Source organism: Schistocerca gregaria, chromosome X, assembly GCF_023897955.1.
Source record: "Schistocerca gregaria isolate iqSchGreg1 chromosome X, iqSchGreg1.2, whole genome shotgun sequence".
Taxonomy (NCBI): Eukaryota; Metazoa; Arthropoda; class Insecta; order Orthoptera; family Acrididae; genus Schistocerca; species Schistocerca gregaria.
The window spans coordinates 515,752,283-515,896,461 of record NC_064931.1 but is presented as its reverse complement, the minus strand read 5'-3'; positions in this window follow the sequence as shown (position 1 = coordinate 515,896,461).

Sequence of the window (144,179 nt, the reverse complement as noted above, 5' to 3'; positions counted from 1 at the left end):
CAGTAGACGGTGCAGTGGAATATATCAGATCAGCCACAAATAACTTCAGCAATGTGAATATGAGCATCCCTATACCAATTGAAGTAATGTAAACAACAAAATTTTTAAATAAAAAAATTATTGTTGTTGTGGTCCAGTCCTGGTCCAGTCCAATACCAAATTGGTGATCCCTTCATGCCTCAGAACATATTCTGTGATCTACCGATCTATTCTTCAGCATTCTTCTGTAGCACCACATTTCGAAAGCTTCTATTCTCTTCTTGTCTAAACTATTTATCGTCCATGTTTCACTTCCATACATGGCTACACTCCATACAAATACTTTCAGAAACGACTTCCTGACACTTAAATCAATACTCGCTGTTAACAAATTTCTCTTCTTCAGAAACGATTACCTTGCAATTACCAGTCTACATTTTATATCCTCTCTACTTCGACCATCATCAGTTACTTTGCTCCCCAAATAGCAAAACTCTTTTACTACTTTAAGTGTCTCATTTCCTAATCTAATTCCCTCAGCATCATCCGGTTTAATTCGACTACATTCCATTATCCTCGTTTTGCTTTTGTTGATGTCCATCTTATACCATCCTGTCAAGACACTGTCCATTCCGTTCAACTGCTCTTCCAAGTCCTTTGCTGTCTCTGACAGAAATACAATGTCATCGGCAAATATTAAAGTTTTTATTTCTTCTCCATGGATTTTAATACCTACTCCGAGCTTTTCTTTTGCTTCCTTTACTGCTTGCCCAATATACAGATTGAATAGCATCGGGGAGAGGTTGCAACCCTGTCTCACTCCCTTCCCAACCACTGCTTCCCTTTCATGTCCCTCGACTCTTATAACTGAATCTGGTTTCTGTACAAATTGTAAATAGCCTTTCGCTTCCTGTATTTTACCCCTCCCACCTTCAGAATTTGAAAGAGAGTATTCCAGTCAACATTGTCAAAAGCTTTCTCTAGGTCTACAAATGCTAGAAACGTAGGTTCGCCTTTCCTTAATCTTTATTCTAAGATAAGTCGTAGGGTCACTATTGCCTCACGTGTTCCAACATTTCCACGGAATCCAAACTGATCTTCCCCGATGTCAGCTTCTACCAGTTTTTCCATTCGTCTGTAAAGAATTCGCATTAGTATTTTGCAGCTGTGACTTATTAAACTGATTGTTCGGTAATTTTCACATCTGTCAACACCTGCTTTCTTTGGGATTGGAATTACTATATTCTTCTTGAAGTCTGAGGGAATTTCGCCTGTCTCATACATGTTGCTCACCAGATGGTAGAGCTTTGTTAGGCCTGGCTCTCTCAAGACTGTCAGTAGTTCTAATGGAATGTTGTGTACTCCCGGGGCCTTGTTTCGACTTAGGTCTTTCAGTGCTCTGTCAAACACTTCACGCAGTATCATATCGCGTATTTCATCATCATCTACTTCCTCTTCCATTTCCATAATATTGTCCTCAAGAACATCGCCCTCGTATAGTTCCTCTATATACTCCTTCCACCTTTCTGTTTTCCCTTCTTTGTTTAGAACTGGGTTTCCATCTGAGCTCTTGATATTCATGCAAGTGGTTGTCTTTTCTCCAAAGGTCTCTTTAATTTTCTTGTAGGCAGTATCTATCTTACCCCTCGTGAGATAAGCCTCTACATCCTTACATTTGTCCTCTAGCCATCCCTGCTTAGCCATTTTGCACTTCCTGTCGATACAATTTTTGAGACGTTTGTATTTCTTTTTGCCTATTTCACTTACTGCATTTTTGTATGTTCTCCTTTCATCAATTAAACTCAGTATCTCTTCTGTTAACCAAGGATTTCTAATAGCCCTCGTCTTTTAACCTACTTGATCCTCTGCTGCCTACACTATTTCATTCCCCAAAGCTACCCATTCTTCTTCTACTGTATTTCTTTCCCCCATTTCTGTCAGTTGTTCCCTTATGTTCTCCCTGAAACTCTGTACAACCTCTGGTTCTTTCAGTTTATCCAGGTCCCATCTTAAATTCCCACCTTTTTGCAGTTTCTTCTGTTTTAATCTACAGGTCATAACCAATAGATTGTGGTCAGAGTCCACATCTGCCCCTGGAAATGTCTTACAATTTAAAATCTGGTGCCTAAATCTCTGTCTTACCATTACATAATCTATCTGAAACCTTTTAGTATCTCCAGGGTTCTTCCATGTATACAACCTTCTTTCATGATTCTTGAACCAAGTGTTAGCTATGATTAAGTTATGTTCTGTGCAAAATTCTACCAGGCGGCTTCCTCTTTCATTTCTTAGCCCCAATCCATATCATCTACTACGTTTCCTTCTCTTCCTTTTCCTACTGTCGAATTCTAGTCACCCATGACTATTAAATTTTCGTCTCCCTTCACTATCTGAATAATTTCTTTTATCTCATCATACATTTAATCAATGTCTTCATCATCTGCAGAGTGGCCAAAATAAAATACCAACGAAGTTAATAGAAGATTTTTCTGAGTTATTTTGTCAGCAGTTATTTATTACTACAACATGGCCTGATTGTCTGAAATATACTGAAGATAAGCCTCTGCATAAAAAAGAATTCCAGTCAAACTTTCGTCCAACAGCACCTTTGCAAACATTATCGAAATTTCAGAAAAGGTAATATATTAGCAGCTTCTTAATCATCTGACTGCAAATAGTGTATTGTCAAAGTCACAGTCTGGATTTACAAAGCGTTCCTGTATTGCCGAGGCTATTACCTCATACAGCAATAAATTACAGGCTCCTGGCATATTGTGTGATCTGTGAAATACATTATGCACACTTCTCAGTATCAATAAGATTTTGATTTAACTTGAGATCTCTAGAGACAGGTTATTAAATGTTATGCAACTTTCAGGTGGCCCACAAGCAGTTCCTTTTCCCGCATAAGTGACTGTTATCTACAATTCCTTGACATATGGCTATAACGTTTGACATCACCACCTACTGCATCGATGTAATACATGCCTCTAGTTACCTAATTTGGTTGCTTATTTCCACTTTAATTATTTTGAAAGAATTATCAGAGAATGTCATCGAATTTTGTAGATATGTGGAGTCCTCGTCATCCATGCTGTCTGTTTGGGAAATTCGTGTAGCTACCGTGATTGGCGTTACACATGCGTACATATTTTACAGCCTATTGTTTTATTCTATTGTGATTTACCTTATCTTGTTTCTTTTCACTTTACTACTTGTGCATCTGATCTTAGAGGATAGTAATAAATTTCCTCTCCAAATAAAAACGTGTGGGAACATACTTTTCATGATTATGTTAATGTTACTCTGTATTCTAGCTGGAGAAAATACTGTAGGCATTAGGTTGTTTTCTTTCAGATTTTCTCTTTGTGGAAACTTTTTCGTCTTCAGAATTTTTCTAACGATAAATTTGGGACATTACTGTGCGCAAAACTCGCCTGTTCTCAATAGTGTAGATGATCTATTTACTCTTTTTCAATATTTTTCTTCTTGTTATAAACACACGTTCATGTCATTAGCAGTGCTTTACGAGAACCACCTTTTCAGATTTCGGAACAGTGGTGGCGCTATCGAGCACACCTCATAAGGAAGGAGAATTCAATTTCCGAGATTTTCTCAAGTGAGCAGTTCTGCAGAAATCCATTCTGCTTGTGTTATTGGTATACTGCATCGAAGTCGAAACCTCCACTGAAATACGTAAGTAACGCTTGGTAAATATATGCCAATTAGTATAAGACGAATGATACAATTAAAGCTTAAATGGATGTAACAACAAATCCGGCAAGAAAAGCAATAATGAGAATCTCTTCTGATGCAATAGGCAACGACAGTATCGGTATAACCATGATTGAGAATGTTGCCGATATCTTAGTACCTGTCTTAACTGACATATTTAATTTTTCCCTCGTGAACGGAATATACCCCACTGCATGGAAAAGAAGCTTAATTCGACCCATCCCTAAGATCGAAAACCCGCAACTGCCTAGTGATTACCGACCAATTAGCATACTGCCTGCTGTTTCCAAAGCACCTGAATATCTACATCTATCTACATGACTACTCTGCAATTCACATTTAAGTGCTTGGCAGAGGGTTCATCGAACCACAATCATACTATCTCTCTACTATTCCACTCCCGAACAGCGAGCGGGAAAAACGAACACCTAAACCTTTCTGTTCGAGCTCTGATTTCTCTTATTTTATTTTGATGATCATTCCTACCTATGTAGGTTGGGCTCAACAAAATATTTTCGCATTCGGAAGATAAAGTTGGTGACTGAAATTTCGTAAAAAGCTCTCGCCGCGACGAAAAACGTCTATGCTGTAATGACTTCCATCCCAACTCGTGTATCATATCTGCCACACTCTCTCCTCTATAACGCGATAATACAAAACGAGCTGCCCTTCTTTGCACCCTCTCGATGTCCTCCGTCAATCCCACCTGGTAAGGATCCCACACCGCGCAGCAATATTCTAACAGAGGACGAACGAGTGTAGTGTAAGCTGTCTCTTTAGTGGACTTGTTGCATCTTCTAAGTGTCCTGCCAATGAAACGCAACCTTTGGCTCGCCTTCCCGACAATATTATCTATGTGGTCCTTCCAACTGAAGTTGTTCGTAATTTTAACACCCAGGTACTTAGTTGAATTGACAGCCTTGAGAATTGTACTATTTATCGAGTAATCGTATTCCAACGGAGTTCTTTTGGAACTCATGTGGATCATCTCACACTTTTCGTTATTTAGCGTCAACTGCCACCTGACACACCATACAGCAATCTTTTCTAAATCGCTTTGCAGCTGATACTGGTCTTCGGATGACCTTACTAGACGGTAAATTACAGCATCATCTGCGAACAGTCTAAGAGAACTGCTCAGATTGTCACCCAGGTCATTTATATAGATCAGGAACAGCAGAGGTCCCAGGATGCTTCCCTGGGGAACACCTGATATCACTTCAGTTTTATTGTTCATGACCAAATCACTGAACACTTGCATGAATTCAGTCTATATGACAAATTTCAATCCGGTTTCCATAAACATCACAGCACAAACACTGCTCTAATTAAAGTAACTGATGACCTGAAATATGCCATCGACAATCGAAAGGCAACAATATTTACGCTACTGGACTTCAGCAAAGCTTTTGACACTGTTAACTTTGACATATTGCTCAGAAAAATGCAACAGCTTAATTTCTCTGATAGTGCAATGAGATGGTTTGAAAGCTACTTAAAAGACAGACAGCAATGTGTAGTCTGCGTAAATGAAAAATCTTCGTGGAAACATGTTTCTTCGGGAGTGCCACAAGGATCAGTCTTAGGACCACTTTTGTTTTCTTTATATGTCAACGATATTTCGTCGGTTCTATTCTCCTGTAAATATCATTTCTATGCCGACGACCTCCAGCTCTACCTAAGCGTCAGACCTGAAGATGTTAACATTGCAATCGCTCTGATGAATGATGACCTGTCTTCAGTAGTGACATGGGCGACAAACCTGGGGCTTAAATTAAATGCAAAAAAAGACGCAAGTAATCTTAATAGCCCATCAGAAATTAATAAGTTCAGATTTCCGCGAACGGCTGCCTCCTATTCTGCTCGACAGTACTCCAATACCATATCAGAAAACAGTGAAGAACTTGGGTGTAACTTTGGACGAGCATCTCAACTGGGCGGAGAATACAGTCGCTGTGTGCCGAAAGACGTCTGCTTGTCTCTATGCTCTCAAAAAGTTTCGGAACATATTTCCACAGGACTTGAAACGCCAGCTCGTGCAAGCACTCGTTCTACCGAACCTTCACTATTCTGATGTGATTCAACAAGGCATGCGTAGTGAAAACAAAAGACGGTTAGAGCTAACCACGAATGCCTGTGTGCGTTACACCTGCAACATTCGCCGATACGATCATGTTAGTGCTTCATACTCCGAGCTAGGGTGGCTGCCGCCGGACAAACTGCGTGACTACCACACTCTATGTCTACTTCACCGACTCCTCGTCGTGCAAGCACCCCAGTACCTTGCTTCAGAGATTAAAAACCTCTCATGCCATCATAATCGAAACACGAGGTCACTCTTGTTTGGTATCCTAACTGTGCCCACTCACAAAACAAAAACTTTTGCAAACTCCTTCTCAGTTGCCGCTGTCCGCCTCTGGAACAAACTGCCCCTTACCTTGAGGAAAATTCAATCTCCTGTTGCTTTTAAGAAGAAGTTGAAGCATTTCCTACCATCATCCTCATAAAGTTCTCCACAAAATTAATTTACAAGGCCAATCCTCTCATCTGTCAAATAGCAAAGCTAGCGTCTCCTATCTTGCTCCTGAGATGCCTTCCTCTTCATCTATCTCTATTAGCCACGCAATCTTCTGTTCCTTTATATTTCCTTAATTATATTTCATCATGTCTCTCTGTTCATCTCCTCCCTTCACCATGAGTCTCCCTCATACTCCCTGCTGCCAGCACTCCTATCTAAAATCTTTGTCTTCAGTAATGTATTTTTCGAGGTGTACCTTTCTAATTGTTTATTTCATTTTTTCTATTAGATGTAGTTTAACATGCCTACTAAAACATATGAATGTAAAATAATTAAAATGCCTGGTTACATGTGAGAGAGGGCCTGATGGCCCTAATCTTGCCAGGTTAAATAAATAAATAAATAAATAAATCACTGTAACAGAAAGATATCTCGCACTGTCCATTGCCGCGTGTACTAGTTCTGTTGTTAAGGGTTTACTTCGTTCCTGAGAGAGATCCAAAGGGAGTGAGTGACGTCAGCGGATTCCGTTACCTACAGTGACAATTACCACCGAAATAAACGAATGGTTACATCTTATGTAATACACTACAGTGTTTGAAAACTGATACACCAAGATTTTGGAGATTACTGCTCACAATGAGTACATGTTAACATACTGACATTTAGTCTTATATAACTGTGCAACATCTCTGACTATGAGATTTGATTGCTGTATGAATGAGATACTCGTTGCAGTCAGAGTATCTTCGTGTTGTGACATGTCCTGCCTCCACATTTCACTAAGGGCCAACAGTGGTTGTTGGAGGTCGATACCAAACAACATGCTGAGGAGCCAAATCCATAACATTTTTCATGAATTTACCTTTCTAAGTGAATGTGCAGACTAGGGAAGTAGATGTAGAAAACAAGGATTTGTATGGTATTGTTCACTGGGAGGTTCCGACGGGCAGAGTCAGTCGCATAATCGGTAATGTAGACTCCGTGTGCATGACCACAGTGGCAGTGAATTGTGCTACCGATATGTCAGGATGTACCGCAGTTCACCCACGGGACAAGGCTGTAGTGATGTCAGTGACAGCTGCCAGACAGTGAGTCACCGTGAAAACGTTTCCAGTAAACAAAGTCTTTTGTTTCAAAACAATTACAGTGGTGGAGCTGGTGCTGGAGAGATGGTCAGTGGCCACAGTTGATGGAGAATGCCATGTTGCCAGGAGAACAGCATGTGGTATGTACCAACAGGTGGTGGTAGCTGTCAGCAGGGTGCTGCTCTCAGCATGGCAGCAGAGATGCTGACGCAAGGTGGCGTTGGCATATGGTGGACAGAGGAAAGCAGCCACAGTTGGTGGTCACCTTATGCGGTTAGGTGGGAAATACACCAGGGAAGGCGATCAAACAGCTGCCTCAGCATGGCTGATGATGACAGCATGTGCCCCACTGGGCAGCGGACAGCAGCAGTGTGTACTGGCCGAAGGTGATGAACAGTGACAGGGTGCCTGCTCGGGCTGTGATGTCTGGGTAGCTGGATGGCCCAGACTCGAACTCGTGGCCCACTAGGAAGATAGCCATCAGCACATGGTAGTCACCCAGCAGGTGGCGCGGCATTGTGAAGGCACCAAGTCGACAGCATTCAGAATCATTTCAGGCAGTGTCCTTCAGCTATTGGATGCTTGGTCTGACAATGGCGGCTGGCTGATTCAACTCGGACTGCAAGCAGACTTCTTCTCATGACTAGCGGCTGATGACGACTATATAACTGAGCATACTAAGCACAGCTGTGGGTGAGAGTCTAAATTGTGTGGTGGACGTAAGAGTTGGGCTCGCTAGTGTTTCTCATACAGCACTGCCCTGGGCGATAAGTCATAACAAACCAGAGCAGCTGAGTGTAATCGTTGGAAAATCATGACATCATTTGTGCTGACTTTTGTGTCTTGTCAGTGCCTCCAGACACCCTGTTGGTGCTAAGAGGTGTCAAATCTCTAGCTTTCAGAAACGACACGAGGCATCTTCTGTAATGTCAACATACTGAATACATTTTCTTGCATAATGTTGCGTACCGAATACGCATGTGTACCTCTGATGCATCTTCACAGAAGGGAAGGCCTAGAGTGGAGCTGTCAACATGCCACGTGGACGGTCGAACAATGGGCCACTGTTCTTTTCACAGATGAGTCCCGATTTGTTCTGGAGATTGATTCTCTACGGAGGGAACGTGGAACACAATTTCGATGCCCAAACATTGTGGAAAGAGCTCGATATCGAGGAGCGTTCCTAATGGTGTCAGCAGGGATTATATTGTACGGTTGAATCGGCAAGGTTCAACTGCTTTCAGGGATCTTGCGACCTCATGAACGGCTGTTGCGAGGTGCTGTGGGCTCTGACTTCGTACTGATGGACGATAATGCTCGACGACATAGAGCACGTGTGGTTGATCCTTTCTTGGAAACGATTTGTATCCCACAGAGCACGAATGGGATACACTAAGGACGCAGGTTTATTACCTCAGCATCCACCAACCACTCTCCAAGACTTGCGAGCAGCTCTGCAGAAAGATTGCCTCAACACGAGAGTGATGACGTGATTCGCAGCATACCCCGTCGTTGTCAGGCTTGTATTACTGCCAGAGGTGGTCACACCCCATACTGAGCAAGTGTATATAAACCCGTTAGGTTGGAAAAAACGAAGAACATTTTTGTCTACCGTTATGCATGTTGCAGTTGTTTACATTCTGTAATCTTTACATTGTTTATATTTTACTGTTTGTACTGTTTTGTGGCAAAATGCAACCCTGCAAAATTTCCGTTTGTTGCTTTAGTTTTGGTCACCAGTGTACTTACAACGAAACAAACACCATTTCAAGTACAATGACAAGGAAAAATGAGCAATATTTCCCATAAAAATACACAAGTAAAAATACCTGCAGCAAAGATTCTCATTAATTCACGTAATCACTGGGTAATCACATGCAGTACCTGTAATTCTTAAAAGTTCCTTGTATTGTATTGTACTGTTTGGAATTAGGGACCTCGAAACGACGGAGAGGCCCCGTCCCCGCCGTAGCCCACAGTAGTACACAATCCCAAAACAGGATACAGCAGTCCACTCAACCCACCGCCCCCCCCCCCCCCTCCGCCCCACACCGGACCTAGGGTTATTGTGCTGTTCGCCCCCCCCCCCCCCCCCCCCAGGAACGTCTCACACCAGACAAGTGTAACCCCAATGTTCGATTGGTAAAGTAATTATGGTGTACGCGTACGTGGAGAAAGTGTTTGCGCAGCAGTGTAACTGAAGCGGAAAAAGGAGAACAAGCCCGCATTCGCCGAGGCAGATGGAAAACGGCCTTAAAAATCATCCTCAGACTGTCCGGCACACCGGACCTCGACACTAACCCGCGGGGCTGATTCGTGCCGGGGACCGACACGCCTTCCCGTCCGGAAAGCAGTGAGTTATACCGAACGACTAACCGGGCGGGTAAAATCCCTTACTAATCACTACACGAAAATAAAATGCAAGAAAACATGCCTTTCTCAATAAACTCTCACTCGTAGTCATCCTTAGTGATAATGTCACCTGGGGAAAGAAACCCATATCACTCTTCCCCGCTCCTCCTCTTGAAAAGACCAGATGTCCATGGTCCATTGCTACCCACAAAAGACAATATAAGTCATACTGATGCGCTTCCAAAGCTATCCTCTCCAATTTCATGGGCATCTGTCAGTATAATCATTGACAAACTACTACAGGGAGTAACGTGTGGCCGGCCATAGTGGCCGGGCGGTTCTAGGCGCTACAGTCTGGAGCCGAGTGACTGCTACGGTCGCAGGTTAGAATCCTGCCTCGGGCATGGATGTGTGTGATGTCCTTAGGTTAGTTAGGTTTACTTAGTTCTGAGTTCTAGGCGACTGATAACCTCAGAAGTCGCATAGTGCTCAGAGCCATTTGAACCATTTTTGAGTAACGTGTGGCTTAATTCCCCAAGCAGTGAGACTACTCCACTCTAACTTAGGATCGGTACTTGGAGTATAATCCTAGGAAAAGTAGAAGGACTGGGTACTGAATAATATATTTATTATAAAAACAACGCTCCAGGAAAGATGCAAGTTGTACAAGTGCAGACATGGGACGTTAACTCCTACTCATTAAGCTAAATTTGAGATTGGCGAAACGTCTATGACTTGACTTTAAATCGCTTCCCTATTTATATGATGGAAAAATTAAGTGTTAAATTTTTTTAAAAATAAAATAGTTACAACAGCATAAAGATGTTTATTTATTTACAGGTGACCGGTTTCGACCACTGTTGTGGTTTCCACCAGACCACTTACTCCATGGGAGTCTGCTGAAGCCCGCGGGGAGCGGGCGCCACTGTAGGAGGCGTATAACCACTTCTGCTCCCCGCCAGCTTCAGCAGACTCCCATAGAGTAAGCGCTCTGATGATAACTAGAACAGAGGTCGAAACCGGTCATCAGTAAATAAATAAAGATCTTTATGTGGTTAGGACTGTTTTATTATAATAAATTTTAACATTTGTTGTATCCACTGTATTTCCAACAGAAACAAGGTAAAATGTTTGAAAATAATTTAGACATTAAGTGGTTGATACCGATTATTATCGAAGTTCAGAAAGCCTCGTCCCGACTGGCACTGACAGTAGAGGGCTCTGCGAGCAAACAAATCGAATTTAACACATTTACTGTTGAAGATTCCCTATATGACGAGCCGTTACATATATCACCGAATTCGGTACTGTGAAGTGCAGTTCTGCAACGGTGATCTGCTTTTTGCTGCCGCCGATCGTCCAGATGACATGCTTTGCGTAGTTAAATGTAAATGTCGTGTGACTAGGGCCTCCCGTCGGATAGACCGCCGGGTGAATTCTTTCTATTTGACGCCACTTCGGCGACTTGCGCGTCGATGGGGATGAAATGATGATGATTAGAACACCCAGTACCTGAGCGAAAAACATCTCCGACTCAGCCGGGAACCGAACCCGGGCCCTTAGGATAGAGATTATGTCACGCTGACCACTTTTGTTTGTTTGTTTGATCGTTGTATTTGGTCATTGCGGACGTCACATGACATCCGTTTAAGTTCGTATGTTGATCCTTCCACTCAGTTTTTTTTTTATTACAGAGGCCAACCTGCTCTCTGACCGAACACGCTGAGCTACCGTGCCGGCTACCACTCAGCTACTGGGGTCGGACGTTGCGTAGTTGAAAATTCTGACTACTAAGAGGACGTGAAACAACGTCCACAAACTCCTAGGGTCGAAGCTACTTCCGTATACCCGACACAACTAAAGAATTCTGCTTATTCATAAGTCAGGAGCAGAGACTTGACTCAAGTGTGCGGTCGTAAAGAAGTACTTCATAATGCCTCAGTCTCCAAAAAGAAGCATAGATTCGTTTCTCTGCTCACACAGAAACGAATGATGCTGTTCTTAGTGGCGAAAACAGCAGTTTCAAATAGCCAAGTTTCCCTATCGACACTTCGTCAGAGAGTCGAATAAAACACAGTCTAGCGATGTATACCTCCTGACACCCCGAATCCAAGTGTCCAATTTAAGGCAAACCTCGCCTCGTTAGCGAGAACTCTTTTTGCAGCCAATCACCGCGCTCGTTACAAACGGGATACGTCCCTCTCTCCGAGCCACGAAGCCATCAGCCAACCGCCTTCACCTCATACTCCTCCCGGCAGTAACTTCTAGAACATATTATGAATCCTCCTCTCACCAAAAATTCAGCCAACCATATACTTTTCTGTAACTTTTGGCGGGAATACGCTTGCATGTGTCTGCCGTGAGAACTTCTGAGACCCTTAGCCCCCATCTGCGGCAGGCATTCTCGAGTGTTAAAAAAGCTGATGGCGGCGCTTATAAGACGCTCTCTCAACAATCTTATACTTTCAGCGTTGTCTCGTCCCTTCCTCCTCAGTAACCGCAGGTCCATCACAAGAAGCCCCCTTCTACCGACCCCACGACGGGGTGCCGCTTCTAGTTCATAAACGCCCAACAAGCTTTTTTTCAGTCAACTGTCCTCACTGACGCCCTTGTCTCATGTCGATTACGGAGACCACGAAGGCTCACGCTCGCATTGCTGTCAGAGACAGCGCAAAATTACACTCAAAGCACGCACCTCTACAGAATAATGCACCCTCTTTCAAACTCACTTATTTGGCGGTATTGTTCGTACATATGTCTGCGAGGCATCCTGAATGTCTGTTCAAGTCACACTGAACCCCCATCTTCGGTTTATAGCGACAACGAGAGCCGCAGGACATTTTACTGGTGGGTGGTGTTGTGTCGCTATATATCAATGTTGACCTTGAACCAGCGAGCCGACATGGTTCAAATGCTAATCATTTCTGCAGAACATACTAACGTACATGTCCTGCGAATATGAGCGACCTATCTCTTATCGTTCAAGGTTTTTTTCTGAACATGAGTGTATTATCCTATCCTAACAGTCCATACAAAATTCTGTCTATACGCATATGCACTCATAGATACAACAAAACAAGAACAAGATACAACGACAAGAAAACAACAGTCATTCGTGGAGACAGAATCCACTAAAAAAAATCCTGAAAAGTGAAAATTAGTACACAGCAGAACACACATACAAAACTTATTCTACAATGTGAATTTAATATTAGTCTCCATATCTCAGGAAAGTAGTTAAAATTCCATATGATATAACTTTAAATTTATTTATCCAATTATTGTCAGTCCTCCTATCAACCAAGTCGACACCCACTGTACTGATACTATACTGTCTGAGATTTCGCGAAAGCTCCTATTTATGAAAGATCCTTGCAGGATCGTCATATCCAACGCTAATCACAGTAACTGCATGAGTATCTGTCAGCATAATGTAAAACAGGTGTGAATTAAATGAGCCCTGCCATTAACAACTTGCAGTGGGGAGTAACGTGTGGACTAATTTCCCAAGTTGTGTGAATACGGCATTCTAACTCAGAGTCAGTATTTGGAGTCTAGTGCTTGGAAAAGTAGAACAACTGCGTATTGAGTAATATAGTTATTGTAAAAACAACGCTCAAGGAAAACATGCAAATATAGGACGTTAACTCCTGTTCATTAAGTTCCATTTGAGATAGGCAAAACGTTTATGATTTGATTCGAAATCGTGCCCCCGTTTAAATGACGGGGACCATTGAGTGGTTGACACTGATTAGCTCGAAGTTCAGAAAGCCTCCACCCTGACTGACACTGTCTTTGCGAGCAAAGAAATAGAACTTAACAAATTTGCTGTTAAAGGTTGCCTACAGCATTCAGTGCTGTGAAGTGCAATTATGCAGTGGCGATCTGCTCATTGCTGCCGCCGGTCGTGCAGATAATATGCATTGCTTGAATGAAAAGTCTGTCTACACAGATGACGTGAAATAGCGGCCGCAAACTTTTAGGGTCGAAGCTACTTCCGCATAATGCTGCTTCACACTCAGTCAGCCAGTGGAATTTTACACCTTTCTTCAATAACTGTGTCAATGATCTTTCAGTATCTACGAATCCCATCACAAATTTCCTGTATTGTAATTGTAGCTGTTTAGCCATTTAGTTGTTTCTGGTGGTGGGAAATGACACACTACGTGTATCAATCTCATGTCAGTTTTCATGCCGTCTTGGCTAATCATGTTCTAGGTAATTTACCTCCGTTGGTGCAGAATGATACTTCTCAATACTAAACATCATGCAGAAGGTTTGAAACCTTTTAAAAACTTGGGTGTGCTCCTTCATATCCTCAGAATATACGCTAATGTCATTCAACAACACCAGGAACTGACGTGGTTTTAAACCCCTTATTTCGAAATCGCTGAAATGTGGCCAGTGCATTCTTTGACCAAATGGCATTCACTGGTGTTGGTATTACCCCCAGTGCACTGTAAATGCAGTCTTTGGTCAGTCTTCTGGTAGTGCTTACAAAATTGATGGTAACCACTCTTGAGGACCAGTGTGGAAAAGTATTTCCGTTGATCCAAATTTTCTAGTGTCTTCAGTATCAGATATGCATCTGTAACTATTCTAGCATTTAAATAACTACAGTGACAAGACAACTTTTTTGCCATTTAACGACTTCCTGGATACAATAGCAACTGGCGCTCCCCAGGAGCAATTTACTTCTTCTATAATGCCATCACTTAAATGCTGTTAGATAAATTTCTCAATTACTGGCTGCAGATGGTGGGGTATTCTGTACAGTTACCAACACACAAGAAATTTGTCCGTGGTCAGGGTCCTGTGCTCTGTTATGAGTGTTGCTGACAATGACCCACAAGGATTGAATAACTCTGTGAACTTTACCAATAGTTTCTCTATAGTTAACCTGTGTTCTTCCTTAAAATGCTGAACTTTTGCATATAATGCAGCTGTACTGGCAGTTTGCTCATGGCTGAGGTCGATGCATGACCTGCATAAATCTTTCTCATCCAGAATGTCCTAAATGGCAACTAACAACCCTTTTGCCAAAATCACCTAAACAGCGTCGAAAATATCTACACTGATAAGCACCATACATTTCCCATATACCTCTTGCACGTGTACAATGCTCCTATGTATAAAACAACTAGATGTAACCAATTCATCATTATCTATCAATGACTCTACCATACACAAGATATTAGCTGATAAGTCCATATTCAGACTCACCCAGAGTAACTTCTCTGTGCCCTGCATCTCTTTATCACACAATCGACCCTTGACGACTTTGTATATGGTTTAAACGGTTCCACCTTTATATCAGGAGAACCTTGTAACAGTGCATCCTCGGCAGAAATCTCTTGTAGTGGAACAACGTTCCACTGAGTTTGACACACAGCTACAAAATATCATATTTTTCTTGATGACTATTTAAGAAACCCAACCCAGGATTGCACATTGGGAAAAACTTCCATATTCTGTTGCAAAAGTTTTGCCCCAATTTCTAAACTGAGCATAACCGAACCTAGTGATGCCTCATTATTATTTCCTTCCCCACATAACCTATAACATGGAAGGTTCAGTCTTCTCCTACCCAGGAGATTGAGATTCGCCACAGGCACAGGATCCCTGTGTCTCATTATAAATTATGCTTCTTATCATTTATCACACCGACTAAGCAACACTCAACCTCGGCATACGGCTTTTTAGCACTGAAATTTTATTTCGAGCACTATCCAGCGGATTTGGAGTTCCTATTGGTTTTTAACACTCACATCACATTCTTGTCCATTCGGCTTATTATTCGTACAATCTTGTTCACAGTGCCCAGGCACTCCCCACCTATTACATTGTGGCAGGCGACAATCCCTTCAAATGTGACCTGCGCACTCACATCAGTAACATTATGTGTACAGAAAATACATCTCATCCATCTCACATTCCCATCCCATCGCCACTTCTGTCTTCTAGCTGCGTGGCTACCCCGATGGCGGTGGACAGGTCATTTGCGTTTTCTGTTCACACTCTCCTAGACATGTCGCTTGGAAGCCCTCAGAAAAGCATTCAATGCTCGATGCTCCGCTTCCTGAAGAATAACCACGTTTGCCTCGTCATTTCCGTCAACTGATAGGTCTGAGCGTTTCTTTGTCCTTATCACACCCAGAAAACTGTCTACTTATTTATTCCCTTTTTTGAGACACTCCTCTCAGCTGCTCAAGAAAGAACTTCACACTATTCAGTTTCCTGTAGTTCTGTAAGAGCCCTTGCTTCAGCTGCTGAAAAGCATATGCATTCTTCAGATCATCATTGTACATCGGGTATGTTTTGCCTCACCTACTATGTGTAGTCTAGACATATGCAATTGTCTTTCATCAGTCCAGGCACCCAGCCTTGCTGCTGCTTCTAGGTCACCTACGAATGCCAACATATCCTCTGTTGTCTCGCCTGAGAAGGGATAATCAGACTGTCAGCAGTGGAAACTAATAAGGGTGTGGTTACACTGGATGAAGATCCATGTGTTGTCTGACCTTAGAGTCTCTACTTGCTCTATCAAAGCTTCAAGCGTCTCTTGTGAGGAAACATCCTGCATCTCTGACACCGCCATTGCAAAACCTTTACCCACCAAAAATTTAAAACAAAAGCCACACTATAACAAGAAACAAAAATAACTACAGGCACTCGAAAAGAGCAGCACACTCATCTAAGTCTTTGCGTTTAATCGTCATCCATCTTGACTACATATGCTGTGACCCAACAAATTGCACTAAGAGCATGTCACTGTGTACATGCCAGCATAATCCTCCCGAATATTCCCTCTGAATTGAAAAAGTACAGCAGGTCCCTCAACCTTTACAAATTTCACTTTTAAGTTTTTGTGGCAATCTGTTTTCTGAACCATCCCTATGCACATGAACAGGAGAGGGGAACGAAACAGTAAGTCCACTCACCACTCTGCATCTTCAAAAGTTGCAAGTCACATCTGCAGATGACATCCACGATCCAGTTGTTTGTAGCAGTAGTCTTTTTCTCTATGCATGACAACCGTTGAGGTTGTAGTGATCACTTCTGTAATGACAATGTACATGTTAGACGCCTGAACTCCACAGTGGCAGATGGGTTGAGGTCAAGATGTAATGCAGTTCCGCCCCAAAGGCATGACTGCAGTGGTGGTGATGGCAGGTGTTGGGCAGTGACATGTCATTGAAACATTTCTGAGAAATCTTTTATTACAAAACAATTACAATGCTGGAGTTGGAGCTGGAGAGACAGTCAATGGCCTCCATAATGTAACAGGCAAATGTCACTGGGCCATGCCAGCATCAGCAATAAGCTACTAGGAAGTTGGCGCGGGACATGTACCGACAGATGGCGGTGGGTGTCAGGAGGGTGCTGCTCTTAGAGCAGCAGAAGAGGGAATGAGACAAGTGACACAAGATGGCAGCAGTGTGTGGTGAAGAGCAAAAGCAGACACAGCTGTTGGCTGGCTTGTGCAGTTCGACGGGAAGCAAACTGGGCAGGCAAGATCAAACCACAGCCTCCATCATGGCTGATGACAATGGTGTGTGCCCACACTAAGCAGTGGAAAGCACAGCATATACTGGCCCAGAGTACATGGACAGTGTGCACAGTCTGGCTGTGGTGCCTGGGTAGCTAATGGCTTAGACTTAAATCCACAGTCCATCAGGAAAGTGGCCATTGGCAGACAGTTGTCACACAGCAGGTTTGATGGTGTGAAAGTTCCAAGTCGACAGCATTCAGACTCAGTTCAACCAGTCGCCTGCAGCAAAGTCTGATGGGAGTGGCTGGCCAGTTCATCTCGGACTGCAAGTAGACTTCTTTTCATGACTATCATCTGGAGTGGCCTGTAGAACTGTGCACAATGTCCATCGCTGAGAGTAAGAGTCCGAAGCAGGTGCTATATACAGGGTGTCCCAGCAGGAATTGTCAGTATTGAGGAGTTTGACAGGAACGATCATTCGAAGCAGGAATGTCTAATAAACATGGCCTCTAAAATGTATACCTTAAGACCTCTGAGCACTTATTTATCTTCGATATTGTGAAACAAATATCTTCCACTCAAACTCTTTGCTTTCCATATTTTGTGAGCAGGTGGTATAGACCAAAACAAGAAAAAATTGCCTAGTAAACATGGGCTTTAAAATGCATACCTTAAAAGCTATGAGCACTTGTTCAGTAGAAGAGGTCTGTTTCACAGTAGCGAAGACGAGTTAAAGCAGAACTCTTAATATGTGCATTTTAGATCCCATGTTTACTGGACTTTTTTTTAAATTCAAATGATCATTACTGTCATATACCTGAATATTGACAATTCGTACTGGGATATCCTGTATACAAGCTGGGATGGCTAATATTTCTCAATTCCTGACTACTAAGCCAGGTGTAACATTTGGGAAATCATGGCATAATTTTCCATGGCTTGCTTCATTGTCAGCGCCTCCAGACACCTTGTCAGAGCTTTAATATGTCACAACTCTGACTTTCAGAAGCATTGGACGGCGTCTTCTGAAATGTCAACATACTTAATACTTCTCCTTGTGTACTGTTGTTGTGTACTAGATAGACGATCTTTAGTCATTACACCTAGTTATCGAGCTGACGTCGTTCTGCTGAATAGATGCAGGAGCCCTTTGTTACAGTGGACAAAGCAGTGATCTCCCTACATGGACAACGGCCAATTTTCTTGTGCTATGTCAGTTGCGTCTGAAGTGCACCTGTTGAATGTAGGTCTGTGCTATTCATGTGTGCCATGTTTCTCTTGTGAAATCTGACCCCAGCGAGTGGCCTGTCAAATAGCACCAAGGTGGTCACTGAGCTTATACCTCCTCTGAGAGACAGATCACCGTCAACAGTGTTTCATAACCACACTCAGTGGGGAGATTTTTGGAATTTAATCCAGAACATTGGTGCAAAGTCTGGTTATCGGGAACATTACACCACCACTTCTTCTCCCCTTATCAGCCAAAACGTTGTGGTGAAAATTTATTCCTCATGGAGGGTTCTAACGCCCTACCAGTGAGATGTGTGTTAGTGACGTCAGCTATGGAGGCAGGAAGACAGGTAGTTAAGTCCAGACTACATGTATACCACCATTGGAGTTTACGGGCACTCTTTGCTAAGATTATCAGTGCTGCACCACCACTGCCCTCCTGCAATGTAATTGTGCAGTGGCCAGAAGGGTACTAACGTCTCCATGAGGTGGAAATATTTAGCCTTCTGATACCACTTGTTTGGTTTGACGCATGATGTCATCAAACTGAGATGAATCACTCATCAAATTCCAATATGCATACAACACACTCCATAACAACAACTGTAGCTATTTTTATGACATCACATTCTTGAGTTCACCACCTAGCTGCCAGATCACCTTTCACCTTAATTTAGTGTTTGGGCTATGTTACAGAACAATAAATCGATGTCAGTCGCATACTCAAGAAATGAGCATTGGGGGCAGTTGTGGGAATCCCACATTGCCGTCCTGGGCGAGGCCTTGATGGATGTGTTATCCTATTGCTTTCCTCCTACCTGTTCTAAAACGTCAGCTATGTATCACTGCCGTGTGAATAATTATGATGAGTGCTTGATGAGTACTTCCTCAATGTAGCGTTGTGTTTCAGCTGGTGTGAATGCAAAGGTCTCTATCCAAAGGACGTATGACCATCAACAATTCTTATATCATGGGCCGAAGTCGATTTGCGGTTGTTTCATGCAAACACATGATGTAGCCTTTACTGTTCAGCCTGACCTCCAAACCTAGGAGGCGGGGTATCTTTTTGTATGCAATAGCGCCCCAAAACATCATAACTGTCATCATCACTCAACAACAGGTGCTTCCAAACGGTAGTCATTGGAATTTGTTATAATCACGCTAGCTTTGTGCTCATAGCAGTTCAAGATTTATGCACTAGGAAGCTGATGCGTGCCTAGCCAAGTCCCTAACAGATGATGTGCTTGTGTACCGCTATGTGTAGTGCTATGATCATATGGAAAAGATGGCATCCATCTTCTGCTGTGGCCACGCTGTGAAACTTCAAATTAGTTCGTCTTCTGTCCACACTGAAAGACACAAAATGTCTCAGCTTGACAAACTCATTGCCTATAGCCCAGTCATTCAGCCCCATGTGGGCTCACTCCTATATTAATAAGCAAACCTGACAAAAAATTAGTAACCCACAGTTGACATAACTCTAGAACCGTGTAAAACTTCCTCTAACCAAGACAGTGGCCTCTTTCACCTAGGAAAAAAATCCATAAGTTTCTTGAGGTACACACGATCCATCTGAGGCAACTCATTGATGATTAGATCCTATAGAAGTACCAAATAGAAGGAATGCCAATTCCAATGTTGCAGTGGCTATTCCACATAGTCTTAGAATTTTTCTATGTGTGTAAGATTTTAACAATCTAGTCGACATGCAGACGGTGGTAAGTGTTAGTCAAATCAGGAATGTATGTGTGAAACCCTGTGAACATGGCTGTTGTCATCTTGGAAGATGGAAATGTCCACATCAACTCATCATGAAAATATAGAAGGTAGGATAAAACTTGGTCATGAAGAATTTTGAAATAAACATTCTGGTTCATGTTAAAGGTAACTTGAATAAGTGGGTCCAAGTCATCATATGAACTCGAACATCCTTTGGGACCAGCCCCACAGTCCATGACTGCAGCGCCATAGAAAACTGTTGTAATAGATAGTGTCACACCAGTAAGGCGAATGTCTAGGGGAGAAAGAGTTGGATAATATCCCCCCTCCCCTCCCTCCATGAACCATGGACCTTGTCGTTGGTGGGGAGACTTGCGTGCCTCAGCGATACAGATAGCCGTACAGTAGGTACAACCACAACGGAGGGGTATCTGTTGAGAGGCCAGACAAACGTGTAGTTCCTGAAGAGGGGCAGCAGCCTTTTCACTAGTTGCAAGGGCAACAGTCTGGATGATTGACTGATCTAGCCTTGTAACAATAACCAAAACGGCCTTGCTGTGCTGGTACTGCGAACGGCTGAAAGCAAGGGGAAACTACAGCCGTAATTTTTCCCGAGGACATGCAGCTTTACTGTATGATTAAATGATGATGGCGTCCTCTTGGGTAAAATATTCCGGAGGTAAAATAGTCCCCCATTCGGATCTCCGGGCGGGGACTATTTAAGAGGATGCCGTTATCAGGTGAAAGAAAACTGGCGCCCTACGGATCGGTGCGTGGAATGTCAAATCCCTTAATCGGGCAGGTAGGTTAGAAAATTTAAAAAGGAAAAAGGATAGGTTAAAGTTCGATATAGTGGGAATTAGTGAAGTTCGGTGGCAGGAGGAACAAGACTTCTGGTCAGGTGACTACAGGCATATAAACACAAAATCAAATAGGGGTAATGCAGGAGTAGGATCAATAATGAATAGGAAAATAGGAATGCGGGTAAGCTACTACAAACAGCATAGTGAACGCATTATTGTGGCCAAGATAGATACGAAGCCCACACCTACTACAGTAGTACAAGTTCATATGCCAACTAGCTCTGCAGATGACGAAGAAATTGAAGAAATGTATGATGAAATAAAAGAAATTATTCAGATAGTGAAGGGAGACGAAAATTTAATAGTCATGGGTCACTGGAATTCGAGTGTAGGAAAAGGGAGAGAAGGAAACGTAGTAGGTCAATATGGATTGGGGCTAAGAAATGAAAGAGGAAGCCGCCTGGTAGAATTTTGCACAGAGCACAACTTAATCATAGCTAACACTTGGTTTCAGAATCATGAAAGGAGGTTGTATACATGGAAGAACAATGGAGATACTAAAAGGTATCAGATAGATTACATAATGGTAAGACAGAGATTTAGGAATCAAGTTTTAAATTGTAAGACACTTCCAGGGGCAGATGTGGACTCTGACCACAATCTATTGGTTATGAACTGTAGATTAAAACTGAAGAAACTACAAAAAGGTGCTAAATTAAGGAGATGGGACCTGGATAGACTAAAAGAACCAGAGGTTGTAGAGTGTTTCAGGGGGAACAATTGACAGGAATGGGGGAAAGAGATACAGTAGGAGAAGAATGGGTAGCTTTGAGGGATGAAGTAGCGAAGGCAGCAGACGATCAAGTAGGTAAAAAGACGAGGGCAAATAGAAATCCTTGGGTAACAGAAGAAATATTGAATTTAATTGATGAAAGGAGAAAATATAAAAACGCAGTAAACGAAGCAGGCAAAAAGGAATACAAACGTCTCAAAAATGAGAGCGACAGGAAGTGCAAAATGGCTAAGCAGGGATGGCAAGAGGACAAATGTAAGGATGTAGAGGCTTATCTCACTAGGGGTAAGATAGATACTGCCTACAGGAAAATTAAAGAGACCTTTGGAGAAAAGACAACCACTTGTATGAATATCAAGAGCTCAGATGCAAACCCAGTTCTAAGCAAAGAAAGGAAAGCAGAAAGGTGGAAGGAGTATATAGAGGGACTATACAAGGGCGATGTACTTGAGGACAATATTATGGAAATGGAAGAGGATGTAGATGAAGATGTAATGGGAGTACGATACTGCGTGAAGAGTTTGACAGAGCACTGAAAGACCTGAGTCGAAACAAGGCCCCCGGAGTAGACAACATTCCATTGGAACTACTGACAGCCTTGGGAGAACCAGTCATGACAAAACTGTACCATCTGGTGAGCAAGATGTATGAGACAGGCGAAATAACCTCAGACTTCAAGAAGAATATAATAATTCTAATCCCAAAGAAAGCAGGTGTTGACAGATGTGAAAATTACCGAACTATCAGTTTAATAAGTCACAGGTGCAAAATACTAACTCGAATTTTTTACAGACGAATGGAAAAACTAGTTGAAGCCGACCTCGGGGAAGAGCAGTTTGGATTCCCTAGAAATACTGGAACACGTGAGGCAATACTGACCTTACAACTTATCTTAGAAGAAAGATAAAGGAAAGGCAAACCTACGTTTCTAGCATTTGTAGACTTAGAGAAAGCTTTTGACAATGTTGACTGGAATACTCTCTTTCAAATTCTAGAGGTGGCAGGGGAAAAATACAGGGAGCAAAAGGCTATTTACAATTTGTACAGAAACCAGATGGCAGTTATAAGAGTCGAGGGACATGAAAGGGAAGCAGTGGTTGGGAAGGGAGTAAGACAGGGTTGCAACCTCTCCCCGATGTTATTCAATCTGTATATTGAGCAAGCAGTAACGGAAACAAAAGAAAAATTCGGAATAGGTATTAAAATCCATGGAGAAGAAATAAAAACTTTAAGGTTTGCCGATGACATTGTAATTCTGTCAGAGACAGGAAAGGACTTGGAAGAGCAGTTGAACGGAATGGACAGTGTCGTGACAGGACGGTATAAGATGGACATCGTTGTTGTTGTTGTTGTTGTCTTCAGTCCTGAGACTGGTTTGATGCAGGTCTCCATGATACTCTATCCTGTGCAAGCCTCTTCATCTCCCAGTACCTTCTGCAACCTACATCCTTCTGTATCTGCTTGGTGTATTCATCTCTTGGTCTCCCTCTACGATTTTTACCCTCCACGGTGCCCTCCAATACTAAATTGGTGATCCCTTGATGCCTCAAAACATGTCCTACTAACCGATCCCTTCTTCTAGTCAAGTTGTGCCACAAACTTCTCTTCTCCCCAATCCTATTCAATAACTCCTCATTAGTTACGTGATCTATCCACATAATCTTCAGCATTCTTCTGTAGCACCACATTTCGAAAGCATCTATTCTCTTCTTGTCCAAACTAGTTATCGTCCATGTTTCACTTCCATTCATGGCTACACTCCAAACAAATACTTTCAAAAACGACTTCCTGATACATAAATCTATATTCGATGTTAACAAATTTCTCTTCTTCAGAAACACTTTCCTTGCCATTGCCAGTCTACATTTTATATCCTCTCTACTTCTACCGTCCTCAGTTATTTTACTTCCTAAATAACAAAACTCCTTTACTACTTTAAGTGTCTCATTTCCTGTCTCACTCCCTTCCTAACCACTGCTTCCCTTTCATGCCCCTCGACTCTTATAACTGCCATCTGGTTTCTGTACAAATTGTAAATAGCCTTTCGCTCCCTGTATTTTACCCCTGCCACCTTTAGAATGTGAAAGAGAGTATTCCAGTCAACATTGTCAAAAGCTTTCTCTAAGTCTACAAATGCTAGAAACGTAGGTTTGCCTTTTCTTAATCTTTCTTCTAAGATAAGTCGTAAGGTCAGTATTGCCTCACGTGTTCCAACATTTCTACGGAATCCAAACTGATCCTCCCCGAGACCAGCATCTACCAGTTTCTCCATTCGTCTGTAAAGAATTCGCGTTAGTATTTTGCAGCTGTGGCTTATTAAACTGATAGTTCTGTAATTATCACATCTGTCAACACCTGCTTTCTTTGGGATTGGAATTATTATATTCTTCTTGAAGTCTGAGGGTATTTCGCCTGTCTCATACATCTTGCTCACCAGATGGTACAGTTTTGTCATGACTGGCTCTCCCAAGGCCGTCAGTAGTTCTAATGGAATGTTGTCTACTCCCAGGGCCTTGTTTCGACTCAGGTCTTTCAGTGCTCTATCAAACTCTTCACGCAGTATCTTATCTCCCATTTCGTCCTCATCTACATCCTCTTCCATTTCCATAATATTGTCCTCAAGTACATCGCCCTTGTATAAACCTTCTATATACTCCTTCCACCTTTCCGCCTTCCCTTCTTTGCTTAGAACTGGGTTGCCATCTGAGCTCTTGATATTCATACACGCGGTTCTCTTCTCTCCAAAGGTCTCTTTAATTTTCCTGTAGGCAGTATCTATCTTACCCCTAGTGAGATAAGCTTCTACATCCTTACATTTGTCCTCTAGCCATCCCTGTTTAGCCATTTTGCACTTCTTGTCGATCTCATTTTTGAGACGTTTGTATTCCTTTTTGCCTGCTTCATTTACTGCATTTTTATATTTTCTCCTTTCATCAATTAAATTCAATATTTCTTCTGTTATCCACGGATTTCTACTAGCCCTCGTCTTTTGACCTACTTGATCCTCTGCTGCCTTCACTACTTCATCCCTCAGAGCTACCCATTCTTCTTCTACTGTGTTTCTTTCCCCCATTCCTGTCAATTGTTCCCTTATGCTCTCCTTTAAAATCTGTACAATCTCTGGTTCTTTCAGATTATCCAGATCCCATGTCCTTAAATTCCCACCTTTTTGCAGTTTCTTCAGTTTTAATCTACAGGTCATAACCAATAGATTGTGGTCAGAGTCCACATCCGCCCCTGCAAATGTCTTACAATTTAAAACCTGATTCCTAAACTTCTGTCTTACCATTATATAATCTATCTGATACCTTTTAAGCAAAACGAGGATAATGGAATGTAGTCGAATTAAATCGGGTGATGCTGAGGGAATTAGATTAGGAAATGAGACACTTAAAGTAGTAAAGGAGTTTTGCTATTTGGGGAGCAAAATAACTGATAATGGTCGAAGTAGAGAGGATATAAAATGTAGACTGGCAATGGCAAGGAAAGCGTTTCAGAAGAAGAGAAATTTGTTAACATCGAGTATAGATTTAAGTGTCAGGAAGTAATTTCTGAAAGTTTTTGTATGGAGTGTAGCCATGTATGGAAGTGAAACATGGACGATAAATAGTTTGGACAAGAAGAGAACAGAAGCTTTCGAAATGTGGTGCTACAGAAGAATGCTGAAGATTAGATGGGTAGATCACATAACTAATGAGGAAGTATTGAATAGGATGGGGGAGAAGAGAAGTTTGTGGCACAACTTGATCAGAAGAAGGGATCGGTTGGTAGGACATGTTCTGAGGCATCAAGGGATCACCAATTTAGTACTGGAGGGCAGCGTGGAGGGTAAAAATCGTAGAGGGAGACCAAGAGATGAATACACTAAGCAGATTCAGAAGGATGTAGGTTGCAGTAGGTACTGGGAGATGAAGAAGCTTGCACAGGATAGAGTAGCATGGAGAGCTGCATCAAACCAGTCTCAGGACTGAAGACAACTGAAGACGGAATACTCTGTAGCTATCTGTTGATTAATGCAGCACTTTGCAAGACATATTTCGTCCCAATCGAACCCAGAAATTGGCACTTTAAGATCCATCGATGCATTTCCTATTTCTGTTCTCTCATGAAAGCCCCAGACATCTATACCAACATTTACACGTTTCGTTCCACTGGGACTTAAATTGTATGTGGAACTGAAAAGCATGGGTACACTCCATATCGACAGTATCTGCACTAGCACAGGGATGTTCTGCTAGGATGGCTCATATGTTGGTGACCGGTACTGTCCTCCATCTTGCTGTTGTTTAGGACCACCAGTAGCACTCAATGTGTTGGGAGCAAATCGCGTGTCCTCATAACACAAATCGATAAGTGGGACAGACAACAACAGCTCCTTGTCCTGCTCCAGTAAGTGGGCTATGTGTGCTTCAGGATCCCACGTGGTTGCTACAGGTTCAGACGTGCTGGAGGTTGTTGCTGCCACAGGTCTAGAAGTTGCTGCAGGTCTCGACAAGATGGCAGTCAAGATTGCTACAGGTCCAAACGTGGCAGCGATTGGCATGTTGGCTCTCTACCATGTGGGCTACTGCTGAACAAAGATCAGGAAGCATTACACGTGGACCAAGGCGCGAAAATAATCAATAATAATAATAATAATAATAATAATAATAATAATAATAATGCTAACCACAGAGAAAGATATGACATGGGATACTTACTTTTCCACTTCTTCCTGTTCTGCAGGGCTGTGCTGGATTACAACTGCTGTTGAAACTTCATGGTTCTTCTTCTTCTGCTGCTGCTGACTTACTGAGCAAGACTGAGGTCCGAGATCTGCTGAGCCTGTCCTATAGCCCCTTCAATGACATTACCAGGTACCGCAATCCTACTGGCTGAAGTCTAACACGTGACTGGATTAAGGGTTCCTATCGGTTCCCGCCATTTTCCCCCCACCCTGAACCACCATCTTGGATTACATCACAGGCTGAATGACAGTGCCCTCTGGTGGCAGTACTGTGTATTACGTTGGGTTGTTGTATGGGAGGAGACCAGACAGCAAGGTCATCAGTCTCATCAGATTAGGGAAGGACGGGGAAGGAAGTCGGCCATGCCTTTTCAAAGGAACCATCCCGGAATTTGCCTGGAGCGATTTAGGAAAATCATGGAAAACCTAAATCAGGATGGCCGGACGTGGGATTGAAGCGTCGTCCTCCCGAATGCGAGTCCAGTGTCCTAACCACTGAGCCACCTCGCTCGGTTTGTACTAGGTCAGTTGGACTCTGGACCCCATGGTGAACACACTGGATGGAAGTACTGCCTCAGATTGTTTAAATAAAGACATATGTACAGCACAGGGTGAGTCCTTTTCCCGCCATTTCCCCCCACCCCAGACCACCATCTTGGATTACATTGCAGTAGGGATGACAATGCCCTCAGGTGGCAGTATTATGTACTAGGTCAGTTGGACTCTGAACCCTATGGCGTATACACTTGATGGTGGTACTGCATCTGATTGTTTAAATAAAGACCGAAAATAAAGATTTATGTCCAGCACAGGCCAAGTCATTTTCCTGCCAGTTCATAGGAAGAGACATAGGTTAGTGGAGATAGCCCAAGTTCTCTTTTTTTCCCGCCATTTTCTTAGGTTAGTGGAGGTAGCCATGGTGTGTTGCATTGTTCTGATGGAATTTGAACTTCCCACCAGGGGGCGTGGCAGGGGGGCATGGCACTTTCCCACCAAAAGCCGCCATCCTGGATAACGGTACTCACATCATCAACTGACACCACGGCTGCCAACTTGGCTGACATGCACTGTTGCCAAGTCTACAGGCCACCATCTTGGATGACGATATCGCCGCCATCTTGGATACATCTGGCAACAATGGAGAGTGGAGTGGTGCTCTCTTTGCTCCCCTACTCACGGCCTCTGAACCATCTCGTTATTTTGATGATCTAATGTGCCCATTGGACAGAATTTGGCACGATATCCCTCAGAGGACATACAACAACTCTTATTACTCAAAGCCAACCCAAATAATTGTCTGCATAAGGGCCAGAAGTGGACCAACATGTTACAGACTTGCTCAATTTGTGAAGCTTTTTCTCTTGAATAAATCACTCAGTTTTTCTAAAATTGGTATCATTTGTTTGTCTGTATATGTACATCACATCTACCGTTTCCCATCCTAATTCCTTCGTGTTGCATCGTTTTTTTTTCGGACTTAGAGTCTATATAAGAAGTTGAGGTGGGGAGGGGGGGCGCGGGGGGGGGGGAGAGACAGTGAAAACTATGACTCCCATAACAAAACAATTAATACGTGCATGAGCGGCGAACCCTCTTATTTCCACAGCTTACTTTGCTGCTTTTCTTTGGGATCAAAGTGACACACATAAAATTTGTCCAAGCTGATTAGGTGGCTAAAGAAGTGGATTGGCATACCACATCTGCAACATTTGCACTGTTTTCTCTGTTTGGAGGGTATTCTGAATGGCTGTGAGCAGTTGCAGAACCTAGTGGTTGATGACATATGTCATGTAAAAAAGTCATGTAAGAATCTTAAAAACTTATAGAAATCTGATTTTTACTTTTCCCACTCTCACCTTCAGTGTGATAGCTGGTCTCCACAGACAGATCGTCTCCTACTTCGTTCTTTACCATTCGGATTTGTTTGACCTCACTGAGAGCGTCTACGCCTCCTGGTGACTGTGTCATGCTATAGTGAACTGTTTTTGTACACTTTCACCATCTCACCACACACTGTTGCAACGTTTTTACTCTTAAAATGCAGAATAATAATTACCCCTCTTTACTCCCCTTTATCAATGTGCTGCACCGCTCCATTTTGGTTCCTCTTGCAGTGTGCTATGCTATTGTGGCTTGGGGACTTCGATGTGTACGTAAACTGGAGATATGTATCTGCAAACAAACCATAAATTAATTACCTACTAAACTTTATTTTTTCAGAGTGATATGAGGGTTATTCGGAAAGTAAGAAACGATCGGTCGCGAGATGGAAAATGCAGTGAAAATATGATGAAGCTTTGCACAGATGTTTTGGGCGCCAGTACGCCAGTCGATCGGATCATGTCGCTCTTTTCAGTTCTGAGTTCACAGTGAGAAAGTAAAGATGGCTAGGAATTAGCTTCTCCCACCAAGTATGAGGGCCTAGCTAAAGATTTCGCCTTAAACTATGCAATCCACATAACTGTCATGCAGTTCGTCCTACACCACATTTCTCAATCATCCTCTGCAGGGGCAATGAAGATGCTCCTGCAGCGTTTTAGATGGGAAGTGTTTGATCGCCCACAATACAGCCCGTAATTGGCTACCCCTGAGGTTCATCTCTGCTCACATTAATCGCTGTCTATGAAGACAATATTTCGACACATACAACGAACTGCAGTCCAGAGTAGAAAATAGTCGAAAAGCACTGCCTGCTGTCTTCTGTAACGAGAAAATTGAAAAGTTGGTACAACGCTACAACAGATGTCTGAGTGGCAACTGTGTAGAGAAGTAGCTGAAACGTGTAGCTAACCGTTGCAAATAAAACAGTTTTGATTTTCACTATGGTTTCCATTTCGCGACCTATCGTTCCTTACTTTCCCAATATCCCTCGTAATTTAAATTTCATGACCACACCTTGCACTAGTCGGAGACGTTAAGGGTCATAAAATTGACTACGCTTCATCTAAGAGAAATGCACTTTACAGTGCTAACGAGGAGAACACAGCAAGTGGTGTAACCCAGTTTCTCAGAAACTTCGCCTAGTGTAAGAGGAGTCAAAATAAGCAAACACGTGGCTCGGATTTTCCGTAGGCACTCGCCCGTTTCTGAAAAAACGACGGTCTGAGTATTTGACGTAATTTGAATGTCTTTTAACGAGCGCTACTGTCAGCCGAGGGGTAGGGCGGCGGTTATTGCTAAGGTTTTTCGTTTCAATGCTCTCTGTTCTAAACCTATTTATTGTTTTTATTGCTTTCATTTCTTTACCAATGTCCGTAGAAGATTTCTACACGAATGTTTCTTTTACGGCAACGGGATGCGAGATCGTTATATTAATTGGAAAAATTACAGTTGGGTTTTACAATAGGCGTGTGTACTGTATTTTCAATCTATTTAAATTATCGTATTCTAATATTTCATTCTTATATCAGTTCTCAGATTAATTCTTATGTTTTATTCTTATGTTTACTCTTCGGGAAGATACGGTCAAATTCTCTTGGATTTTACCGAGCTTAGAAACATTCGAAACATAGAAGTTCCGAACAGCACGAGCGTTGTGCGAAAGTAGATTTGCCACAGTGACATTTTTTCGGATGAATCTCACTGGGGAAACAAATGCCGATAACGTATTTCACGCTTGGCAATAATTTTGTGGCAAACAACGTACTGAAAACTGGAACCTTAAATTGATTATGAATACAGTACTGAAATTTCACAAAGAACAATTCCAAACACCTTTCTCAATCTTTTATTTTTTCTTTAAAATTTTTCATAAAGGTACAGAGAGTAAATATCCTACGCTGAACTAACTGTTCTAGTGTTGCCTACGTTTATGTAATTTCGTAAGAGTAGAAAAATTATAGTAGTGGATAAATGTTACTTTTCTTGCTATGGCTGTCTCGTTATCCAGTTTGTAGGTTCCTGTTGATGCTATTCAGCTAACAGGCACATGGTGTTTTGTTTCAGTAAAAGTCGCTGAAATATTGTTGCTTTTTGACATCATCTGAATTTATTTGCAAATTCTTGACACTTTCTACAACACACCTTCTTAAGCATTAAGTGTTAAGAACTATACAGCATAAGAATTATCCAGCATTTCAACACAACACAAAGAACTTGATAGTTAAATTGACCTATCTCGACAACTGAAACTATTATGGCGTTTTTGACGCCACACAAAGAACTTGATAGTTACATTGACCTGTCTCGACAACTGAAACTATTATGGCGTTTTTGACGCCTAGAATTTCTATAAATATTACGTATATAGCTTCATTACACACATAACTTCCAGATCGTTCTAGAACCGGCTGTAGTTCAAATGAGTTTTGTAATGATTGTCTAAATTGAAATTACTTTTCAGGTGCAGTTTACATAATGTTTTCTGAAAATAATTGTTTATAGAATGATTTATGCGCCTAATAATTAATAGTGAGGGCTGCAAATTTTCACAAAATAAAAACTAGCTTTCCGTCTTTGTATAATTGTCGATTGAATGATAGATAGTAAAACTGGAATAATTAAAAGCGAAAACAGAAATTCTGTTTACAAGAAAATTAAAGCATAATAATATTAGCTTGACTGTAAAGTTGTTTTTGACTCATTTACGTTGACAGTTGCGATTACTAATTTCCATGGTTCAAGATCTATGTTGCTAAATGGATCGATATGGAAAATAAAATTATTTTATCAGAAAAATAGTGTCTTGGTGACTAAATATTTGCTCAAATGGTTCAAATGGCTCTGAGCACTATGAGACTTAACATCTGAGGTCATCAGTCCCCTAGAACTTAAAACTACTTAAACCTAACTAACCTAAGGACATCACACACATCCATATCCGAGCCAGGATTCGAACCTGCGACCGTAGTGGTCACGCGGTTCCAGACTATAGCTCCTAGAACCGCTCGGCCACACCGGCCACCAAATATGTGCAAAATTATCTTTAGATGTGGAATATACTACTTAATCACAAAAATGAAGTTAGGCAGAAATTTACACGGAATCGAACATTTCAATTGAAGTACGAAAGTTCTGAGGAGCAAAATTGATTACAATGTAAATTGGGAAACATCGTGTAGTAATCTTCCACGAACATGAATAGATAAATTAGAGACTAAAATAAAAATAACTGTAGGGTTTCGAACACCAGAACAAAGTAAGAAGCTGCCACGCTAGGCAACGTACCAGCGCTTGGGCTGGACTGTGTATTCGCTAAAAGGTACATACAGTACCTCGATAACTTCGATCGTCATTTTCTAAGAAACGGTCGAGTAGCCGAGACATATGTTAGCTTATTTTGACCGTCTTCCACTGAGCGAAATTTCTGGTAAATCTGGTTATGGCACGTGCCGTGTCCTCCTCATAAATAAGTATGAATGGAAGCATGTTAATCTTAGTGGTTGTACTAAACGTACTTTGTTTCTTTTTTCTCTGCCCGTAAACTCTGCAGATTAATAGAGACAAATTTGGTTCTAATGATTGTCTGTCATAGAAGACTTAGTTCCAGCCTTATAAGTGACAGAACATGTTTTATTGTACTTATAGAAGATATCTGCTAACGTGAGCTACCGTCGGCCGAAAGAAGTAAAATCCTGGAAAATACTTTTTGTTTCTTTCAGAGAATTAATGGAGTGGTAAAAGAATGGCCTGAGAACATCTGTTTCGATCCATGTTGTCTGGGTTTCTGGTACAGAGCCGAAGAGGAAAAGAGGACACAGAAGAGTGAGTTACTGTCTAGCAGGATACTGCAGTTTCTTATTTATGGATTCTTCCGCTATTTATTGGTAGAACAGTTCCGTAGTAAATGTTGAATAACTAGTACAGAGTTTTTGATCTACAGATTTTTGTTTATTTCAAATTAGTTTTCGGCTTACTGGCCATCTTCAGGCAACAACCGACTAGTGTCTCAAAGGGACACTAGTCCTTAGCTAACCAAACGTTAGAAGCAAAGATACGACCTACTTGTATGGAGTGTTGTGCGTCAGACTTGTTAACTAACTACACAATGTTACACACTGTAAGATCTTACATACTGTAAGACTGAGTATTTTAATTAATGTGTACACTGCTGGCTGTAGCCTAAAGTTTAGTTTATAATCATAAAACATGTTTGTTGCACAATATAAATGGCGAGTGCTCAGTTTAACAGTGTCTCAGCCAATGTCAATTACTCACAAAATTTTGCGAGATAACCGTTTAACCTGTGATATTGTGTAGTTTGATTATTTATTGTGACTAACATTTTACGTTGTGTTAAGTGTAATTTCAATGTTAAGATACAAATCTGATGGACAATACTCTATGCAAGTGGATTGTATGTTTGCTTATAATGTTCGATTACCTAAGAACTAGTGTCCCTTTGATACACTATACAGTTGTTTCCTGAAGATGGCCCAGTAAGCCGAAAACTAGTTTGAAATATATAAAAATAAGTAGGACAGAAACAGTGTACCTGCTATTCAACCTTAAATACTTTCGTTTCAGTGTTGAAAACTCTAAACATAACAAGCTCCCTGGACCAAATAATAGTCAGCCGTTTATAAGAGCATAATGGGCGCTTTAGAGCTCTGTAGATGATGTAGAAATGGTAGCAGGCGGTCATGTTAGAATGTTGTCACTCGTAACGTGCACACCACTCCTCCCAGCGCGCTGTCAGATACTTTGAAATCCACGGTGCGTGACGCGCCCCCCGGACGCGATGCTAGCGTGTGGACAGCTGTGTCCTGGCGTTCTGTCTGGATCAGGGACACCGGCCGTGGGATGCTGCTACCAGCTGATAGAGCCCTCAGTGGAGGGGAGCGCCGCGCCCCCTCACTCCCCCCCCCCCCCTTCCGAGTGCTGCGTGGTGTGGCATCCCCACTCTGCTCTCCCATCCAGACAGTTGTTTGTTGTTGTTGTCTTCAGTCCTGAGACTGGTTTGATGCAGCTCTCCATGCTACTCTATCCTGTGCAAGCTGCTTCATCTCCCAGTACCTACTGCAACCTACATCCTTCTGAATCTGCTTAGTGTACTCATCTCTCGGTCTCCCTCTACGATTTTTACCCTCCACGCTGCCCTCCAATGCTAAATTTGTGATCCCTTGATGCCTCAAAACATGTCCTACCAACCGATCCCTTCTTCTAGTCAAGTTGTGCCACAAACTTCTCTTCTCCCCAATCCTATTCAATACCTCCTCATTAGTTACGTGATCTATCCACCTTATCTTCAGTATTCTTCTGTAGCACCACATTTCGAAAGCTTCTATTCTCTTCTTGTCCAAACTAGTTATCGTCCATGTTTCACTTCCATACATGGCTACACTCCAAACAAATACTTTCAGAAACGACTTCCTGATACATAAATCTATATTCGATGTTAACAAATTTCTCTTCTTCAGAAACGCTTTCCTTGCCATTGCCAGTCTACATTTTATATCCTCTCTACTTCGACCATCATCAGTTATTTCACTTCCTAAATAGCAAAACTCCTTTACTACTTTAAGTGTCTCATTTCCTAATCTAATTCCCTCAGCATCACCCGATTTAATTTGACTACATTCCATTATCCTCGTTTTGCTTTTGTTAATGTTCATCTTATATCCTCCTTTCAAGACACTGTCCATTCCGTTCAACTGCTCTTCCAAGTCCTTTGCCGTCTCTGACAGAATTACAATGTCATCGGCGAACCTCAAAGTTTTTACGTCGTCTCCATGAATTTTAACACCTACTCCAAATTTTTCTTTTGTTTCCTTTACTGCTTGCTCAATATACAGATTGAATAACATCGGGGAGATGCTACAACCCTGTCTCACTCCTTTCCCAACCACTGCTTCCCTTTCATGCCCCTCGACTCTTATGACTGCCATCTGGTTTCCGTACAAATTATAAATAGCCTTTCGCTCCCTGTATTTTACCCCTGCCACCTTTAGAATTTGAAAAAGAGTAGTCCAGTCAACATTGTCAAAAGCTTTCTCTAAGTCTACAAATGCTAGAAACGTAGGTTTGCCTTTTCTTAATCTTTCTTCTAAGATAAGTCGTAAGGTCAGTATTGCCTCACGTGTTCCAACATTTCGACGGAATCCAAACTGATCCTCCCCGAGGTCTACATCTACCAGTTTTTCCATTCGTCTGTAAAGAATTCGCGTTAGTATTCTGCAGCCGTGGCTTATTAAACTGATAGTTCGGTAATTTTCACATCTGTCAGCACCTGCTTTCTTTGGGATTGGAATTATTATATTCTTCTTGAAGTCTGAGGGTATTTCGCCTGTCTCATACATCGTATCTCCCATTTCGTCTTCATCTACATCCTCTTCCATTTCCATAATATTGTCCTCAAGTACATCGCCCTTGTATAAACCTTCTATATACTCCTTCCACCTTTCTGCCTTCCCTTCTTTGCTTAGAACTGGGCTGCCATCTGAGCTCTTGATATTCATACACGTGGTTCTCTTCTCTCCAAAGGTCTCTTTAATTTTCCTGTAGGCAGTATCTATCTTACCCCTAGTGAGATAAGCTTCTACATCCTTACATTTGTCCTCTAGCCATCCCTGTTTAGCCATTTTGCACTTCCTGTCGATCTCATTTTTGAGACGTTTGTATTCCTTTTTGCCTACTTCATTTACTGCATTTTTATATTTTCTCCTTTCATCAATTAAATTCAATATTTCTTATGTTACCCAAGGATTTCTAGCAGCCCTCGTCTTTGTACCTACTTTATCCTCTGCTGCCTTCACTACTACACCCCTCAGAGCTACCCATTCTTCTTCTACTGTATTTCTTTCCCCTATTCCTGTCAATTGTTCCCTTATGCTCTCCCTGAAACTCTGTACAACCTCTGGTTCTTTCAGTTTATCCAGGTCCCATCTCCTTAATTTCCCACATTTTTGCAGTTTCTTCAGTTTTAATCTACAGGTCATAACCAATAGATTGTGGTCAGAGTCCACATCTGCCCCTGGAAATGTCTTACAATTTAAAACTTGATTCCTAAATCTCTGTCTTACCATTATGTAATCTATCTGATACCTTTTAGTATCTCCAGGATTCTTCCATGTATACAACCTTCTTTTATGATTCTTGAACCAAGTATTAGCTATGATTAAGTTACGCTCTGTGCAAAATTCTACCAGACGGCTTCCTCTTTCATTTCTTCCCCCCAATCCATATTCACCTACTGTGTTTCCTTCTCTCCCATTTCGTACACTCGAATTCCAGTCACCCATTACTATTAAATTTTCGTCTCCCTTCACTATCTGAATAATTTCTTTTATTTCATCATACATTTCTTCAATTTCTTCATCATCTGCAGAGCTAGTTGGCATATAAACTTGTACTACTGTAGTAGGTCTGGGCTTCGTATCTATCTTGGCCACAATAATGCGTTCACTATGTTGTTTGTAGTAGCTTACCCGCATTCCTATTTTCCTATTCATTATTAAACCTACTCCTGCATTACCCCTATTTGATTTTGTGTTTATAATCCTGTAGTCACCTGACCAGAAGTCTTGTTCCTCCTGCCACCGAACTTCACTAATTCCCACTATATCTAACTTTAACCTATCCATTTCCCTTTTTAAATTTTCTAACCTACCTGCCCGATTAAGGGATCTGACATTCCACGCTCCGATCCGTAGAACGCCAGTTTTCTTTCTCCTGATAACGACATCCTCCTGAGTAGTCCCCGCCCGGAGATCCGAATGGGGGACTATTTTACCTCCGGAATATTTTACCCAAGAGGACGCCATCATCATTTAATCATACAGTAAAGCTGCATGTCCTCGGGAAAAATTACGGCTGTAGTTTCCCCTTGCTTTCAGCCGTTCGCAGTACCAGCACAGCAAGGCCGTTTTGGTTAATGTTGCAAGGTCAGATCAGTCAATCATCCAGACTGTTGCCCCTGCAACTACTGAAAAGGCTGCTGCCCCTCTTCAGGAACCACACGTTTTTCTGGCCTCTCAACAGATACCCCTCCGTTGTGGTTGCACCTACGGTACGGCCATCTGTATCGCTGAGGCACGCAAGCCTCCCCACCAACGGCAAGGTCCATGGTTCATGGGGGGAAGCATCCAGACAGAGCAGGGCGAAAAGGCAGCTTGGCGACTACGTTGTCTCGTCGGCCGCCTTCACAGCGCCGATTCTCGTAAGATCATCGTCTTGCTCGCACCTGACTTAACTCCTTCTTCCTTGCTCCAATACGTGTGCATCTTACAACAGTTGCAAACAGAGAGCATTGGTATAACATTTCTGCAACAGTTCCTTTTTTCTTTCTTACAAGGTGGTTCATGGTGTGGGTTCCTGTAGTCATGTCCTAGTTCATGAACCACGGGCAACGTATGAGTGGCCAAGTACGTGGTCCCGACTGCCGGGATACCAGTTGCTTTGGAATAAGGCTGGGCATCTCGGAGATATTCTGAATCGTGGTCACCTTTGTGCTCAGACGGCAAAGACTACCAAATCCACCGGTTAGTCCCTCAACCGTTAGGGGTAAAACTCAATAGGACTCGGGGCAAGTAAGGCTAGCAACCTGCTTCCCCGATACTTTAAATATGATGCTGGCAACAATCAGAGCAAAATGCCTCGGACCTTTGGAGGTGACGGAGTCCCACCTCTAACTGACAAACCATGGACTCCTACGATACGACTTAGCAAACAAACGGCAATGAGATGGGGAGCTATTAATATCAATGGGGGCTACTCTGGGAAGAAGGTAGAGCTGGAAGAGGCTGCAAGTAAGATGGGGCTGGACGTTTTAGCTGTTAGTAACATTCGGATAAAGGGTGAGAAAGAAGAGGAAGTGGGAGAATACAAGGTCTACCTGTCAGGAGTCAAAGCAGGAATAGCACAATGGGGTGTAGGGCTTTACATCAGGAAAGAAATGGAACCCAGCGTAGTTGCAGTAAGGTATGTAAACGAACGACTGATGTGGATAGATTTGACAGTGTCTAGCAAGAAAATTAGGATTGTGTCAGTATATTCGCATTGTGAAGGGACAGATCAAGATAAGATGGATAGTTTTTATGGGGCACTCAGTGATGTAGTTGTTAGAGTAAAGGACAAGGACAGTGTTCTGCTCATGGGTGACTTTAATGCCAGGATTGGAAATCGAACAGAAGGGTATGAAAAGGATATGGGTAAATTTGGAGAGGATATGGAGGCCAACAGGAACGGGAAACAACTCTTGGATTTCTGTGCCAGTATGGGCTTAGTAATCACAAACTCCTTTTTTAAACATAAGAACATTCACCGGTATACTTGGGATATCAGGGGAACCAGATCTGTCATTGACTATATAATAACAGATCAGGCATTCAGGAAGGCTGTGAGGGACACACGTGTATTCAGGGGACTCTTTGATGACACTGATCATTATTTAATCTGCAGTGAAATTGGGATTGTGAGGCCGAAAGTGCAGGAGGTCAGGTCCATATGTAGGAGGATAAGAGTGGAAAAACTTCAGGATAAGGAAATCAGGCTCAAGTACATAACAGCGATCTGAGAAAGGTACCAGTTAGTTGAATGTAGTCAATTACAGTCATTGGAAAAGGAATGGACAAGGTACAGGGACACAGTACTAGAAGTGGCTAAAGAATGTCTTGGAACAGTAGTGTGTAAAAGTAAGATGAAGCAAACAGCTTGGTGGAATGACACAGTCAAGGCAGCCTGTAAAAGGAAAAATAAGGCGTATCAAAAATGGCTACATACTAGAACTCAGGTAGACAGAGAAAGTTATGTTGAAGAAAGAAACAAAGCCAAACAGATAATTGCAGCATCCAAGAAGAAATCTTGGGAAGACTTTGGAAACAGGGAGACTATGGGTCAAGCTGCTGGAAAACCATTCTGGATTGTTATTAGCAGTCTTCGAAAGGGAGGTAAGAAGGAAATGACAAGTATTTTGGACAGGTCAGGAAAACTGCTGGTGAATCCTGTGGACGCCTTGGGCAGATGGAGGGAATATTTTGAAGAATTGCTCAATGTAGGTGAAAATACGATCAGCAATGTTTCAGATTTCGAGATAGAATGGGATAGGAATGATGATGGAAATAGGATCACATTTGAAGAAGTGAAGAAAATGGTCAATAGATTGCAGTGCAATAAAGCAGCTGGAGTGGATGAAATTAAGTCGGAACTCATCAAATACAGTGGAACGTCGGGTCTTAAATGGCTACACAGGATAATTGAAATGGCGTGGGAGTCTGGACAGGTTCCATCAGACTGGACAAAAGCAGTAATCACACCAATCTTTAAACATGGAAACAGAAAAGATTGTAACAACTACAGAGATATCTCTCTAATCAGCGTTGTAGGTAAAATCTTCTCAGGTATTGTTGAAAGGAAAGTGCGAGTATTAGTTGAGGACCAATTGGATGAAAATCAGTGTGGGTTTAGGCCTCTTAGAGGTTGTCAGGACCAGATCTTTAGCTTACGGCAAATAATGGAGAAGTGTTATGAGTGGAACAGGGAATTGTATCTATGCTTTATAGATCTAGAAAAGGCATATGACCGGGTTCCTAGGAGGAAGTTATTGTCTGTTCGACGAGATTATGGAATAGGAGGCAAACTTTTGCAAGCAATTAAAGGTCTTTACATGGATAGTCAGGCAGCAGTTAGAGTTGACGGTAAATTGAGTTCATGGTTCAGAGTAGTTTCAGGGGTAAGACAAGGCTGCAACCTGTCTCCACTGTTGTTCATATTATTTATGGATCATATGTTGAAAACAATAGACTGGCTGGGTGACATCAAGATATGTGAACACAGAATAAGCAGTCTTGCATATGCGGATGACTTAGTTGTGATGGCAGATTCGAGTGAAAGTTTGCAAAGTAATATTTCAAAGCTAGATCAGAAATGTAAGGACTATGGTATGAAGATTAGCATCTCCTCCAAATAGGAGGAACAAAGTTAGAACAGGTGGACAGTTTCAAGTACTTAGGATGCATATTCTCACAGGATGGCAACATAGTGAAAGAACTGGAAGCGAGGTGTAGCAAAGCTAATGCAGTGAGCGCTCAGCTACGATCTACTCTCTTCTGCAAGAAGGAAGTCAGTACCAAGACTAAGTTATCTGTGCACCGTTCAATCTTTCGAGCAACTTTGTTGTATGGGAGCGAAAGCTGGGTGGATTCAGGTTACCTTATCAACAAGGTTGAGGTTACGGATATGAAAGTAGCTAGGATGGTTGCAGGTACTAGTAGATGGGAACAATGGCAGGAGGGTGTCCACAATGAGGAAATCAAAGAAAAACTGGGAATGAACTCTATAGATGTAGCAGTCAGGATGAACAGGCTCAGATGGTGGGGTCATGTTACTCGCATGGGAGAAGCAAGGTTACCCAAGAGACTCATCGGTTCAGCAGCAGAGGGTAGGAGGAGTCAGGGCCGGCCAAGGAGAAGGTACTTGGATTCGGTTAAGAATGATTTTGAAATAATAGATTTAACATCAGAATAGGCACCAATGTTAACACTGAATAGGGGATCATGGAGGAATTTTATAAGGGGGCTATGATCCAGACTGAACGCTGAAAGACATAATCAGTCTTAAATGATGATGATGATGATGACAAGAGTCTCTGGTTAATTTACGAATGAAGAGATCAGACTTACACGGTGTTTCTAATACTTCTGAGCATTTTTCATCGAATCATACATATATCCCTAATGTCATATTCTCTCAAGAGTGTATAATATACTCTACATTAAGTGACTGCCGTAATTGTTCCGGATGATTTTTTTAACTTGACAGTTGGATATTTAAAAACAACTACCTTCAACACGTTTACTAAAATTAAGGCGTACACTAATTACAAATCATAAATTCAGCGACTCCATGTCTGCTTTTACATTAAGGAGTCCTATTTACAATTGTCACACTAAAACTAACAGACCAATCTGCTAAAAACATTTAGACACCCTCCGATTATCACATCCTGACAATCGTACATAGAAGGTACATGACCCTTCAGGGTGTATTTTCTATCTAATTTCCCATCGATTAAGAACAAATGGGATACACCCATAACAAAATTCAACCGCTTATTTGTTTCTAATTTCATTAACACATTATTCTTATAGTTGCAGAGAGATAATGCATAACACGTTGGAAAAGGAAAGACCATGTTGTTGGCATCCTCCCATGTATTATATCATGCATTAGGTTCAGCTAAAGGGGAAATTTGGAACTGGTTCTTTATCAAAAGAAACTCCCTTTATTCGTCAATACATCTCCTTTACAGGCCATTAGACATTCTCTCTCGACATGAACTAATCGCTCCATACTGGGTTATATTAGAACAATTATAATTCCAAGCACTAGACCCTATATAGCCTGATTACTCTCTTCTCCCTAGGACTTAATTTTACATTGACAAGCGCATTTTTCAAATTTCCCCAAGCTTTTCTATGGAAATGTCCACTAAGGACTCCCCTTGATGACCATCTAAATGCACACAAATAGGCAAATCTGTCAAATTTAACTTAAAAATGAAGAACTTAATTAGAACGATTCGTTACCATAATTTACTGCCTTTACTTACGCACTGAGACTACGACTCGTACTTCCTGTGAATATTCTTCTTGGGATACTGACTAACACTGAAATCCATTGATAACATTACCTTCCGGTCACTTCACTAGCAGTTATTATCATCCTGTTACATTAGGGTTATCTTCAACTTGCCATAGCCTCCAACACCTGTTATTAAAAATTTACGGGAACCTGACAAAAAAGAGTGCACACATAAATTCACACACCACATACAAATAATCAAGAACACCTTAGCGCATCTGACATAAAAATCTCACTTATAGGGCATTAGAAGTTACTTTTATACGTTACCAGTTCAGGTTACCTGATCACTTTGGCAAAATGATAGGATCTTACCAAAGCTTTCATCGTATTTTGTCATCTGTTCAGTTTACTTCTCTCCTGTGATTCCTCTCTCGTCCGTGTCTTCACAGTATCCGACACACACTCTTACTTTCTCTGGAACATATTACAAAGCATACTCTATTCCTGGAACTCCCTAACAATCACACAAAAACCTCTCATCTCTTCTTCACTAAATGCTCTGGGATCGTTGACCCATTAATCCGCGCTCCTATCGACGCAATCATCATCCTCTCTACCGCTCTGCTTCCTGAGCAGTAACCAAGGGCAAAAAATCTAAAAGAAAAACATACCCGCGCACTTTCGGCGCTACTAACACAAATCCTCGTCAATAGATTCTCCTTTTTTCACATATTTCAGGTATCCTCAAAGTGTGTCCATCTTCCGTATCAACAGGACTCAAAACTGAACCACAAACTCTCAATTACTCTTTCTGCATCCACTGAACACTCAAAATTAAGCCTTCGATGATCCTTGACATCAACGATGTGACTGAAAATTGCCCAATAAAAATGTTCTTTTATTCTCGGAATAGCTTTATGTTAGAAATGTACTGCAGACCTCGTGACTTTCGTCAGCGAAGAGTTTCGACTTCGACGGCGTTCTCGTGAACCACTCTCCTCACACGGAAAGGCCCCATATACACATTAAAAAACTTGTTAGCAATAAACCTGTGTTTTGTAGGTAAACGATGACCTTTCATTGACACTTTGTCTCCCGTTCACAACATTAAACAGCGTATTTTTCCGTTTTGTCTCTTCTGTTGACGTAAAGCTTCTACCTGAATCGTTTTAATTGCTAAGTTGACAATTTCACTGACTATATATGTTTTTGGATAGGGTCCGCCTTTAGCAAAACACAGTTTTGTTTTTTAACCCAGACATGTTTCACTGCAGTTGCAGCATCCTCAGTGCCCACTGAGGATGCTGCAACAGCAGTGAAACATGTCTGGGTTAAAAAACAAAACTGTGTTTTGCTAAAGGCGGACCCTATCCAAAAACATATATATTGTAAAAGCAAACACGGAAAAAAAAGAGCTTCAATACCAAGATGATTATTTCACTGACTGTTTACACTTGCGCTAACTCGCACTGTAAGTCAACCTGCCTTTGATAACCATATTCCCGTTGATGGAAGGATTCCACAGATAATTTAAAGGAGGCCATCGCGCCTCCATTAACATTTACCGATTCGTCAAACCTCAAATGTACTTCCTCCTCATCAATTACTACTGCAGCGAAACCGTTGCGTATATTTAGCATAGCTCGGTACTTCCTCAAAAAATTCAAGCGTAAAATGGCTTCGACTGTCTATTTCGATCCGATCAAGAACACTACGCTCATCATCTGTCCTTGACGTTGGAAATCGATATGGCTCTGATGCCTGACCTCAACACTCTTCCCTTGCACTGCTCCGCGGGCTATGGTTCTCTGTAATGGCAAAGTCGGCCGTCTCATCTCTCCCGCACAACTGTAAACATCCTCCCTCAAAACTGACACTTGACTGCCTGTGTCTAATACACAAGGTATCATAACGTTGTTTACAAGTACACTTACAATGGGTAATTTAAACACTTCTATTTCTTCGTTTTCTTCAAATAATACCTCTCTCATTTCACCATAATCTACATACAAAACTAAGCTACTATTTACAGGGCCACTACACTCAGGAGTCGGACTTGTCAGTCATCTTACTTCTCTGGAATCATCGTTACTGTGCGCATTATGACCTGGGTCAGCTCATCGTACTTCTACACCAGCCGGTGTTACCATAGGAATTCCTCCGGTCATGATTATGACCCCGCTTCCCTCACGTTACAAAGCCGCTACTACGCCCGATATTAAAATGTCGGTACAGCACGTAATTTGTTTCTAGGTTCATTTGCTCCGCTCATAATTTCGACATACTTGGACAGCCCTTCTCACTTCGCTAGGTCCATTGTGACCAATCTCTTCCCCTAACTCTAGCAAAAGTTCTTGAAAGGCCATAACATCCTGCATACTTTGACCTGCTATCGTAATTTCTCTCCGTAGTTTCGGAGGTAATCTCGTGAGACATATCCTAACCAATTGTGCATCTGAATATGGCGCATCGAAATACTGATTATCCTTAACCATCTCGCGAAAGTAACAAACTGAGTTCGTTTGCGGACTACTTTGACAGGTTTCTTTCATCAGAATATTTAATTTTATCCGATCTTGGATGCCTCTCGACCAAAACTCGTTCAGAAAGACCTGTGTGAAATCTTTAGACGTGAAACAGTCGCAGGTTGCGATCTGCATCCGTGCACTCGCCTCATCTCGTAAGTGGTTACACAGAAAGCGTATTTTCAATGTGTCTCCCCACGAAGCTGGCAATGTATTTTGAAATTGGCGTAACCAAACATAGGGGTGCTGATAGTTATTGGAGTCCGGAAAGGCAGAGTAATTTAAGATAGACACGAAATGCCACCTACATTCTTCCTCATTCATGTCCATCAATTCGGTACGTACTGCTGGGTCTGATGCCACAGGAGATCTAATACTATATAATCGCTCTTCCAAGTCCCTGATTTCTTCTGATTCAGTACGGCGTCTTTTATTGGCAGTGCCTACTTCACTGTTGCTCCGCGTAGTGACCGCACTGTTCCTTTGTACCTCATCCTGTTTCATTAGTTCTGCTAAATTATCCCGATTCCTACGCTAAGTGTCTTATTGAGCCTGCTTAAATCTGAGTAGTGATTGCACCTCTTGGCTGTCGCCAATCGCTATTAGATGTGTTCTGTCGGATTCTGCATCTACTCGCAGTGTGATTTCCTCGACAGCTCCGTTAAGTCATCCATCCTACTTACAACTTTGTCAGTCTGATTCTCTTGTTGCGCCACCTGCTGACAAACTTTTTCCAGTAGTTCCGTCTGTTCACTATAGATTTCATTTATTACGTCTTTCATTAGATTTCCGTCTATGACTTCGTTCTCCTTACACGAGACGTCGTGTTCAAGTGCAACTACTTGAACCTTTATGCCTTCACCAAGGTCAGATACGTTTTCCTGAATTTCGCGCACCCCACTTTGCATAGCGTCAGTTGTCACAAGATTTTCCGCGATTACGGCATCAATTCGGCAGCCAACGTCTTCAAATCGTGCACTGATTACCTTTTCTTGATCCTCGAACCTCGTGTGAAGCAATTGTTCCTGCTCATCTAAGTATTTCTTTACTTCGGCCTGCACTGCATTAAACGCGGTACTTTGCTCATCAAAACGTTTATTTTGCTCGTCAAAACGAGTATTAAACACGGTACTTTGCTCATCGAAACGTTTATTTTGCTCGTCAAAACGCTTATTAAGTTTATCATTCCCTTCAATTAGTTTGTTCAGAGGTGAACTAAGCCAATCTTACTACTGGGATTCGCACCCTGTTCTGCGGTGGTGGTCGCGCTGACTGCAGTCGAGCGGTGGTCATTCAAGTCCGCTTGCCCTTGTGCGGCTTCACATAACGGAACGCCTGCCCCAACTGGTGAGGCCCATTCTTTGTCCGGCGCCGGCGGAGTACCTGCCGCCACTGCCCGCAAACACGACCCTCGGCAGCCGGTTCAACGTTACGCACGCTCGTTCCTCCCTGCTCAGACACTTCGCGCATCTCACCCGAATTTTGTCCCGCCATATTTGTACAGCTTTTTGCTCGCAACCTAGTTATTACGGTCATGCCACTCAACGAATTTTAGACTCCTGTAAATACTCACCGCGGGATACAATGTATTCAACCATTGCTATCAGATTATTTCCCGCCAAAATTAATAGCTCGTTATTAATCAAAAAAATAAAAAATTATCCCCCAAAAGTTCACAGCAACACAACGCCGAGTATGGGTAGACAACAACAACAAACCTTTAGAAACATGATCGAAGATCATGGACACAGATAAATGCACAAATAAATCCCTGAAAAGAGATTAATTGTATAGTAATGTTTCTGTCTGCTTCTTTAAAAGGTGCCTAGCGTTAGTTAAATAATCCTGGCACAGGGTCCGCCCCGATGAACGGTTACCACCATTTTCCGTTATTATATTTGTCTTCCTCTCTTTCATTCAATCTATGTTAGAGCGTGCCGAATGTGTATGTGTGCCAAGGCACCTCATATACACGCTGCTTACCCACTTGGTTCAATGCTCGGAAGTGTTAATTTAAGGGGTCCAGCCCGAAGTCAGTAGTCGAATGATTTGATGATTATTATATTAAAATTTCGCAACGAATAACGCGGGGAGGGCTCAAGTAACAAAGTGGGCAAGTAACTGAATACCACGCTCTAACATGATCTATATTCTCTACCCCGGTTAATTTTCCTTCCCGCCAATTCATCATGACTCCAATTTAGCGACAACATTGCTCCCTACACAGTGTAGGGGTGTTATGAACACTAAATCCATGAAATCAAATTTATATGATACATTTATTATCTGTATACTCAGAAATTTTACAAATGTTATAACTTCAGTTAAGAAAGCCAATTAGAGTTAAATTCTATTTTTGTCTAGCACTGAAGGTGCCTATATTAGCAGGAATCCATTCTATACTCTCTCGCACTGAAGGTGCTTAAACTATTAGGCATCTTGTTTGTAATTATGCACTGAGAAAGAGGAGTTCAACAGCTACCCGCAGAGTAACGCTATCATGGCAGCTCTCAATGGCCATTCTCTTACATGGAGGGGAGGGGAACCTGTTACCAACCCTGAACTACCCCAGGCAAACAGGTGCATCATCGCTGCCTTTACTCCAAGTTTATGTTGGCACTCACCAACCTACAGAGTGACGACATCTCTGCCTTGACACTACCAGACAACAAACTCTTAATACAAACCCCAAAGTTTATTAACCCAACGTAGAGGAATTAGGGACAGGTAGTGCATTTATGTAATCATGAATTAAATAAACAAGGAGTCAATTTCTTCACTCGTGTTATAACATTCCTTAAATATAAAGAAAATGTTGAAAGTATCAAAAAAAATCTACAGCATTCCATATAATGCAACGAAAAAACTTATTATAAAGAGATGGAACAAGCTGTTCCCTCCCAACGCATATAAAAAAATAAAAAAGGGTTTCTGGATTAACACAACAAGAAAGTGAATTTTTGCCATTACTATTGACTACATTAGCATGTTTAGCTACTGTCGGAAAGGTAGTAGGTCGAGTTGCTGTTGTAGCAAAAACAGTTACAGACAAAAATCAAAATGATAGAGAATTAGACAAACATAAAGGACATAATTTAGCAGAGGAAAAGAAAGGAACTGAGGTGACAAAATGTAAACAATGATTATAAATAATAAATATCAAACTAATTTTGCATTATAAAATCTTGCTTAAAATTAAAAATTGAACATTTCAGAGATGTCCTTATGATTGATGAATTACCTAATAAATCAAAAAAAACTGAATCTGGTAGATTTAATTTAGATATTTCTGATAATGTTGTTACTCATTAGCTTTATCATTATAAAATAAATAATACTAACATCGTTTTTTTATTCATTTGGTGGCAATAAACAAATAGAATTAATAAATAATCCAAAAGACCTGATTTATATTGTAATGCTGAAAGAATTTAGTTTTGGCTATGTATGTACATTCTTGTTAAAACTGTTGTCAGATACTTTCAAGATATATTAAATTTAATAAATGAACATTAATGGAAAAAAACATAAGTATAATATATGAAGAAATAGAAAAACTTTTAGATAAAAAATTAATAAAATAGAAATTTACAAGAACAACAATAAAAATTAATAGAAAATTAATAAACATAAATTAGAGAAAATAAAAAATTAGGTATATCTAAAAATAGTATATCTAATTAGATGTGAATTAGGAATAGAATTCAAAATTAGTACAAAAATTAATGAAGATGAATTAGGAGGAAAATAATCAAAAATCAATACCAAAATTAATAAACATGAATCAGAAAAAATAAGAAACCAATCAGATCTAATAATAGAAACATTAGTCAAACAATTTCTGAAATTATTAAGTAAAATTTGTGATTTTCTAAAGCTTAGGTTACATCTAAGAAGAGAAGCTATTTGGAAAAATTATGGAAAATATAAGAAACAGAATAAATATAAAATTAGTTTCAGAAAGTAGAAATCTGATAAATGAATAGCTATCAAAACCTTTTTAAAACAGAAGAACATTTAATGAAATTTAGTTGCCATTCATATGAACGAAACTAAAATGTATGTTGGAATGAGTATACATCATTTAACAAAAGAAATAATATATGAGTTTCACTATTATATTATGAAACCAACATATTTAGAAAATACCTAACTATTTTATTAACATACCTGTAATATAAAACTAGAGATTTTTATGAAGATATGAACTCAATGATTAATTATTTTGATACTAGTGATTATTAAGAAATAGCATTTATAATATACCTCAAGTAAATAAAAAAGTGTCAGTAAATATAAGAGATGATTTAAAGAAAAAATAATGGAAAAATTTTGTCGTTTTTGATTGGAAACGAGAAATTTATTCAGTTGAAGTCAATAAATATCATTAAGTTCTTACAACAATAAAACTTATGTTTAAAAAAATTAAATAGATACATTACTGTATTGACATTAATAAAACTTTATAAAATATTTTATTTGAAAAGATTTATAAAATATTTTATTTAAAAATTATTAAATTATTTTATTTAAAAAATAATAAATAATTTTTCTATACGAAAATGAATAACAGTGTCAGACAGTCATATTTCGTGTTTCAAATGTAAAAAATTTACTGCTACACCTCATCCAAAGAGTATAACAACAAAATATTGTAAACAAAGAATTGAAGGTATGTGTTCAATGTGTAAAACTAAAAAAAGGAGTATGACTCAGGCTGTGAAGAATGTTAAGAAGCTGCCAGCACTTTTACTTAAGCTGACGAATATGAGGAAGTTCAGCGGTCATCGAAAACCAATCCTAAAAAGGAATAAGAATTTACTGCATTAATAAGATGAACATCAAGATATAATTGTGGGTTTCAGTCAACAGTGCAATGCCAACAGAGGTGCATGACACAAGTCTTGGTTGCTGAAAACAGAAAGCCGTGGGTGAAGGCCTATGAATGCGCCTTTTGTATGGCTTCCTGTAGTTGACAATCAGCCACACCAATAGTGAATAAGCAAAAGGAAATACAAAAGTCATCAGCGTATAAGAAGTGTGATACTGAGGACCCCACAGCTGCTGTGGGATCATTAATGGCCCCAAAAAGTGTGGAACCCTCAGCACAGACGCCTGCAGGACCCATTCTATTGGATATGGGGGGAGCTGTGTGAAGCACCAACTCGAACACTGAAGGTGTGGTGACAAAATGTTCTGTATAAAAATCGGTAGGGGGCCCTGGAGACCCTACTCTTGCAATGTAGTGAGGTTGTGGTATCACCATGTGCTGTCATAGACTTTCATCAGGTCAAAAAAAAGGCAATAAGGTCATGACGGCAGGAAAAGGCCGTTCAGATTCCAGATTCCAGCTATATAAACTGCCAGTGGTGGAGAAACCTTGGCGAAACCAGCCCTGGACAGAGCCAGAAGGCCCCAAGACTCAAGCATCCAACACAACCACCAGCTCAGCATATATTCGAGCAGCTTGCACAGAACGCCAATGATGCTAATAGGACGAGAGCTGCCAATGTCTGGCAGGTTCTTTCAGGTTTTGGCATTGGAACAATGATACTATCTCGCCACTGCGATGGGAATTCGCCATCGCTCCAGATGCAGTTGAAGACGCCAAGGGGGTGGCGATGGTGATCCGTTGATCACTTTGTGATGGATACGGTCTGGCCCAGGGTATGTGTCAGGAAAATCTGCAAGGGCACTGAGAAATTCCCACTCACTGGGCTGAACATTATATGGCTCATGGTGGTGTCTAGTAAAGGATAGGTGTTGTCGTTTCACCAGCTGTTTTAGAGAACGAAACGTGGGGGTGGTAATTCTCAGATGCAGAGGTATGAGCATAATGCTTGGAAAAACGCTCTGCGAAGACAGAGATGTGTCGGTGTATACAGCTCAATGTGTAGAAGTCGCAGTCTCATATCCTTAGAAGTATCTGAGCATAGTCCAGACCTGGGGTGGAGAGGTTCATGTGCCACTGGTGGAGACGGACCAATCTCAGCACTTCTGCTTCTGACTTTTTTTATTAGCTGATGGACCCATTTGAATTCAATGAGGTGCTCCATTGATGGGTGCTGCTTATGACATTGCAAGTGCTGCCTACGATCCGTAACGGCCACAGCGATTTCCGGCGACCACCAAGGCACTATCTTTGGCTAGGGGCAACCTCAGGAACAAGGATTGCCGATTCAGCTCCAGAAACAATTTTTGTAGCAGCATCCTGGACCACCATATCGATGTTACCATGTAATGGTAGCAGAGATGAAAGCGACTATACCATTACCTCCTGTTTATGTAACTGTCGTGGTGCTGAATTAATTCAGTCATTTCGTATAAGTCAGCGTGGACTGTTACGTGCGGTTTGAAATACTCGTGCAGGCATCAGTCACAACCTACACCGATGATAATGCAACGTAGCAGTTAAAATTCTGCATATTGTTTTTGGGAAAGTCACATATATTTTGAGCAGTGTGTATATGCGTCTTAAATATACGTAGCGTTACTTAATCTCAATATGCAGGCCAAAAGTTATTTATTATTAATGGAAATGTTATGCTCTCTTCCAATGAATGACAACGTAACGTAACCTGCAACTAACCCAGCGATAATATAGAGCATGAAATGATTTCTTTTCCCATCAAATTAATCTAATTTTTCATAGAAAAAAAGAATGGTATAATCATCTGCGTATTTTAAAATAATTGCAAGGAATTTCTTTGGAATTATCTCATTAATAATTGAGTTAACTTTTAATTCTTTGAATTAAGTGAAAATATTTTAAACCAGAGGTGAAATCTCTGAGTAAGTTTTGTAATTAAAAACATTAACTAACTTAATATTGAAAAGTGACTGCAAAAATTCATAAAAGCACTTAGAATTATTTTCCTTTGTGAGTGAAGTTCGCAAACACTGAAATATTCTTTAGTACACGTAATCGCGAACTTAGCGCCACCGAAACAGTCGAAGCTCTCGACAACAACATTATTATCTTTAAATAAATTTCATGTGGATGGAGATGTATTTTTGAAAAGAAACATAACAGTATATTGTAACCCTCAGCGAGTTATAAATACATGGACCCACAGGGGAGAAAGAACGAACAGGAGAAATACAGAGAACAAACAGGGGCGATCAACATGGCTCTTGTACTTATATACTTGATGTTCCATGCTTTCATGTGACATATTGAAACATAGTATTCTTTCTCTGATATTAATGGAAAATATTTACAACATTTGTCATAAAATATTATCAAGCTTGACAAAATTACTTATAATATTACAGATATTAATTTCTTATTTTGCATTACCTTCATTTCGACTGAATAAATCGCGTCATACATCAGACAGGTTTGCAGGTGACGTCACACATCCCAGGCAGTCTTAGTAAGAGTCCATCTGGACAAGCGCCCAGGTTAGTAACGCCAAAGAAGGGACAGGAAGAGCAGAAAGTGGTCACTACTACACAAGTCGTCATGAGCTTTCCAGTGGACAGACAGTAGAAGGCCAGGATTGGAAACTGAGAGGTCAATGGCTGAGTGTGTGCCATGTGCCACACAGAAATGAGTGGAGGCACCTGTATTTAGGAGGCACAGGTCGAGCTGAGTGAGTAGATTCTCGACATATTTACTATGGCTAGTAATCATGGTTCCAACCAGAAGTAGAAAAGTTGGGGGGGGGGGGGGGGGAGTTGAGCAATTAGATAGCCAACACACAGTGTCGGGCTTTTAGATAGCCAACACACAGTGTCGGGCTTCACCATTTGGACGAAGGTAAATGTTCCAGATGGTAATTTTTTTCGATTTCCTGACAGCTACAGCTTCTAAAGGTGTTTTAAGGGGCACAGGTTCGCTATTTACAGAGGTAACGATGCATTTACATACTCCACCTGATATCCTGTTACAGTCAGTAAATTATTCTAATACCCCCAATAGCCATGAAGAGTGGGGGTCTGCATAGCCAGAAACAGGGTTTCCTGGAGGGCAATGCAAAAAGCAAATATAATGCTTAAGAGTTGTCATAACTCAACCAGTGTGTGTGTGGGGGGGGGGGGGGCAGGGGAGGGGTAACGGCCGCAATTCCACTGAAGGATGACGCTGTCAGTAGTCTTGGAAGGCATGAAGGGACTAAGGAGATAATCACTGCCAAGGTGTCGGCAAGATCTAGGTCCTTGTGGGATGCTAAAATCTCTGCCTCTTCCTTGGCTGCAGAAGTAGTAGGGAGAGGTGGTGTGGGCCCACTGGAGTTTCTTGTTTCTTAGCAGACTTCTTCTTCGCCTATTTTCCCTGTCACTTCTCTTTAGTAGCTTGCTGGGGAGGCTTCTCTGAAGGAGCTACAGGTACAGAGGAAGACCGTGAAGCCCTTTGTCCAGCAGCTTGTGGCTCTTTCAGCCACTTGCAGGTGTCAACCTTTGCATGGAGAGGGGCAGACCTTGGAAGGTAAGAGTCCCAAGCGGTCCCTTCCATGCAAGAGGAGGCTGTTGTTTGTCCAGCTGGAGGAAGGGGACCGATGTCCCCATCTTTTGGGGGGGGGGGGGGGGGGTGGAGAGCGTTGCTCCCAAAGTAGATGCCTTGGGAGAAGCAAAAGAAGAAGTGCCCTCAACCACCAAGGGGGGAGAATGTACAGTAGTCAGGCAGCCCAGAAAGCCCACTGTGGAAGGCATAGACAAGATGACTACTGTCACCAGTGATGGCAACATCGCTGTAGTGGCAGCGTAAGATGAGAGCAATCGAAAGAGGTTCAATTGGTCATACTTCTTTTTTTAGCCATTTCATATGTCAGCCTGTCCAGGGTCTGATGGAGATCAGGGGGAGTGTTGCTCTACACAATTGGCACAGATGGTAGGAGAGGCACATGGAGTATTTGGATACAGAAGATGTCCACAGTCTCTACATGTGGAACTGTATGTGCACAGGGAAGACATATGCTTGAATTTCCAGCAGTTAAAGCATCGCATAGGTGGAGGTATATATGATTTTACGTCACATTGGTTTACTATCACCTTCACTTTTCAGGTATTGACTCACCCTAAAACGCCAAAATAAAGGCATCGGTAGCAACCCTGTTATCTGTAGGTACCCTATAGACCCACTGGCTGAAGTGAACACTCCAGCTTTCTAAATTGGCGCGTAGCTCGTCGTCGGACTACAGTAGGAGGTCTCGATGAAAAATAATCCGTTGGACTATGTTCAGGCTTTTATGGGGAGTGACCAAAATGGGGATGTCACCCAGCTTGTCACAGGCGAGCAACACCCATAACTGGGCTGGAGATGCAGCCTCAATCAAGACTGATCCATTCCGCACTTTGGACAGTGCCACCACTTCCTCAAACGTATCTTCCAGGTGATGTACAAGAAATAGATGCTTTGTAGCCAGAAAGGAGTCCCCATCAAGTCTTCTCCAAACTAAATATCTGGGTGAATACAGTGTAGCGAGGGAGAAGAACGATTTGGAGTTGTAGTTCTCTGTGTTGTAGTCTACTTGCCTTTCTGAGACTGCTGGGGTCATTTGGTAGCAGCAAAAGACGACTTGGTCCGCTTCATTGAGGGTCATCTGCCCTGATGCCACAAGTCTGATCAGAGGCTCTCCCCACAGGCACCACTCAGCCACAGAAATAGGCCACCTGGCACAATGGCAATTGCTGGAAGTCCAAATCCACAAAAAGATGGGTATCTACTCCTTGACATGCGTATTGTGTTTGCAGTGTGATCCTTATGTTGGTAGGGGGCTACAACCAAGAGGATACATGATACATGACGATCCCCCCACAATGAACTGACCACTGCACTGGATATTGGGTGAAAAAAGTTCCAGTATTATCGTGGGTGCACGAGGTGACAGCACATAATGGCTGTAAAGTTTGCACCCCATAAGACGTCCTTCCCCAAAAGGCTAGATGATGGGTGCAATTATATTTCCATTACAGAAAGTCTCAGGGTGCAATGGATACATGATGCACCAAGTAAGGCGTCCTTACCCAAATGGCCCTCACTTCTGTAGAAGTTTAAAGGTGGAGTTCAAAGCCTAAATGGGGACCATGACTGATTAGGCCAAAAAATAGGAGACTCCTTTTAGTTGCATCTTACAAAAGGCACAGATACCTTGGGTCTATTCTAAACCCAGAACCCACTTGGGGGATTTTATTAGATTTTTAAAAATGAAAGAAATTAAAAATTTTAAAAATAAAAAATTGGGAAATTAAATTTAAATAATTTTAAAAATTAAGAACTTTTTCATATCTGAGATTTTTTATTGTTTTATATTCCATTAAAATCAATAATTTTAATTGTTATATATATTGATGTTATAAGTTAAATTAAATTAATAAAACACATTAACATTAGTGCACTTTTATTTAAAATAATTTTATTGAAAAAGGTCAACTGAAAATAGATAAAATGCCACTCACACACATAAATTATGCTGATACCATCATTTTAAATACACTAACCAGATTCAGAAGGATGTAGGCTGCAGTAGGTACTGGGAGATGAAGAAGCTTGCACAGGATAGAGTAGCATGGAGAGCTGCATCAAACCAGTCTCAGGACTGAAGACCACAACAACAACAACATCATTTTATCTCTACTAATTATTTTCAGTTTTTGAGCTAATTAGGTTTGAGCTGGACTTGAGCCTTTGAAGATATTTACCACTTTCTTCATCAGGAACTGCATGGCTAGTGGATATCTCTTACACAGTAGTGGACAGTATGGGGTAAGCAACTACAGTTTAGCTACAAGGAGGATACTAACCCGTATGATTGCCTTTCTTGATACTATGTCTGTTACAAAGATATGAACAGCAGTAATACTTTTTTAAACAGCAGTACATATTTTTGGTAATGCAGTTCCTTTTCTCAAGACCTGTTTAAAAACGTATCATAGTCTATCATTGATGTAAATATGAGGTTATTAAGAACTTAACATAAAATTGACTTTGACGCTCCTGTATCAGCATACAGTGGTGCAATCTGGGGTAATGTGACTCATTCACTTTCTGGAGCTGACAGTAAACAAATTAGAACACAAGGAAAATGCCCACAAGTCATTCAGTCAGTTCCTACACCTACCTTCAATCACAACAAGAGTAAAGTAGCTATGATGCAGTTTTTCTCAAGGATTGTTGTTACTGTAGATAACATATCATTTAAGAGTTTTCTTGAGGAATGGAAGAGCTACTTAAAAAAGATGTACTGCTGTTCATATCTTTATAATGAAAAGACTTACAAGAAAAGCAGTTATGCTGGCCAATATCTCCCTGGTATACAAACAACATTTGCCTGACACATTGTTATTTTCCTCTCCAGACAAAAAGTTATTCAGAGTGGTAGATATAAGTGGCTGACCCTGTGTAAGAGACACACATTGGTCCTGGCATCCGTTATCTCCTGATGATGAATGTGGTTAACACCTTGGAAGGTTTGAATTTTAATGAAAATACACACACATATTTAAATGTCAAGTTAAATTTAATTTGACATTAATGTTTACAGAAAAAGAAATAAAACTATTTAATTCGATATTCATTCAGTAAACACCTAGAAAAATAGAACTTAACATATAGTTAAAACAACACAACCAATTTGATTACAGTATAAGCTAGATTTCATATGACAACATGTTTCAAAGTTTAGAAAAGAAAAATCATTAATTAGACCCTCATTTCGGGAATATTTAACAAATCCCTTTTTCTGCTTCAACAACTGTTTTAGTAAAAGTTTTATAACATAATGTATTACCAATCTTGATAACATAAATGTGTCCTTTCCACTGCATGTTACTGTATGCTTCCACCATCATAAGAAAATTTCTCCCAAAATGAGAAGTTAATACTTCATTCTTCCTTTTTCCTAAATGTATATTTCAGTAAGTTGTCAACAATTGTTGTTCCAGGATATTAAAGGTGATTTTCTGTGATACTGCTGAAGCATTCCAGAAGAGGTTGCACCTTTCACAGCTGGACTTTTAGGATTCTCATTTACCTTCCATGAAAGTGGGAAGTCGTTTTAGTTTGCAGCTGAAATGACAATTTGTAAATAAGCTATATATCAAAAAAATGTTTTTTGCTGCGAGAGTTGATAGACTTCAAAAACTGGACAGCAGTTAATGTAAATTTTTTGTGTGACAGTCTCATTTGTAGGACATGTTGTGGCTCAAGAATATTATTTTCATGAATGTAAGTTATGGAACTCAGCTTGTCGTTTGTTCAGACAAAAGACAAGTATGAAATACATATGTACATGCTACTTTGAGTAAAGAACTGTAATATGCTTACTTTGTTAATTCACATCATAATCTGTTGTTTAGAAAGCTAACTGCAATACATGTTTATGTTCTTGTCCTAAATTCTTATTTTATACCACTGCAAAAAGTGAGGTGGTAAATATGAGAATCAAGTAGTTTGCCTTCTGTTTTTGCCATTATAGCCTTCTCAATAAATTATTCGTCTAATGAAGAAATTTGATTGTTGTAGTACACATTAAGAGGATTAAAATATCTTGTTTTTTAGTTTGGCATTACATTAAACATAATATTCTGTTCAGTTAATTTCAAGGTTTTGAATTTGAGGGAAAACTCAAACAGAAACACACAGAAACGTTAATGTTTAGTGGATCTGTAGGTTCTAGTCATTTTCAACCATTTTTCAAGGCAGGTGTCTTTGTTTCTAGAATGAGAACAGAGCGTCTTAGCTAATTTGCTAAAGAACAGCTGCAGATAGTCTGTTATTTCATAATAAAACTGGCATTTATCATTATTGAAAGCGTTTTTCATATCCTTTGTTCCTTTTTTAGTTTAATTCCCAAGCAATTCAGTCTCTAAAGGTGAAAACTATATTTTTCTCACATGTTCTGTGTGAGGTACCCTAACATATTATTGAAAGAAACATGTTTTTCAACCTGCATTCATAAAATTAAACGAAACTTTGAAATGGCGAACCTTGTAAGGTGAGCCTAAAATCTTTATTACATATGTAAGTAGCGTAGCATGTATCAGTAACTCATTGTATCTATCAGGTTTTCACCTTAGAAGTCCTTGAGAATTTTTACTTTTTTGTTTCATTATTCTTGTCACCATACAATTTGAAACTGCGATACAGTTTGCAGTACAATTCAAACATTAATTCTATAGCACTACCATCAGTACCTACTGGTTCTGTGCTATTTCAGTTCTCACATTGTTAAGATTGCCATACCTTCCACTTCTGCTGTAAATTCTTTGCCTGTTCTTAGTTTGGCTGTGGAAGTGAATAAAATTGATTTTTGTTGTTTCTGACCAAATGATCTAGTTATTAGTCATATTCCAATTATTCTCTAATACTGAAAATAAGGATTTAACTGGACAATGTTCACGCTACTGTATCTGAAAGTGAAAGGCCAAGATATAATTCACATCTGAGAACTCTCCGTTATTTGAGTATGTCTTTTCTTATTCTGTAACAGAATACTTGTGACAGAACAAAATGTATTATGCACTGTTTCTGTACTGTGTAGTGTGCATAAATTTAGGAAAAACTCGAGTGAAACTGTGCTTGCCCCAAAATTCTGTAACCAGGAAGGTAGTCTGTTTTCCATTTCTTGTAAATTTTTAATTTTTGTTGGAGCAGTATGTTTAAGACAACTTTAACTCTGCTTGTATGCTATGATCTAAATATATGATTATATTTATTGCCTTTAGGATGTAGTTTTTGAGATGTGGTACACTTAAGATATTTCTAAAATGTGATGGCAGTTCCATTACAGGAACATAGTGGCAAAATAAGACTGAATATTTATCGTGCTGATTACTTTTGTTCTGAGTTAGAGGTTCTGGTACAAAAAAAGACAATGTATTAATTTTACTCTTTGGTGTGTCAGTTCCAGTTTGTTGTAGTTAATTCTTACTAAGTCAGTTTACATTATTAGTTCATACCCTTAATTTATGCCATGTTGGTATTCAGAATATGAACATAGCAGTGTAGAGCTTTTTGTGTTATTGTTTTATACCAGATTACTTTTCAGTTCTGGGAAATTCAAAACAAATTTAATTGCCTCAGGCCATTTTGAATCATTTAATTACGAAAAAGCTGGTACCTTTTGCATAGAATAATTTTCTGTCTGTACATTAATGATATATTACATCAGTATTATAAATTTTATACAGATTCATATTTTGATTATTTTATTAATAAACACTTTAAAATAATACATGTGTTTTATGGTCCTTAATCACACGTATGCATTCTGTCGTATGAAACGGAGCTACTATAATGAAAATCCACTTACTTTGAAACGACCAGTCCAGTGAGGATCACACCTACATCTACATACATACCCAGCAAGCCGATATATGATGCGTGGCAAAGAGACGCTGTACCACTACTAGGCATTTCCTTTCCTGTACCACTTGCAAATGGAGTGAGAAAAAACGACTGTCTACATGCCTCCATATGAGCCCTAATTTCTATTATCTTCTTGGCCCTTCATCATTGGGGTTTCAGTCATGTTACTGAGTATGTGCCCAGGACCAGCACATTGGCACAACAAGTGGGCTGATATCTGGTATAAATAACCATTGGTTTCATAGCTGAATCATTAGATGTCCTGCAGTACCACAAGGATACAGGAGCTACATGTTTGTAGTATAGTTTGCCTTGAAGTCCATCCAAGAAGACAGCTCAACTAGTTTAACCTCACAAATTAAACCTATAGTCACCATTTCAGTTGGTCACAAAGTGGTTAGTTTTACACCAAGGTCAATGATGGATGTGTGTTATATACCTTCCTCATTGATGCTCATCTAACAAAAATGAAGTCTAAAATGTGTAGCCAGAAGAATTCTTTTGATGGTAGTTGAGGCATTACCAGCCTTTTGAAGGGAAATTATCAGTAATGTGGTTTCGTATTCTGTGTTCAAATATTTTGTGAAAGAATTTAAGAGAGACAGGTCTGAAAAGGAATTTTTAGACGGTGCATGTTCAGTAGGTGGCTGGAGTTTGCTAGGGTCCACATTTAGGGCCAAACACCCGCTGTAGATGCCAGATTTCCAGATGTGGCAATGTAATTAACAAAAACGTAGCCATTAATATTTGAGCTGCTGCTATGAAATTTGCTGAACATTAATAAGCAAGTAATGATCAGTGTCATGGGATGATGTTGTAGGAATATGTTTGCCTAAATTTGAATGTCACAGCTGACTCGTAAAAACTGTATGTTGATGATAAGATTTAATATGTTATTTTCTCAAAAACCGAAATGGTGATACCCTAGCTGTCTGAAAATACAAGTTTCTTGCGAGAAGTAAAAACAGCAACTATCCACTGTTAATAATGCTATATATTATTTATTACTGTATATCCAAATGTATGAGTGTCTCACATTTGTGGAAACTGAGAGCAAGGAATACAACGATTGAGATAAGGTAGTTGCTTATAATTCTTCAACAGAGAAATTGTAAGCAGTTGACCCTATGGCAAACAGGCAAACAGTAAAAAAAAAAAAAAATACGTTATAGACTGTTCACGACTGAGAGCACAGTAAAGTAACCAAATCTATTCAGTCTGGCACTGGGGACAACAAATATACTCGTATATAAACTAAGTTTGTGTTATTTTGACCTCCTCTACTCTCAGGTAGGAAACTGGAAATCCCAAATCAGAAACTAACAACTACAGCTCATTGGCCACACAATTTCTATGCATATACAGTGTTCCAGACTCGTCTGAAACTAAAAACATTATCTGTAAATGGTCAGAATTTACATATTACAAAATTAAGGTACTTTACCTTCTTTCATAAAATCCTCCTTCAGGGCTGTGTAAATAGCTGCACAAGTGTTGGGTATGATTTCACTCAATGGTTGTTTGAGAACTGCAGTGGAACATTTTGCATCCTTACAGCTTTGGAAGTAATGTTTGCTGTCATTACTTTTGTTGCTATTGCAAACTTCGGTGTAACTTCAGTAGCAGTGTAGAGGGTCGAATGATTAGAGCGATTAAGTTGGTTAAAGGTGGGAGATTTAAGTAATGAAGTTACTTAAAATGAGAAGGAGTATTGGAGCCGGAAGTGGAATATGTGTTACGTTCCATTGGGCAATACAGCGGTATGATACCGTGACATAAGTGGGTTGGCGGAGCGCCGAGTTAAGTAACACAAAGGAGAACGTTATATCCTTGGCTAGTGGAGGACATTACAAGAAGCATCTCGCCACACGCCAGGGTATGAGCATCGAGGGCGGTAGTCGGGTCATTTACGCCATCCGATCAACACCAAAATATTCCACCTACCTACTGGGGAAGACATCAGTGACAGAAAGCCGTATTTAAGGACCGGCAGCCAGCATTGTGGTAAAGCACTGTCCCCATCGTCCCAAACGCCGTGACCGCCCGCCGACGCCAGATACCTACAGCCGTCGATGGTCACTGAGACAGGGCACTGACCTGTCCTATGGCCACTGCCATGCCGCCCAGCCACGATCACAACAGAGGCCCGCGGGCCATGGTTCCAGTCGGCGCAGTACGACCCAGCAAAGTCGCAGCTCTGCCCCCGCGGCAGTGTATTCCAGTTATGCCAATTCAGTTCCAGTAGCCACAGCGGGAACGCGTGTGAGCGTCTGTCAGCCTCCTTCATCTCCGTTGAGAACATTACGAGCGGAAGCAAAACTCGCCCAGAGGGCGCACAGCTATTGTATTGCAGCTGATCAATAAATGTTGTTATTCTGCAGTCAGAAGCCATCCGCGGATAAATCCCCACCTCCCTCTTCCTCACGCCCAGCGGAGAACCAACGTTCGAATCTGTGAGTCAGCAGTATGGAGCACCTAGAGCGACAGTGTGCCAGGCTTCAAAGGAAGTCAGTGCCAGTTTCAGTCATTTGGGTTTCGAGCCTGTTGGGTTGCTCCTTTTCCTGTCTTTTACCTGAATAATTTTTTGTGTTCTTTGATTAAGTTGTAGCTATAGCGAAGGGAATTTCAGTCGCTGAGGTTATCGAACATCTTATGGATCTGGTAGATAAATTACAGATAGAGGTAAATAAGCTTAGAGCGGCGGAAAGGGAGCAGTCACATCCACATGCTGCAGGATTGGTTACCCCATTTTCGGGGAAACAGAAGGAACATGTTTTTATCTTATTTGACAATTTAACTACAGGCCAAATTGGGGGGATGGAGTAAGGAGCATTTATTACGTGTTGCCGGCCGGTGTGGCCGAGCGGTTCTAGGCGCTTCAGTCCGGAACCACGCGACCGCTACGATCGCAGGTTCGAATCCTGCCTCGGGCATGGATGTGTGTGATGTACTTAGGTTAGTTAGGTTTAAGTATTTCTAATTTCTAGGGGACTGATGACCGCAGATGTTAAGTCACATAGTGCTCAGAGCCATTTGAACCATTTTTTCATTACGTGTTGCTGGACTGAAGTTAATGAGAGATGTTATGTGTAATGGGAATCTCAGGGAGGCTAAAACATTTGAGGATTTTCGGGAAGGGTTAATAGAGAAATATCGGAAGAAGAATATAGCAAAATACTATTGGGAACCACTTGCTACGGTTTTTCGTAAGCAGGATGAATCCATGAAAAGTTTCACCGATCGCATTCGTAAACTCAATATAGGTACCCATGACCTCATGGATAATGATAGGGTTAACTTGATAATTTTGTGGGAAGCAAAACAGTGGGCTCTTGACGCATTGTTGAGTGGGTTGCAACAGGAAATGTCAAGAAAGTTTCGTTCAGAATTTCGTAATATTTCAGTGAAGCAATGGATATTGCATTATCATTAGGGGAAAATGTGTTATTGCATAGGTCACGTAAACGTCGGACAGTGTTTAGTACGGACATAAACTGTTTTCGGTGTGGACGAAAAGGTCACGTACTAAGGGACCGTAGACAGCAACGTTGCAGATATTGAAGAAATCTGGACACTCGGATCGGCAACGCCGTAACAGAAATCAGCAACAACGAACGCTTCATTGGTGGAGTAGACCTTCCAGGCAGCAGTTAAACGGCACAGAGGCGGGGTGTCCACTGCACCACGCTCCCAGTAAGAGTTAGCGCATGTAAGTAAGCAGTGGCGTACTTTTTTCTGACCGGCTATATGGGTCATAAACTACGTAAAATATTGTTAGATACCGGTTTTCAGGTATCGGTTGCAAGTAAGAGAGTATTTGGGGCTAATAGGTTAAGTGCACCACACTGAACGTTAAGTGGCGTAGGCTGAGAGCGTGTAAACTCACTCGGTGCTGGAGTGTTGAAGTTCCGAATGGGGGAAGTTAACTTTCAAGTGGATGCTGGAGTTCTTCCCGCGTTTGGGAAGACTTGATTTCCTGGTTCCACACCCTGGTTCCATTGACCTGGAACGGCATACGGTAGAACTGTATGGAACTTTGTTGCAGCTTGGCTCTGCAGCCGGAATACCTCCACTGTCACAAGGTACGCCCCATTGCCAGGAAAAACCAATTAAACTGTGTAGAAGGTTACTTCCCGAGGAAGTAAAGTTGTCGCAGCGTACTCTGGTTGCGAATCTAGAAGTCTTAGATGAGGATGAACTAAACTGTGATTTTGCACTAAATTACACAATGTCGGAAGTGTCTGTCGACTCGTCAGCACTAAGCATATGGAAGGACAGGATAGAGCATTAGTGGAAAAACTGTTGAGTGAGTACGTAGAATTATTTAATCCGTCGGGTCCATTACCCGAAACACCGCTTGTTCAGCATTAAATTCCTACTGAAAGTAAAGCACCAACCTATGAACGACCGTATCGAGTTCCAAAGCATTTATAGCCGAATATGGAAGAATTTATACATCAGAAACTTAGAGATAACATCAGAGTATCTAGTTATAGCTCCTCGTCTGCTCCCATTGCAATTGTAAGCAAATAATCACCAGATGGTAGCAAAGCATATCGTTTCTACTGTGATTACCGATTCCTCAACCAAAAAATGGTGCCGGATACATACCTATGCCTAATATAAGTGAGACATGGGACAGGTTGAGTCAGTGTCGGTATTCACAACGTTGGATTTGCATAGTGGTTTCTACCAGTTGGAAGTAACGCCGGAGGACCGACCGAAAACTGCTTTCTCAGCGCTGATTGGGTATTTTCAGTTTCGCCGTACTCACTCAGCAGGTTTTCCACTAATGTTCTACTTTGTGCTTTCAGATGCTTAAACCTGACCAGCCGCAGACCCTCCTGAAATTGTGTAATTTGGTATAAAATCACGGTATAGTTCAGCCTCATGTAACACTTCTAGATCCGCAACCAGGGTACCACGGGTTTAAAACTGCCTTTTGAACTTGAAAACGCGCCGCCACTCTTTCAGCGTTTGTTAGATACTGTGACCAGTTTTACCAGTCTGCCCAGCCTACTACATCCGACATCTGTAGTGAGAGTGGCTGGACAACCCCAAGACGTCTGAAAATGGTTAAACCTTGCATTCTTCACTTGTTGAAGACACTCCCCACAGCACTCCTGGACCACCCGACAAGTCGTACAGTTTCCGAAATGCTCATGCTGAGCCTCTGTACCATCACAGTCTGCCCTCAGTCAAACTCAGATAGATCGCGCGCCTCCACCACTCTACACATGACCGATGCTACATGCAGTGTGCGCGTGTCTGATTAGCAGTCATTCCTCGCCAGGTGACGCTGCTACCGTCTGGACGGGTTTATAACGGTATGAAGTCAGTGGTTATAATGTTCTAGCTGATCAGAGTAGAACGACTCACAGACGTATCTTGCGGCTGAAGTGGATGGTCAGGAGTCCCCACCTGGGGAAGTTCGGCTGCCGAGCGGCGTCTTTTCAGTTGACGCTACACTGAGTGAACTGCGTGTCGATGATGATGAAATGATGATGAGGTCAGTACAACACCCAATCCCTGAGTGGAGATAATCTCTGACCCAGGATCCACTACATGCAGTCAGACACGTTCACAACTCAGGCACGTCGGCACAAACCTTGCAGCTAAAAAGATCACATATGGCTAAGCTTTGTTATGAAGCCTGCACTACGCAGTGCGTGGTCTACATCAAAATCTCAGTATCGAAGCTCATAACACACAGTCAAGTCATATTATTGAGACCACCGCCCATATTCGATATCAACGTGCAGATTTCACGTGGTAGCATTAAAACTGGATGGTATAGACAGCGTGTTAGGGGGACGAGGATAATTGTGCCGTCATTGTACTAATGCGCAAACGGAACGAATTACGTCATGCCGTACTGATCATTTTCCTCCTGGCCAACATTGGAAGCATTTCTGAAGTGGCTAAGTTTGTAAAATGGTCATGTGTCGCCATGATTAAAAGATGTAAACAGCAGAATCGCGCTGTCCAAACCTGGCGGTGGTGCACCAGAGGCCATAGATCACAGGAGTGAACGGCAGTTGCTGAGATATGTACGGCTGAATGGGCGTGCAACTGTTAAGGGACTGACCGCCCAAATGAACCACGGGGCTAACACCAGTTTCTTCCTCAACAGCCATTCAGCGAAGGATGTTTTGTATGTGCCTCTGCAGAAGGTTCTTGGTTCACGGTGCATGCTGTTCATCGGCGACAAAGGCTGGAATTTGTACGCCAATACCGCAATTACATATCCACTGAGTGGTGACAGGACGCCTTTTCAGATGAATCACGTTTTACACTCAAGCAGACTGATGGCTGTTGGTGTGTACTACGTGAAACGTCTGAAACCAAACGTTGTGCAACAGTTGTCAGAGAGTGGAGCCAAGAGGGCATTCCCTGGCTGATTTTGTAGTTCTAAAAGGCACAGTCAATAAACAGAAGCATGCATATATCCCTGGGAACCATGTTCACCTCTACATACAGTCGTTTTCCCTCAGCACAACGGCATCTAACAGCAGTAGAATGCCACACGTTGCACAACTCGCAGATTACGTGTGTGTTTTGAAGACCACTCTTGGCTACAAAACACCTCGGATTTGATATCAGTCGAAAATCTGTGGGATCACTTCGATCGTGCAGTTCGCACCATGGATGCTCAACTGACAAACCCAGCTCACCTGGCCATCGTACTGGAGATGGCATTCCTCCACATCCCTGTAGGTACCTCGCCACTCTTTCTGCACATCTCACAGTCGTCTGTGCTGCAAAAGATGGTTGCTCAGGATTTTGAGAGGTGGTCACATTAATGTGACTGGACGGTGTACATGGGATGTTGCCTATGTAATAATATTCATTAAAATTCTAGCTTGGGAAAGCTGAGAGTCCTGTCTTGAGGCTACAGAAATTGTAATTTGAAATGTTGTATTAATGAAGTATGTTATATGTAGTCCTATGTCTACGTACAATCATGAATATGAACTTCAGTGCATATCTAATTATTGGCTGTTCATCCGGAATAGGAGCAAAAATACAATAACGAAGATTCTGACCATAACTTGATAAATAAGTCTAGCAATTATGAAACGTCCCCTTTGAACAATTATACATGACTGCGCTTAAACTGACACACAATTTTTTTTTTAGCGCAACGGAATCTAACTTTCAATAATCCCTACAAAAGAATGGCCCTGACTAACATTAACCTATACCTTTCACAAATCACTTACCTCACAAAAATCTTCGTTACTCGAACTACTGCAATACAGCGAGCGCCACTAGTGCCAGCTAAATAAAAGATTCAAACTACGGAAGGCACTAACTACCGATAGGCAAAGTTAGCAAATGAAAGATGTTAATAGAGAACAATGTATTTTCCTTAATAGTCATAATATATATAGCAGTTCATGACATCCATTCTTACAAATGTACTGTTTCTGATGGACACACCTCCAGATTATCCATTCTCAAAAATCCGCCATCTCACTTCTCCACATCCCCCACTGCTGGCGGCTCACGTGCAACTGCGCAATGCTACGCGCTGTTGACATCCAGCTGCCAAACACTACAATGGCGAGTATTACAACAATGGCAACCAGCCACTTACTGCACACAGCACAGCCAGTGATTTTTATACAGAGCGCTACGTGGCGTTCCCAATATAAAAACCTAAACAGCCTACTTACAATTACAAATGCTATATACGAATAACATAAGTCTCTATACAGCCACAAGCACTGTAGGCAGATACAGTGATGTAACGATGTGATTTTTTTAGACCCAAGATAGGAATCTCAACCCTTCTATATACACTTCTGGAAATTGAAATAAGAACACCGTGAATTCATTGTCCCAGGAAGGGGAAACTTTATTGACACATTCCTGGGGTCAGGTACATCACATGATCACACTGACAGAACCACAGGCACATAGACACAGGCAACAGAGCATGAACAATGTCGGCACTAGTACAGTGTATCTCCACGTTTCGCAGCAATGCAGGCTGCTATTCTCCCATGGAGACGATCGTAGAGATGCTGGATGTAGTCCTGTGGAACGGCTTGCCATGCCATTTCCACCTGGCGCCTCAGTTGCACCAGCGTTCGTGCTGGACGTGCAGACCGCGTGAGACGACGCTTCATCCAGTCCCAAACATGCTCAATGGGGGACAGATCCGGAGATCTTGCTGGCCAGGGTAGTTGACTTACACCTTCTAGAGCACGTTGGGTGGCACGGGATACATGCGGACGTGCATTGTCCTGTTGGAACAGCAAGTTGCCTTGCCGGTCTAGGAATGGTAGAACGATGGGTTCGATGACGGTTTGGATGTACCGTGCACTATTCAGTGTCCCCTCGACGATCACCAGAGGTGTACGGCCAGTGTAGGAGATCGCTCCCCACACCATGATGCCGGGTGTTGGCCCTGTGTGCCTCGGTCGTACGCAGTCCTGATTGTGGCGCTCACCTGCACGGCGCCAAACACGCATACGACCATCATTGGCACCAAGGCAGAAGCGACTCTCATCGCTGAAGACGACACGTCTCCATTCGTCCCTCCATTCACGCCTGTCGCGACACCACTAGAGGCGGGCTGCACGATGTTGGGGCGTGAGCGGAAGACGGCCTAACGGTGTGCGGGACCGTAGCCCAGCTTCATGGAGACGGTTGCGAATGGTCCTCGCCGATACCCCAGGAGCAACAGTGTCCCTAATTTGCTGGGAAGTGGCGGTGCGGTCCCCTACGGAACTGCGTAGGATCCTACGGTCTTGGCGTGCATCCGTGCGTCGCTGCGGTCCGGTCCCAGGTCGACGGGCACGTGCACCTTCCGCCGACCACTGGCGACAACATCGATGTACTGTGGAGACCTCACGCCCCACGTGTTGAGCAATTCGGCGGTACGTCCACCCGGCCTCCCGCATGCCCACTATACGCCCTCGCTCAAAGTCCGTCAACTGCACATACGGTTCACGTCCTCGCTGTCGCGGCATGCTACCAGTGTTAAAGACTGCGATGGAGCTCCGTATGCCACGGCAAACTGTCTGACACTGACGGTGCCGGTGCACAAATGGTGCGCAGCTAGCGCCATTCGACGGCCAACACCGCGGTTCCTGGTGTGTCCGCTGTGCCGTGCGTGTGATCATTGCTTGTACAGCCCTCTCGCAGTGTCCGGAGCAAGTATGGTGGGTCTGACACACCGGTGTCAATGTGTTCTTGTTTCCATTTCCAGGAGTGTATTTCCCTTACGGCAGGTGACCAGAACAAATGGCTCTGAGCACTATGGGACTTAACAGCTGTGGTCATCAGTCCCCTAGAACTTAGAACTACTTAAACCTAACTAACCTAAGCACATCACACACATCCATGCCTGAGGCATGCGCGCCTAGAACCGCGAGACCACCGCGGCCCCCAACCAGAACAGCACTTAATATTATAGAGCTGTAAAGGCTAGCGGGAAATGATTGGAATCTTTTATCTTACGAGCTGGTTTGCTTGGATACAAGAATCCTTGAGTGGAAGAGACTGAACTATTAGATTTCCAAAACTTTTTTATTGCAACCTAAAGATCAACCAGTATCTTGAACAATTCGTAATAATACTCATTTTTACCCAAAATAACCAAAAACTTCTTATAATAAATGCTGTGGTGGTACACATGAACTGTTTGTCTAGGAAAGAACATATAAATATGATATTAACATAGAGTAGAGGGACAGAGATAAGTACATCATTATAAACCCATATATTTCAGGCAAGCTCTAAAGATATAGGTACTGTACATATCTATGTAATTGTAACAATGTCACTTTTTTTATTTGTTTATTCTTTTGAGAGTAAACGGCACATGTCTGTTATCGGAAAGCAGAGAATGCTGCCAATCATACAGTACTATTCTGATCTCCTGCCTTATGATAAGAATGTGCACTGATCAGTCGGAACATTATGACCACCTACCTAACAGCCAGTATGTCCTTTGACACTGTAATCCCATACATTCCTGCGAGGGGGTGATGAGCTCTGGCCCCATCACATTCAATCATATCCCAGATGTGTTCAGTTGGGTTCATATCTAGCAAGCTCGAGCGGCGGGGGGATGGGCAGCATATATATCAGTCGGAACTAGCCACTGTGGTCCTCAAATCACACCATCACACTCCAGGCGTTGTGACATGGTGCATTATCTTGTTGAAAAATGCCACTGTAATCAGGAAACAAGTTCGACATGAAGGGGTGTACGTCGTTTGCAACCGGTGTGTGATGTTTCTTCCCCGTCATAGTGCCTTACCCGAAGCCCACTTTACCTATGGATGCACACCTGAATGTTACCCTCACCGCCGGCCGGTGTGGCCGAGCGGTTCTAGGAGCTTCAGTCTGGAACCGCTCGACCGCTATGGTCGCAGATTCGAATCCTGCCTCGGGTATGGATGTGTGTAATGTCCTTAGGTTAGTTAGGTTTAAGTAGTTCTAAGTTCTAGGGAACTGATGACCTCAGATGTTAAGTCCCACAGTGCTCAGAGCCATTTGAACCATTTTTTTTATCCTCACCACTGTGGGGCCTCCACCAGCAGCACATGTGTCAAGGAGCTGTTTTCCTGGAAGACGACAGATTCGCACCCTCCCATCGGCATGATGAAGAATTTTAAGATTTCATCAGCCCATGCACTGCTATAACACTGCGCCAACATCCAATACCAACAGTGAAGAGCATTTCACTCGTAATTGCCCATGTCGTGGTGTTAACATTGGCACATGCATGGCTTATTGCCTGTGGAGGCCCTCGTTAGGAATTTTCAGTGCACTGTGTGTGCGACACACTTTTACTCTGCCCAGAATTATAGTGTGATGTCAGGTCAGCCACAGTTCATTGCATGACCTGTTTTACCAGTCTGCCCAGCCTGCTGTCCAATATCTGTAATGAGGAGTGTCCGGCCAACACGACTTCTGGACGTGGTTTCATCTTGGATTCACCACGTGTTGAAGATACTCACCACAGCACTCCTCGAACACACGACAAGTCTAAAAATTTCCGAAATACTCATGCCGAGCCTATGGACCATCCCCTCGGTCAAACTCAGATAGATCATGTGCATTTCCCATTCTACAAACGACTGATACTACATGCGCCGTGCTTGTGTCTGATTAGCGGTTATTCCTCGCGAGGTGACGGTGTCATCGCCCGGACGGATTACAACAGTAGATGGTCGGTTGTCATAATGTTCTGGGTGATCGATGTAGAACGATTCACAGACGTATCTTGCGGCTGAAATGAATGGCTGGGAGTCCCCACCTGGGGAAATTCGGTCACTGAGTTCGTGTTTTTTCAGTTGACGCTACACTGAGTGTTTTGCATGTCGATGATGATGAAACGATGATGAGGACAATACAACACCAGTCTCCAAACGGAGAAAATCTCCGACCCGGGATCCACTGCATGCAGTCAGATACGCTCACAACTCAGCTAATGGGGCGCACACCATGCAAAAATGGCTCTGAGCACTATGGGACTCAACATCTGTGGTCATCAGTCCCCTAGAACTTAGAACTACTTAAACCTAACTAACCTAAGGACATCACACACATCCATGCCCGAGGCAGGATTCGAACTTGCGACCGTAGCAGTCGCACGGTTCCGGACTGCGCGCCTAGAACCGCGAGACCACCGCGGCCGGCGCACACCATGCAGCTAAAATGATGTCATATGGCAAAGTTTTGTTATGAAGCCTGCACTATGTATTGCGATATCTACATTAAAATCTCAACATCGAAACTCATAACACACAGTCGAGTCATATTCATGAGACCGCCTATATTCGATGTCAACGTGCAGTAACTACTTAGAGATGGCACGTGGCAGCATAGCAGTGGATGGTATGTAAAACGTGTCAGGGGGACGAGGGAAACTGTGTAGTCGCTGTCGTAATGCTGATATAGAATGATTTATGTGATGTCGTACCGATCATTTTCTTTCTCTCCAAGAGTGGAAGAATTTCTGGTGCGGCTAAGTTTGTAAACTGGTCGTGTGTCGCCATGGTTAAAATATACTGTAAACAGCAAAACCACGCTATCCAGACCCGGTGCTGCGTTGTCGGTGGTGTACCACAGGCCATAGATCACAGGAGTGAACGACAGCTGCTGAGGTATGTACAGGCGAATGGACGTGCAGCTGTTCAGCAACTGACCACCCACATGAACCAAGGGGCTAACACCAGTGTCTTCCTCAACATCTGTTCAGCGAAGTAAGTTGTGTATGGGCCTCTGCAGATAGCGCCTCGTTCAAGCACCCATTCGGCAAGCTGTTCATCGGCGGCAAAGGCTGGAATCTGTGCGCCAATACTGCAACTAGACATCCAATGAGAGATGACAAGTAGCCTTTTCAGATGATTCACGTTTTATACTCAACCAGACAGATAGCTGTTGGTGTGTACGACGTGAAGCGTCTGACACCAAACGCCGTGCAACAAATGTCGGAGGTTGCATACCAGAGGACATTCCCTGGGTGGTTTTGTCGTTGTGGAAGGCACAATGGATCAACACAAGCATGCATCTATCCTGGGTAACCATGTTCACCTCAACATGCAGTTCGTTTTCCTGCCGCTCAGTGGCATCGACCAGCAGGACAATGTCAGACGTTACATAGCTCACAGTGTAGGTATGTGTTTCGAAGAACACCGGGATGAGTTGACCATACAACCCTTGGACACAAGACACTGGGGATTTAAGACAAGTCCAAAATTTGTGGGACCACTTCGATAGGACAGTTCGCACCATGGATGCTCAACTGACAAACCTAGCGCACCTGGCCACGACACTGGAGTTGACATTGCTCCACATCCCTGTTGGTACCTCCCAGAGCCTCACTGGCTCTCTTTCTGCTCATCTCACAGACCTCTGTGCTGCAAAAGATGGTTGCTCAGGATTTTGACAGCTGGTCACATTAATGTGACTGGAGAGTGTAGTGGTATTTTGGCTATGTAATAGTATTACTCAAAATTCTATTTTGGGACAGCTGAGAGTCCTATCTTGAAGCTACAGAAACTATAATTTGAAAAGTTGTATTAATGAAGTATGTGATACGTAGTCCGAAGTCTACATATAATCTTGTTTATGAACTTTAAAGCATATCCAGTTATTGGCTTCACTCCAATGCAAATCAGTGTTTCATTCTGAGTAGGAGCAAAAATACAGTACAAAAGATCCTGATCATAAACTGATAAATAAGTCTATACAATTACAAATATCGTATATGGATAACACAAGTATATATTGAGGCACAACCACTGAAGGTACATAAAGTGACGTAAAAATGCGATTTTTTTTTTTAGCTCCAAGATAGGAATCTCAACCGTTCTATATTTTCCCCGTAAAACAGGTGATGAGAACAGTACTTAATGATATAGAGCTGTAAGGGTAGCAGGATAGGATTGGGTTGGTTCAAATGACTCTGAGTACTATGGGACTAAACAGCTATGGTAATCAGTCCCCTAGAACTTAGAACTACTTACACCTAACTAACCTAAGGACAGCACACAACACCCAGTCATGATAGGATTGGGCTCTTTTACCATTTGAGCTGGTTTGCTTGTATACAAGGATCCTTGAGGGGAAGGCACTGAAGAATTAGATTTCCAAAACTGTACTGTGTTAACTCGAAAAAAGGCCTAGGTGCACATCAACCAGCATCTTGAGCAATTCCTAATAACACTCATTTTTACCCAAAATAACCAAAAATTCTTACAATACATACAGTGGTAGTAGACATGAACAGTTTACGTCTGGGAAACAACCCTCTTAAGCAACAACAGCATTTCAAGTACAGACCTGGTGCAACTACGTAAATAATTCAAAGTAGGCACTAAACTTCTAGCCGGCCGAAGTGGCCGAGCGGTTCTAGGCGCTTCAGTCTGGAACCGTGCGACCGCTAAGGTCAAGGTTCGAATCCTGCCTCGGGCATGGATGTGTGTGATGACCTTAGGTTAGTTAGGTTTCAGTAGTTCTAAGTTCTAGTGGACTGATGACATCAGAAGTTAAGTCCTATAGTGCTCAGAGCCATTTGAACCATTTTTGAACTAAACTTCTGAGATCATCGAGCTTTAAATAACCCTGATAATGTGGCGGTATACGGTGCTGCAAAAATTAAATTTGACAGTAAACACTTTTGTATTTATACGTAACATCGAGCACTACATAGGCTGAAAACTAAAGGTAGCGATCCACATAATTTAGCATCGAATAGAGAGTTACTTGGAAAACATTTAGATTGGTGTTCAAGCTAAGGGTGGTAGCCCACTCAGATTGTCAGTTGGAAATAAATGCTTTTCCAAGGGAACAGTAACATCAAATATTCCATAGCAAGAGCATTAGCTTGCGTAAATTAACCAATTGAACTACAATTTTTGAAGAGTAGCATCTAACCAAGGTAATAGTGCACATAGGCCTTAACCACTGGTCAGGGCAATCTGACAGGTATCTCTAGCCCGTTTTGTTTGTAGCAAGATTTTTAAAACAGTTGCTCAGATCAAGGGCGGTAGCCCACTAAAATTAACAGACTGAAATAATCAGATCTTTTTTTCTTTTCAGATAGTGATAATAAATTAGTTAGTGACGGACTCAGTTCTGAACGACGAGTTTCTAGCAAATAAACAATGCATCAGACGTATTCTTCACGTGCCGAGGATTCTTAGGCAGGATACATCGTCTTGTTACAAGTACACACACCTTACAATTTACTGCACCATCAGCCACGACAAGTTGTGGAAGTAATGAACGGCCTTTTGATAAATATTCCTGTCATTTACAGAGAAATGAGCAGTGTGGGCGAGTCTTCAACAAGAATGTGATACGCCGCACCAGCTAGTACGCCACCGCATTCACGTCTAAAACTAATCTTACACGGCACCTTGACCTTCAGGTTTCTATAACAAATAAATCAAGCTCATAAGTTGACTGAAGTAGAGGTCCCAACGTTCGGAAAATATGTTCCGAACAAGGTAATTGACAGACAACCAAATCAACCTGCGAACACCAGTTTGCACACAAGGAGATCGAATGGTATTACTCTGCCTAAAGCAAGACACAGTTAATACTTGACTCTCCTCATGGTCATTTCCCACAGCCGACTTGGCGCAGTCGTTGGCCGTGGCGCAGCGCTAACAGGACAAAGTACAAACGCTTCCCAGGAAAATAGCTCTGGACGTAATTCCGCCTAGAGCACTGACTAAAGGATCCACCTGCCTCGGCCCTGACCTCACGATACCACAGGAAATGAATGGCTGCAGGTGATAAGACAGGATGCTTACATACGTGGCACCTGTCAGAGTCTTATCTAGAAGTATCAGGTGTCCCATAGTACACCATTGCAGAACCTCCACCAGCTTGAACAGCGCCCTGTTGACACGCAAGGTCCACGGATTCATGAGGTTGTCTCCATACACATACACGTCCATCTGCTTGATACAATTTTAAACGAGACTCGTCCTACCAGGCAACATGTTTCCAGTCATCAACAGACCAATGTCGGTGTAGTCCACTATTCAGTTGCCCAGAGGGCGACTGTTTCGGGAGGTTCAGCGGCAGCTCGTGCCTTAAGCCAGAAATGTCCATTTGTGCTGGCCACTGGCTACCTCCGTCATGCGCCCCGACGCCAAGCAGAGTCATTCTAGGAAACCAGTAACATATCTATCAGAGTAATTACAATTAAATATTACGACTGCAGCACCAATCTGGTGACATTCAACAATAAGCTAAGTATCAGAAATACCTCCTCTGTGGCTCTACAATACCTATTTTCCACGTAAACATATATCCTCCTTATAATTGGACATAATTTTCCAAATAAAATCTTTCATATCCCTACGGCTCCACATGCGTTGGTATCGTAATTTTCCATGTAAAAGCCGGTGAATCTGTCTCTCCCTCATGACTCCACATAGTGTGTTCACTTCCGCATCACCACATTTTCTCTGCACATGTTGGAACACTAACTACATTGATGCTACGGTCCAAAGCATACACATTTCAGACAAGCAGCGCAGTTATTGTTTATATGTGTGTACCGCCAAAAAAAAAATGGTACATCCACACTCACACCAGCTAGGTGTCTTGATTCTTCAAGATCCAGGAAATTATTTGACAGTTGGGTCTTTTAGTCAATCAGATTCGAGAAAAGACTGCAGCTACTTTCAGTTAACTCTTCTGGAAGGTGCTGCATTCCGCCAAAACTCTCTCAAACAAGTGTTGCAGAGGACTGGCGTTTGGGAATGAGTGATAATCAACAGTGGTGCCACGGATGAAAGGGTTGGAAAGACATCACCGATATGGGTTGATGTACTATAATAACCATTGAAATCTGTGAGTTAAGGAGCATTTCGCTCTCATTTAAGTATATGGACAAAACAGTCAGCAGTCAGGAATTGTGAAACGAACCCTGTCGTCCAGGACCGTGTGCCACAAAGAGAGCAGATTCGCCACGAGATGGGGAAACTCACAGACGTCTATCGTGCTGAATGAGGCCTAGGCGCTGTAGTGTGCGAGTGAGACAGACGATATCCTACATCATAGGGAAACACCGTAGATGCCGTTTGTCACCAGGGAGATTAGCAGTGTTAAATATGGCGGACCTAAGATCGGCCATAAAGGGAAACATTTATGAAAATTATTTAATTCTGTAGTAATTCAGGGAATGAAGCCACAATAATTTTAATCTACCATCCTTCATAATTTTCATGGTGATCTCAATTAAACTTCAATATTGATCATATCGTGTAATAGTTTAGGATTTACTGTTAAAGTGAAATTAACAAGTTTTGTAACAAAGACCTGGATGCTAAAATCTGGGTGCTTTGGTCGATCTTAACGATCGACATTTCGTATAGAAGGGTGTTATTAATACGACAAATGTTGTAAATATCAACTCTGTGACTTTATTTGTTTAGAAGATACAGTAAATTTAAATTATCAGTATTCTCAGTTAAGCATCAGATCATCATTTCCTCCACACAAAACACATTGAACGATGACAGCATGACACCTTATTGAATCATTAGGTAAGAGAGTATTTGTTGTAAAGTTTAGTGCATAATAGTTACTTTTGCTCTTTATTTACTTATCAGAAAGCACATCGTTGCAAGGCTACTGGCTGTGACATTCAAAGTTAAGAAGGAAAGTGTATTGGTTTTATGTAAAAGAATTTAACGTTTATTATGTAATGGATATTATTGTTACTTTATTTAGAACGTGAAAGTGGTCAAGCTTTGATTATTTAAATATGTTAAAATATAAAATAATGTAGAGTAAGCTGTAACCAATCAGATGGACAGCTTCAGGAAAGGGAACTGGTCTACTCAGTTGAGGGGCGATGTACGGCAGGCGAGGGACGCGGCCGGAGACGGGCAGAGAGACAGTTCTGGTGGAGACGCGAAAGCGGACAGCCGGTCTTCAGGTAGCTACGAAGTGAAACAATTTAGAAAATTTCGCATTGTGTGGTGTAGCGGAACTTAGTCTCTAAGCGGCGAGAAGCGGCGCTCGTTTGCTATCTGAATAATCATTATTCTAACCAAATCGGAACTGTGTGGCCTACATCATTTATGGGCCGTTAATTTAACTCCCGATATTATTAGTACTGATGTTATATGTCGTATTAACATTGTATAGTTCATACAATATCACAAACTTGCCATCAGCCAGACAATTTAACCAAAGGGTCACAAGTGTCTAATTTACGGCGTGTAATGCGAAACGTGCGGTTCAACCCCTAAACGAGATTGAGCCAAGACATTTCAACGAAGAGGAATCGCATGTGAGTCCGAACATCTTTGGGATGTTAGTACGACAAAGAACATGTGAGAATCTGCTTAGGGGAGCCGATGAGAGGATGTTCTGCGTATCCATGATGTTACAACCATATTACTGCTATGTTTGTACACTATAGCAGATCCAGTTAAAACCTTGCATTGGTATATTGTGCAGGTGTTTACGAAATGAATCTATCACCCCCTAACAGTTAGGTATATTGGTCAATGCGCTGAAATCACAATTCCCCAAATCAAATCAGCGCTGCCCTTCTGGCTAGACATACGTAATTATTTAGAGGAACATTAGTCTGGTGACTTCACACATACGTGTGGTGATATGTCAGAGCACTAATCGCAGTAACTTACGTTCCAACAGCATACCCCAACAAATAGCGTGATTATCATTTATACCTGCATAGCATCCGAAATATTATGGTATGTCCACACTCACAGCAGCTGGGTGACGTTTCGCATGGTCTAACATACCTTCCCAGTAGGAAATCCGTCCCGCCACTTCGTCATATCACATATTTGTCGAGGAATAAAGGACGTCATTACAATTAAAAAGCCCTAGCGTCTATTATTTATGTTACGTACATTCTTGCACGATAGTTGTCGTATTCCAGAGCAGGAAGAACTGACACACTTAATGTAGAAAGAGTAACAAAGAAGGGTCCAGCTAACTTCTACGAAAACATCACCTCAGCCTCCCCCTCCCCAGACGTCTCATCCCCACGATGTCTCGATTTCCAGGATTCAGCAGTAATGATTTTGTATGGTTCAGTAAACGAATTGTGTTTACTACAGCGATGTGATACGATGGTAAAATCGCATGTGGTGACATAGCCTGGTTGTACATCGGTTTCACGGCGAAAATAATCTGCAGACCACTTTTTCAGGGTTTAACTGTCAGTGCAATATGACAGGTGCATGTTTTTCTATCTGTGCAAAATGATTTTCCGCTGAAATTCTCGTAATTTTCCGTCTGTAGAAAGTGGCAGCCAGTGCACCCACCTAAGCAGCAGCATTTTCGCGCTTAAATTTAGTAAGGACCAATCAGAGTGTCCCATCAATAGGGAGTTCTATGACGTTAGAGAGTCAGAAGGGATCCTTTGTGACTGACATAGGAGTCTCCACAGACTGGTTCGAACAAGACAGTGGTGAAACAAGGCATCTGCGGAAAGGTCCGTGATGTCAGGCTGTCACGTGATGTCTTCTTTGTTCGACTGTTCAGAGACAAGTCCAGACAAACCAGCTGGTTTGGACGGATAGGACGCTAACCCCCCCCCCTCCCCACCCACCCACCATTGTTTCTATAGAGCATCTCCAGAAGAGCAGGTGTAGGACATCGAAAATTCACCAAAAATTTCAGCCATTTCGATGTCTGTAGTTCAGTGCTTCGAATTCTAGAAGACTCTTTTAGACATCTGATCTAGTATGTGTCTGTGTTTTCTTCACGATCTGTTTTTGGTTTCGAAACATGTCATGAACTTTTTAGATGTGTATTTGTTCTGATCTTCCCGTCTGTGCTTAGACACCAGTACGGTTTTCCATTATAGAACTGTGCTTCTAAAAGTCAGGAAAATAAAATGTAAGTGCTTTAACATCCCTGACTCCAGCAGCGAAAATAAATTAAGCCCACTCAGCCTCCCATAAAAGCTATGAACATCACAGTAGCTGTGGGACCCCCAAAACCTTTTCTCTCTCTGACAGTGCTTCCAAACAAGCACCTGATACAGGAAAAGTGTAGGGGGAGGGTCAGCAGAAAGTGGGCATTGGCTGTAGGATAGTTTTGAGAAGCCTCTGGTGGCAATATGGTGGACTAGAGCAGTCGGTCTTCCAACTTCAAGGTGAAAGGTGAACATACACACCAGTAATCGGAAAAAGTGGGGCCGGGTGAGGCAGAAAGTGGAGGGGGGAAGAGGGCAACGACGGATTGTGGGGGACAATCCACTAGTAGGATAACACCAGCACAAGCACATTTCCTGCCCAAATAAATAACTAACTACCTTAATCTCCTGCAGCTTACCATAGACTGTCTTTTGATGCCAGTTCACATGTGGGAGAGGGGGTGGAGAGAGTTTTGTCATATCATAGGAATGGGGGAGAAGTGAGGGGGGTTAGGTTAGTGGAGGTAGCCCACCTGCCCTATTTCCTGCGAAAAAAGATTCCTACGATTTCCAGGGGGCGTAGGGGAGTGTGATATCATAGGGGGTGGGGAAAACCCAGCCGCCATTTTTAACAAATTATTTGTGCAAGAAGCTGCCTTGCCCCACTGCTATCTCTGCTGTCTGTTCTACAATGCTAGAGGGGAAATTCGTTCTTAGTCATTCTGTGCGGCAGCAGTAGCATTCTAATGGCAAAGGCAATTTCCTCCCATCATGAGTACAGTTTCTTTTCAGTTTACAGACAGGCTAAGCCTTCCTTCCATTTCCTGTCCAGTTCACTCATGTAAACAAAATAACTTCACTCGGCATGTGTTTATATTGTGGAGATACATTATATTGTGTAGCTATATTACTTACTATATCCGTGATGCTCTGCCCCTTGTACATACTTTCATACATACATTAATCCTTGTTCTATAGATCATGAATACATTTCTTAATGATGTGGATGTTCTCACTTTAAGATAAGTTTTCTTTACACAAAATAATTAATTAATATTTTTTAATTTACTACTTCATATCTAAGAATTCATCTATTGAGTAGAAGGAGTTCTCATTCAGAAATTCTTTTAATCTGCTTTTAAATATTGACTTTTAATACTATTTGGAAGATCACCAAAGATTTTTGTGGCAGCATAATTCACCCCTTTCTGTGCCAAAGTGAGATTTAATCCAGAAATTATGAGTATTCTACCTTAGCAACAGACTTCCGTTCATAGCCCATATTTATCAATTGTGTTACGCCATTGACTTTACAGAATTGTATAAACTGTGTTTTCTCAAAATTTAGTGAGAGTCTATTTGCAGAGAACCACTTAATAAATTTCTGAAAGACACTATTTGCAATTTCCTCAGCCGATTCTTGCTTCTTGGGTGTGATTACTGTACTTGTATCATCAGCAAAAAGAACTAACTTTGCATCTTCATGAATATAGAGTGGCAAGTCATTAATATATGTTAAGAACAATAAGGAACCAGAACCCTGTGAGACACCATTCTTGATACCTCCCCAGTTAGAGGACTCTGCTGGTTTTTGTAGACTACCTGTACTGTTAATTTCAACATTCACCATTCTTCCAGCTAAGTATAAATTAAACTATTTGTGGACTGTCCCGTTCATACCACAATACTTAAGCTTGTCTAGAAGACAAAATCCTTTGAGAGATCACAAAATATTCCAATGGGTGATGTTAGGTTATTCATTGCATTTAATATTTGATCAGTGGAAGCATTTTCTGTTGAAAAGCCTTTCTGAAAACCAAATAGACATTTTGTTAGTATTTCATTTTTACAAATCTGTGATGCTACTCTTGACTACATTACTTTTTCAAGAATTTTAGATAAAGCTGTCAGAAGTGAGATTGGTCGATAGTTGTTAGCATCAGATCTATCCCCTTTTTTATCCAATGGTTTAACAATAGCATATTTCAGTCTGTCTGGAAAAATTCCCTGTTTCAGTGAGCTACTATATATATATGGCTGGGAAAAAGGATTTAATACTCTTTTGGAAATGCCATCAATTCCATGTGAGCTTTTACTTTTGAGTGAATTTATTATTTTCCTAATTTCAGTAGGAGAGGTGGGTTGAATATCAATTTTATCAAAATGCATTGGTACTGCCTCTTCCATATACTGCCTTGCATTTTCTAAAGAATATCTGGAACATATTTGCTCTACAGCACTTAAAAATAATTTTTAAAAATGTTTTCTACTTCTGATTTCTTGTTAACAAACTTTTCATTATGTTTGATAGAAATGCAGTCTTCATGTGCTCTCGGTTGCCCTGTTTCCCTTTTCACAATATTCCAAATTGTTTTAATTTTCTTATCAGATGTGCTAATCTCAGACATAATGCACATACTGCTGGACTTTTTAATAACTTTTCTTAATAGAGTGCAATAGTTTTTATAATGTTTCATTGTTTCAGGATCATTACTCCTCCTAGGTACAAGATACATTTCCCTTTTCTGTTTACAAGATATTTTTACCCATTTAGTGAGCCATGGCTTTTTACATGGTTCCGTACAATTATATTTCACTGTTTTCTTAGGGAAACTGTTTTCGAATATACTCACAAAGGTATCATGGAATAGGCTAAATTTTAAATTAGCATCGTGTTCCCTGTACACCTCGTCCCAGTCTAACTGTTGCAAGCATTCCCTAAAATTTTGAAGTGTTAAATCGTTAATGGAACGCACTATTTTGGAGGACTGTTTTGCATTACTGTATGGAGCTATATCATATACTGTAACTAGCTATGCATCGTGATCAGACACACCATTCTTAACAGGAAAAGTATTTGTTTGACTGAATTTATCTTGGTCTATGGAAATGTTGTCTATCAGTGTGCTACTTTCGTGTACCACCCGTGTAGGAAAATGAATAACTGATCTCAAATTGAAAGAACCAAGTCATACTTAAAGGTCAAGCTTTCTATCTGACTCTTTCAGAAAATCTACTTTGGAATCCCCACAAACAATAATTTGCTTTCTTTTGTCTGTCAGGTAGCACAACAAAGAATCCAAGTTTTTCAAAAATAGTTGAAAATTTCCCAATGGGGACCTATACATGGCTACAATTATAAAAGTGCCTTTATTTCATTTAAGCTCACATGCACTTGCTTCTGTGTGTTGCTCTACACAAAATTTTTTAGTTTCCAAATTTTTCACACTATATTTTAACATATATGGCAACTCCTCCTCTCTCCATAGTGTCCCTACTCACATGTGCTGAATGCTTATATCCACCTACATTTACCATTTCCATGCCTGTGATTATATGATGTTCAGACAGGCATAGTACATTTATTCCACCCTCAGTTTCTAAATCTTCTTTACAAACAAGAAGCTCATATGATTGGTTTTTTACCCCCTGATATTCTGATGCAATATATTAACATTATTTTTTACTGTGATTTTATGTGAATCTTGTGACATACTAACATTATTTTTCACTGTACTGTTATGAGAATCTTGTGATATTTTCACATAACTAGTACCTGCCTGTCTGAACTTTTCATTAAGCTTAATTTCAATCAATGTAGGATGATTGGATACTGATCTTAGCCTGAAAAGTACTCCCATGAGTTTCATGCCCCCCCCCCCCCCTTAAAGATTTTGCTATCATCCCAGCCAGTTTACCCTTCCCTTTCCTACTGAGATTCAGGCCATGTCTTGTGAAGTCCCACCTACAAATACCATCAACAGGAACTAAACCTATGCTTGACAAAGTAGCCGCCCAAAGCAGCTGGGCTAGCTCCAAATTGACCCTCCTGACAGAGCTGTTCAATTGGGGCCAGTCATACCACATGAAAGCAGGAACCAAGCCAACATTTGTATGGTTCGTTGCAGATGCTATTTTTACCAGGTCACACTCAATATTGTAGCCCTGATCCCTATCAATACTGTTTCCCACTCCACCAACTACCACAGCATGATTCTGCTTTGTAAAACCTTTGCACAATGATCCTACATCCTCTATCACTTGGCAAAAGACATGCACTGGGCTTGAAAATACTTGTGACCTGGTACCTGTCCCTAATTTTTCCTGCAAAATCTAGCCCACACCTCTTCCATGGCTACTACCTAACAACAGAACGTTCCTCCTACTTTCTACTTTTTTGCAACAGTTTGTTTCCTAGAGAAAGTCTATTGAGTGCTGAGTACACTTACATCTACTTGAGCCTCTTCCTTAGTTGACTGAGGTAGCAAGGCAAATCTATTGTTTGTGTCAATGATGAAACTGTCTGATACTGTTCTCTTTCTGTGGCCCCTGTTCCTTGCTACCACTTCCCACCTGTCTTCACCCTCCTCCCCCATAACCTTGTCAGTTCTCCCTAGGACTTCCCAGTTCAGCCTGAAGAACTCTCATCTTCCCTTCCTGTTCCGCTACTTTTCTATCCCTTGAACATAATCTGCAATACCATGGAAGAGACCCATTTACTTCCCCGATTCCCATGCCACTACATTCACCCCAATGTAACCATCTGCCAAAACAGCTGCACAGAACCCAAGAGCTGACTTTCCTGCGACAGCTCAAACACTTCTCGATCATGGTTGTTTAAAGTAATTTTTACAAAATTTATCTAGGCAGTAACAATAATATTCTATTAACTGCAGATCACTAAAGCCACTAAAGTTATGTGGAACACTAATATATGTTTATACTATTAATATATTAACGTAATGCAGTTAAACTAACGTTAAAAATCAAAACTTGTATACCCGAAAAAATAGGCCTAAGATCGTGTATGCGCGATACGTACTTTACGCGCTTTGAAAGGAAATAAAAGATTGAAAAGTTCCGACAGGATGTCTAAATTAACTTTCTGTAAATGGTCAGTAAACCTGCCACCTTCTGTAAAACACTACCAATCGAAAGGAATGAAAAAACTGTTTTCAGTAAAACTAAAACGTATTCATTAACAACTTAATACCTCTGGCCCATATTAGAGCCCGGTGCACCAGATTAGAAACAGCCTTCGCCATCTTTCTACCAACCAGACTTGTTTCGTTGTAATAAAAAACGAACTGTCCTTCTTTGACCGTTTCAGATGTCATATGTCAGTCCTATCCGGTGAGGTTGCCTATCACATGGCAATACGACAGAAGGGGCCGTCAGCTATAGTGTAGACAGTCACTGTAGAAGAGTTGCATCTTCAGATAGTTCTGCTATTAACACACAGTATTTGGTGCGCTTTCCCCACAAGATTTTCTGTGTGGTGGCTCAAATCTAAGTTTTTTGTAATTGTAATCCCTAGGTATTCAGTTGAATGGAGAACATTTAAATTTATTTATCATGTAACCAAAACTTAACAGGACTTCAGTGCTCCTGTAGTGAACTGATTATAATTTATAATCTGGAGTCAACTGTAATTTTTTGAACCATGAAGAATGTCTAATTCATTTTGTAATACATTTTTTTATCTCCTGATGACTTTACTTGACAGGAAATGACGGTATCGTCTATAAACAACCTTATGAGCGCTGCCCAGATTGTCTCCTAAATAGTTTACATGGGTTAAGAACGACAGCCTCCCCCCATGAACCATGGACCTTGCCGTTGGTGGGGAGGCTTGCGTGCCTCAGCGATACAGATGGCCGTACCGTAGGTGCAACCACAACGGAGGGGTATCTGTTGAGAGGCCAGACAAACATGTGGTTCCTGAAGAGGGGCAGCAGCCTTTTCAGTAGTTGCAGGGGCAACAGTCTGGATGATTGACTGATCTGGCCTTGCAACATTAACCAAAACGGCCTTGCTGTGCTGGTACTGCGAATGGCTGAAAGCAAGGGGAAACTACAGCCGTAATTTTTCCCGAGGACATGCAGCTTTACTGTATGATTAAATGATGATGGCATCCTCTTGGGTAAAATATTCCGGAGGTAAAATAGTCCCCCATTTGGATCTCCGGGCGGGGACTACTCAGGAGGATGTCGTTATCAGGAGAAAGAAAACTGGCGTTCTACGGATCGGAGCGTGGAATGTCAGATCCCTTAATCGGGCAGGTAGGTTAGAAAATTTAAAAATGGAAATGGATAGGTTAAAGTTCGATATAGTGGGAATTAGAGAAGTTCGGTGGCAGGAGGAACAAGACTTCTGGTCAGGTGGCTACAGGGTTATAAACACAAAATCAAATAGGGGTAATGCAGGAGTAGGTTTAATAATGAATAGGAAAATAGGAATGCGGGTAAACTACTACAAACAGCATAGTGAACGCATTATTGTGGCCAAGATAGATACGAAGCCCACACCTACTACAGTAGTACAAGTTTATATGCCAACTAGCTCTGCAGATGATGAAGAAATTGAAGAAATGTACGATGAAATAAAAGAAATTATTCAGATAGTGAAGGGAGACGAAAATTTAATAGTAATGGGTGACTGGAATTCGAGTGTAGGAAAAGGGAGAGAAGGAAACATAGTAGGTGAATATGGATTGGGGCTAAGAAATGAAAGAGGAAGCCGCCTAGTAGAATTTTGCACAGAGCACCACTTAATCATAGCTAACACTTGGTTTAAGAATCATGAAAGAAGGTTGTATACGTGGAAGAACCCTGGAGATACTAAAAGGTATCAGATAGATTATATAATGGTAAGACAGAGATTTAGGAACCAGGTTTTAAGTTATAAGACATTTCCAGGGGCAGATGTGGACTCTGACCACAATCTATTGGTTATGACCTGTAGATTAAAACTGAAGAAACTGCAAAAATGTGGGAAATTAAGGAGATGGGACCTGGATAAACTGAAAGAACCAGAGGTTGTACAGAGTTTCAGAGAGAGCATAAGGGAACAATTGACAGGAATAGGGGAAAGAAATACAGTAGAAGAAGAATGGGTAGCTCTGAGGGATGTAGTAGTGAAGGCAGCAGAGGATAAAGTAGGTACAAAGACGAGAGCTGCTAGAAATCCTTGGGTAACAGAAGAAATATTGAATTTAATTGATGAAAGGAGAAAATATAAAAATGCAGTAAATGAAGCAGGCAAAAAGGAATACAAACGTCTCAAAAATGAGATCGACAGGAAGTGCAAAATGGTTAAACAGGGATGGCTAGAGGACAAATGTAAGGATGTAGAAGCTTATCTCACTAGGAGTAAGATAGATACTGCCTACAGGAAAATTAAAGAGACCTTTGGAGAGAAGAGAACCACGTGTATGAATATCAAGAGCTCAGATGGCAGCCCAATTCTAAGCAAAGAAGGGAAGGCAGAAAGGTGGAAGGAGTACATAGAAGGTTTATACAAGGGCGATGTACTTGAGGACAATATTATGGAAATAGAAGAGGATGTAGATGAAGACGAAATGGGAGATACGATACTGCGTGAAGAGTTTGACAGAGCACTGAAAGACCTGAGTCGAAACAAGGCCCCCGGAGTAGACAACATTCCATTAGAACTACTGACGGCCTTGGGAGAGCCAGTCATGACAAAACTCTACCAGCTGGTGAGCAAGATGTATGAGACAGGCGAAATACCCTCAGACTTCAAGAACAATATAATAATTCCAATCCCAAAGAAAGCAGGTGTTGACAGATGTGATAATTACAGAACTATCAGTTTAATAAGCCACAGCTGCAAAATACTAACGCGAATTCTTCACAGACGAATGGAAAAACTGGTAGATGCTGGTCTCGGGGAGGATCAGTTTGGATTCCGTAGAAATGTTGGAACACGTGAGGCAATACTGACCTTACGACTTATCTTAGAAGAAAGATTAAGAAAAGGCAAACCTACATTTCTAGCATTTGTAGACTTAGAGAAAGCTTTTGACAATGTTGACTGGAATACTCTTTTTCAAATTCTAAAGGTGGCAGGGGTAAAATACAGGGAGCGAAAGGCTATTTATAATTTGTACAGAAACCAGATGGCAGTAATAAGAGTCGAGGGGCATGAAAGGGAAGCAGTGGTTGGGAAAGGAGTGAGACAGGGTTGTAGCCTCTCCTCAATGTTATTCAATCTGTATATTGAGCAAGCAGTAAAGGAAACAAAAGAAAAATTTGGAGTAGGTATTAAAATTCATGGAGACGAAGAAAAAACTTTGAAGGTTCGCCGATGACATTGTAATTCTGTCAGAGACGGCAAAGGACTTGGAAGAGCAGTTGAACGGAATGGACAGTGTCTTGAAAGGAGGATATAAGATGAACATTAACAATAATGGAATGTAGTCAAATTAAATCGGGTGATGCTGAGGGAATTAGATTAGGAAATGAGACACTTAAAGTAGTAAAGGAGTTTTGCTATTTAGGAAGTAAAATAACTGATGATGGTCGAAGTAGAGAGGATATAAAATGTAGACTGGCAATGGCAAGGAAAGCGTTTCTGAAGAAGAGAAATTTGTTAACATCGAGTATGGATTTATGTATCAGGAAGTCGTTTCTGAAAGTATTTGTTTGGAGTGTAGCCATGTATGGAAGTGAAACATGGACGATAACTAGTTTGGACAAGAAGAGAATAGAAGCATTCGAAATGTGGTGCTACAGAAGAATACTGAAGATAAGGTGGATAGATCACGTAACTAATGAGGAGGTATTGAATAGGATTGGGGAGATGAGAAGTTTGTGGCACAACTTGACTAGAAGAAGGGATCGGTTGGTAGGACATGTTTTGAGGCATCAAGGGATCACAAATTTAGCATTGGAGGGCAGTGTGGAGGGTAAAAATCGTAGAGGGAGACCGAGAGATGAGTACACTAAGCAGGTTCAGAAGGATGTAGGTTGCAGTAGGTACTGGGAGATGAAGCAGCTTGCACAGGATAGAGTAGCATGGAGAGCTGCATCAAACCAGTCTCAGGACTGAAGACAACAACAAGAACGACAGAAGATTTATAGCACTTCATTGAGGTACTCAGGATATAACTTCGGCTTCACTGCATGGCTCCTAGTTAGTTAATATGGAATGAGACAGATAATAACGAATATAGTAACACAGCTGAGATGATACTCCATAAGCTCGCGATTTGATTAAAAGCTGATGCCGGCCGAGGTAGCCGAGCGCTTCTAGGCGCTACAGTCTGGAACCGCGCGACCGCTGCGGTCGCAGACTCGAATCCTGCCTCGGGCATGGATGTATGTGATGTCCTTAGGTTAGTTAGGATTAAGTATTTCTAAGTTCTAGGGGACTGATGACCTCAGAAGTTAAGTCCCATAGTGCTCAGAGCCATAAAAGCTGATTGTGAAGAAGCGATGATGGCAAAGAAGTTTAGCTTCTCTAATCCATTTGATTTCCGTTTAGAGCAAGGGTCGTCAATCAATTTTGCTCAAGAGCCAATACCGACATTTTAGGGCGGCACCATGGGGCGCATATGGACCAAAATTACACTCCTGGAAATGGAAAAAAGAACACATTGACACCGGTGTGTCAGACCCACCACACTTGCTCCGGACACTGCGAGAGGGCTGTACAAGCAATGATCACACGCACGGCACAGCGGACACACCAGGAACCGCGGTGTTGGCCGTCGAATGGCGCTAGCTGTGCAGCATTTGTGCACCGCCGCCGTCAGTGTCAGCCAGTTTGCCGTGGCATACGGAGCTCCATCGCAGTCTTTAACACTGGTAGCATGCCGCGACAGCGTGGACGTGAACCGTATGTGCAGTTGACGGACTTTGAGCGAGGGCGTATAGTGGGCATGCGGGAGGCCGGGTGGACGTACCGCCGAATTGCTCAACACGTGGGGCGTGAGGTCTCCACAGTACATCGATGTTGTCGCCAGTGGTCGGCGGAAGCGGAAGGTGCACCTGCCCGTAGACCTGGGACCGGACCGCAGCGACGCACGGATGCACGCCAAGAGCGTAGGATCCTACGCAGTGCCGTAGGGGACCGCACCGCCACTTCCCAGCAAATTAGGGACACTGTTCCTCCTGGGCTACGGTCCCGCACACCGTTAGGCCGTCTTCCGCTCACGCCCCAACATCGTGCAGCCCGCCTCCAGTGGTGTCGCGACAGGCGGGAATGGAGGGACGAATGGAGACGTGTCGTCTTCAGCGATGAGAGTCGCTTCTGCCTTGGTGCCAATGATGGTCGTATGCGTGTTTGGCGCCGTGCAGGTGAGCGCCACGATCAGGACTGCATACGACCGAGGCACACAGGGCCAACACCCGGCATCATGGTGTGGGGAGCGATCTCCTACACTGGCCGTACACCTCTGGTGATCGTCGAGGGGACACTGAATAGTGCACGGTACATCCAAACCGTCATCGAACCCATCGTTCTACCATTCCTAGACCGGCAAGGGAACTTGCTGTTCCAACAGGACAATGCACGTTCGCATGTATCCCGTGCCACCCAACGTGCTCTAGAAGGTGTAAGTCAACTACCCTGGCCAGCAAGATCTCCGGATCTGTCCCCCATTGAGCATGTTTGGGACTGGATGAAGCGTCGTCTCACGCGGTCTGCACGTCCAGCACGAACGCTGGTGCAACTGAGGCGCCAGGTGGAAATGGCATGGCAAGCCGTTCCACAGGACTACATCCAGCATCTCTACGATCGTCTCCATGGGAGAATAGCAGCCTGCATTGCTGCGAAAGGTGGATATACACTGTACTAGTGCCGACATTGTGCATGCTCTGTTGCCTGTGTCTATGTGCCTGTGGTTCTGTCAGTGTGATCATGTGATGTATCTGACCTCATGAATGTGTCAATAAAGTTTACCCTTCCTGGGACAATGAATTCACGGTGTTCTTATTTCAATTTCCAGGAGCGTATTATTAATTGATAACTTACGTAAATTAGTGAGCCCTCAGTAGTTAGGTATAACAAGCGCGTGATAAGTTGGATGCCGACACTCAAGTACCTATCATCGATACAATTTGGTAGACCTCTTCTCGTGAAACGATTGACACGATCCTCAGCGACCCCAGTGTTCCGCGACTGTAATTTCCGGACAAAGTGGTGTTGCGTGTGAGCGAATAATTAATAACAGTAATTGTACTTATATTGAAATCGATTATGCAGTATGACAATATGGATCACTAATATATGCTAAATGACCAAATCAAGATAAACAGTAACTCACTGATCATGTTAGCCATTACAACAATAACCTACAGAAATGTGATCCATAACCAGAATGAATAATTAATGAATCTCTCTCTCTCTCTCTCTCTCTCTCTCAGACACACACACACGCACACACACACACACACACACACACAAACTGAATGAAAAATATCAAATCACATACACACAAAAGAGGAATTTTAAACACACAGCGACAGTTGGCAACACTACACACTTCAAACACAGACATGTTGATTACAAAGTGAAAAGTGCAAGTGATGTGCTGCAATAAATGTGCGTGGAAAAATGTCGTAAATCGGCCAGCTGGAGTATGGGGACCGAGTGAATACATCTCCAGGACATCACACGTGGACTAGCAACTTTGGAGATCGTAAGTAACACCAAACGATAATTTAACATCACGAAACGTGTGCTACAAATGTTGTTTCTGATCTGAAAAGCAAGAGAAAACATTAAAAAATTAAACATACTAACATATGTGTAACTATCATGCATGTATTATGTATGAAAACAAAGATATGTTACAGACCACCGTAGATGCTTCATAAATAAATAAAAGTAGCGAAACGCGTACGGCAAGAAACAAACTGCCTTTCGTTTAGTTGCAATGACGGAACATACCTCCATGAATTTTGAAGCAACTAAGGAACGATGGAAAACGAAAAAAATGACGGTATACTAAATGTTTTGAAATATATTTTCCTCTACTAACTGGGTATATTACAACAGCCTTTATCTTAATTTCATATTTCTTGCTACAAATATGTAATGCATTTAAAGGTGGCGGACTGTATACTGCTCATTCACGAATGCTTGTTGCTTCCGTTTGAAATTTATGCCATAGCAGCCCGATCGGTGTGAGGCAGACATGCTTATTAGTTGTCAGCAGTGGAAGATAAACAAGAAAACTTTTCCCGTATCACGTCCCCTCACCCCTAACGACAACTATATCTGCCCCTGTACCCAACTTCATTCCTGAGGTAATGGGCCAACTCTACTTAGTTTACGGAGGAATTTAGCAATGCCATTTAAAATTAAGCGCTTGCTTAACATTTTCTGTCTCAGCAACTATTTTTGTTTGTTACTAAGCAGGAAAACTACACTCTTAAGAAACTCTTAACGTTAGTTGACATTTCTGGATTCGGCTGTTAGTTGCTAGACCTGTTAAGAATTGTCTTTCTTGTCATGAGGCACAGCTGGTTATAATATATGACACAGCTACATACAGTAATGCAGAAAGTCCTCCAAAATGGCGTGTTCAATTAATGATTTAATGATTGCAAATTTTAGGGGAAACTGGCAGCAGTTAGACTGGGAAGAGTTGTACTGGGAACCTGACGCTATTTCATCATGCATTTGTGAGTATTTTTTAAAACAGCTTCCCTAAGAAAACAGTGGAATATAATTATAAGAAACCATGGCTTACTAAAGGAAAATATCTTGTAATGGGAATATGGACAGGTATCTAATAACAAGAAAGAGTAATAACCAGAAATAGTCACATATTATAAAAACTACTGTACTATATTGAGGAAAGTTATTAAAATATGTGAATTATTTCTGATATTAGCAACTCTGATTATGAAAGTAAGACAATATGGAGTATTGCTGAAAGGCAAACAGGGCAACCAAGAGCACAGGAGAGTGTATTGCCATCACACTGAATAAAAAATTTATAAATAAAAAGTCAAAGGTTGGAAATATTTGTAATAGGCCTAATCATTTTTTAAATGTTGTGGAGAAAATAGATTCCAGGTGTTCAGTAGAAAAGCAAATCTGTGTATGAAATTGGCAATACATATGCAATTTGCTCAAAATGAAATTCTACCTACCTCTCCTTCTGAAGTTAGAAAGTAATAAACGCACTAAAAAGTAAAAGCTAGCATGGAACTGATGGCATCTCTAACAAAGTACTAAAAGCGTGTTCCCAACAGATAAGTAGGATTTTCAGCCACATTTGTAGCAACTCACTGAAACAGGGCATTTTTCCTGATAGACTGAATATGCTGTTGTTAAAACATTGCTTAAAAAGAGGATAGGTCTGATGACAACAACTACCGCCCAATCTCATTTATGGCAGCTTTGTCCAAAATTCTTGAAAAATTAATGTATTCAAGACTAGCTTCCCATATCTGTAAAAATAAAATACTGACAAAATGCCAATTTGGTTTTCAGGAAGCTTTTCAGCAGAAAATGCTGTATATGCATTCACTGATCTAATAGTAAATGCTCTGAATAACTGAACATTACCAACTGAGATTACCTGTGATGTCTCAAAGGCTTTTGATTGTATAAATCATGGAATTCTTCTAGATAAGTTTAAATACAGAGTTTGAACAGAAGTCTGTAGCTAAGGCAGAATATTGTAAATTTTTCAATGTGTGTACTGATAAGAGATTGAATTGGAAGAAAGACATTGATGATCTGCTGAAACGTTGAGTTCAGTTACATATGCTGTTACAGTTATTGCAAATTTTGGCGATAAACATATAAGCAAATTACCTTATTATGCCTATTTTCATTCATTGCTTTCATATGACATCGTGTTTCGGGGTAATTTATCATTGCAGAAAAAAGTATTCATTGCACAAAAGCATGCAATCAGAATAATAACTGGGGCCCAGGCAAGGTCATCTTTCAGACATTTACTTAAGGAATTGGGGATATTCAAAGTAGCTTCGCAGTATATACAGGGTGGTCCATTCACAGTGACCGGGCCAAATATCTCACGAAATAAGCATGAAACGAAAAAAACTACACCAAACGAAACCCGTATAGCTTGAAGGGGGAAACCAGATGGCGCTATGGTTAGCCCTCTAGATGGCACTGCCATTGGTCAAACGGATATCAACTGCGTTTTTTTAAAAATACGAACCCCCATTTTCATTACATATTCGTGTAGTACGTAAACAAATATGAATGTTTTAGTTGGACCACTTTTTTCGCTTTGTGATAGATGGCGCTGTAATTGTCACAAAGGTGTAAGTACATGGTATCACGTAACATTCCACCAGTGCGGGCGGTGTTTGCTTCGTGATAAATTTTCCGTGTTGAAATGGACTGTTTACCAATTTCGGAAAAGGTCGATATTGTGTTAATGTATGGCTATTGTGATCAAAATGCCCAATGGGCGTGTGTTATATATACTGCTCGGTATCCTGGACGACGTCACCTAAGTGTCCGGACCGTTCGCCGGATAGTTACGTTATTTAAGGAAACAGGAAGTGCTCAGCTACATGTGAAACGTCAACCACAACCTGAAACAAATGATTATGCTCAAGTAGGTGTTGTAGCTGCTGTCGCGACTAATCCGCACATCAGTAGCAGACAAATTGCGCGAGGATCGGGACTCTCAAAAACGTTGGTGTTGAGAATGCTACATCAACATCGTTTGCACCCGTACCATATTTCTATGCACCAGGAATTGCATGGCAACAACTTTGAACGTCGTGTACAGTTCTTCCACTGGGCACAAGAGAAATTACGGACGATGACAGATTTTTTGCACGCGTTCTATTTAGCGGCGGAGCGTCATTCACCAACAGCGGTAACGTAATCCGGCATAATATGCACTATTGGGCAACGGAAAATCCACGATAGTTGTGACAAGTGGAACATCAGCGACCTTGGCGGGTTAATGTATGGTGCGGCATTATGGGAGGAAGGATAATTGGCCCCCATTTTATCGATCGCAATTTAAATGTTGCAGTGTTTGCTGATTTCCTAGGTAATGTTCTACCGATGTTACTACAAGATATTTTACTGCATGACAGTATGGCGATGTTCTTCCAACATGATGGATGTCCGGCACATAGCTCGCGTGCGGTTGAAGCGGTACTGAATAGCGTATTTCATGACAGGTGGATGGGTCGTCGAAGCATGGCGCGCACGTTCACCGGATCTGACGTCCCCGGATTTCTTTCTGTGGGGAAAGTTGAATGATATTTGCTATCGTGATCCACCGTAACGCCTGACAACATGCGTCAGCGCATTGACAATGCATGTGCGGACATTACTGAAGACGAGCTACTCGCTGTTGAGAGGAATGTCGTTACACATATTGCCAAATGCATTGAGGTTGACGGACATCATTTTGAGCATTTGTTGCATTAATGTGGTATTTAAATGTAATCACGCTGTAACATCATGCGTTCTCAGAAATAATAAGTTCACAAAGGTACATGTACCACATTGGAACAACCGAAATAAAATGTTCAAATGTACCTACGTTCTGTGTTTCAATTTAAAAAACTTACCTGGTACCAACAGTTCGTCTAAAATTGTGAACCATGTGTTTGTGACTATTACAGCGCCATGTATCACAAAGCGAAAAAAGTGGTCCAACTAAAACATTCATATTTCCTTACGTACTACACGAATATGTAATAAAAAATGGGGGTTCCCACTTTAAAAAAAAACGCAGTTGATATCCGTTTGACCTATGGCAGAGCCATCCAGAGGGCAAACCATAGCGCCATCTGGTTTTCCCCTTCAAGCTAGACAAGTTTCTTTCTTTGTAGTTTTTTCGGTTGACGCTTATTTCGTGAGATCTTGGTCCGTTCACGATCAATGGACTACCCTGTGTATTCACTTACGAAATTTGTTATTAAGAACCATCCCAACTCAAAAGCAAGGTCAATGTGCATAGCTTCAGCACTAGGAGAAAGGCTTCACTACTTTGTGTTAAATTTAATTTTGGCTCAAAAAGGGGTGAATTATGCTGCGACAAAAATCTTTCGACGCATACCAAAAAGCATCAAAAGTCTGACAGATAGCCAACCAACATTTAAAAATAACGTGAAAGAATTTCTGAATGACAAATCCTTCTGCTCACTAGATGAATGTTTAGATATAAATTAGTAATCTCACATTAAAAAAAAAAGGTTGAATTATGGCATGTAAAAAAACCTTTCGTTAAACTGACGCATTCCACATCAACACGAAGCATCGCATTCATGATCTAGGGGACAAGTATCAATCAAATCTAATCTAGTTGCATAGTACTATAAAATAGGGCTGAGAACCGCGAGCCTCACGAATACGTGATCGGGCTGCAGCTTGATGATCAACTGGTTTAGATTATCTTTTACTTTTAGAGGAGCAGGCACCCGGCGTGGTGTAGTTTTTTCAAGAAATCTCCAATGCTCGTAATCAAGTTATTTGTTCCTGATTACATCTAAAGTAACTCACCATTAGAGATATAGTGACTGGGCTACCGCTGGGGAGAGGCTTTACGTCGCTCACTTCTATAAAATACGAAGACAGTGACAAGAAAAGGTAACATACTATTTCTGATACGAAGATGTTTCATGTTTCATGAGACGAGCATGTTTCATGAGTCTACATTTTTATGAAGGAGATCTTCCCTCTGGCACACAGCACCCTGACTGACGCGAGTTATTGATGTAGTGTGTGGTGCAACAATACTTTGCTCTGTGTTAAACCCAACATGACGACCCAGAAAAAAAACACTCTGCATGTTCTTTGAAGAAAATTATAGTCGTTTATGCTGTCATTTAGAGAGTGAATTGTGCATTACTCTATCCTCTAGAGTGTGTTACCATTCATCTAGTTCATTAGGACTTTATCCAGGCAATGGCTATGTCCTGCGGTCTAAATGAATGTATGTATCCTCTGCTCCCTTCTGGCAATCTTGGGCTTCCTGTAATAGGTCCACGAGCTGAGTGTTCTTAGAATCCTGTCGTTACTATGGATTTTCATTTCATTATTACTGCAATCTCTGTAATTAATTCATAAGCAACTCTTGTGGCGGTTATACGTATATGCTTGAAAACATGTTAGGGTCCCCTATTCTCAATACAAAGCAATGAACTCGAGACAGTTTTCTTTTTCTTCATATACAGTGGTGGAAATATTTATTCCATCACCTATTGCAGTTAACAATTTTTGTTACAATCATTGAATAACCGAGCTAAATTTGCCTGATTTCTCTTGATTTCTGTCAGAAATGAATATACACAATAATTTTTGTCAATTTGTTTTTATTCTTAATTTTTGTTTCTATAAAAATGTTTGTTTTTTATAATTTAACAATTCCTTGAAAAATTAGTGTAAGTGGATATGTCAGCTTTTCTGCTTGCTATTCTGAAATATGAATACTAATGTTAAAAGAAACACTGCATATTAATGTTGTAACATAACACTGATGGATTTTAGTGTTTGTATTGCCTCATATCAACACACTGTTGCATTTAATACTTTGTTGCTCCACCACGCACCTTAATCACCGCTTGGGATTGAAAGAATTAACTTTTTAATGTACTCCTCACCCAGTTATGAAACCACACACGCACAAGGGTCTCCAACAGCTCCCGTTTATTCTGTGGCTCCTATTTGGTGATAGCATTTCTCATAACCTTCCAACAGTTCTCAATAGGACTGAGATCAGAGCTGTTTTCAGACCACTCTAATACGCGAACCTCATTTTGTCGAAGGAAATAGTTTACCTGAAATGTAGAAGTACGTGATAATTAACCAAGAAAGTAATCTGCTTTGGGTTTGGTATAAATATTAGTCACAGGACACACCTTCAAAGCTCTATGGCAAGGAGCGGAGTCATCCTGAAAAATGCAATTGGAAACCTCTCCAAACTGCTCTCCAATGGTCGGCATAAGCTTCCTTTCAAGGATGCTTATCTATGCATCTGTGTTGAAAATGCCATTGATGAAGTCCATACGACCTATTCCGTGACTGGAAATGCACCCCCAGACCATCTGTCCTTGTGGGTGTTTGACTGTATGTGTTATGCATGATGGCAAAAATTCTTCACCTTTTCTTCGACGCACGAACACTTTTCCATCTGAGCCATGCAGTTGATGACAGGTGACGATCGCTGAGCGAAACCCTTTTCAATACCCTGTCCTGTTTGGCCGTAGACGCCCTTTTCCCACCTCTCCCTTTCTCACGATCAGCATTTCCTTTTTCCCTGTATTTTTTCAGTAACCTCGAAATCGTAGACTGATTAAATCCTGTCTTAGAGGCTATCTCTCTGGTGCTGAGACCAACAGACGAATAAGCAGGTATAGCAGCTTTCTTTTCTGGCGTTAATTCAACTGATTTGCCCATCTTCTCACTGCAAAGTCTCAACTCAAAACGGCAGTATAAACACTGGTTTCATTGTAAAACCAAATGACAACAACAAAGAGTTGTGCATTGTTGGAAAACATGCGTGAACAAGTCAGATTATTAAGGCAAGTATATGTCAACAAAGTTTAGCAACAATCGGACTGGTATAACCTGAAGCAAACTGCTGCAAAAGACAGAAAGACGAAGTATTTCGTGGTGATGCAATAAATATTCCCACCACTGTAGACTTGTAGTACTCTCATGCAAAATTTATTCTTAATAAATAACTTTAACTATTCGTATTGCTGATCCTTAATTGTACCCCACACAGTATGTACTCGGTTGGCAAGCGTGATGTAGTAACTTCCTGAGTGACCATTGCTGCTATGCGAAACCTATGGCCCCCACATTCGATTATGGACCCTGGACCACAGATAAGCTCCACCCCCCCCCCCCCCTTTTACATTGGAACTGGACGGTTATTTCTTACCCAAACTCTTTTTAGAACGTAAAAATACAGAGTATATTATTATGTCAGTCCAAACTAAAATTTGTTTCCAAAATTATTTTATTTAAAAATGACCACAGCAAGGATCTACAGGGTGTTTCAAAAATGACCGGTATATTTGAAACGGCAATAAAAACTAAACGAGCAGCGATAGAAATACACCGTTTGTTGCAATATGCTTGGGACAACAGTACATTTTCAGGCGGACAAACTTTCGAAATTCCAGTAGTTACAATTTTCAACAACAGATGGCGCTGCAAGTGATATGAAAGATATAGAAGACAACGCAATCTGTGGGTGCGCCATTCTGTACCTCGTCTTTCTGCTGTAAGCGTGTGCTGTTCACAACGTGCAAGTGTGCTGTGGACAACATGGTTTATTCCTTAGAACAGAGGATTCTTCTGGTGTTGGAATTCCACCGCCTAGAACACAGTGTTGTTGCAACAAGACGAAAGTTTCAACGGAGGTTTAATGTAACCAAAGGACCGAAAAGCGATACAATAAAGGATCTGTTTGAAAAATTTCAACGGACTGGGAACGTGATGGATGAACGTGCTGGAAAGGTAGGGCGACCGCGTACGGCAACCACAGAGGGCAACACGCAGCTAGTGCAGCAGGTGATCCAACACCGGCCTCGGGTTTCCGTTCACCGTGTTGCAGCTGCGGTCCAAATGACGCCAACGTCCACGTATCGTCTCATACGAAATTCAAACGCGGCAACCCCTCAGCGCCGCTACCATTGCTGCACGAGAGACATTCGCTAACGATATAGTGCACAGGATTGATGACGGCGATATGCATGTGGGCAGCATTTGGTTTACTAACGAAGCTTATTTTTTACCTGGACGGCTTCGTCAATAAACAGAACTGGAGCATATGGGGAACCGAAAAGCCCCATGTTGCAGTCCCATCGTCCCTGCATCCTCAAAAAGTACTGGTCTGGGCCGCCATTTCTTCCAAAGGAATCATTGGCCCATTTTTCAGATCCGAAACGATTACTGCATCACGCTATCTGGACATTCTTCGTGAATTTGTGGCGGTACAAACTGCCTTAGGCGACACTGCGAACACCTCGTGGTTTATGCAAGATGGTGCCCGGCCACATCGCACGGCCGACGTCTTTAATTTCCTGAATGAATATTTCGATGATCGTGTGATTGCTTTGGGCTATCCGAAACATACAGGAGGCGGCGTGGATTGGCCTCCCTATTCGCCAGATATGAACCCCTGTGACTTCTTTCTGTGGGGACACTTGAAAGACGATGTGTACCGCCAGAATCCAGAAACAATTGAACAGCTGAAGCAGTACATGTCATCTGCATGTGAAGCCATTCCGCCAGACACGTTGTCAAAGGTTTCGGGTAATTTCATTCAGAGACTACACCATATTATTGCTACGCATGGTGGATATGTGGAAAATATCGTACTATAAAGTTTCCCAGACCGCAGCGCCATCTGTTGTTGACAATTGTAACTACTGTAATTTCGAAAGTTTGTCTGCCTGAAAATGTACTGTTGTCCCAAGCATATTGCAACAAACGGTGTATTTTTATCGCTGCTCGTTTAGTTTGTATTGCCGTTTCAAATATACCGGTCATTTTTGAAACACACTGTATGTCCGTTATATACACTGGCTACTAAAGTGATCAGTTAGGACGGAAAAGTCAAGAGACTTGACCAATCTGTTCTCGATTCCAAAAATTGGTAAATGCTTAGGATGACTTTGTCCTGTTGTGCTCCTCCCCAAAAAAATTACTTGAAGGTTTTTATCATATATAGAGTTGTGAAGATTCATCGTGTCCTTTTCTGGTTGGAAGTTAGTACCATAGATCCTCTTCATGTGTGGAAATTCTTCAGCTAAGCTGTCTGAATATGCCAAGTCTGAAGGATGTTTTGAGGTAAGATTAGTGGTTTAACTTTCAGTTCATCATTTTCTCCGTTCATGAAAGCCAAAACTTGTGAAAACATATCAGAAATCTGTTCACAACTCGCAATTGTTGTGGTCAAATTTGTCATGACAAAATCCACAACAGCAAGGACAACAGGAGATTTGAATACATTTCATGCTTACAGTTGGAGTTGTTCAGGGGTTTTTTCATCTGCATTGGGTTTCCTTTAAATAACAAACTCTAGTGAAATGCCAACTGCCTCAGCAACTACTTTTGCTTCATTCAGAATGGTTTTCATGTATGTCGTAGGACATGTATCTCGGTGAGTAGGCCTTTAATTAGTTGCGTCCCTACGGTGAGGTAAATACTTTTGTTCCGTATAGTGATGTTTTTCTGATCAGTAAAGGGAAGATCTTGTGCCAAAATAATGACATCAAGAGGCCCTTGAAAGACCCGAAGCACTTCTTGAGTCCCAAAACTGTGTTTCTTGCTGATTTAGTTAATATGGGTAACCTATTCATCAGGAACAGATCGAAAATTATGAGGATCGAAGGACAGTGCTTCAAAATTTGGTGCACACCTTTCAGTCTTTCACTACAGTGAGTTTCAGAAAGGCTTTGCAAGGACAAAGGGACATGCTGTTTCATCTTCCCCAATATTCAGGGCTGCTAGAGAACAAAGTATAAAAACTTTCAACGTTTCCAAAAACTGTCACACCCGAACTCAGTTTAGCAGCAGTGACAGCAACTCTGTTCAGAGAGTGTGCTCCGCTGGGAGAAAAAGACTTTTTTCCGAGTATTCTTGACCGAACACCACTGTAGCGATGTAGCATGTAGCCACTGCTGTAGGTCTGAGCACGACAGTACGTACGTGGTACTCCAAGAGTTTCTTGCGTGAACAGTATTTCATCAGTTACGGCCTCTCCTGCTTTCCGCTAACATTCATATATTCAATGAATCTTTCACAAACTTCCAAGGACTTTTTTTCTATAGCGCAGAACAAGTGTATATTGCTCCTGCTGGGATACCTTAGGAGTTGCATCAACAATAATTCGATAGAAGACAGACTCTTCTCTTTGGTGTAAAATGGGTTTCAATAGGTTTTTGCGACATAGAGAAATAAATTCCTTCTGTGAGAACCATAATAGATAGTGAGTTTCACACGTTATACGTTTCTTGATCAGTCTTTTTTTTTTTTTTTTTTTTTTTTTTTTACTTTGTGGCTAGATGTTCACGAATTACTTCGTCAGATTTTCCAGTCAGTTCCAATATTTCACCCCAAAAAATCCGTTGTGAACATCACCAATCTGAATATTAGCCCTTTGGAAAGTTAAACCTCTATTACTTAAGAATAAAGTTCTATCAAAAATTCTTTGTAATATAGCTTTCCATTTTGTTGCTTCCCAGTTAATCATCTGTTGAAGGTTACTGTCGACACCATGTCCTTTCAATGATGTTTGAAGAATTTTCCATTCTAAATAGTTTTTTCGATCTTTTTTCATGTATGCAAGGGTGTTTTTTTGTGGATAAAACCCTTATTTTCCGAGTTTACTCTGATTTGATTAAAAAATGCTGCAAGGTAAACAATGAATACTGTTTTCCGACTCGCTTCATGTTAACTATCGACGTGGAAAATTTTTACTTGTTCTGTTATAGGCTGTTTTCATGTACAGCAATATCTTCCCTGAAAGGTCGGTTATAAAAGACTTTCATGTGATCTCAAAAGCTCAGGAACCAGCGCAAGAGGGTGCTATTTCCCGTCGCATTTCATCATCCATCACTCCATCACTGGAGGTCAATACCGGTATCGTCCAAAATTCAACTTACTGTCACCAGTATTCATAATAAGGTCTAGATTAGCACATTTTTCATGATTTTCCTAACACACAGTAAGAGAATCTCTGTGGTTTTTCGTTTCCCCTCCTTCAGTTAGCTATTAGAGGCCAGAGTATCTTGTTCTTGTGTGATATGTTTTCCGGCTCTTTGGTCGCAAACCGACCGAACAACAACAACCACCGACACCAGTTTTATTAAACGTTTACGATATACGGTTTATCATACATATCTATTTTAAATTTGAGTATGTAATCAGCCGTAGAACCTCCTAAAATTTCACCGGATCAAAAATATTCAAAATATTTTTTCTAGTTTGTATTAAACCACAATAATTTAAAAAATTAAATTGCGTTGGATAGGGAGCGGTCCCCCTTCAGGCCTGGCTCCTGCACCCAGTGATTCACTCAGCCCCACCCTTCTGGAGGCGACGGCGAACCACAAACATGCAATAACGATGGAAAATGTTTCTCATTTCCTCGGGGAATACCGGGAGGTAAATGCGTATCTTTTTTCCTCGATCTGTACTGAGAATTCTCTAATCCATAGAGATAAAGTAGGCATTCTGAGCGCGCAATACTGACAGAGGTGTTACTAATGCCAATCAGTCATCACATACCAACGTCAGATTCCCAGCATCAGAAAATATTTTCGTGCAACTCTGTTAAACTAAATAACGGTGTATCCATTGTGGAGAGGAAATTGCATATTAATCTAAGAACTAACACTCGCCTCCACGGTCGATATCACTAATATTCCACAGCAGTCAGTTCTAATGCTAGCGAGGGAACTAATTTTTATCACTTATTTGGCTGGCGAGAATAGGAAAGAGGCTGTACAGTTTCTGGTCACGATGCTGTGCGTTAATGTCTGGCCTAAACCCCAAAACTCTCCACAGCATCTCATGGTGTGAGAGCATGTGACACTGTTAAAGATCCCTGTGTTGGATACACACATTTAGCTTCGCGTCTCTTTTGGTACCGTCCCAGAAGAGCGGCGTATATGCCGGCAATTTGTTTTCCACTAATCTTTTAATTTTCTCAATACTCTGTAACATCACAACTCTAGAGTGTGATCCAAAAGAACGTTTACAAACAGACATGGCACATCGGACGTACAAAAAGGATCAGTAGTCGCATAGGAAGTGGGGTCGCAAAGGCCATACGGGGTTACTAAATGGAGTCGCAGTTATTTAGTCGCCGGCCGCTGTGGCCGAGCGGTTCTAGGCGCTTCAGTCTGGAACCGCGCGACCGCTACGGTCGCAGGTTCGATTCCTGCGCGGGCATAGATGTGTGTGATGTCCTTCGGTTAGCTAGGTTTAAGTAGTTTTAAGTTCTAGGGGACTGACGCCCTCAGTCCCATAGTGCTCAGAGCCATTTGAACCCTTTTGAGGTATTTAGTCACATGCCACAGATGGACGTCCACGACAGGAGATGCCCAAAGTTTTGTCCAGATGCATCGAGACACGCCTGAATTTGACGTAGCATCGAACGGCACACCCTCTTAAAGTTACCTGGCGCATCTCGAAGACATCCTGCTGCAACACTCCTGCTCACTAGGTCCTCCGCCGATGTAACAGGTGTTTCACACACAAGGTCCTTCAGATCCCGACAGGAAAAAAAATTGATTGGGGGCAGTTCGGGTCGTCGTGGTAGCCATGCGACTGGCCCACCGGGACCAATCCAGCAGCTGGGAAAAGTTGGCTGCCCTCACTTGTCTACAGAAATGCTCGGGGGCTCCGTCGCGCTGAAATCGAATGCGGCGACGAACAGGCAAGGGAACGTCATTGATCATGTCCGGCAGAACCTCTCGCAGGAATACGAGATACGGGCACCTATAAAGTCGGTGTAGGAGAATGTTCGGTCCAATTAAAGTCTCCGACAATGCCAGTGTTAACACCCTTTCTTGTCGTTTGCGACCCCCTGTTCCTATTTGATTACCGATCCTTGTTGTATGTCCGATGTGCTATCATTTTGTAAACGTTTTCTTAATTGCTTTGTATACAGCCATTCACCATTGTCACTCACGTGACATAGATTAACATCTCTTACAACGCCGAGAACAGAAGTGCGACCCTATCCAGTGTTTTATACGCCCCAGACACGCGAAAGTAGGTCAAAATGGCTCTAAGTACTATGAGACTTAACTTCTGAGGACATCAGTCCCCCAGAACTTAGAACTACTTAAACCTAACTGACCTAAGGACATCACACACATCCATGCCCAGGGCAGGATTCGAACCTGCGACAGTAGCGGTAGCACAGTTCCAGACTGTAGCGCCTAGAACCGCTCGGCCACTCCAGCCGGCAAAGTAGGTCACAAAGTTCACATAAATGCAGTACTCAATAAAGAAAAATGCACTGCGACTTTTTAAAATAGTATTTTCCAAACCAAATCAAAGGGCTTTCTAATTTAAATTACTGGCTGTAACAGCAGAACATACCTTACAGCGCCCCAATCTCCTTTTATTACTTGGCAGTTATCTGTGCTGCAGCTTATATTGCTACGTTGAAACACAAGGCCGTTTACAAAGATGAAAGCACAAGTAAATTCTATCTACTGTTAAAAGGTACCGGTTTGGAGACTACCTTCAGCGAAAGGAATTTTCTTCTCTCTGTTTATTGTCACGTATGTTCCGTAAACTGCTACCCCACCTTCAGTCAGCTGATGATGTACGTGAAGCATGTCTGGACAGTGAACGGAGAGAACTATATCTAGACTGAGATTTTCACTCTGCAGCGGAGTGTGCGCTGATATGAAACTTCCTCGCAGATTAAAACTGTGTGCCGGACCGAGACTCGAACTCGGGTCGGTAGGAGACGAGGTACTGGCAGAAGTAAAGCTGTCAGGACGGGCCAGGAGTAGCGCGTTGCTAGCTCAGTTGGTAGAGCACTTGCCCGCGAAAGGCAAAGGTCCCGAGTTCGAATCTCGGTCCGGCACACAGTTTTAATCTGTCAGGAAGTTTCAGAACTATGTCTAGTTGTAGATGACTCACAACTCGACCATTGTTATTGTTTAGTGAACACATAGGCAGAGTGATAACAGGAACTCGACACTGTTGTCTTCCCATTGCAAGCAGACCCACACAGTTACTAACTCTCACACGAAACATTTACGTGGCGCAGTCCGAGAACCGGAAGCTGTCGCCGCAGACGATTTTCCGTGACGCTCCGTTGTGAGTAACGCAGCGGCCACTGCAACACGACGCCTTTCCACTCAACACGAGCCACACCCCACACCATGAGGGCCAAGGGCAGGAGAGGCGCCATACACTGACGTCACATACAGCTTTTCAGTAAGAGTGAACCACTCAGTCTAAAGGACTTTCCAACGTCCCAAGAAGAAGTCTAAGATCTAACTTCAAGTCATTACTTCTATGACAAAAAGTAAACAATAAAACGATCTTTCATCTTGGAAAGCAGGGTTACATTTTCTCGTTCTCTACATCTATAAACACACTCTGCAAGGGTATCTCGTACCACTCTTAGTAATTCACTTTCCTGTACCAATCACAAATAAAACGAGGGAAAGAAATGTCTGTGTACACTTTCGTATGAACTCTGGTTCTCCCGTCTTGACATCGAAGTCCTTATGTGATGTGTGTGTTGGCAGCAGTAGAATCGTTCCGGAGTCAGCCGCAAAGGTTGCTTCTCTAAATGTTCTGTATATTATCTCCCGACAAGAACGTCGCCTTTTCTCCAGTGATTCCCGGTTAGGTAGACGGAGGATTTCCATAACACTCGCGTGTTGATCGAACAATCTACCGATAACAAATCTAGCAGTATGCCTCTGAATTGCTTCGATGTCTTCCTTTAATCCTACCAGGAAAGGATCCCAAACATTCTAGCAGTACTCAAGAACGGGTCGCACAAGTGTCCTGTGCGCCTTCTCCTTTTACAGGCGAGCCACACTTTCCTAGAATTCTCCGAAGCAGTTCTTCCCTAAGTGCTCGTTTCATTTACGACTACATACTGTGTATTTCAAAATGAATATTGGGGTTTTAAGGCTTTGTAACATTTACTACACTCAGCTTACAGTTATAAACAATATATCAACTGAAAAAGCAACTCAATTAGTTTTGCTTAATAGTGTTCGATGTGAGCACCAGTCGCCACACAGCACACATCAAGTCGATAGGATAGTTCTTGCCAAACCGTGATCAGTTTGTCTGGAATAACTGATACAACAACTGCTTCAATCTTGTTTCTAAAGTCGCATAGATCAGCTGCTGCCAGAGGCACGTAGTAATGATTTTTTATGAACCCTCTAAGGTAAAAATCGCATGGCGTGAGATCAGGTGACTGTGGAGGCCATGCGAAACAAGCTCTGTGATCTGGCTTCTTGCGGCCAGTCCAGCTGTCGGGTACAATGTCGTTTAACCAATGGCGTACCGAGTTGTACCAGGTAGGCGGTGCACCATCTTGCTGCCAAATAAAGTTCGGCGGGGCAGCTTCTTCCAGCTGAGGTTCTAGCGCATCAGGATAAGAAATACCAGTCACAGTTGCTTCACCGAAAACGAAAAAACATTCCATTTAGGGGAGTCTCGTTGTAATCGCACCATCTCGTGGGGATTTTCTGGTACCAGATGCGCACATAGTGTGTGTTCAACTTTCCACTTAGGGGAAATGTTCGTTCACCACTCACGATCCAGAAAAACTTCATCGCCATGCAGCAACATTTCGTTTGCGAGGGTGGCACGTAAAGTGTAATATATAGGCTGTAGACATTAGAGCTTTTAACAGGTATACAAACAAAACTGAATTGCTCTTTAATTTGACGTATTATTTAGAATTGTAAGTTCAATGCAATAAATGTTACAAAACCTTAAAATTACGATATTCATTTAGAAACATCAGGTATTTTATCAACAAGACTGTGTCAAGCAGCACACCACTAATACTGTATTTGAATATTAGAGGATTGTATTTCCTATTCATCTGCACGACCTTACACTTTTCTACGTGAAGGGCAAGCTGGTTTTCATCATACTGAATAGAATTTCTATGTAGGTCATCACATATCCTCCTGTAGTCACCCATCAATCACACTTTCCCGTACACTACAGCCTCATCAACAAAGGGCCGTAGATTGTTGCTAAACCTGCAGGTAGAACGTTTTTGTGAATAGAGGACAAGAGCAGTCCTTTCACACTTACCCACGACACACCTGACGATACCCTTTTCTCTGATAAGGACTAACTATCTGGAGCAACATTCTGGGTTGTACTATTAAAAAGTTCTTCGAGCTGCTCATATATCTGAGAATCTATTCCGTATGCTCGGAACATTCATGAACAGTCTGCTTTATCTGTGTCAAAACACTTTCCGGAAGTGTAGGCATATGAAATTTCCCTGTTGCCTTTCACAAAGGCTCGCAGGATATCGTGTGAGAAAAAGACCAGCTTTCACGTGAGCAATTGTTTCTAAATCGCCGTTTTTTTATCTAGAAGTTTTTCTTTCTCAAGTAAATTTATTATGTTCGAATTTAGAATATGCTCAAGAATTCTCGTTTCACAGTTAAAAGTATTGGATATGCGTACATACGATTCTGCGAACTATACGCGCGTGCCCCGAATGCTACATGAACATGAAATACTAGTTACATTCTACTTCGTTTCTTTAAACTGCCATTCCCAAAAGCCAATCTTAGCGTTGAAGATAATTATACCCAAAGAAAACACTCCGCTTTCAGGCCACGAGTGGCCTACCGGGACCATCCGACCGCCGTGTCGTCTTCACTGGAGGATGCGGATAGGAGGGGGATGGTGTCAGCACACCGCTCTCTTGGTCGTTATGATGGTATTCTTGAACGAAGCCGCTACTATTCGGTCGAGTAGCTCCTCAGTTGGCATCAGGAGGCTGAGTGCACCCCGAAAAATGGCAACAGTGCATGACGGCCTGGATGGTCACCCATCCAAGTGCCGACCACGCCCGACAGCGCTTAACTTCTTAATTATACCCAAGGGTGTGAGAAAATGTTTCCACTCATGAAAACATTTTGTAGAGGGTTTGTGCTAACGAGAAGCCCTAGCGGTCCACTACCTGTTAAGTCAACAACGTACCGTGGCTGTAAGATTATAAAGCAGGGCCGGCCAGGAATTCTGCAGACGTACGGCGCTGCTCCACACGTGCAACTTCCTGGTCGCAGTGCCCACACTTACCAGACTTGTAAACAGGGAAAAGGAACCTTCTCCGTTCATTTAATCTACGCTTCTAAGCACAGATGTCGCAGCTTCATTTTACCCACTAGCTGGGATACACTGTACGTGGGGCACTCTTGTGTTCTTTCACAGTGTGCAATTCAGTCATGAGAAGGTATCGTGTTATTCCATCGCCATGTGTGCAAATGTCACGCCATTAAAACAAACCATAAAAACAAATGGTGTACAAACATGTCAGACTGGTTGTACCCCCACATTAGGTACCTAAACATCCTTCATGGTAAGAGCATTATACATGTTTCTCAATAATTTAAGAATAATTTTTAAAAATATAAACATACCCAGAAAAAACAGTTTAAGGGGGTTGAGCTGGCCATTGTGGCCATGCAGATCTAGGCGCTTCAGTCTGGAACCGTGTGACCGCTACGGTCGCAGGTTCGAATGCTGCCTCGGGCAGGTTAGTTAGATTTAAGTAGTTCTAAGTTCTAGGGAATTGATAACCACAGCTGTAAAGTCCCATAGTGCTCAGAGCCATTGGTTTAAGGGTCTTGAATCCCTCTACCATCCTCCACACCTACAAATCCTTAATCCATTCCATCCTCTGTTATGCCAGTCTCTCCTGAATATCCGCCCCCCCCCCCCCCCCAATTCTATAAGTCCCTCCAGATCCTCGAGCGCCATGCACTCCGCCTCGCCTTTTGTATACGCCTGCCGTCCCCCACACAGATTTCTTTCCCCCATCTGCTCCTATTCCTTGAACATAGCATACTCTTCACCTCCCACCGCCTTGATCCCCCTAATCCTCTAGTTGCTCCACTCCTCTCCAACCAACGCCCTCCGCCGCACCTTTACTGTTGTGTCCCCCCTACCCTCCATCTCTACACCCTTCATCTCCTTTCCCAAGGTGTCTTCCACCAAATTCCCCTCCCGGATGATGCCCTCTCTCCTTCCATTTATCCGTCCTATCAACTCTGATCCTCATCTCCTCCTCCCTCCCTCTGCCCTTTTCTTGGGCTCCCTCTCTCCCCCTTTATCTTGGTTTTTTCCCTGCCTACCCTCTCTCTGCCTCCCTTCTCCCCCCCCTGAGTCCTTTTGTATTCCCCTCCTCTGCCTTTCCCCACTACCTGTCGCATCTGCCCAGCCCCCCCCCCCCCCCTCTTATGAGTCCTCGTCCTCCGCCGGCTCCTTCCCCCTCCCCCACTTCGTTTTTCCTCTCCTTCCCCTTTTTCTTTCCCATCATCTGTCCAGGTTGCCCCCATCTGCCCTCGGCTGTGGTGTGTCATCTTTGTGCCAAATTTTTCGTGCAGTGTTTTAAGTGAGTGTTCAGTGTTGTGCGTCTTTTCTAAAGTGTTGTGAACAGAAATCATGCTGTCGCTGGGTGTGGTTTTCATATCTCTTGCGAACAGAAACCAGACTGTCGCCGTGTTTTTTAATTGTCTGTCTCTTATTTTACTGTCTGCTTCCTGTGTATTTTATTAGCATCGCCAACCTTTTGTTTTATGTTTTAAGTTCCTCAGTTTTCCGCCAGTTTACCATTTAAGTCACCGATTTTAACGCCTGCTTCCCCCTTCGGGGGCAATCGAAATTCAATAAAGGAAAAAAAAGTTTAATATCAAATTTTTCAGATAAAAATGTTCGCCTATGTAACATGGAATAGATTGGGACCCGGTTTGTAAATAACAATCTTAAATTAGAAAAAGAAAGAAATCCGAAACACGTTTATCACTGGCGATGAGAAACGATAAAGTTAATGTCGAGCACAAAAGCGCGGCACATTGATAAACGGTAGCAGTTGCGAAGCTTTTCATCACTAATACTCGATCGAAACCCAGATTTATTCATTTTCATTATGGAGAAAAATCTTTCACACACATAAGTGGATCCGAACGTGGATATACTCTCGCAGCTTAGTGATGCAGGCGTGGAAATTCTTGATGTGGAAATTTTCGTAGAATTCTTTTGTATTTCGCACTGCATAGAACATGTCCTTCACCCTTGTATTACGCTGCAGGTTTCATCTGTAGATTAGTCGGAGCATCTTCGGGTGATGCTAAAAATGGCCGCGCAAAGCAATGAATGATAGGAGACACACATGTAACACCTACAAATCACGCTCAAAATTGCTCTTTAACGTTTACAATTATTGACGTGTATTCTGAAATCTAGCATTTTCGGGGACCAAACCAAGGGTAGAGAAATGCACAGTGTTTTCAAATAACTGTTGCCTCTCCCAAAGAGCGAGCTTCCTTTCAAAAGCTTTTACTTTTTCCGTCATCTCAGAAATTAAATTATTTTTACCTTGTAAACTGACGTTCAGGCATTTCATGCGACACGCAATGTCCACGAGAAATGCAAGGTCTGATGTCCAGCAATGGTCTCCTAATTTCGGTTCATTCTTTCCCAAATGTACAACCGCCAAACGTAAATCGAAAAATCTTTTCACTATTTTACCTCGACTCAGCCAGCATACTTCGGTATAGTAAGGAATCTCGCGGTACTTTCCTCCTAATTTTCCCAACAACTGACGAAACTGGTGATGCGTAAGCCCAAAAATGGTTCAAATGGCTCTGAGCACTACGGGACTTAACATCTGAGGTCATCAGTCCCCTAGAACTTAGAACTACTTAACCCTAACTAACCTAAGGACATCACACACATCCATGCCCGAGGCAGGATTCGAACCTGCGACCGTAGCGGTCGCGCGGTTCCAGACTGAAGTACCTAGAACCGCTCGGCCAAACCGGCTGGCTCGTAAGCCCATTTGTCTTCAGATAGTTTACAGTACGCACAAGAATTTGCATGATGTTATCTAACGTTACTGATTTTGCACAAAGCGCCTCTCGATGTAGAATGCAGTAACTTCCGTATAACGTACCTTCTGTGACTGTGAATCCTGTACCGATGGCGTCGCACTGTTGTCACTGACTTTAGCCGATTCCAGTCCATAGCGACACCATCAAACGCTTTCTCGACAGCTTGGAGTATGCCTACACTCGACGTATTCCTTTTCAAAGGCACTAAGTCCAAAGCGTCCTCTGTTACACGCAGAGCGTTATGGACACCTCGTATGTGTCTCACTGCCAGAGCTGCATCTTTAAGATTTGCTTTTCTGAATCATGAATGAGACAGTCTTTTACAGACTTCCCTTCGAAAAACGGTTTCCTGGAGCCCACTGTTCTTAATGCAGTTTTGAAACATTGCACAGGGACCGTGACTGTCCTTCTGGAAAATTAAAAACAGTAAGCAGTACAGTAAAAGAGAAACGAATGTAACACAAGAAAAGAAGACTTCAAGTGGTATCAGTTATTAAGACTTAGATTAAAATTTTTTTGATATGCCTCATCCATTTTCTTAAGCTTAATTAGGTTTGACGTTCGTCACTGTTCAATACACTAACCTCGTCTTTATGAAATGAGTTGCAGTGTGTTTCAGGCCGCCAATTATTCGGTGGCACAGCAAACACTGTGAGTTTTCACCTCCTGCTGTAAAGAAGAATTGCAGTTTCTAGTCGTGTTTAAATTACTCCCGTTCATTGCTTTTTTGCAATACTCGACATTTCTCAGCACGTCTCAAGTAAGACCACAGTCACCAGAGGGACGCAACACTGGGTGTACTTCGGTCCTCCTGGTAAACGTGTCTAGTCACAGATGTCGCTGTTCCGCTTTGTCCGCTGGCTGAGACGTGCGCACCTGTGCCGCACTTCCGCATTTTCCCAGTGTGCAACATTCGGCCGGCCCTGCTATAAGGGTATACACTACTCGCCATTAAAATTGCTACACCACGAAGATGACGTGATACAGACGCGAAATTTAACCGACAGGAAGAAGATGCTGTGATATGCAAATGATTAACTTTTCAGAGCATTCACACAAGGTTGGCGCCGGTGGTGAAACGTACGACGTGCTCACATGAGGAAAGTTCCCAACCGATTTCTCATACACAACCAGCAGTTGACCGGCGTTTCCTGGTGAAACGTTGTTGTAATGTCTCGTGTAAGGAGGAGAAATGCGTACCATCACGTTTCCGACTTTGATAAAGGTCGGATTGTAGCCTATCGCAATTGCGTTTATCGTATTACGACTTTGCTGCTCACGTTGGTCGAGATCCAATGACTGTTAGCAGAATATGGAATCGGTGGGTTCGGGAGGGTAATACGGACCGCCGTGCTGGATCCCAACGGCCTCGTATCACTAGCAGTCGAGATGACAGGCATCTTATCCGCATGACTGTAACGGATCGTGCAGTCACATCTCGATCCCCGAGTCAACAGACGGGGACGTTTGCAAGTAAACAACCTTCTGCGCGAACAGTTCGACGACGTTTTGTAGCCGCATGGACTATCAGCTCGGAGGCCATGGCTGCGGTTAGCCTTGACGCTGCATCACAGACAGTAGCGCCCGCGATGGTGTAGTCAACGACGAATCTGGGTACACGAATGGCAAAACGTCATTTTTTCGGATGAATCCAGGTTCTGTTTACAGCATCATGATGGTAGCATCCGTGTTTGGTGACATCGTGGTGAACGCACATTGGAAGCGTGTATTTGTCATCGCCATACTGGCGTATCACCCGGCGTGATGGTATGGGGTGCCATTGGTTACACGTCTCGGTCACCTTTTGTTCGCATTGAAGGCACTTTGAACAGTGGGCGTTACATTTCAGATGTGTTACGATCCGTGGCTCTACCCTTCATTCGATCGCTGCGAAACCCTACATTTCAGCAGGATAATGCACGACCGCATGTTGCAGGTCCTGTACGGGCCTTTCTGTATACAGAAAATGTTCGACTGCTGTCCTGACCAGCACATTCTCCAGATCTCTCACCAGCTGAAAACGTCTGGTCAATGGTGGCTGAGCAACTGGCTCGTCACAATACGCCAGTCACTACTCTTGATGAACTGTGATATCGTGCTGAAGTTGCATGGGCAGCTGTACCTGTACACGTCATCCAAGCTCTGCTTGACTCAATGCCCAGGCGTATCAAGGCCGTTATTACGGCCAGAGGTGGTTGTTCTGGATACTGATTTCTCGGGACCTATGCACCCAAATTGCGTGAAAACGCAATCACATGACAGTTCTAGTATAATATATTTGTCCAATGAATACCCGTTTATCATCTGCATTTCTTCTTGGTGTAGCGATTTTAATGGTCGGTAGTGTAGTTAATGATATACAGGGTGAACATTAATAAAACCGACAAACTGCAGGAACGGATGCCGGAGACTGGGAATCGGGGAAGAAAGGTCCTATAAACATGTGTCTGGAAATGGACGGTGTGTGTGCAACGACAACAAATCGTGCCGAAACACAGAACAGGGCCGCATCGCATACACGTCACAACAGATGTTCAAAGTCGCCTCCACGGGACGTACTGCACGCATTCACATGTCGCATCGTGCATTGCCGCACTTTTTCTCCGAATAGCATTACAGGCGTCGTGGACACGCTGTTGAACCCGGTCCTCCAAACCTGATGTACGCACAGTCCGCTGCCTCCCTACATGTTCGTTTGTGTAAAAGGACCCATGATCACACAAACGCCCAAAAAGGGCTTGAAATGTTGTGTGATGTGGTTGGTGTCTGTGAGGGCGCTTGTTATGGTATAGCCGTGTCATCTGATTGGCCGTACACAAACACCATCTCGGCTTGTCCCCGACATGAATACCGTACCATTCTACTACTTACAGTACGCTTACAGTCAATCACATAGCCTGCACACCGACGCAATTCCGGACATGTGTTCACTGGAATCCGTTCCTGCGGTTGGTTTTATCAATTTTCACCCGGTATAATCAGCGACGGCAAGAAATGTTCACGTTCACAAGATCAGTAAAAGCATAAAGCACGGCAAGAAACACGACTGAAATTTATATAACAGTCACACTGCCAGCCCCAAGATATGGAAGTGAATCGTGAAGACTGAGTGAGGCAAGAAAAACAAATACCAGAAATATAAATGAGATTTTCTAGAGCAGTGAGGCGATGTAAGAGAACAGATATAATAGGAAATGAAGATATTCGAAATGAGTGGAAAATTTCGAGTGTGAAAGGAAAACTAGACGAAAGCAAAAAGATATGTAATGAAACATACAAAGAACGGATCCAGAGACACTGCTATATCAGATAAAGTTCTTTAAACAAAAAGGAAATGAGATCCTAGCAGACAGAGCTAGATGAGAACCGTAACAGTCCATAACTGGTCTAATACGGAAAGGACAGAAGATGAAGAAGAAAAAGAAATTGTAACATTTGGCAACACTTCATCACATTACGTGTCGAACCATCAACGTTCAGCACAAGCCCAAACTGTAACTTTACTGACGATTTTTCCTTCATGCGGAGCTACAGTCATATGAAACTTAAGAAGAGATATAACCGCCATTTGACTACATGATATGTTTTATTACACGATCTAGATTTCAGACGTAGGCCATTATGAAGTGTTATCAACGTCAAAAAATCACCTGACTTGTGTGGAACATGAGTCATTGTTAAAACGGCAAATCATCGAGTAAAACTGAAGTGATATCAGGTGTTCCCCAGGGAAGCGTCCTGGGACCTCTACTGTTCCTGATCTATATAAATGACCTGGGTGACAATCTGAGCAGTTCTCTTAGACTGTTCGCAGATGATACTGTAATTTACCGTCTAGTAAGTTCATCCGAAGACCAGTATCAGCTGCAAAGCGATTTAGAAAAGATTGCTGTATGGTGTGTCAGGTGGCAGTTGCCGCTAAATAACGAAAAGTGTGAGATGATCCACATGAGTTCCAAAAGAAATCCGTTGGAATTCGATTACTCGATAAATAGTACAATTCTCAAGGCTGTCAATTCAACTAAGTACCTGGGTGTTAAAATTACGAACAACTTCAGTTGGAAGGACCACATAGATAATATTGTCGGGAAGGCGAGCCAAAGGTTGCGTTTCATTGGCAGGACACTTAGCAGATGCAACAAGTCCACTAAAGAGACAGCTTACACTACACTCGTTCGTCCTCTGTTAGAATATTGCTGCGCGGTGTGGGATCCTTACCAGGTGGGATTGACGGAGGACATCGAAAGGGTGCAAAAAAGGGCAGCTCGTTTTGTATTATCGCGTTATAGGGGAGAGAGTGTGGCAGATATGGTAAGCGAGTTGGGATGGAAGTCATTACAGCATAGACGTTTTTCGTCGCGGCGAGACCTTCTTACGAAATTTCAGTCACCAACTTTCTCTTCCGAATGCGAAAATATTTTGTTGAGCCCAACCTACATAGGTAGGAATGATCATCAAAATAAAATAAGAGAAATCAGAGCTCGAACAGAAAGGTTTAGGTGTTCGTTTTTCCCGCTCGCTGTTCGGGAGTGGAATAGTAGAGAGATAGTATGATTGTGGTTCGATGAACCCTCTGCCAAGCACTTAAATGTGAATTGCAGAGTAGTCATGTAGATGTATCGCGTTATAGGGGAGAGAGTGTGGCAGATATGATACACGAGTTGGGATGAAAGTCATTACAGCATAGATGTTTTTCGTCGCGGCGAGACCTTTTTACGAAATTTCAGTCACCAACTTTCTCTTCCGAATGCGAAAATATTTTGTTGAGCCCAACCTACATAGGTAGGAATGATCATCAAAATAAAATAAGAGAAATCAGAGCTCGAACAGAAAGGTTTAGGTGTTCGTTTTTCCTGCTCGCTGTTCGGGAGTGGAATAGTAGAGAGATAGTATGATTGTGGTTCGATGAACCCTCTGCCAAGCACTTAAATGTGAATTGCAGAGTAGTCATGTAGATGTAGATGTAGATGTAGGGGCAAACCAATTGTTTTCTTTTGATTGACATGTCCTTAACTTGTTTTTCTGCTAAGTGGGTTATGACCCGACAGGGAATATCCTTCCTTCAGAAAAACCCCTCCTTCTCCACTCCCCCTCCCCTGCCCCCTCCTCCCCCACCCCTCTAGCATCTCCCCTCGCCGATATAAGCACACTTTTGATATTAAATTAACTAATAATTTAAAACGATCAATTACATAAACTATCCTCCTCTGGGAAATATTGAATCTTCCCAAATTTTCACATAAAAAACTGAGAATACTCGCAACACGCGCAATTACAAAGGCGTGCTGAGTGCTAGTTCGCTATTCACCCACCTAGAGGGCGACATGGTTGGTTACCTGCAAGTTTCTACTCTGCCTGTCCAGTTCAGTTGGCTCAGAAATGGCTCATACCTTTGGTCAGAACTGTCAATTCGCACCGGTCACTAATTACCTCTGTCACACACTTGCACCTCAGGCAGAATCGTCCTAGGAAACCAGCTACATATTTACCAGTGTAATTACAATTAAATATTACAATCATAACGCCAATCTGGTTACATTTTAAATGAGCGAAGTATCAGAAATACATCCTCCTGACGGATGTGGCTCTGGAAATATCAAAATCTGTACTATTCTTGTGACTGGACATAATTTTTCCTCATAAAATCTTTCAACTTGCTTACGGCTATCGATGTGCTGAAATCGCAGTTTTCCATGTCAAATCTATACCTCCCTTACGATCGGACAGTCATTTTCTTTGCACATGTCAGAACATAAACCAAGTAACTTTATACTGCCACATATACACATTTTAGACAAGCAGTGCAGATATCATTAATGCTTGTACAGCACCCAAAAAAATTATGGGATGTCAACTCTCACAGTGGTTAGGTGTGACGATTATTGTCAGTTCTAGAAAATTATTTGACGTTTATGTCTTCCAGTCAGCGCTTCAAGAAGGTGCTGCATATCCCCAAGACTCTCTAAAATAATTGTTGTAAGGCACAGGCGTCTGGCACTTTGTAATAATCAACAGGCCTCCCGCATATGAAAGGGTTGGAAAGACATCACCGATAAGGGTTGGTGTACTGTAATAAACAGCGCAGTCGATAGTGCAACAAAGAACATACGAGGATCTGCTTAGGGGAGCCGATGAGGGGTATGTTCTGTGTATCCATTTTGTTAAAGCCATACTACCCATCCTGTTGAGACACTATAGCAGATCCAGTTGAATCGTTGCATTGTTATATTTTGTAGCTGTTTTCAAATGAATCTGTCACCCGTTGCCGTCGAGTATACTCCTCAATGCGCTGAGATCACAATTCACCACATCAAATCTATCCTCCCCTTATGACTAGACATGCGTAATTTTTTTTAAGAGAGTAGTACTCTGATCACTTCCCACAAACGAATGATGATATGTCGGAACATAGCCACAATACCTTCACGTTCAAACATTTTCGTATTTTTGGTACTTGTAAATCCAGCCAATACAGTGGCGCAGTGGCGATTCTAAATATTTTGTTATCTTCCATCGTAAACTTCACCTCCTTAATAACACTCATCTTTAGAAAAAATATTGTCATTTCTGTCATGCATATACTTTATATAAGCAATACAATGGGCATAGGATTTTTTGTAAATAACAGCAACAAAGACATATATATATATATATATATATATATATATATATATATATATATATATATATATATATATACACAGCACACATACACTATGTAAGAATAAATAAATATACAAATATTTTTGTTTGTTATGTTTTTGGTATCATTTTTAACCTTTTTACTTTATTTCACCCATGGTGTGTATATACACATTTACATATAAGTATAGATATTTTTTCTTGTCTTACGCGTTTTTCCACACATGTAGTTCAATATATACATGTGTACATAGTATCCATAAATAAATAAAAAAAATTTACACAACACACATACACATATACACACAATTACTTACATTGTGATAAAAGGGTCATACTACTAGTCTGCAGACACTCTCTCACTTCTCTCTCTCTCTCTCTCTCTCTCTCTCTCTCGCTCTCTCTATCTATCACTCACTCAATCAGAGTCCCGCATCCCTTCTTTCGGTGCAAGTGAGTAGTGTGAGTGCAGGAGAGTTTCAATCTCGTCATCAAAAATGAGCTTTCTATTGTTATGAGGCGACAGGCCGATTTTAGGCTGCAGCAAAGTGTACACCTCGTGTCCTCTCGATCGAATACGGGTTTGCCGTACTACATGCGGCAACAGCGGTGCAACACCGCGAACACCACTGCAAACGGTCCTTTCGGATCTGAAAATTGAGTTTTCGCAAACTCATAGTGAACGCGGTACATGTGGAGTTTGGATAGGTCTAGTATGCACATCCCCACATAAATAGGTTTCGTAAACTCTACTGCAGTCTTCGCCATCTCCGCAGCAATCAAGTTCTTCTTGAATACGGTGACCGACTTAAAATATGGTCTCCCAATGCATTTTCTTAAGCCATAATGCCCATCCTATTCGGTTCTAATCAAAATTTCACGTCGTTCCCTCAAATTCTTCACTGTCTTACTGAAAATTGAATTATTTATTAATCTATAAAAAAATCTTTCTCGAAGTCGTACATTGGGGAAGCTCTCTGTCTCGTATCCAAATCAATAGTGGGACTGCTTGAAGGAAATAGCCCAGGTGGTTTTAACCAGCTCCAAGCTTTGGCACTGCGGCGACGGCGGCTTCCTGCACGGCGACTAGCGGTGCCCTCGCCAGCGAGGCATGCCTCACTAGGTCCCGCTTCGGGACCCCAGCCGCGGCGTATTGCATGGATGGTGGTGCTGTACAGAGAGAGAATAACGAACACAGTTAAGTGCAACGTTCCAAACATCGCCAGCTGCAGCAAAGAAAGAAAGAATACTGATTATTTGTATAAGCACAGTGAGTACGTATTACATACTTTGCTCTGGCTCCTTGGCATCTCCCTCATCTCCTCACGACAGTGAATTACTCTGTCTGTCTCCTCGACCCACAGTGACATTTAGTCCTCGCCTGAATTTCGGATGATCCATCTGTCCAGCTCCCGTGTATCACCTGCAACATAATGATCTAATAATAAAAACATACACCCACGAAATACTAAGAGAAAAAAATATACTTACAGGAGATCTGCATGGACTCCAGCTTATCCCCCAACGCATACCCCTCCCTGTTCACCTTCTTCTACCAGGAAATCATTTACAACAAAGAATATACACCATATCATATATTCAATGAATTTTTTGTCAAACAGCAACATACTACATATACACAGTACTACGAAGAAGAAATATATATATATATACTAATTACAAAGCTGTTGCTGCTGCTACTGTTGCTGGCTTTCAGCAGCCAGCTCACCAATTATATATTGGTCATATACTGAGACAATAAGACGACACATATTCAATACTACAAAATTCTTAGTGAAAAAGTTATAGTTATCAATTTCGGTTCCTTGAAATCATCTACAGCATGAAGTAATATGTTGTATATTATGCATACGATGAAATTTTTTAGATGGAAATTACATATGCTGCGTAGAGGAAGAAAAAATATACAACTTACGACGTTGTTGCCGTTTCTGTTGCTGCTTCTCAGCATCTAGCTGGACAGTGGTACGCTGGACAAATGCTGAAACAATAAGACGATATGTAGTCAATACTACGAAATTCTTAGTGTAAAAAAAGCTACATTCATCGATTTTTTGTCCTCGAAACCATCTACAGTAGCAACATATTACGTATACGACGAAATTTTGTAGAAATAAATTACGTATACTCTGAAGAAGGAAAAAATATATATAAATACTTACGACAATATAGTTGCTGTTGATCCTGCCACTGCTGCTGGCTCTGTGCAGCCAGGCCCTCTGTTATATGCGGACAAATGCTGAAATCATAAAACAATAGGTATTCAATACGAAATTCTTAGTGAGAAAAGTTACAGTTGTTAGTTTTTGATCCTCTAAATCATATAGAACAACAACAAAGAGCATGCAGCGTATTATGTACGCAATGAAATATTTTAGAAAGAAATTACGTATGCTAAGAAGAGGGCGACGGTATTGCTGCTGCTACAGCTGATGCCACTGCTGCTGGCTCTCTGCAGCTAGCCAGACTAATTATGTAAAAAAATACGTATTTCTAGTCGTAAGAGGAGGATAGACTTGGCATGGTGAATTGTGATTTAAGCACGTTGAGGAATATATCTGACGGCAAGGATAGATAGATTCGTTTCAAAGCAGTTGCACAATACAGCAATGTAAGTGTTCAACTGGATCCACTATAGTGTACGGCGTGTGTGTGGATATATCATAATTTTTTCGGATGCTATACACATAACAACAATAACTACTCTGCTTGTCTGAAATGTGTATATGTAGCAGTGTTAAGTTACTTGGCTTATGTTCTGACATGTGCAAGATTCAAATAGTTCAAATGGCTCTGAACACTATGGGACTTTACAGCTGAGGTCATCAGTCCCCTAGAACTTAGAACTACTTAAACCTAACTAACCTAAGAACATCACACACATCCATGTCCGACGCAGGATTCGTACCTGCGGCCGTAGCGGTCGCGCGGTTCCAGACTGAAGCGCCTAGAACCCCTCGGCCACTCCGGCCGGCCATGTGCAAGAAAAATGACTTTGTCCGGTCGTAAGGCAGGAATAGATTTAAAGCGGAAAAGTGCTATTTCAGTGCATCAATATCCACAAGAAGAATGTACGAGGAAAAATTATGTTCAGTCACAAGCATGGTATAGATATTTCCATAGCCACAGCCGTGAGCAGGATGTATTACCGATACTTCACTCATTGTCGAATGTCACCAGATTGCCGCCACTATCGTAATATTTAATTGTAATTACGCTGATAAATATGTGGCTGGTTTCCTAGGACGATTCGGCGTGGCACGCAGGTGCGTGCCAGAGATGGCCAGTGACCGAAACAAACTGACATTTCCGGCTTCAGGTAAGAGCCATCGCTGAGCCACCTGAACTGGACAAACAGGGTACAAACGTGCAGCTGACCTATCAACGTCGCCCTATAGGTGGGTGAATAGCGGACTAGTACTCAATATCTGTTGCGCGGCCTTCTTGACCACGTGTGTTGCGAGTATTCTCCGATTTTTAGGTGGAATGCAATATGGCGTGTGTTTGCGCTGGACAATTATTCCCTCCCATGTAAACTGACTGGTTGACTGATTGTACTGCCATTCTCTACATTTTTCGTCTTTATTTGGTTGAGAGAACATCGATTATGATGTGTATTGTTTGCATGTAGATGGTGAAAAACAGGTGGAAGAGACATTTGTTAGTTCTCCAGACATGAGAGACACGTACGATTATAAGTATTAAAACCTTAGTTGATATTGTAGAGTACGAGGAAACTGTTATGTGATGGACATTCTTATTCGTTAAAGAATATGAGTGGAACTACCACTTTACTCTATTTTCGAGTCGTCACGTAAAGATCTTCACAGACAAGATAAGTTTCCAGTTACTCAATGGTTTGCAGTACATCACACATAATTACCTCTCTAATTTATCGGGTTTCTAGACATATAAATTCCACCCTTTGTATTTGCAGTTATACTATAAAGCGATTGGTAGCATACTGCTATATGGTTGATGTGAACAATTGCGTATATGGTATAATATTCTTGTAAAGCATGTGAAAATACACGAAATTCCGAAATTTCTTATACACTAGTCGATGATTCAAGCATAAAAGTGTCATAAATACGTGGTTTTTTGATGTATAAAATCGGATATTCCAGCTGATTGCCGACACGGTAGCTCAGCGAGTTCGGTCAGAGAGTTGGCTGGCCTCTGTAATAAAAAAAACTGAGTGAAAAGATCAACAACGAACTTCAACGGATGTCATGTAACGTCCACTACGACGAAATACAACGAACCATAACGAACAAAATGTAAAAAAAAAAAAAAAAAAAGAAAAGAAAAGAAAAAAGTGGCTACCTTGCTGCCTTTAAATCACGGGTTCCTGGGTTTGATTCCTGGTCGGATTGGGGATTTTCTCTGCCGAGGCACTGGGTGTTTGTATTGTCCTCATTATTTTATCAACATCATTCTTGACAGTGGCTAGACTAGATTCTGTAAAGCTTGTATTGTGTAAAAATTGGGGCTTTGTATGGGCGCTGGTGACCGCGCAGTTGAGCGCCCCACAAATCCATCATCATCGTCATCATCGTCGACAGTACTCAGGAAGTAACTAACAGCAGCAAGTGGGTCAGACCGGAAACAGTACTGTTAGCAGACGCCTTTGTGTTGGGGAATCAGCCCAGCCTTTTTACACCAGTTCAGAGAGTGACCACAGTTTATGGAGGGCGGTCCTATAACTTAGCAGGCTAGCATATGAGGGTCTAGTTGCCTCATGACTGTTGCCCGCATTGGATGACCGATTGACCTCACAGCGGATGTCTAGTGCTGCGACTATATGTAGTGTATGTGCTTATGTTTTTTTGGATCTGTCTGTCTTTGCGGTAGATGTATGAGTGTCTAGTGGTTGATACCTTTATGCAGAATGAGGAACTGGTGATTTCGTATAGTGTAGGATACGAATTGTGTTTACTTCAACGATATGTTATGATGGTACAATCGTTTGTGTTGATAGGACCTGGTTGGAGATCGGTTTCACGCCGCAGATTTCAAGTTCTCATCGAAAATGGCAGAGTAGTGTCTTTGGCGATAGTTCCCTTATTTCATGATCTGTAGACCATTATAGTAGGGTTTAAATGTCAGTGTAATATGACTGCTGTATGTTTTTCGACCCGTACAAAATAGTATGCCAATAAAATTATCGTAATTTGACTGTCTGGAGAAAGGGGCGGATAGTGCTTTCACATCAGCACAGCAATTTGGCGAGCAAATTTAGCAAGAACCGATCAGAATGTTCTATTCACAGGTAATTCCATGACGTCAGAGAGTCACAAGACATCCTTTGTGGCGAGTGTAGCCTTCACACTAGTTAAAACAAGATGGGGACAGAGCAAGGTATCTACGGAATGTTCTGTAATGTCAGAGAATCGTGTGATATCTTCTTTGTTTGAGTGTCCAGAACCAAGTCGAGGCAAACCAGCCCCCTCTGGTTTCGACACGTGGGATGCTGTCCCTCACCCGTCATTGTGGCTTTAAAACATCTCGAGACCAGCGTTTGTAGGACATCGAAGATTCATCAAAAATTTCAGACATTTTTCTCGTCTCTAGGACAGTGCTTCGAATTCTAGAAGAATCTTTTAGACATCCGATCTGCTGTATGTCTGTGTTTTTTTCACGATCTGTTGTGGGTTTCTAAATATGTCATTATTTTTAGACATTCAATTGTTCTGATTTTCCCATCTGCGCTTAGACACCAGTGTGCTTCGAAAAGTGAGGAAAATAAAAAATAAGTACCTTAATATCCCTGACGCCCTGATCCCACTCAGCATTCCCGTGCGTGATCGGAATAAAAAAGTGCTGCAACTGTTTAAACATTTCATAGTACCTTGTCACCCACAAATTGTTTAAATAAACACTATTGCATATTCTGCAGTCAATTTCCCAACAAATTCTTTAACTAAATAAATAAATTACATTCCGCATACTGCCTTTTATCGAATAAATTGTTTTAAACAGCAATGTTCCACACATTGCCTTGTCTACCAGAAATTGTTTAAACAGTATTCCACGTACTGCAATCCATTCCCCACCAAATTCTTTATATAAATAAATAAACTATATTACATACACCGCCTTGTATCCAATAAAATGTTTAAATAAACAATATTTCACACATTACCTTGTGTACCGGAAATTGATTAAACATTGTCCCATTCACTGCAATCGATTCCCCACCAAATAGCCAATCAACTGATTCACTTTTCCCCACCAATTTCTAGGTGGGGGAAGAAAGATGGAGGGCTAGAGGGGGGGGGGGTTTCCAGAGGAGGAAGGGTTAATTAATTAATCGATTTCATGAATTATTCAATTATTTTGATATCAAAAGTGTGCTTGTATCAGCAAGGGGAGATGCCAGAGGGATGAGGGATGGGAAGGGGTGGTGGGGTTTCTCTCCAGGACATATCCCCAGGGGGCGTAATCCATTTCGCAGAACAGTAGGTTAAGGAACTTTCAATCAAAAGAGAACAATTTGGTTTGCCTCTGGATGTATGCTTGCCTCTGATGTAGGTAACCCACACTAACAAAACGCAGGAGAAAGAAGATTGCCATACTACTGTAATTCAAAGTATTCTGTAGCTCACATGAAAAATAATCAGCGTTGAACATTTTTACAGCATAATTGTTTCTGTAGTCCACTGTCAGCATCGTCCTTTAACATATGCCTTCAGGATCTAATTTACTCCCTATAAACTGGCTGCATAGCAAATAACACACTGTTGGTTATTAAAATTGTGGCACCAGAAAGAGTAACAAATAACAAATTTTTAATTGTTGTGTGTATAGGGTACAATAGGAAGTATGCATAAGTAAATTTGTAGGTGATTTGGGAGTATACAGGGTGCTAAATTTAGCACAGTGAGCTGCTGTGTCTTGTAGCAATAATGGCTCTAACCGGCTGGGTATCAAATAGAATTAAGCTTGGGTGACAAATATGTGTATGCCGTGGCGCTCTACTTCAACCCTATGCTACACTTCATCTATCTTCGTGCCTGGCCAGTGGTAGTGTACTATTCTCTCAGCAAACTATGACTAGGCGTTTTCGATGTGTTATAGGTATTGATAACATGCTGGACAGGGTGACAATCTAACACCTTCTGTGTCGAGGAACGTACAGATAGCACGGACAACATACGGTATTGCGTTATCTTGTTGAAATATAATATCACCTCAAAGTTGGGGCACAGCCACCAGCATTTAACAAGTAAGACATCTAACGGCCGCTGTCTAGGTAACCAGCTGTGCCACTCAGAGGTGACCATACAGTGCACTCAACGACCTTTCAAAGTACTACGACAAGTGCTGAGCCTGTAAGGGTGATGACAAGTGCAATCTCGCAGTGTTCGTTCACCCTGGAGTCTCCACACACTGATACGTCTATCGTAATGCTATATGTAGAAACTGGTCTGAAAATACAGTGTAATACCACTGCTGAGTGTACTGTTGTTCTTGAGTGCGGCACTGTTGGCTCACCTCTCTACTACTGTATTAAAGGAAGCCGCAACAATGGCCGCCGTGCTGACAGTTTATGGGTTCTCATGAACTTAACGATAGCGAAATTTGCAACACTTGTCAACGTGATGTTTCCGACCACAAATATGCGAGTTGTGGCTTTACCGACCTTCAAAGGAAGCCGCAACAGTGGGGGAGACTGCGGTCGGTAATACCATGGTGCAAAATTGGGTAGGTCGGAAGTGCCACAAAATTGGATAGGTCTGAAGTGCCACAAAATTGGGTAGGTCGGAAGTGCCACAAAATTGGATAGGTTGGAAGTGCCACAGTGCCTATGACAACTACAAAAGGTGCTGTCTGAAAGTCCATGGTGCTCCAGATACAGTCACATTGTTCGTGTGGATACCTGTCTTGCTATATATCTCTAAATTCGTGATTCAATGTAAGTGATTGGCTATACATTCTTTCTCGGCCGAGCGACCACTATCACTGTCCCCTCTGGTGCTAGTCACGTGGAGCCGCTGAGATCTTGCATGGCGTTTAGTATGGCCATCCTGAACACATCGATTCCATATTCGAATGACAGTTGTGGAATCCCGAACAGCGCGAGCAGCAGTATCGTCGAACTAAGAAACAGTCTCTGCCTATATGTGCCGCTCAACAGTTTCTCCTCCTTACCCAAGGCATAGCTTATCTTTTCACCAACATTCAAATGCCATTTCTGGTCGAAAAATCTGCTGCGTAACCTTCTCTTGTTTACAGGATGTAGATGGTGTCGCTCTTACCTACCGTCCACGTTTCCGCTGAATTGTTGATTTGCAAATTCAAGATTGTAGTAGACTGCACGCCAATTTGGCGTTTACTGCACACCGCGTTCATGGTAGTGCAATTTCCATATCCAGGTAACACAATTCACTTCTGCAGTGGCGTGAGGGTTCACATTGTCTATTACCTCTGCTTCCTTCATTAACCCTTCATTCACGACGTGCCTTTTCTGTAACATATGGTACGAGATGGGATCTCTGGGGCCTCTACATCTATGTTTAACCCGATACTTAACGCACAAATCATTTGAAATTTTTAATTTAAATTGTATAACAATTATTTTTACAATTATTTAAGTGTTGTTTGAATACTTGTAATTGATTTTATTGTACTAAATAATGCTTGCAATATTTTACTTTTGTATCACAAATTCACATACATGTCGGCGGCTTTTTGAAATAGTACACATAAACGAACTATTAGAGACCTGAATTTTACGTTATGAAAACTCGTAGTATCTATGTAGCAAGAAAATGTTCACATAAAACTAAGTTCGAGGATTCAGACTTGCACATAAAAATTGCACTCAGTAGGTACAGAAGGAAAGTCTGTAAAATTGACATTCAGTGCTTGGATCTCAATTTTTGTTTATCACCACCCAAAACATATTTGATTTTAATTATCACGTCAAGTACACTATTGAAGAAACAGGAAAGTGGCCATTACTACTGATCTGAAGTTCTTCCTAAGAATGATCGTTTCGTTCCCTGGTAGAACTTTGATTGCCGTCTTTTTCGTTTATTTATTGATCTATTTCACTTACATCTTCCTCCATCCACCGACTAACAATTGCATCAAACTGACACGTTTCTGTGAACACTTTCTGTACTATACTGAAGAAAACACTTGCGTAGTTGGCGAGGCGTGGTCTAGGAGTCCCCGACATTTGTCAGTAACATGTGTCAGCAACAAGCTAAGAAGGTGATAATGCAACCAAAAATAAAAGATTATAGGGTTGACGATTTAAAGTGGATAGAAAGAGTGCAGAAGCATTCCGCTAGAACTGACCTTGAAGAGCGAGTTCGAAAATTTTCGCGCTCTCTGAACGACCACACCTCTTGAGTTAAGGGTCAACAATCTTTGAATACAAGGTTTACAATAATGGTCCAGTTTTTAGTTTTAACAACATTATAAGAGAGCTTAAAAGTTTTTACGTCCCGTCTGTGTCAAGGCCATTAGAGACAGCTCTCTTAATTTGAGACTCAATTCTTGATGGGCATATCAAAACACGTTGTTGAACTGTGGAAAGCATGTTGACTTTCAGCACTTCTCGTCTGCTGTGATGTTAACTCCGTGTTTGTTACTTCGTCTTCCATAGCTCATAAATAAAGCTCTTGTGTGACACAGATTCCTTAACAGCTTACTAATGAAAGTAGCATGTGTTCGCACTCTCTTGCGCTTGATTAGTTTTCTGAAAATGATAACATAGTCAAGTTAACAAACCTTCCAGTGAGATTGTATATATTGTGACTTCAAGCAATGCCCTGGCTTCACTACAATTAAGTACATCTACAGCTACATGGATACTCTGTAAATCACACTTAAGAGCCTGGCACAGGGTTTACCAAACCACCTTCACGCACGTACTCAAGTGTTAAGGAAACGCCCCAAGAGCATTATACATACAAACGTTCAGATGATCGTGGGTCTGCCGTTATGTCAAAGAGGAGTAGGTCTGCAATCTGAACATACACAGAATATTAGAGTAAGTTTTCGACCAATGCCTGAAAGTTACGTAAGTGTATTTCGTCATTCTGAGCTAACCCGCTTTGAGCAAATTTCTTGAAACAAAAATAAGGAAATATGAATAACTATAGCGTCTAAAATGAAGCAGAGGGAGGTGCTGATTTAAAATGCGTTATTCAATAGTAGATTACAATCCGTGTGCGATAAAGGAATGAAAATTGGCACCCAGGCTAACGTTCCCAAAATTTTTACTAGGCGACACGGTGTTATGGAGAACATCCCACCATACACAACCCATGCGTTCGCACCCGGAAATTGTTTAGAGGTTTGAATTTCAGACATTAAGTAAATTCAGTAGACGTGATAAGAAGTGACACAGAAAAGCAATAAAGAAAGGCCACCATAATAGTAAACGCTAGTCTTCACTGTTAACGAAGAAAAATAGCTGTGGAAGCAAATAAGTATTTGGGAGTTATGTAGCCCATACCGCTGTCGTGCATTTCGTGTGAACTGATACCTTGTATATTTTTTTTCTTTCTGTCGCATCGAATATCTGCGAGGTTGCCCGTCGATTACTATAGTTGACACAGCAGACAGTTCTCCAGTAGCTGAATCACTGAGCAGATCAACAAGAGACAAAGACATACTTGTCACATATGGTAATGGGTAACTCATACTTCGAGCATACGCTGCAACTATGTACACTATGTGATCAAAAGTATCCGGACAGCTGGCTGAAAATGATTTACAATTTCGTAGCGCCCTCCGTCGGTCATACTGGAATTCAGTATGGTGTTGACCCACCCTTAGCCTTGATGACAGCTTCCACTCTCGCAGACAATCAGGCAGCCCATTCTTCACAGAGTGCTGCACTGAGGAGAGATATCGATGTCGGTCGGTGAGGACTGCCACGAAGTCGGCGTTTCAAAGCATCCCAAAGGTGTTCTATAGGATTCAGGTCAGGACTTTGTGCAGGCCAGTCCATTACAGGGATGTTATTGTCGTCTAACCGATCCACCACAGGCCGTGCATTATGAACAGGTGCTCGATCGTGTTCAAAGTTGCAACCACCATCCCCGAACTGCTCTTCAACAGTGGGAAGCAAGAATGGGCTTAAAACATCAATGCACTGTGATAGTGCCACGCACAACAAAAAGAGGTGTAAGCCCCCTCCACGAAAAACACGACTACGCTATAACACCACCGCCTCCGATTTTTACTGTTGGCACTACACACACTAGCAGATGTTCACCGGGTATTCAACAAACCCACACCCTGCCATCGGATCGCCACATTGTGTACCGTGGTTCGTCACTCCACACAACATTTTTCCACTGTTCAATAGTCGTTTGGCATTTACCGAGGTGATGTGTGGCTTATGAGCAGCCACTCGACCGTGAAATCCGTTTTCTCATCCCCAGCCTAACTGTCACAGTATTTGCAGTGGATCCTGATGCAGTTTGGAATTTCTGTGCGTGGTCTGGATAGATGTCTGCCTATTACACATTACGACCCTCTTCAACTGTCGGCTGTCTCTGTCAGTCAACAGATGATGTCGGCCTGTACACTTTTGTGCTGCACGTGTCCCTTCACGTTTGCACTTCACTGTCACATCGGAAATAGTGGACATAGAGATGGTTAGGAGTAAGGAAATCTCGCGTACAGACTTATGAGACAAGTGCCACCCAATCACCTGACCACGTTCGAAGTCTTTGAGTTCCGCGGAGCGCCCCATCCTGCTGTCTTACGTTGTGTAATGACTATTGAGGTCGCTGACATGGAGTACCTGGCAGTAGGCGGCAGCACAATGCACCTAATATGAAAAACATATGTTTTTTGGGGTGTCCGGATACTTTTGATCACATAGTGTATATTTCTGTATTCGAATAAATGTGAATAAAGCGCTAATACTGTAAACAAGACTAGTTTCCTTTCTTCCAGCCCACACTACAACAAACTTAAGAAGATTAACGCATGTGGGCCAAAACTTGAACCAGTTTGTCGGTATGTCTGCATCACTCAGTACCAGAAAGTCTGTTCAAGCAGCATGTGCGGTAGTAGGATTGGCTCCCATACTCCCAGACAATCAGCTATTCCCTTCTGTCTAGGAATGGACGGCATTTCTGCATCAACGACGAGACCTAGCAGTTAATATGAAGGCGCTCGGTTTATTTCATTTTTCATGTTGCGTCTGGGAACTTCGTGTAAACTTCTCTCACATCTTGGACTGCAGAGTTATAAGGGAACCTCAGTTAAATGCATGAATAAGCGTTTTCATCGTAATGTCGTGTGGTGTGGTGATGGCATCTGATAACGTCTGTTTGAACGGCAGTTTTTGTTGCTTTGTCATAATCGTCGTTGAACAACACATCTCATGTCGACACTTTTCCAGGGCGCCAGGGTTCGCTGAATATCGCTTTCAAACCTACACTGTAATTATCTCTCCCTGTTCATTTATTTTAAGGTGTCTGCTGATGGAACCCCATGTATTCTGCACTGAAGGATGAGTACACTGTGGCCAGTCTTCGTCAGATATTTTCCACGACACAGTAGGGTAAGAACCTCAATGATTTCTACAAGGACGTGTACTCTAATCCGTTACCAAGTGAGGTGGCGTAGTGGCTAGCACACAGGACTCGCCTTCTGGAAGACGACGGTTCAAACCAGCATACGACCATCCAAATTTAGACTTTCCGTGATTTCCCTAAATCGCTCCAGCCAAATGCAAGAATGGTTCCTTCCCCGTCGTTGTCACTATCCAAACTTGTGCTCCGTCTCTGACGACTTCGATGTCGATGGGACGTTAAATCCAACTTTTCTTCCTTCATTTTTCTAATCCATTGCTCTACAGTTATTCACTGTGTGCGGAGAGAACACATCAACTTGGTGAACTAATAACAGAAGAGTACTGCGTTTACGTTATGGTAGGAGGCCCTGCATTCTTCACTGAGATTTTTTTTTTTTTTTTTTTTTTTGCTGTGGTTGAAGTCTGGTACCATTGCTACGTTTTTATCCATTTAAGAACTGTAATACCTTCTATAACAAGGAGTGGTACTGCAATGATATACCCCGGAGAGTTAACCAATGTGAGTCGAAAAACTGAAGTTATACTCTTTCTTTCTCATAATACGACGTAAATGCACATAAGTTAAATCGCAAGACTTCTAAAGACAATTTTCCATACTAAGTAAAAACTGTAAGAAGCAGGTGAAGACTGATCCTTTCTCACTTCTTAACAAACTTTGCAAATGTCTAAGTAACCAAAAATAACAAACCAACTCTTTTGCACAGATGTCAGACTGGAAAGAACAGAATTGTAAAATTCCATAAAAAGTTCCTGTTTACTTGCCGCGTCAAATTGGGATAAAATTCCAAGCTTTTGATGATTACCTCCATGGTCATCGTAAGGCTAGTTTTTTTCCTTTATTGTGATTTCATTCCCCTGCCCCTGCCCCAAGGAAAGGTTCATTGAGGGACAGTTGAAGAAGTCCACATAAAGATAAAAAACGCAGTTGGCGAGTTGCGTATCACGTAAAATGCACTTAAGTCACATGCACAGGTTTAAGGTTAGCCTCAGTATCAAAACACACCAGAACGACTACATTTTAAAACCACAGCACGAGACAGGGCACACACAGTGAACAGTAAAAACTGGCGAGAGGGATCTGCCGAGATAGGGGATGTCTGAGAGGAGGGAAAAGAGAGCACAGGCGGGGCAGACGGGGAGAGGGGCTGTAGAGGATGGGAGGAAAAGCAAGGGGGGCGGGGAGCGCACCAAGGGGAGGAGACAGGCAGGGTGGGAGACAGAAACGGGGGAGGGGTAGGCGTTGGAAAAGGAGGTGGAGGGTGTGGAGCAGCAGAGAGGGCAGGACACCATGGTAAAGGCGAGGCAACAGGCTGGGGGTTGAAAGGATAGAAGACACCTGGGGGTGGGAGGATCGAGTCTGCAGACAATGTACAGGGTGCGAATATGTTCGAGGAAAAGGAGAAGACGTAGGAAGGGGATGAAGTCATAGAGGATGCATGTAGGAAAAGGGAAGCGGATACAGAAGCCAACGTGTAGTGCATGGCGTTCAAGGATTTGGAGGGCTTTATAGAAACTGGGAGGGGCAGAAATCCAGGCGATACTGGCATAACAAAGGATGGGAAGGATAAAGGATTTGTAGGTGTGAAAGATGGTGGAACGATGCAGTCCCCATGACTGGCCAGACAGTAGTTCTGGAGGCAGAGTCTATTGTAAGCTTTGTGTTGGATCCTAAGGAGATGGGGAGTCCAGGTGAGGGTGACAATCGTGGATGAGGACAAGGTATTTCAGGGTAGGAGTGAGGTGGATAGGACGACCATAAATAGGTAAAAACTGTAGAGCCAGAAGGAGCGGGAGGTATGACCTATTATGATTGCCTGGGTCTTGGAAGGGTTGATGAGAAGGAGCCATTGGTTGTACCAGGCAGTGAACTGCTCGGGGTGGGTTTGAAGTGTACTTTGGGTTTGTTGAAGGGTAGTATAGAGGACCAGGAAGGTGATGTCATCAGCAAATTGGAGCAGGTGAACAGGCAGGGGAGGTTTTTGAATGTCTGCAGTATACAAGAGATAGAGGAGAGTGGAAAGGACAGATCCTGGCGCATGACGGTGGTGGGACAGAAAGTACGGGAGTGGGTATTGTGGATAGTGAGATATGAGGGACGATGGGAGAGGAAGAATGCAAGGAGACAGACGAAATTGATAGTAAGAGCCTAGGTCAGGAGTTTAAAGAGGTATAGCAGACATGGTCATAGGCGTTCTGAAGGTGGAGGGAAACAAAGATAGCGGAGCGATGCTAGTTAAGTTGGAAGGAAAGAAGATTGGTAAAGTTAAGAAGCAGTTCGTTGGCTGAGAAGCAGGGCCAGAAGCCACACTGGATAAGGGGAAGGAGGTGGTGTTGGTTAAGGTGGCGATAAATATGGCAGAAGAGGATGGATTGAAAGACCTTACTGAACAGTGAAGTGAGGTAGGTGGAACATAGGAAGAAGTGTGAGATGGGTGTTTTTTGTGTTTAGGGAATAGCAGAATGAAGGAAGTCTTCCTCAGGTTGAGGTAAAGACCAGTGGAGAGGAGGGTAGGAAGGGTTGGAAGGACAGTCAGGATGGAGGGGGGGATTCCTTGAGGTGGCAGTAGATGACACCATCGTTACCAGGGCTGATGTTGCGTTTGGAGTAGAGTATGAGTTTCATGTTGTGTGCAGTAATGAGAGTGCTTATGTCTGAGTGGGGCAACTGATCAAAGTACTGGAAATGGGGACAAATGTTAGGACACTGTGGGGAAGAGAGAGAGGATTGTTGGGAATGTAGAAGACCTCAGAGAGGTGGAAAGCAAAATGGTTAGCCTTACTGAAGTTGTCAGGGAAGGGGCAGTCGTCGTGGAGAAGGGGATAATGCGATGTGTAATGGCTACCAGTAAGGTGGTGGAAGGCAGACCAGTACTTGGAAGAGTTGACAGGGACGGTAGAGATGAGGCCCATGCATGTCTGGAGCCAGTCCTGGAGTTTCTTTGCTGTTAAGAGGTTTAGGATGTGTCGTAATTGCCGGTGGCAGAGGAGTGTATCCCAGTCACAGGTGTGGAGGAGGGAATGGTAAGGCCTATGGGACTCAGAGAAGAAGGACAGCCTCTGGAGGAAGAGTAGGGTGGTGAGGGTGGATGGGTCTTCTGGAGGAAGGACGAGGCATGGGTGATACCAGTGGCATGGTGAAAGGTAAGTGGGTGGCTTTCGACCTGGGAGACAATGGTTTCCCAGTAGGCATCCCAGTCAGTGTGGCATTAGTCATGGCCAGTCTTTGGAGGGGCAGCAGTGCGGGGGGCAAGAGGGAGGCGATGGGCTGAGGAGATGGTGAGGAGGACTGGGAGGACTGGGAGGTGGTCACTACTAGTGGGGTCGAGGATGTCCCCAGTGATATGACCAAAGAGGTTGGGGGAAGTGATCACAAAATCAGGGCTGTAGTCACTTTCAGGATGGGTGTGAATGTGTGTGCTGTGGCAGGGGAGCAAGTTCACCATGGAGGGTGGCGAGGAAATGATGCCACCGCTGAAGGGTGGAAGGGTCACAGCTGTGGATGTTGAGGTCTGCAGCAATCACATAGGTCGAGAAGGTGGTGTCAACATGGGAGATGAATTAACAGGAGAAAGAAGCTGCAGGATGGACATATATAGTGGTGGTGAGCGAAGGAAATGAGATGCTGAGGATGAGGTGTTCAGTCACGTCATTGAGCAGGGATTGTGGCCGGACAAGGATATTCTTGAGGTGACCAATAGTGACCTCACCTTGTGTGAGGGGAAGGGGATTGTCGGTTTGGCGAAGGAGTTAGGCAGAGGTACGGGCAACATGGTAAGGTCGGAGAAAGGTTTTGTTAAGGATGAAGGAGTCGACATGGCGCTGGGACAGGATATGCATGAAGAGGTATTTGTTGGCAGGGAAAGAGTGTTCGTTTAGGAGAAGATAATGCTGGCGCACCAGGGGGTTGAGGTAGCAGAGGGAGGGGGAGAGAGGCTTAAACGAGGGTGTCTAGGAGGGTGAAGGTGAAGTGGGCCTGGTTGTCAGAGTATATGACGTAGGTATTTAAATGGAAGACAGAGTGGTCTGCAAGGGAGATCTGCTGGCGGTTGTGGGGGCATTGAAAGGAGTAGATATTCTGGAGGACGACAGTCAGGAACTGGATCATATCTTCAGCTGCAGGAGGAGTGTGGCGGGAATTATTGGGGTCGATGGGCTGATTGGTGGGGCGAATGGGAAAGGTGAGCTCGGGTTTGGTGGAAAGCGGTTTGGCTTTGCATTTGGAGGAGTAGGTGGGGTGGGGTTTGTTGCAGGTGTTGCATGGTGGAGGAGAAGCGAAGCTAGGACACTATTGGAGGAAGTGGGTGGCTTTACAGTGGGGGCAGGTGGTTTTTGTTTTTCCAGTTTTGGGTAGTTGTAGAGACTGTGTTGGTGGCAATGGGATTGAGGAGAGGAACAGGACGGGTCAAAATGGGGTGGATATGGTCGAAACTCAGGGCGCCCTGAGTGAAGGGAGATCTATGGAGGAGGTGGACTCTGTGAACACACGCATCAGAAAGAAAGGGCTGGTGTTGTTATAGATATCGGGCTGATCGTAAGGCAAGGCAAGGCTCCCACTTTTATACCCACAAGATAGTATTCAATAGGCTGTGTTACGTCATGACAAGAAACAAGAGTACTTGCTCATGCATCAACCTGTAGGGATTCTGGCCAGGGAAGCAGTTGAAATTATACTTTCTGAAAACAACTTCAACAGAGACACCAGCTATGCACTTAGCAATGCATGGAACTGTAGACTTGATGAAGGAAAAGCACAGAGGAAGAATTCTCTCAGTTTACCGCGCTACAAGCAACGCTAGATAGTGTGCAAAAACAAAATCTGCAAACGTACCAGTGGGCACCACCTCAGTATGTGCCATTTCGGTATCTAACGAAAGTTAAATTATCACGAAAGTTTTCAAGCATGTTATATATATATATATATATATATATATATATATATATATATATATATATATATATATATATATATATATATATATGTTTCGGACATATTCCCTATAAACCTAATAATCCGAATTATATTTGGGGTGTGTTTTAGACAAAAAATACATATTGAATTATTGTGCCCCCTTGACACACCCGCCAAGTTTAATCAAGATCGTTTATTTACACTTCGAAATATTCCCTTCTTAGCTGATTTTGTGTCCCTTTCAGCGGTAGCGTGCCAAAGATGAACACTGCAGCACCAGTATATCTCACAAAAATGAGGCGAAATGTGGAGCACAACAAACTCACGTCTCTAGGGGCCACAAAGGACTACTAACTTCGAATACGGGATAATATGCCGCGACAAACCATATTCTGGCTTTTCGAAATACGAGCATTATAAAGGACAATGAAAGCGTTCCGTTTGAGGACGTTGCTGCAGCGTATACGCAACGTAGCGTCACTCCGATGCGAGTATATAATTCCTGACATTTGGCAAGCGATTAGGATTCAGTCTGATGGAATCGCACCTTCCATACGGAAGAATTTGTCGACTGGGCTACTCTCAGTACCTATTCTCCGGCTGGAACCTCAGTGCCCCTACTCTGCGCCCTCGCGACGTCCGTCTGACGTCTGCCGCCGCCGCCGTCGCCCGCCGCTTCGGTGTCTGCTGCCGGCCGCCCGCCGTCCACCGTCCGCCGCATTCCGCCTGCCGCTTCAGGGTATGCTGCCGGGTGCCCGTCGCCGTCGCCATGTCTTCGTCTTCGCCCATGTCTTTACGATCGTCTTCGCCTGTTCTGTGTCGTCTCCCCATTCATCGTTTCCCTACCTCGGCGACGCCCGTAGGTGGTAGGCTCGTCCCCATTTAAACATGGACACCCCAACCATCACCTGCACCTCCCCCTCCCATGCCCCTACCTTCACTTCATGGATTACCTCCTCCAGTCCCTCCATATCCCCTCACTACTGTTCCCCCCCAATCTCTTCTCCCATCTTGGATCCCCACATTTATCAGTCCACTCCTGCTCCTGCTCCTGGTTCCGCTCCTACTCCCGCCCTTGCCACCTGTCCTCATGAGTTTGCCCCCTCCCCAGTCTCCCTAGAAACCCAGCACCTCCTTCACCCTCCCAGGTCAAAGACCGCTGGGCTACAGTTGCCACCCCAGACAATTCACTGACACCACCTCCTGTTGTCAGTGCCTGCCTCCTATCGCCTCCCACTCCTACCTATCCCTCACCCTTCTTCCCAGGCTGCTGTCACCAAAAAAACCTGTAAGACCTAGTGTCGACCCCACCACTGCCTCCTCCACCAAAAACCCACTGCCCACCCCCACCCCTTGTGACCCCCCCTAAGGTCACCACCCTTACTCCCACATCCAAACCCCCCACCATGCACACCTTCATCCTCTCCCACCTGACCCCAAGTTCCTTAACACCCACACCCTCACCTTGGAAGCCCATAAATACTTCCCCAATGATCCCAATACCCAACACAGTCCCCACAAGGGCTCTGGCCTTATCAAATCCCCCAATCCTCCCCTCCACACTCACCTCCCCAAAAACATGTCCCATCTCACCTTTGGCCCCTATGCCATCCTTACACCCTTCTTTGCCCTGTCCTCTCCCTGCCAGCCCCAACTCCTCGAAATTCTCCAACCCTCACTACTGTGATCACGAAGCTCAGCCCCATAGTCATGGAGGTGGAGGTGTTGGAGGAACTGAATGACCACCCTGCCCTCAAAATATGTTCCACCTGCTGCATCTACAAGGACTTTGGACCTGTTTTTTCTTATGGGTGGGTGTCTTCACTGAATCCACCTCCTTCATTGATCAGCTACTCACCCAGGGAGCCCTTATTTATAGCCACCACCAACCTGTTGACCCCTCCCTCTCACCTCTCCAGTCCCACTGCCCACTCCACACAGTCAAACACATCATCCATTCCTTATCATTCTCCTTCAAAACATTCACCCTTTCCAATGCCCACACACGTTCCAGCACATCTCCTTCGCCACCCGTTACATTTTCCATCTGAACACCTATGCTACCTGCTCACACAACCAAGCCCACTTTGTCTTTACCCTCCTCAACACCCTTGTCTATGCCTTTCTCAACCCCCTTCCATCCCCTTCCTCTCTCTACATCCTGGTGCCATGACAGACAGTATCTGCTCCTTTATCAAAACGTCCACTCCTTCCTTGTCAATAAGCCCATATTCATGTATACACTGTTGCACCACCAGGTTGATGCCTTCAACCTCAATGAAGCCTTTCTCCAACCTCACCACATTGTCCACACCTCTCCCTATGTCCACTGTACTGATAATTCCCGCCCCTTAGTGGAAGGTGGGGTCACTGTTAGCTATCTTGAGCACACCCCATCTGGCCACAGCCCCTGCTCAATGATCCTAGCAAATACCTGATCCTGAGCGTCATTTTCCCCACCCACACCATCACCTGTGCCATCATATATGTCCATCCTGCTGTTCCTATCCCTTATGACTTCCTCTCCCATACTGACCTCACATTCTCCACCTACATGATTACTGCAGACCTTAACATTCGTAGCAGCGACCCTGTCACCCCTCAGGGGCGGCATCACTTCCTTTCCACCCTCCAAGGTGACCTTGTCCACCTCCACCACCATACCCATCCCAAAAGTAACACAACACCCGATGTTGTCCTCACTTCCCCCAACCTCCTTGGGCACATCACCGTGGAAGTCTTCAATCCCATTGGCAGTGACCACTTCCCAGTCCCTCTCACCTTCTCCTTTGACCCTTGCCCTCCCCTGGCTACCAGCCCTGTCGCCCTCCCAAGGTCATTCACAACTATCAGCATTCCGACTGGAATGCCTACCAGGAATCCATCGACACCCAGGTCAGAAGCCACCACCTCTGATTTCACTATTCTGCTGACATCGCTCACACCATGTTGTTCCTCCAGAAGACTGTCTCTGACGCTGTGTCAGCCCACGTTCCCACCAGACGTATCCACCACCATTGTCCTACCCTTTCTCCATGGGCCATACTCCTTCTCCACGAATCCTGCTGGCTCTACTGTTCCTTCCTCCAAATTCGTGACTGGGACACACTTCTCGCCCACCGGCAGTTACAAAAACACTTTTGAGACCTTCTGATAGCAAAGAAACGCCAGGACTAGCGCCAGACATGTACACACCACAACTCCACCCCCTTCAGCTCCTTCAAGTACTGCTCTACCTGCCACCGCCATACTGGAAGGCCGCATTACCCACTCCTCCATGACAACTGCCCCTTCTCTGACAACCTCGGTAAAGCTAACCACTTTGCTTCCCACCTGTCACAAGTCTTCACCATGCCCGATGTCTCTCACTTTGATTACTCCCTCTTCCCTGATGTCCTTGACTGCACCAATACCACTATCCTACTACTTGGACTCAGCTTCTTGGACCACTTACCACCCTCAGAATTGAACACTCCTATCACAGCACAAGACATTAAACTTATCCACTGCAAAAAACCCAACACTGCCTGTGGTCATGATTGCATCACCTACCACCACCTCAAGGAATGCCCTCTCTCCTTCCTCGCCACCCTTGCCACTCTGCACAACGCCATCCTCTCCACTGGCATTTTCCACGACCTGTGGAAGATTTCCCACATCCTGCTGTTCCTCAAACCTAACAAACCTCCTTCCAACACCGCCTCATATCGCCACATATGCCTCACCTTCGTGTTCAGTAAGGTCTTTGAGTCCACCCTTTGTCACTGTATCCATCACCACCTAACTCAACACCATTTCCTCACTCTTACAGAGTGAGGTTATCCATCTCCTCTCCCTCCAACTTAACTCCCATCGCTCTGCTATTTTTGTTTCTGTTGACCTCCAGAACACCTACAACTGTGTATGGAATTCTGGTCTCCTTTTCAAGCTCCAGACCTACTGCCTTCCTGTCAACTTCGTCCATCTCATTGCTCCTTCCTTTCCCACCGTCCTCCCTATGACACCATTCATAATACCAATTTCTGTATCTTCTACTCTGCTGATAGTGTGCCCCAGAAATCCACCCTTTCCCCTCTCCTGTACCTCCTGTACACTGCTGATATGCGCTAATCACCCCGACATTTCCATCTCCTATGCTGATGACACCGCCTTCCTTTCCCTTTATCCTACCCTTTAACGGTCCCAGCGCTCCCTCCAAACCCACCTAAACACATTTACCACATGGTGCAAGCAATCACTCTATCAAATCAATCCTTCCAAAACCCAGGCAATCATTATAGGACATACCACCATCTCCTTATTGCTCCATGACTTCTACCTCAGCATCTATGACTGCACTATCCAACTTACTGCCACCGTGAAATACGTTTGCCTCACTCTTGACCGTCAACTCACCTGGACTCCCCATCTCCTTACTGTCTAACACAAAGCCCACACTAGGCTCCACCTCTTGAAACTCCTGTCGGGCCGGACATGGGGTTTGCATCCTTCCATCATCCTTCACATCAACAAATCCTTGATCCATCCCATCCTTTGTTACACCAGTGTTGCCTGGATCTCTACCCCTTCTAAATTCTATAAAGTCCTCCAAATCCTTGAATGGCATGTGCTCCGCCTCTCTTTCTGTATCTGTCTCCCGTCTCCACAAGGATCCTCCATGACCTCATCCCCTTCCCGAATCTCCTCCTTTCCCTTGAACATATCCATATCCTCTACACCAACTGCCGCCTCGATCCCCCTCACCCCCTGATGTCTCCTTTCCTCTCCAGTCTCCACCTGCTGCCACGCCCTTACCCATGTGTCTCACACTTCCTCCATCTCCACACCCTCCACCCCATTTCCCAAAGGAACCTCCAACGTCTCCCTGTCCCAGATGATGTGCTTCTCCCCAATATTTATTCTTCCTTCCGACTCTGACCATCCCCTTCCCCTCCTCTCCACCCTTGGTTTCCACCTCCCTCCCCTCCCCCTGCTGATTCCTCCCTCCTATGTCCCTTGTACTTCTCACTTCTCCTTTCCCAGTCTTTGCGTTCCCTCCCCACCCTACCCATCTCCATGCCCCTTGGTGTGCTACCGGCTCTCCCTCTTCTGCCCCTTCCTGGCCCCCCCTACTCTGCCAATCCCCATTTCTCTTTCCTCTCTGTCCTTTCTGACCCCTCTCCCATGGCAGGCCCTTCAAATTTTAATCCAGTGAAATTGTTATATTTTGGTGCTCACTATATATGTAACATTAGTGCAGTGTGTGTTCAGTGTCGTCGTCCCCTATTGTGAACACAGTTTTTAATTGTGCTATTCGTGCCACCAGTGTTGATGTGCTACGTCTTCAACAAGTGCCATTTTAATTATACGCTATTTTTGTGTAAACGTGCCTCGTCAAACTACCTCTTTTTGTATGTTTTAAATCCAATCTTTTCCCCTTCTCATATGTAAATTTCATCTTTTATCCCCATATTTTATGTATGTACTGTTCCCCTGTGATATTTTATGTAGTCTCTTGGCTGAAGAATGGAGAATTATACAGCTGACAGCGGGACCAGCGTGCTGTCATTCTTTTCTTAGATGCCGATGCAAAAACACAGCACCAGGAGACATCCATCAGAGAATGAAGAATGAGTATGGGGTAGCACGACTGTCGAAAACCACTGTTGTGGAATGGTGGGCCAAGGGTTGCTGCTGCTCCATGATAACACATGTCCCCATATCGCAAATGTCATATTGCAAAAGTTACGCCAATCCAAGTGGGAATCATTTTTGCACCCTACGGTCCTAATCCCTCCTCATGTAATTATCACGCCTTCCGTCCCTTTAAAAAGACCTTGAATTGTCGACGATTCATGTCAGATGAGAATGTGCAGCAGGCAGTTATAGACTTCTTCACACAGAAGGATGCAGTATTTTACTAAACAAGTATCTTCAACCTGGTGCGTCAGTGGAGTAGTTGTGTTCGTGTTTACGACTGTTCTGCCTGATTGGCATACAGATTCTGGACTTTTCAGCCTTCGAATGGAAACATTTTGATCGCCCATTTTACATGACAATATTTTTCATTTGTGTTTTAGGGGTGGACCTCATAGTCTAGTGGTAAGGTCTGGGTCCCGAAAGTGAAAGAGTTTTGTGACTTTGCAGTGAACTTCGAATATGGGAAAATATGGCCTGAAAATCAGTATTCCTGCTCTTCAAAATACGAGTATTAGAAGACAATATTTTTCATTTAGAATTCATGGATGGCCTTCATAGTCTATTGGTAAAGGTTGTGCCTAGAAATCGAAAGATGTATCTAGTATTGCAAATACATGTATTCAGGATCTCAATCAGAAACTAAGAGACATACACTCCTGGAAATGGAAAAACGAACACATTGACACCAGTGTGTCAGACCCACCATACTTGCTCCGGACACTGCGAGAGGGCTGTACAAGCAATGATCACACGCACGGCACAGCGGACACATCAGGAACAGCAGTGTTGGCTGTCGAATCGCGCTAGCTGCGCAGCATTTGTGCACCGCCGCCGTCAGCCAGTTTGCCGTGGCATACGGAGCTCCATCGCAGTCTTTAACACTGGTAGCATGCCGCGACAGCGTGGACGTGAACTGTATGTGCTGTTGACGGACTTTGAGCGAGGGCGTATAGTGGGCATGCGGGAGGCAGGGTGGACGTACCGCCGAATTGCTCAACACGTGAAGCGTGAGGTCTCCACAGTACATCGATGTTGTCGCCAGTGGTCGGCGGAAGGTGCACGAGCCCGTCGACCTAGGACCGGACCGCAGCGACACACGGATGCACGCCAAGACCGTAGGATCCTGCGCAGTGCCGTAGGGGACCGCACCGCCACTTCCCAGCAAATTAGGGACACTGTTGCTCCTGGGGTATCGGCGAGGCCCATTCGCAACCGTCTCCATGAAGCTGGGCTACGGTCCCACACACCGTTAGGCCGTCTTCCGCTCACGCCCCAACATCGTGCAGCCCGCCTCCAGTGGTGTCGCGACAGGCGTGAATGGAGGAACGAATGGAGACGTGTTGTCTTCAGCGATGAGAGTCGCTTCTGCCTTGGTGCCAATGATGGTCGTATGCGTGTTTGGCGCCGTGCAGGGGAGCGCCACAATCAGGACTGCATACGACCGAGGCACACAGGGCCAACACCCGGCATCATGGTGTGGGGAGCGATCTCCTACACTGGCCGTACACCTCTTGTGATCGTCGAGGGGACACTGAATAGTGCACAGTACATCCAAACCGTCATCGAACCCATCGTTCTACCATTCCTAGACCGGCAAGGGAACTTGCTGTTCCAACAGGACAATGCACGTCCGCATGTATCCCGTGCCACCCAACGTGCTCTAGAAGGTGTAAGTCAACTACCCTGGCCAGCGAGATCTCTGGATCTGTCCCCCATTGAGCATGTTTGGGACTGGATGAAGCGTCGTCTCAAGCGGTCTGCACGTCCAGCACGAACGCTGGTCCAACTGAGGCGCCAGGTGGAAATGGCATGGCAAGCCGTTCCACAGGACTACATCCAGCATCTCTACGATCGTCTCCATGGGAGAATAGCAGCCTGCATTGCTGCGAAAGGTGGATATACACTGTACTAGTGCCGACATTGTGCATGCTCTGTTGCCTGTGTCTATGTGCCTGTGGTTCTGTCAGTGTGATCATGTGATGTATCTGACCCCAGGAATGTGTCAATAAAGTTTCCCCTTCCTGGGACAATGAATTCACGGTGTTCTTATTTCAATTTCCAGGAGTGTATTTTACACTGTGAAATAACGATGTGCCCTAATATCTACTAAAATCTATATCTGTTAATTTCGCTTAATTAATATTTATGTATTTTCACTCACCTGGTCCTTCAGCTAAGTAATTTTCAAGCAAACGGAATATACTTTCAAAATAACACTTCTTTATTTCATATGGGGACTAACTTGAGACAATTATACATTGCATGAGTCTAGCCCAAAAAATTTGTTAATGATACATATTCAAAGTAATTTTTGCGATTTCTTCATCAACTGGAAGGTAAGCATCGACGTTGCAGTCTTTTGACTACACACATGCCTTTTAAATAATGAAATGATATTTATGTACAACATTTATTGCTTATACATTTTATTTACTTGTCATGTGCATAGAGGATGTTGAAATGAAAACATTTCAAGTATACCACTACTACTAACGTCTGTATACCATGAAAAGGGAGGATGGGGAGGGTGGAGGGGGGGGGGGGGGAGATTGGTGTGAAAGCAGTTTCATATGCTATGAAATAACCCCAGCATTTAACATGTGCATAGAGATGTTTATAGACGACGTACACACACATAAAATAACTACATTACAAATTAATTGCCACTTTCTTAACGCCACACTTTTTGATGCAACTGGGAATACAATATTTATTCTGCTATTTTTATTTGGTGTTTAGGTTTAAAGAATAGCCACTTCTTCATTCAGGGGAGTTATATGAGTATTTTATTTCAAACTTGAATTTTTCCTTTCTGTGTGAGCCATCTTCACAACTATAGGATGTTATTCCAACCATAAATTCTGAGAGGCAAAAATTTCAGAGTCAATTTACATTAATGACAAAGAAATTTCACATTCAGTTTTCTTTAGAGAACTTTCACATTTCAATTTAATTTGTGTTTAAATGCTGTGACTGTCTGCTTTGGTTACTGCTATGTAATAATATTTAGAAAAAAGCTAACCTTCCTCTGTTCATATTTTACCAAAAGACAGACTTTTTGCACATACAAGAAAAATGTCAGTGTAAAGATATAGTGCTGGAGTGAGATGGAGGAACTGAAGTGCAGGAAGGCTTTTTTTTTGGGGGGGGGGGGGGGGAAATTGTGGAGAATAAGTAACATTGTGACATGTTTTAAAGTGGTAAATCTTAGTTGCAATAGAGGATGGTAAAGGACAGGTAATGGAAGAGTGGTTCTGTACTTGTTTAATGCTGCTGCATCTGAACTCAGAAATAATTTACAAGTCTGGCCAACATTCGTTATTGCCATTTAAGTATGGCTTGTAATGTTGGTGATGCACAATTGCTAACTAGTAGGGTGAAAAAATTAAACAAGGTCTCATTTACACTGCATGTCTGTACATTGTTCTACTCATTATAGCGTGAGCATAGTTTCACTGCATTTATTTTTACTGTAAGTCATTCCAGAGCTGATCTGTACTGCACATACAGTGGATAGGACTACTGATGCAGTGGTATTTGTAACACTGCTAATTGTGCCTCTTGTTATTTTCAGCGCTCATTTAAGCAAATACCACTATATATCATGATAAATACCAAATACCAATATGTGGTGATAAATGATTATGCCTAATCCTGTAAAACTAATTAAGTCATTCTGCTACAAAATGCTGAGCATTAAAGTGGGGGAAGATTTCCACTGCACTGAATGTGTGCAAATGTCATTCTAATTGAAGGACTGGCCATGTGTGACTTTGGGACAGAAGATATGGTGTTACTGACATGAGAATATAACCTTCGTGAACATAGCTGTAGCTTTTCAGCTACACATACATTCATCTACAGTGCAAAACATTTATTTTATGGAAAAAGGAAATAGAGCCAAAACACTCGAGAAATAAAAGTTGTAGATCGACTCAGGAGCAACAAGAAACAGTATTAAGTGGAGTCCAGTTCAGCTCCCATTTTAAAATGCATCTACATCTGCATGGATACTCTGTAAATCACACTTAAGTGCCTGGCAGAGGGTTCATCAAACCACCTTCACAATATTCTCTACTGTTCCACCCTCGAACAGTGCAAGGGAAAAATGAACTCCTATATCTTTCCTTGCGAGCTCTGATTTCCCGTATTTTATTATCAGGATGGTTTTTCTCTATGTAGATCGGCGTCAACAAAATTTTTTCGCATTCGGACAAGAAAGTCGATGATTGAAATTTCGTGAGAAAATTCCACCACGATGAAACACGCCTTTGTTTTAATAGTGCCAATCCTAAATCCTGTATCATTTCCGTGACACTCTCTCTCTTATCTCACGATAATACAAAATGTGCTGCTCTTAGTTGAACTTTCTTGATGTACTCCGTTAATCCTATCTGGTAAGGATCCCAAACCGAGCAGCAGTACTCCAAAAGAGGACGCACAAGCATAGTGTAGGGAAATCTCTTCAATAGATCTGTTACATTTTCTAAGTGATCTGCCAACAAAACGCAGTCTTTGGTTTGCCTTCCCACAATATGTTATGTGTGTTCTTCCCAATCTAAATTGTTCATAATTGTAATTCCTAGGTTTTAGTTGAATTTACGCCCTTTAGATTTGACTGATGTATCGTGTAACCGAAAGCACTCATGTGGATGACCACACACTTTTCATTATTTAGGGCCAACTACCAATTTTCGCACCATACAGATATCTTTTCTAAATCGTTTTGCGATTTGTTTTGATCTTTTGAGGAGTTTACTAGACGATAAAAGACAGCATCATCTGTAAAGAATATAAGACGTCTGCTCAGATTGCCTCCTAAATCGTTTATGTAGATAAGCGACAACCTTCGGGAACACCAGATATCACGACTGTTTTACTCGATGACTTTCCATCAATTACTACGAACTGTGACGTCTCTGACAGGTCACATTACTGAGGCGATATTCCATAAACACACAGTTTCACTACAAGTCGCATTTGTGGTGCAGTGTCAAAAGCTTTTTGGAAATATGGAATCAATTTGAAATTCGTTGTCAATACCACTCAACACTTCGTGTATGTAAAGAGCTAGTTGCGTTTGACAAGAACAATGTTTTCTAGCTCCATGTTGGCTGTGTGTCAACATACCATCCTTTTCGAGATAATTCATAAAGTTTGAAGACAACATATGTTCCAAACTCTAGCTGCATATCGACGATAGCGTTAGGGCAAAGCCACTATGAGCCCACTCTCCATTGTTGCCAAACGTGTTCAAGATGGTGGAACCAAGATGGCGGCGATAGACATGGCAATATTGCAATGATGTCATGTTGGGAAGTTCAAATTTTGGCAGGAAAATTGGTCAGTTGGACTACCTCCACTAACCTAACTTATCCGACCGACACCTCTTCCTAGGAATTGGTGGGTAAAGGACTCAGCCTGTGCTGGGCTACTGGATAGGATGGACATAAGTCTTTATTTTGCATGCAGTGTTTATTTAAACAATTTGGTGCAGTAGCTCCATCCAGTGTGTTTACCGTGAGGTTTGGAATCCAACTGACCTAGTACACATTACTGTGATCAGAGGACACTGTCATCCCTCCCTTGACGTAATCCAAGATCTAAGTCTGGGGTGGGGAAAATGGCGGGGAAACGACTCAGCCTGTTCTGGGCTGCTGGAGAGAGCAAAGAGTGTACTTTATTTATTTTGGGACAAATTATTTAGCAATGGATTTCACATAGTCTATTTATTACACTGATACAAAACACGCGCTCTGATGTGCTAGGGGTCACAATACACAGCCTACAGATGTGCAAACTACTCGTAAACTATCTAACTAATGCAGTACACTGATGTACAGACATGCAAACAACTCGTAAATTACCGAAA